Source organism: Pempheris klunzingeri, chromosome 9 (assembly GCF_042242105.1).
Source record: "Pempheris klunzingeri isolate RE-2024b chromosome 9, fPemKlu1.hap1, whole genome shotgun sequence".
NCBI classification, from domain to species: Eukaryota; Metazoa; Chordata; class Actinopteri; order Acropomatiformes; family Pempheridae; genus Pempheris; species Pempheris klunzingeri.
Genome location: NC_092020.1, coordinates 23,082,918 through 23,227,096, shown reverse-complemented (window position 1 = coordinate 23,227,096; position 144,179 = coordinate 23,082,918). Strand labels below are relative to the sequence as shown.

Genomic DNA, 144,179 nt, shown 5'->3' with positions numbered 1-144,179 from the left:
GCTTCGTTTTTAATGATGTTGCCGACTCCGGGCATGACGGCCTGGTCTAGGAGAACGTCGCACAGCATCCTGTTCCTCTGGCTCCTCACTGCTTCCTCAGAGCGGGAGAAGCTGAACTTGGAGGAGCACACATCCAGACTCTCCATTGCTCTCACTCTTTGCTCACAGTCCTCTGTAAACCTGCAAGAACACCATTTCTTCTTAATACAGGAGGAATGTAGAAAATATAATGCTGCTATTACTACAAGTGTGCCACAAGGTCAACCGGCGTATTCTTGAGATCATATGATTCAAAATTGTTTCTTTCATGTATTCTGTTTCAATTTTCCTGTTATGAGATAGGACAGCATAAGTGAAATTTTCAGACAGCAGAAATAAATGTCTGTCTGGCTACTGAGCAGTACAGCAGGACCTTGCAGTCAATGAACAGGACAAATGTCGAGCTAAAAAGGCTGTGTTTTTCATGCAACAATAGCCCCTGTCTTCAGACACAGCCTAATGTAGGACATAGTCACTGAATGAGACTCATACCCCAAGGTGAACTTCTGTCACCTCAATCTATCTGGGCTACACTGGTGCCCCCGTTACCTTATTTCCACAGTGCTGTCAAAGAAGCACACAATGTCGTTAGTCAGGTGTATTTCCAGCACTGGTGTGGAGCCGGTCCTATCCTTCCTCTCAGCAGGGTTGATACGCATTGATCCATTCATACCAAAGTGGACTCTAAAGGATGTGAGCATGAGAGAAAGAAGGAACAAAGACAAATTCCATTTAAAGACTGCATGTCTCAATTCATATGAGACAGAGGTGGCCCGGTACTTGGAGACTCCATTGTGTTAATGGAAATGTCACAGGCTCCAGTCCAGCAGTAGCTTGTGCCGTGCGTGCCCATCCAAAGCCAAGCAGGCTGCTGAAGTGAACACTTCCACCTGCTTGCTCTCGCCAAAACAGCTATATATCTACAAACCAATCAGTCTTATTGATTTTAATGTGATGTTGATTAAAACAACCATAATTCTATAAAAAGTACAGTTGGGCTATGTGACGATATATTTACTGTAGATTATATAAATTTGTCAACTGATAGAAATGATACAATACTGTTTGTATAGTTGTAGTTATCCCTCTGGCTTTATCAGACCATTGTGACTATGCCATCTGGATTTATTGGGTATTTGATTCACTCAATTAGCTCAAAAAACACACAATCCTGTGGAGTCGTTCTGTTCAGACAGTAATTGTGCTTTCCAGTATTTTTATCTACAGATACAGAGATGGAGACTTTTATCAATATTACTCTTCTTAGAATAATAAAAAAAAACCAAAATGAATTGAAGGTGTTAGCAGGCAGTGCACCAAACGTTGTGATCCACTTTGGACTTTCAGCTTTATAACCACCTTAAACATTTCATCATACTTTATCACATAGCTCAATTTGATTTATATTTTATTTTGATAAAAGCAAATACCAGAAAATAATCCCTCAACAGAACAGTTTCTGAAAAACTGTGGTGTAATACTGCCTGTGGGAACACGTCACCTCTCAACATCTGACCCTCGTCAAATGTCGGTCCTTTTTATCTAATTAATTATTCCTTTATTGTCACTAAAGAAATGACACGGTGCACCAAAAATCCCACTTATCACATATTTCCTGTGACCCTAAGCAGCTTAAATATGATAGACACACTATTTGGCAAAAGCTGATTTCCGCTGTATTCTGTGCTCCATCAGATAGATTTTGTGACCTGAATAGGAATTTCATCTGTATTACCGCCGCAAATGTTTTCCTTTTCTTTATCACATACATTATTTTCATGGGTAGACGTATTGGCAAAAAAATCTGCCACCAGTATTTTGATTGCAAACCTCATTTACATAAATATGAACCTTTTAAATGCTGCGATAGGACAAACTTTAGTGTGTCTGTAGAGCGCAGACACCTCACCTGACAATATTTCTTTTCCATATAGTTGATCCGCTAGAGCAGGGGTGTCAAACATACGGCCTGCGGGCCAAAACTGTCCCGCCAGAGGGTCCAATCAGGCCGGCAAAGTGTAAAAATTACAGAGAAGACATTCACTGCTATTTCAAATGTGTCCACTATTCAGCTCCAGATACCTGTGACTAAATGTTTTGTGCCTTTGCAGATACACTGTGATCAGTGAGTAAACTGAGGCATAATATTGGTGTAACTGGACTTATTTTTCTGAAGAAATTTCAGGTCGTTCATAATGTTTTGTAAAAAGATAGCTCCCAGAGGCTTTTTCTGTATGTACTTGTACTTTTTTTTTTGCACTAAAACAAAGGGAACAATTTTGAATTGCCATTATTTATTATACACTACTCACAAAAAGTTAGAGATATTCGACTTTCAGGTGAAATTTATGGAAAATGTAAAATGTTAATGCTACAGTGATATTATATCATGAAAGTAGGACATTTAAGTAGAAGCATGCAATGGTAATTTTATTCATCTTAAACAATTTATTGAAAGAAAATCTACCAACAGTGGTAGGTATACCACAACAAAACATGTTCAGTGTCTCAATAAATTGGGATGTGGCCAAAGGACGTCCACTCCTCTCCTTTCTGTGACTCTTCCAGTCTCTGTATCACTGTTCCAACCTCCTGATGACACTCTGTGACCCTCTAAGCTCAGTGAACACCTCCGTCTGAGGACTTCCTGTTTGAAGCCTCCAGTGTTGAGGTGCTGCTGATCAACTGTTAGGTGTCGTCTTGGTCTCATGATGTCAGAATGTGAACAGCACGATGAGGAGGACTGTTTAAATACCAATTCTAACTGAAGCAGGAAATGTATTGGTGGATTCATGGATCAAACCTGTTGTGAATGTTGCTGTTAAGCTTCTTGTTAGAGAACAGCAACTTGTGCAGAAAGTACTGAAACACTGAACAGTTGGACATGTGCATTCAAAAGTTTAGAGAAGGTCACATTAAGTTCACCTGGAAAGGTTAGAATGCATTTTAGGTTCATCCTGAAACTTCACCTGAAAGCTGAATATCCCTAACTTTTAGTGAGTAGTGTATTTCTAGTTCTTCTGCTATGATTTTACCGGTTTGACACAGAATCTGACTGCTCACATATTTCAGTGCTGTGGTGTCATGGTGCTTAGTGACAGATTATTAAAACAAAGCTATGATACAAACATTACACAGGTGGAAATCCTAAAAACCATCACCTGAGCGCTCTGGGACCGAAGCACATGAAGAGCTCCTTGCCCAGAGTGTCCACACCGGAGTACCGACAGCCATGAAAGCCGAGGAAAGCGTTTCCCCCGGAGGAGTTTCTCTGTAAACAGACGCACTCGTTAACTCTTTGCAGAGTTTACATGTAGCAGCAAAAAGAAACAGCTGGTAGCTTTAGCTCGAAGTCTCCGTCTTAAAACTCAAGCTGTCGTGTTTAGCTGACAAGTCAAAATGCTCTTTAGGCTAATTTTGAACATCACATACCGCCGAGTTCATCAAGCTGCCTCTGAGCTCTTTCAACTTCTGTCCTTTCTGGACTCTTGAACGCAGTTTCTCTCCGTTTAATGTGCATCCTGGACCCTCAACCATGGTCTGCTTCAGACTGTAAACGCCGTTTTGCTAGCTACCTTGCTAACTACACTGTTTGTTGTGGTCCTGTTTCCCCGCCACACGGTTTGATTTTGCGCATGCGCGGTACGGTTTGTACCCGGAAATAGGCGTTGCATGAACAGGACAAATTAAAGGTGCCTCAACAATCATGAGTAGTCTAATCTGGATTTTCCTTCAAAGTGGTTTAATTGTAAATTACTTGACTAACAATATTGCAAAACGTAATGCACAAATAGATTATATTATTGTACTACTGTAACACCAGAATTTCCCCCCGGGGATCAATAAAGTATTTCTATCTATCTATCTATCTATCTATCTATCTATCTATCTATCTATCTATCTATCTGTCTGTCTGTCTGTCTGTCTGTCTGTCTGTCTGTCTGCCTGCCTGCCTATCTATCTATCTATCTATCTATCTATCTATCTATCTATCTATCTATCTATCTATCTATCTGTCTGTCTGTCTGTCTGTCTGTCTGTCTGTCTGCTTGCCTGCCTATCTATCTATCTATCTATCTATCTATCTATCTATCTATCTATCTATCTATCTATCTATCTATCTATGCCTTTAATTCAATCATTTACTCCTTCAGTTATTCCTCACCGATCACCAGGAATTACACAAATCATAAGGAAGAAGAGATCAGAAGATACTACATAAACTTACATTTTAATCAAAGCATCCACATAATCAAATAGTTCACTAGTTTCTTTATTATTATACAGCTATTGTGCATGTAGACCAAGACCAAACCAAATTGCAGCATACCAGCTCATGTTGCCCCTTTTGTCCTTTAAACTGAGATATTCTCTGAAGATCTGTCAGTCTAGCTCAGTTGGATTTTTCATTTTGCAGCCTAGTTTTTATTCGGATGTTATTTATTTTAATGTCTGCATGTTCGCCCTTGATGCGGGTTGAACGTTGTATTGCTGAGATGTTCTTTGTTTTAAAAGCAACCTTTCAAGTCAAGTTCCCAGCAAGAGATTGCAGCTCTTAGGAGACTTTATAAATGTTCAGGTTAATTAAATTTAGACCTTTATAAATGTTCATACGTGTGAATGATGCCAGAATAACGATTCCTTAGGATTAATCCTCACTTGCCGTTTCCAAATCTAATTATAGTTAATCACTATTAATCAATTAAAAGTGACAATGATTCTAATAATATGTAACATATCCATGGATATCAGTACTGCCTTTTACTTTCCACTTGAGGGCGCTAGAGTACCATTGTTGGTCCTGCAGCCCATACAAAAACATGTCTGTGATGTAACCTGTAATATATTGTTTTTAGATAGATAGATAGATAGATAGATAGATAGATAGATAGATAGATAGATAGATAGATAGATAGATAGATAGATAGGCAGGCAGAATAGATCAGAATCAGAATCAGAATTACTTTGATAATCCCCAGGGGGAAATTGCTTTTTGTTACACACAGCTCCAAAAGAATAAGAATAAGAATACACTTCAAACACAAAGTAAAATATAAATATATAAAAGTATGAATAAAAAAAAAGATGTATTAAAAATTATTATTACAAATTACTGCACCAGGTGAGTCCAGAGTCTTATAATAATAATAACAATAATACCACTACTAATAATACTAATAATAATACTACTAATAAAAATATATAACAACATGCACAATCATAGTAAGGCGCTGTACTATATAATACCAATAATACTAGTACCACTACTACTACTAGATAGATAGATAGATAGATAGATAGATAGATAGATAGATAGATAGATAGATAGATAGATAGATGGATGGATAGATAGATAGATAGATAGATAGATAGATAGATAGATAGATAGATAGATAGATAGATAGATAGATAGATAGATAGATAGATAGATAGATAGATAGATCACTGATCCACAGACACTCGTCATCACATGAAATGTATTTATATATTTAACAAAATGTAATTTTAACAAAACCAAAGACTAATTAAGTAGTGGAGGAAATTTTGCTTTCCATTTCACATTAGATGGTGTGTTCAAGTTCCTCAAAATGTCCTTCAGATGTCTCCCTAACTTCAACTTTTATACCATCATCCCAGGTTAAATTTAACTGCCAGATATGAGCCTTGTGTCCTCGTCATACTACCTTCCACACCTCTGCCATGTTCATTTAAGGTGTCCCATCTGGCTGAAAAAAATTCAAAGGAATTATAATTTGCATTATTGTCAAAAGATTTTCTGCATGACTTGCTTGCGTAATTGCAACAACTTGTTTGCTCTGCAGTTTTACCATCCAGGAACCCTTCTGTGGGCCCAGATAAAAATAGATAGACTCCATGTTCTCCAGCCAAATGTACACCCCTGCCCTCCTTCAAAAAAGTCAGTACTCAGCAATAAAGTGTATTAAAATCTGAAGCTGCACTCTCACATCGGCTCCAAGGGAAGTGGAGCACTCCTGGGTCTCACCCAAGGAATTACACTGTAATTCAATCGGCCCAAATGGTTCAGATTAAAGAACAAAATATAAAAGCATCATTATTAGTGAAGAGAGTATAAAGGACTGTACTGCATTCACTTCAATAAACACAAATATTTGAAAATGACCAACTAGATGAAAGACGCATCTATTGACACATACAGTATTTTCCATCTCCCTATTTTCTAATTTTGCCATGTTGGAACTAGTGTCAACTTTTTTTTCAGACTGATATTTATATACTTCATTGTTTCACACATTCTCACACACAGTTTCACTCCATTGAGTTCAACGACTTCATGGCAAACTGGTTCAGTGCATTGAACTCGCCGTATCCAGTCTACAATCATTATGTAACATAATATATGCATGGCGGCTAAAGTGTTCGCCGTGTTTTCCGAGCACAAACAGTGCTTCATAGCTACAGTATTGTATTTGCACTGTGATATTTTTACCCTTGTCTACTGTTTGTCCTTCACTCTCCCTTCGCTCTCACAGCGTGTTGGCCCTGCTTTGCTTTGTGCCGAAGTTTAACTTATGAAACCCTCACCAAGAAAACTACTTGTTTTGCTGCAAGATGAAGACGGTGACATCTGCTTTGACAACGGCCGTACTGTAGGTATTTTAACATCCTTAAATGGATTTTTTTTTGCTCTGTGAAACCTCTGAACCTAAACTCAGCCACACAGAGCCTGAAGTTTGTCAGCTAAAATATAAAAAGCACAGCTAGAGAAGTATCGCGTTCCAGGACATAAATGATCATCCAGGCATCGCCAGAAAACTGATGAGCACTCAGGGGAAAAGTGTCAAGGTGTGTCAAGATAAATGCACCGTTCTCTTAGGTGTGGCACACTGAGAGAAGCCAACAGGACGGAGCCTCAGAATAACAACTTTACTTAGTGCGTGTACAAACAGATGCATGTGCGCTGACTGCTGAGTGCAGGATTGTACACCTGAAATCACACTTTCATGTTCTTCTGCATGATATCACAGCACTCATTTTCATATCCCCCCCCCCCCACAGGAATGCATGGGGGTCACTTTGAGTTCAAATGTTTTGGTTACAGTTGGATGAGAGGAAATTGTCCACAGTGTCTATAGTTGTCATACAAATAAATTACCTACCTCTGTTAAAAGCTGAGTTAAAAGTCACTGCTTCTGACAACAATAATGATACTTTGTCAATCCGTGGCTCAAAAAGGAGCACGGAGACACGCAGACGTACGGCAAGTATAGAGATGAAGGCACAAGCGTGCAGAGCAACTCTAATCCACTCACTTAAGATTCTTAATGGATGAAGCTAACTGTCTTATGACTTACAAAAAGCTTGTAATACTCCTTATAGTCCCCTTAAAGTCCCCTAATTGTTAAATAAAGTTTAGGGATTGAACATATTTATACATGTGTCTATCTATCTGTGGACACATACGTGTGCTTTCTTACAAATATACATAACTACATAATTCAGGTGTGTGTCTTTGTATTCATGGGCAGTTTGCGTGTGTGTATAGTCTATATTTACGATTTGTGGGAGGAAATTAGAACACACAGTCAATAAACTGCACTTCGGTCTATCCAGGTAAATGTTAATATCCAGGTGAATACTTCATGAGCTCTGGAGTGAAATGAGATTTCATTCATTAAATGAGAATCAAGAGCCTATTCAACTGCAGGGAAGTGGAGCATAAAGCAATGAGTTGGCTATTGACATTCAATGCATAATTAATTAGTTCAACACTATGGGGAATGTAAGTCAACTATGTGCGTTTGTACATTTTCTTCTCCCATTTGTGGCTCATAGCACTTTGTATTTGGGATTTCTGAAGGTTTCTGCAAGTTGCAGGGCCTCTAATTTAATGCAAGTAAAGATTTAATTTTTTAAATAAAGATTTGTCAGATACTGATACAGTTGTTAATAACTCATAATATCTGTAGGATTGAAAATGAAACACACATACGTGTTTCTAAACTAGCTACAGTGTAAAGATATTTTTAAAAGCGTAGAAAAATAGACCCGTACTTTTCAAACAGAGTGATGTTTATGTTTTCCTCTGGAAAAGTTTTATTATATAAAACTGCCTGTAAAGCAAAAATGACAGTTGTTTCTTTGGTGGAGAGAAGCTTAACTGCAGATAGAGATGCGTTGCTATGCAACTGGGATTTCAAACGTACTTGCAGCAACAGAGTCACATTTCAGTGTCTGTCTCCACCAGCTTGGCAGGAACTGATGACTGCTAATAATGCTATTTTTAAAGCGCCTCATTTCAATCCTCCAAATGTGATGTGTTCTATAGCGCCTATAATGTGGTAAGATTTCTGCATATTCAGGAGGAAAACTTCTCTCTCAAGGTTCATATGTTGCACTTTTATTATTCCGGGGACAAGCTGTAGTGGCACTGTACACATTCATATTGCCATTATTGAATACTACCAATAACATGGCAATTTGAGGTTGATCAAATGTTGTTAGAGGAGGATGATGGTTCAAATAAACACAGAAATGAAAATGTGGAGTGCGATAGAGGCAGAATCACTTAAAGGGCTTTAAAGAAGTACTAATATTGTTCTGTTTGTATAAATCATAGTATTGACTTGTGCTGTTATCTTTAAAAATGTTTCCATCCTGAAGCCCCCTCTAGCCCCTTTCCGTAGATCCCCCCCGCCTTAGCCCCTACTCCCTCATCCACAGGGGGTATTAAATGCACAACATATATAATATGTTCATTGTGCCATCGTGCTCGGAGGACTTTTATTATATTTCCACCAGTGTTTTCACTGGTCAGGGGTTGTGAATGGTCGCACACATTGGGAAAGGATGAAACATCTAGTGACCCTGTGCTCCACCACTCCATCCTGAACACACACACACACACAAACACTCACTCACTCACGGTCCCTCAATACCTTCAGAAGAAAGTCCCTCTTGTTTGGGTCTCTCGGCTGGAAACATCCTGGAGAGCTCCATTTCATCTATGTAAATGACAGCGGTCACACTACTCACCGCATCAAATGACCATCTGTCTTTTAATCTCAAACCTACTTTTATCTTATTCTGAAAATAAGAAAATACATGAAACAAATTAAATTACTCGAGAATCATGACAAATCATCTGATCTCTCCGACTTTTTGTATTATTTTATTTTGAGAAAAGTTGAAAAAAATGACTAAGATGGACTTTTTTTTCTGCAGTGAGCTGCTTCCTCAGGCCTCCACGGCCCAGTTCACCACATCAAACCACATCCCAGCACGCAACTCACACACGGCACCTTTCAGACGTGGAGGTCTACTGGGAGATAGAGAGGTCAGCTGAACAGGGGGGGTGGGGGGGGGTGAAACGTGAAGTCATGTACCGTGTCCACCGTGGAAGGACCTGGACATGTATTTTATGTAGGTATGTGTGTGTGTGTGTGTGTGTGTTGTATGGCTGCTTGTTTCTCTGCAGTATTTTATGTTTTCTGTGATTTACTGACTTTACCTGTGGATGAAATGCCCTTTAGAAATAAAACTGAAGTGACATAGAAAACAGGAAACACCTAATCCCTTTCTTGTGAAGTCAGTTCCAACACCAAAACAACTCATACATCGCATTCACACACACACACACACGCCACAGGCAGTCAAATGTTGTCAAAAAAGGCCACAACAACAGATACACAGATATCCTGGAGCTCTGTCGATGGCAAGAGACAAATACCAAGTTAGTGGTCTCCCTTTTGACATGATAGTGATGAGTTCATTCAGAACAAAATGGCTGCAAGGAAGAAGAAAAAACTACATTTCAGTGTTAACATATTTGTCCTCTAGGTGGCAGTGTTTCCCTCTTCATCGGTGATGCTCTCCATTGGAAAGAATGGGATAAAAAGCACTCACGTCGTGCCCGAAATGTCACTGGGAGAACTGGTGCAGCATCAGGCATCAAAATAACTGCATTAGTTTACACCGGGACATCCAGCTCTTTGAGCTCATGCAAACGTTACTGGCGGAGAGAAAATGTAATTTTCAGTCGACATCATTACTGCAATCTCTATTACCCCCATGCAGTGCAAAGCCTACTGTTAGACTAATTTGATAATGGTGCATTTAATTAGATGTAAATGATGGCACTCGCAGTAAATGACATGAAGTGAAGTCTCTATAATGTTGTCAGGCCAGCCGTGGATCACGGATCATCATTAGGGGCTGTTAAGTCACTCTTAAAGCATAGCCAGGGGCTCTGTAGTTACCCTTGACCTCCAACATGTCATGGAGCGTACAATTATTTATCTTAATTTGATTATATTGAAGTGCTCACATTTTAAATGCATTTATTTACTTATTTATTTTGCTATTGGTTTGTTTTGTTTGTCAATCCAGTTTAAAATTTCGATTACAAATTATCTTTATCTTGAATTTTACATTTGGAAGTAATTAAGCTGAATGTATTGGGAAAACATAAGGTATACTATATGTGTGGCAAATAAAAGAAATTTAGCCTTTTGCCCAGGGTCTTTGCTGTTGTTGTATGTTATGTAAAGTTACCCATTGCAAAAATGACTTTATTTTGTCCCCACAGGTCTAATCCTGCATATCCATTACGCTTGGCAGCTGAAATAATTGTAATTATGTCGGCTGTAAACAGAAAATGCAACCAAAAATTGGAATACCCTTGATTAAACCTTTAAAAGTGACTTTTTTCTCAGTCAATCAGCAGAAATGTCTGAGAAGGAAATCTACTGATGTTTGTCAAAAGGGAAAGCGAGAGATGCATAATGTAATTTTTCTGCCAAGCAAAGATTCTGAACATGCCTCCCTCTTGATTTGAGGGAAAGTATTATTTGCAATTACATCTTGTCTCCCTGTTTATTAATTCCAAACAAACCAGCTCCTTCCAAGTGACACTGAATGATTAATGGAACATTTCCTATAAGGCAGTAGAGATGATTTGGGGATTTTAACACCACAGTCATCACAGATTTAAACAATTTCTGTCTATTTAACATTTAGGAGGATGCATAAATAAACAAGCCTTACATTGGGCTCATCAACAGGCAGCATGTGATGAAACTAATAATAAGCCTTATCTTGAGATCACACATACTTCACTGTTAGCACTCAATCATTCTTAAAAACAGTGGCATCATTTCTGATGTTAATATTACTGTCAAACAACATTTTTCTATTTTATTCTAGTCAACTATCACAGCAGGAAATCACCATAGCAAAGCAGAGAGAAAACAGATTTTTCTGATATTTCATAATTGTAATAAAAACAGAACTATTTTTTTTGCACTTGCAGGAGCACAGGTCGGTGGTTTGGAGCAATTTGTAGAACACTAGAGACTCCATTTGAAGGCATGAACCATCCCGCTCAACACTCATTCGAACCGCTTCTCAAAAGAGGGACTGACGTTGCACTTGATATCGATTTGATCATATGTGCATATTTGATGTGGTGCCCTGAATCATCATTTCATGGAGTTTGCGGTAGCCACGTACTCTTTGAAATATTTCTTTTGAAGCAGATACTACAAAAGGAATGTTCCGGAGGAATTTAGGGCATATTGCATATTTCCAGGCACTTTCTCTCAGCTCCAACTTCACTTCAGTTTGGCTGACGATCATATTGAATTAGCATTTTGCTCTGCTTCATTATCCAGCCTGAACCTGCCATAAACAGCGTTGACGACAAAGATGTTTCAATCCTCAGCCCATGATAATTCATAATTAATAACATCAAAGTGTATGGCCCAGGTACAAACCATTAGTGCCTCTCCACAGGAAAATCTTCCTTATTCTAAAGCAGTTCCAGGGCTCAGTGTGATGAACATTTATTGCCTTTTCCTGTGTGGAGTTTTCATGTTCTCCCTGTGTTTTTGCGTGGGTGTTCACCAGGTACTCTGGCGTCCTCCCACAGTCCAAAGACATGCAGGTTAATTGGTCACTCTAAATTACCCGTAAGTGTGAGTGTGAGTGGTTGTCTGTCTCTATGCGTTGGCCTTGTGATTGTACCACGCCTCTCGCCCAAAGTCAGCTGGGATTGGCTCCAGCCCCCCCCTGAGACCCCGAGGGATAAGGTATAGACAATGGATGGATGGATGAATGTTCAGGCCCATTTGATATCATTGAGGCTTACTGTGGCGAGGGGAAACCATGCCCACCGTGGACCTTTTGGGTGGGTGATTGGGGGTTGTTTTTATACCCCAAAATGACCACTGGTCACGTCCTAGTCATCCCATTGAAAATTGCCCGTCTCCAACACTGACAACCACATGAGTCACCAGCTGAAAAACCTCCCACACAATGATATCCTTATACATTTTTCATGTCATCTTATTTGTCTGTTTAGCACAAGAATGACTCAGTGCAGTCTGCACCTTGGCACGGCGACCTAAGGCTTTAAAACTGTAAGGTTAAGAGACTCCTACTCAAGTGGAAAATCTAAATCCCAAAACTGCATTATTCTGACAAAGTGGTCAGAAATGGTCTGTGGGAAAGTCAGAGGTTGCAGGTATCCTGTCAACCCTGCTGTTTCTTGTCTTCCTCCTGTGGTCTTTTTTTTAACACTTCAGTTGAAAACATGTCCTGAGCCTGTGAGTTTAGAAAAAAGATGGAGTGTGCCTGTGCAGCTCAAAGTAATCCTGACTTTCAGCAAACCCAAAAACACTATCAACTCACTATATGTGTGTAAAATATCATCACGATATGATTAGCAGCTGTTTTTGGCTCTCAATCCATCAAGTCTCAAACTGGATACATGAGATAAATTGCAGTGCACGCTGTGCTGGCTATTGCAGCATCAGCCTATTGTTTCATCGTCTCCTCTTAGAATCAACACCTACATTGTTAATGAACAATTTAACTTAAATGTGCATGATAACATTTAGTACTCTCCAAAATATATCTGTATTCTGGAGTTACTTTATGATGACTTTATACTCAGATATCTTTGCACTACAGTAAAGAATTCATACACACTGTTTTGCCTCAAGCTCCACTCCTTCTCTTTCTCTTTCCGACTCTTTTCTTCATTGAGCAACTTTATACGGCAGATTTAAAATAATTGAAGCAATGTGATATAAGAAAATATGACAAAAGTAAAGCATTTCCGTTAAAACACTGTCAACTGCACGGTAAATGGTGGCGCATGAAATTCATAAAGGGGAACAGAACATGTTGGACTCATTGCATCATGACATGAGATTGTACCATAATATTTCTACAAAATGTACTTAAGTAAGACTCTGACTTTCTCTAGAGTCACCAGCAGGTTGACATTTGTGGTTCTGAGTGAAATATCTCAACAACTATTGGATGGATTGCCATGCCATTTGTTATAGGCAGTCTCGTTCTCCTCAGGATGAATTTGCAATCGTTGCAATGATCCCACGACTCTCTAGTGTTGTCATCTGGTCAAAATTTCATCATGCCCAATACTTTGGTTTATGAGGAGATACCTTTGAAACTGAAACATTCCCATCAGCCTTTGCATTTTAGGCAAATGTGCAAATTAGCAAACGTTAGCATGCTAACACACTAACCTAATATGGTAAACATGATAAAAGCATCAGCATGTTAACACGCTAACATTAGCATTTCGCTCAAAGCACCGCTCTGCCCAAAGTGCAGCCTCACAGAACGGCCAGCACGGCATCCGACACCCTCTGCACCACATGCAGACACACAAACACAACCCTCCTATTTCATGGATGACAGTCCTGCATTAACATTATCAGCCTGTATCTGTATAAAATGCTAACAGGCTGACAACACAGTGAAATCAGGACTTAATTAGTGCGACAGGTACACACAACATGTGCTAGTTTGATTGTTTGTCTCTCTCTCTCTCTCTTTGTCTCTCCCTCTCTCTCTCTATCACACCTGTGCAGTTCAGACATAAACACACACCCACACATACACACAGCCACGGTCATTACTTGCACAGATTTTTCACAGCTAATCCTTTGATCTGAGGCCTTGATTTTTCGGGAGCTGCTGTGTTCTCGGCTGCTTCAGGCATCAGCATTTGAGTTTTATTATTCATCACCAAGTGCCACGACGCCCAGAAGGGAAGGGAAGGGAAGGGAAGGTGACGAAAAAGTATCATCCTCTGTTATTCTTTGATACACCTCCTCACTCAGGGAAGAGAGTGTGCTCAGTGTCAACGCGAGTTTTAATTGGTCTGTTTCAGCGAGCATCACTGCTTTGGCAATATCTCTCACCGTCCAGTGTTTTAACACTTTGGATGAAACGGAAAGTGTTTTCATATGAGGTCTGCTTGTCAGCTTCAACATGTGCTGTGTGCTACAGGCATGTCATTAATGGTGTGGTGTTAGAAAAGGAAAAAGTACCCAACTCTTTAACTTGAGTCAAAATATAGACACTCCTGGTCAAATATTACTGCAAAACAAGAGAAAATTATTAATTCAAAATGTTGCTTGGATTAAAATACTGGAGTTTTTTTCTGTACTAATTACTAAAGTATTCAAAAGTACATTTTCTTTTTGATGTCAACACATTGTTGTATTGCTGCCACAATGTATTTACAACAACTTGGCAGACAAATCCAGAAAAACCACTTGACCAACCGAAGCATAAAAACCACAATGACTACAAACACAGACAACTTTATTTAAAATGTTGAATCTAGAATTCAATAATTACACACCTCAACGTGCTTTCTCAGGTCGAACGGCAAATGTTTGTAGTCAGTCATGAAGAGCACACATCTAAAACAACATGAATCTTTCTCCATTCCAGTAATCTCAAACATGGACTCAATCGTATTGTCTGCTGTGGCCATCATTACCACTGGATTGAAGTGTGAGAGGAGTAGTTTACTGTGATTGTTTCTTTTCACCTGTGACTAACACACTGTACGGCTTAGCGCGTTTTAGAAGAGAAAAGTAATTCGCTGACTTTAAACCCATGCAGCAATGCAGCTCCCCTCAGATTTGTTTTCTTTATAGTGAGTTTCAGTTCACTGGCAGACCACCACACCCAGGTTGGCACTGAATCTAAACATACAGTAAACTTACGTCAAAGATTTAGTACTTCTAAATAACAAAACCTAAAATAAACAAGGAAGAGTTTCTATGCTTGAAATTGAGAGAAAAGTGTAATTTAGTTCCGCAAATGGCCAGTTTTGAGTGCATGCTGGAATCCAGATGCATCCAGACATAATCATTCTCCGCAGTCTGCCTTAGTAATGACTTGGGTTAAGAGAGTAAACAAGTCCTGCGGTGTGCTGACAAAGACAAATGACATCCTCCCTCTTGTACAACCCATGTGATTTTCCTGTGCATCCAGCTGGGCCTACAGCAGAGACGGCCATAGTTTTTCATGCTCAAGCTTAATATTTCAGTCCTGAGCTAGAGATGGAGAAGGAGATACAGAGGGGAAGACATGGAGAGAAAGGATGTTCTAATTTTCTAATTGGCCACTTGTGGTCTTCCCTCAGTGGAAACGGCCTTGTAACGGCTCTATAATGGCTCTGTCTCACACAGGTGCCTTCCCAGTGCGACTCCAGCCACCAACACAGATGGTGGAACTTCATCTTAGTCTTCCTCCCACAGTCCTTTGCCAGTTTTTCCCCTCTCCTCCCCAATTCTTCTATGGGACCTTTATATTTTCAAACAAATGTAATATATTCTTCTGGGACAGTTCACTTAAAAAATTAAATTAACATTTTCTTGGTAATTGGACAATAATTTATACTTGGAAGGTAATAAATAACCTGTTACCCTTTATGTCTAAGGGTCACAATTTGATTTAGCTGTTGTGCTTAATAGTTTACATGTTGGTGCCAGTATTTGTAAGAAACCATATGTGAGCATGTGTGATCCTGTGCAGCTGACCTGTCTTTCGGCGATTTTTCACAACAGTTTGAGTCATAATCTGCCAAACAACATAACCCAAAGCCAAACATACAAAGCAAAGTATTCCTCTATGGCCTTATCTCCTGGCACCACTTTCAGCCGTACATGTATTATATCCACTTTTGTTTTCTTGTGCATAATGAGCATTACACCCCCACATGGAAGCTTGGGGTCCTTTAGTTTTGTTTATGCATTTGATTGACTATGACTATTTTTTTTGGCTGGACTGCAAGTTAGCTAAATGCTAGCTTGGCTAGTTGAAAAGCAGTATTTTAAATCTTGAATGCTGTTCTTACTATCATGTCTTACTTACCAACTATATTGCTGAAATCTGGGAACATTGTGACACTGGTAGACATGAGTAAGTAACAAATAGGTGAGACAATAAGATTATTAACCACTTTAATTGCATATCCCAATCATTTGGAAGTAAAAAACACACCCAAAATAGCTACAAAAATAGAAAATAAGATCTTAGATTTGTTTTAGTCCACAAATCATACGAGGAATAATCTAAAAGTACAAACAAACATCGCGACTTCTTAGCTTTAACTTCTCATTTTGCTTTCATCAGGACTCTGTGTACTTCAATTCAACATATGGAATAGAAATGCAGGGTCTGCTACGTTAAGTTGGTCATTTGAAAGAGAAAAGTGAGGTGAGAGAAATGGGACAAAGACGGATAGAAATAGACGGAGCAGAAACATGGAGACAATACAGATTCTTTAAACGAGTGGAAAAAACGTTATTTAACTCTGCTCAAGTAGAGTCACAGAGAAGTGATGTATCATCCTGAGCTCCTTCAAACCATCAATCCACTTTGATACTGAAACCTCAGAGAGAGCATGACTACAAAGAGAGCAACAGCAAAACACAGAGAAGAGGAAAGGTGTGGGTGGAATTCATCTTCTGACCAGACAGCAGGTCTTTAACGAGGCCTGAAATATCTCCAGGCATTTTAATGGGCAGATTTTTCCAGGTCTCAGCGTTCCACATACACAATAGTGTGTAATGTCACAACCAAATGCTGGAGACAAAAACCCTCATATTATAAACTAAATTTGAAGTATGATGTCATTATCTCTGAGCAATAGCCTCATATGAAAAGTACAAGTACTTAAATAAATTAAAGGAGAACTGCAAGTCAAAGACCGTAGCAAATTTAATTTGGGCTCATCTGTCATAGTAAAAACTTTCCAATAGACTGTTTAGTGCGATCAGCTGCTGACATGAGTCATTTGAAGCAGAAATCGATGCTCAGTAGATGTACTGCTGTTAAGAGGACATGGAACTGCCATCAAAAATTGAAACCTCTTGCCTCAACCAGTCATTTGAAATTCATTGCAAAGATGTTTTATATGGGATGAAGACACTGTCTAATTGCTGAAACATTACCTAGCATCACGCACATCTGTTCATGTGACTATCTTTAGACTCAGTGATACGTATACATGTCACACATAATGCAGTATTCATGTATTGATAATACGAGCCCGTCCTCATGCTGAAAACAACAACGCGTTCAAACTGTAAACCTAAATCTAAGCAAACTGCAACCATTTCACTGTGTTCATTCACATCTTGGATGCAAATGAACTAAAGTCATTTGCCTGCTTGTTGCTAATCACCATCTGCCTTTCAGAGAGCGCTGAAAACTCTTGTATATGTTATTTTAGTAGCTATTCTTAAAAGTGTAGAGATATGAATACGCTGTCAGAGCTCTAAATGTAGCTGCAGACAATCATGGGTTTCATCCTTTTGAGGGGTCTCTAATTGAAACTACACAATCTGTGTTTTTAGATGCTCTTGTGATAACCGACTTTCTCAAAGGCACAAAGCAGAAGCTATAAAGTCATACGCTGGGCAGAAGCAAATGGAATAACTGCATAGAAGCTGATTGTATCAGATCCTGGCAGCAGAGCTGTAAAGTACTTGTTAGTGGGATTAAACCATTATTTGCACATTTTGACTGTTTTTGCAGTCCATGTTTATTCAGCCCAAACAGCCAACGTACTGTTTGACGTTACCCATAGATAGCTAACAGTGTGGGTACATTGTGTGACAGTGGGCTTTGTGTTTGTGATCACCTCCACCTCTGACTGATCTCAGAACTCACAATATAAAGCTTATTTGCCGCTGAATTTATAAGATACTACAGAAGCATCATATAACTGGCTAAATGTGTGCATCCCTGTGTGTCTGTTCTTCACTGCCTTTTAAAAATCCAGACTGACACCATGTTCGTCTAAGTTGTTTGAATTACATGTCTGGTTTGTGTTTCGAATCCCGCTGTGCAGGATGAGCAGATTTCAGTCCCAGGAGCTGGCAGTCTGGTTGCCAGGCAACCAGTTGTGTAGTCTCAGACCAGAGCTGCAATCAAAAAAAAAATATAAAACCCACTCTTTATAAATTAGCAGACGAGTTTCCTCTCTGTCAAACTGACATTCAAGTGGCCCTGTAGCTGTGGGCTGTTCCATTTGACTTGGTTTCATAAAGCTCTTTAGAGATCCATAAACATACAGGCACCTGTGATACACTCAAAATGTAAAATCGGTGAATTGGTGTGATTGTCAGCATCAGTAGCACTTATGTCTTTATGCTCTTCATAGCTTTTTGGCACTTGGCACCTCTTTCAGTTCCGTCACTCACTTTAAACTGGCTTTAATTGGAGCCCACAATGAAAGAGGCTTATATTGTCTTTATAATATCTGTATTTTTTGACCTTTACACCAATAATGTTTCCATTTCTATTCAAATTAATAAGTGCTCGACAACTGTGCCTGTCTAGAGTGAACACACAAAGGTTCAAGGTTCAGACGGCAGGCCTGCTGGCCAGCAGATTTAAGCCCATTTATGCCCGTTAGGGCAGAAGCCTTCACAATCTGGAGATGCACTGGATAACATACAACGAAACACACTTGCTGTTGTAAACTAGTTGAATATAAACATATACAAACATCCGTTCTAGGAGATAGTGTTACCATGTATGTGTGTATGTGTGTGTGTGAGAGAGAGATGAAAGAAATTCCTGTTCTCCACTGTCAGCATATGAACCATCCACAGGTAAATCCTACCATGTATGATGGCATTATGACCCTATTTCAACCGCCATGCCCTCGGGCAGCTTTTCAGCCTCATTCATGTGTTGCCCGAGGGAGATGTTTGCATACAGCAACTCTACTTATAGAGGCAGGCTCTCCTGTCTTCCAGCCAGGATGCCTATTTCCATAGCAACGCGAGGGCGTTCGTGAACAGACACGAAGGCTGTTGCACCACATCCGGCAGTGCTTTGCAACTATGTCTGTCTGATCAAAGGACAAGGATACTTTATAAATCAGAAATGCATTTACACAAGAGCATGACATTTTCTGTATAATGTCTGAAGTGTTGCTGTCATGACTCTTTCTCGACTGAACTTACAGGTGTGAAAGATCTCTCACTCCTGTTAGACTCCTCTGTCTTATCATGATGAGGCAGCTATTGATAACACATTATAAATAGTTATACACAGTAAAATGTCCGTTAAAAAAGGATTTAATCTCATATTCAGTGACTAAATCATCTTTATCCAAATATATGTGAAAGAAAATCTGCCAGAATGGTGAAATAATTGCACATGTTGTGTGTTCAGTATTCAGTAGTTTCAATATCTGGTTCATATTTTGACACATGGCTGCTGATGATAAATCATCCCTCAAGTATGGAAAAAAAAATATCACTTGATATGCATGTGAAACAAATGTTTGTAATGCTCACTGGAAGAAATTATTTTCCCCACCCTGCCATTGCTGTAAATATGTCAGTGAGCTGCTGTATTTTATCTACTGTGTTTTAGATGAAGAAAACCAAGGAGACACACACTACTCAAAGTCTTTGTGCTCGTTTTCTCACGATTAAGGAGGCAATTCTTGGTTATTTTCCTCTCAAACAGCACAGATGTGGACACAGAGTGGTCAGAGCTCCAGTGGTCAGGGGTGTGGCCGACAGCATGGAGGAGTTTGTTTTAATATGTCCACTTGGAAAATCCTCTGGGGAAATATCATGGATTCTGCTGCAGATGTTTCACTGTGTTTGCATGCTTGGAACTGGGGTTGGGCCCTTTGATCTAAATGAAATTGCACCGCAGAGGTTTGCAGCTCAGGCAAGTCGAAGATCTGCCCAGAGAGCAAATCAGAAACCATTCCCAACTCTGGATTTTCCCAGGTTCCCCTGCAGAGTCTACCTTCTGTGATCAGAGACATGGGAATACCACGGCCTGTCGCCTTGATCCATCTCTCTCTTGGCACAGTCTCCAACCATTTTGGCATCTCCGGTGGAAACACTCGCAGTCAGTGCCAGCAGTGGCAGACCACCAATGCCGGCTTGCTTCCTCCCACAGAGTTCATTTTTATATCAACTCTGCACTATCATCAGTCTGCAGTGTCACCACATACAGGATTCTCTTTTGAATACAAAACAGTTAAACAATCCAAACCAAGCAAAGCAAACAACAATGAGTTTACCACAAATCACCCTGATCTTGTTGGGTTTGACAAAAAACTAACAATAAATAATCCATAACCACTGTAGGCATCACCTTAACGATAAACTGTCTCAGTAACTTGCAGGTTTTTACACAGATTTACACATACATACATGACCCTCACTCACACTAGATTAAATTAACAATACCTAATTGCTAACTTTGAAGCGCTGCCAACCACACAACAAACAGAGTATGATTGCGAATGCATCTAAGTGTGCTGTATGTGGTTATGTTCCTCTATTAGGGATTCATGAGCAGCATATAAACACTTAATAAAACACACTGTAATGTGGTTGGATGCAGCTGGAATGACATTATTATTATTGCACCTTTCAAGAGATGTAACTACATGTCATGGCTACGCAGACTGTGATTAGTCCGCTTGGTAGCATTACATTATCAACAGCTAGCAATAGCTAACATTAGGTTACTTAGGTTTTAAGTTAAGAGTTAACAAAGCCCCTTTTGGATAGATTGATTTTGATCAGGTAGGTGAGGTGATTATACATTAGCTTCCTGACCTGGTCAGTGATTTTAATCCAATCTAAGCACACATGTCTGTACTTTTTCACCCTTCTGCTCTGTCAAACTCTGAGCGTCACTGATTTCTAACATCGGAGATGTCTCAGTCTAATCACACCGACAGACTGTGAGAGTAACTTCTTCAACATTTATTAGCAACAACTCCGACATGAAGTGCTGGGTTTCAGTCACCCTTATATAAAGTAACTAAGAAAATGGAAGAAACTCAACACGGTGGCATTAAAGGCCAGTGTCTGTGCCGCTAATTGTAGAGTGGCACAGATGCACCGATGCACCGATACATGCTATGCTCATAACAGTGTTGCACAGGTTATGATGTAGGCTTTGAGTTGTTTCAACACAGGAGTATAAATCAGGCTTTAAGGTCAAGTGCTACATGGTTATTTGGCTCTGGACATCTTTACAGTGCCAGACCGACCTGAGTGATGCTCAGAGAAGACTGGTCCCCTGAAGGTGTGGCCTTTCTGGCTCTGTCCTCTGTGGATGTTCCTACGCTCTGTTTGTCTGCTCTGTCTTCACGGGAATGCTGAGAAACTCTTTGATTGGGTTATCTTAGGTAACGCTTACTTGCTGAAATTTTTAAGCTCGTGTTCTCACTGCAGAGTAACAAACTTTCTTACCCAGGAGGCAAATAATGGTCCCATAATCTAATTTTGAAAGCATCTTGATCTTAGAATTGATTTGGCCTTTTCTCTCACGGTTGGAAACTGAAATCAGGCCCTTTTGAAAAGGACAGTGCTGTTTTTCCTCTTTTCTGTCAGCACTGTATGTGTGTATGTTAATGAGGTGGTTTGTGGTGATCAGTGTAATGTCTTGCTGCTAGTTGTTGTGTATTAGTTTTCAGTAACAATTAGGAACAGGAGAAATGTGGTCGGCTGTCAAGGAACGATTCAGGAGCGGCTCGATAATTAATGAATCGTTAATGCGTAGTTCCTGAATATCTTTGAATCAGGATGTACATAGTAGATAATGATGAGTTACGAGAAGACAGACTGGGAGATGCTACATTAATGAATCATTAGGTAATGATTAGTTCATAGATATCTGTGACGGGACAATAGAGTAGTTCCTGATTAATAATGACTCACAAAACACTAATAACAACTGATTATCATTAGTTTATCAAAAGTAAAATGGTACATCACACTCAGCACACTAAGTACTAAGGCACATCATACCATACGTAAAAAGTTGAAAACAGGGTTAAAATATATCCTTGAAACTTGAAGACTTTTTATACATGTGCAAATCATATCTGTGCTAAGAAAACTTTTTTACCCATGCACAAAATATGTCTACAGCTGCAAACTATTAATAATACTTTTTTTTGCTTCCGTACAGTTGACATTAGACGACCCGGTACCACAGTGACAGTTAATTCCCGATCTCTCCATGTTAAAACACTTTGGTAACAGGATAACAGTTTCCTTGGGGTGAACTGTTCTTGAATGTGTTCCACATTTCTGTTGTTGAGCCTGGATTTGGCTGTTTTTCAAAGCAGACATTTATATTAGCAGATATTAGAGGTTTATGAGGAAATAAGTAATAAAGCGTTTATATCCGTATTCAAACACAAAATTGTTAAAGTCATTTAGAAAATATGTGGTTTGGCTGGGATGTGTTCCAGGTCGCTCTGTGCCAGCCATTTACATTCCAGTCTAAGCATACATGGAGCACACAGTCTGTAATGGATGGCCTGTAATGGAAATTGAAAACTGTTTAAGGTCAATTGAACAAATTTGTTAAAAAGAATTAAAAGGCAGCTAAAAAGAAGAAACTGTATGTGTGTATTTGCTAGTCTACAGTTAAACTGCTGCTGCACTTAAAGTCCTGGACTATAGGCGGCGCACGTTGGCAGGTGTGGAACTGCAAATCTGATATTGACCTTTAATGACTTTTATTTGTCCCAGATGGGGCGATTGATTGTGTAGCAGTGGAAACATAAAAGAACATAAAATACATGCACACTTGGAACAATAAAATAAATAGAAAATCACATCAAACAAACAAAAACAAAACACTCCAGTCAGGCTACCTTTTCCTCTTGGAGTGAAGTATGGTGATGGCAGATGGAACAAAAGAGTGTTTGTATCTGTTTGTTTTTGCTAGTGGAAGTCTGAGTAGTGGACCGGATGGAAGAAACTGAAACTGATGATGTAGTTGGATGGGAACAGTTGGACAGAATGGATTTTGCTTTCTTGTACAGCTGTTTGTTATAAATGTCCTGTAGGGTTTCTTGGGTAGTGCCAGTTATTTTGCTGCACAGGTTGACCACCTTGTTGAGGATCTTTTTCTGTTTTACCTTCAGTGATGTGAGCCAACAAATAAAGGAAAAGGTTAGCACAGACTCAATAAAAGAACGATAAAACATGGTCATCAGGGATGAATCAACCTGGAATTTAGAAAGTTTCCTAAGACAGAACAGGCGCTGCTGACTTCTCTTGTAGATTGCGTTGGTGTTACTCACAAATGACAGTTTGTTGTCTATTATAGTTCCTAGATATTTGTAGAACTCTACAATTGAGGATATTTGCTGCTACTGAGGCTCTGCAAGTGGACGTCATCCACAAACAGTTTTAATCTTCCATGAACATAAAGTTGTGTATCATAAAGTTTAGATGTTAAAACTAGCTAGAGTGAACGAGATACAGGCTGACGGTTCTGCATTCAAATCTCACTTTACCTGAACTGCACGGATCACTAAGATAGCCACAAAGTTTCCAGCCTCCGTCCTCTATAATCATCAGATAGACCCAAGGGCCGTGCAGTGACGAGGTAAAACAGGTTTGATGTTCTTTGCCTTTGCCAGGGCAGCTTTTCTATAGGGGCTTTCTGTGAGTGAGATGAAAGTGCTGCATGGTAAATGCTCCGTTCACATCTTTTACACATAAAGCAACAGCATCTGACTTACGCTACCCTGAAGTTATTTTCTCGTTAAATACAGGCTCCCACCGCAAATGCAATAAGTTGTAAATGAGGTAGTTGAGCCTGGGTCTTCTTAAGTGAAAATACCCATCACATTTGCCACAGTGGGTAATATGCAGTAGATCTATTACTTGGTCTTCAGGGGTGTTTGCTGGTAGCACCTCGTGCATCATGAAGCGCTGTAAAAAAAACCTCAAACACATGTGGAGGTGAAGCTTTTATCAATTAGGTGGAATGTCAATAATTGTTTCACGGTTTAAAATAATTACAAAGTGACTCACTCACCAGTGAAGTTGAAAGCAAAGTCAGGACCTCACAAGCTATTTAAGACACTGCGGGCTATGCCTGCTCAAGCTAAACTCTCCATGAGCCAAACACTAAGGAGCCAATAAAAACAGCCTCATTTAAGCTGCAGTTACTTGGCACACTGTGCTTTCGGATGAAAACAGCCTCTACGCCCCGTCAATTTCATGTAGTGCTGTGTGTGTACAGTGTGCAAGCTGGGCAGAAATCTTAGTTAGATGTAATGTGAAGTCAGTCCTCGTTCTTTGAACAGTCAGTGTAAATTACAGGATTCCTAGACTATGTTTAAATGACCTGCCAATCCCAAAGTAGTAACATTACAATTATTAGCAATCTACTTAGCACTGGAAAAGGGAAATACACAGACATAGGCTGCTAGAAAATCTGAATTTTTATCTGATCGCTTGTTGAACATTTCCATGAATTGCTGGGTAGTTTAGTGCACACTAAATGCTGTGGTGTTACAGAAACACAAGCACTTCTATGCTTGAACAGATTGCCAGTTTGTTTTTGTGGCTTTCATTAACCTCAAGCTCAACAGACGTGTTGAATCCTCTCAAAATGACACTCCCATCACTCAGAAACTCTTTCTGTTTGTAAAGAGTTTATTTGTCGGAGATTCTTGACTTTTGTCAGACAGCAGTGGTACGCCACTGATGCACAAGTCCAATCACGCTACATTACACTAAGCCAATACCTGAGGGAGTCAGAAGGCTTTGATGGCTTTTCAGACAAAAAAGTGATTGGATTTTTTTTTTTTTTGTTACATTTTGTATTTAATAACTCTGTAACCGTTTTATATTAGAATGTTTGATCTTATCTGTTCCAGACTTCAAAGGCTGTTTTATTAAGAAAACTTTAAAAGTTGATAGTGAAAAACATGCGATGCACCAAATGCCAGAGAGCGTCAGGAGAAAAGAGAACCAGAGAGCGTCAGGAGAAAAGAGAACCAGAGAGCGTCAGGAGAAAAGAGAACCAGAGAGCGTCAGGAGAAAAGAGAACCAGAGAGCATCAGGAGAAAAGAGAACCAGAGAGCGTCAGGAGAAAAGAGAACCAGAGAGCGTCAGGAGAAAAGAGAACCAGAGAGCCGGAAAGAGCAAACTTTTGGATCGAGCAGTGTCCATCCATCCATCCATCCATTTTCAACCGCTTATCCGGGGTCGGGTCGCGGGGGCAGCAGTTTTAGCAGAGATGCCCAAACTTCCCGGGCCCCAGACACCTCCTCCAGCTCATCCGGTGGGACCCCGAGGCGTTCCCAGGCCAGCCGAGAGACATAGTCCCTCCAGCGTGTCCTGGGTCTTCCCCGGGGCCTCCTTCCGGTGGGACATGCCCGGAAAACCTCCCCAGGGAGGCGTCCAGGAGGCATCCGAAACAGATGCCCGAGCCACCTCAGCTGGCTCCTCTCGATGTGGAGGAGCAGTGGCTCTACTCCGAGCCCCTCCCGGATGGTCGAACTCCTCACCCTATCTCTAAGGGTGAGTCCGGCCACCCTGCGGAGGAAACTCATTTCGGCCGCTTGTATCCGAGATCTTGTTCTTTCGGTCATGACCCAAAGTTCATGACCATAGGTGAGGGTAGGAACGTAGATCGACCGGTAAATCGAGAGCTTTGCCTTTTGGCTCAGCTCCCTCTTCACCACGACGGACCGATACAGCGACCGCATTACTGCAGACGCTGCACCGATCCGCCTGTCGATCTCACGCTCCATCCTTCCCCCACTCGTGAACAAGACCCCGAGATACTTGAACTCCTCCACTTGAGGCAAGGACTCTCCACCGACCCGGAGATGGCAAACCACCTTTTTCCGGTCGAGAACCATGGCCTCGGACTTGGAGGTGCTGATTCTCATCCCAGCCGTTTCGCACTCGGCTGCAAACCGCCCCAGTGCACACTGGAGGTCCCGGCCTGACGAAGCCAACATGACAACATCATCCGCAAAAAGCAGAGATGCTATCATGCGGTCCCCAAACCGGACCCCCTCCGGCCCCTGGCTGCGCCTAGAAATTCTGTCCATAAAAATAATGAACAGAACCGGTGACAAAGGGCAGCCCTGCCGGAGTCCAACATGCACCGGGAACAGGTCTGACTTACTGCCGGCAATGCGAACCAGACTCCTACTCCGGTCGTACAGGGACCGGACAGCCCTTAGCAAAGGGCCCCGGACCCCATACTCCCGAAGCACCCCCCACAAGATGCCACGAGGGACACGGTCGAATGCCTTCTCCAAGTCCACAAAGCACATGTGGACAGGTTGGGCAAACTCCCATGAACCCTCGAGCACCCGATGGAGAGTGTGGAGCTGGTCCAGTGTTCCGCGACCAGGACGGAACCCGCATTGTTCCTCCTGAATCCGAGGTTCGACTATCGGCCGTATCCTCCTCTCCAGTACCCTGGAATAAACTTTCCCGGGGAGGCTGAGGAGTGTGATCCCCCTATAGTTGGAACACATCCTCCGGTCCCCCTTCTTAAAAAGAGGGACCACCACCCCGGTCTGCCACTCCAGAGGCACTGTCCCCGACCGCCAGGCGATGTTACAGAGACGTGTCAACCAAGACAGTCCCTGTACATCCAGAGACTTGAGGTATTCAGGGCGGATCTCGTCCACCCCTGGTGCCTTGCCACCGAGGAGCTTTCTGACCACCTCGGCGACTTCGGCTTGGGTGATGAACGAGTCCACTTCTGAATCCCCAGCCTCTGCCTCCTCAATGGAAGACCTGGCGGTGGGATTGAGGAGATCCTCGAAGTATTCCTTCCACCGCCCGACGACATCCCCAGTCGAGGTCAACAGCTCCCCACCCTCACTGTAAACAGTGTTGGTGGGGTACTGCTTCCCCCTCCTGAGGCGCCGGACGGTTTGCCAGAATTTCCTCGAGGCCGACCGGTAGTCCTCCTCCATGGCCTCCCCGAACTCCTCCCAGGCCCGAGTTTTTGCCTCCACAACCGCCCGGGCTGCAGCACGCTTGGCCTGCCGGTACCTGTCAGCTGCCTCAGGAGTCCCACGAGCCAATAAGGCCCGGTAGGACTCCTTCTTCAGCTTGACGGCATCCCTTACTTCCAGTGTCCACCACCGGGTTCGGGGATTGCCGCCACGACAGGCACCAGAGACCTTACGGCCACAGCTCCGAGCGGCCGCGCCGACAATGGAGGTGGAGAACATGGTCCACTCGGACTCAATATCTCCAACCTCCCCCGGGATCTGTGAGAAGCTCTCCCGGAGGTGGGAGTTGAAAACCGCAGCGACAGCGGGTTCCGCCAGACGTTCCCAACAGACCCTCACGATACGCTTGGGCCTGCCGAGTCTCTCCGGCTTCCTCCCCTGCCAGCGGATCCAACTCACCACCAGGTGGTGATCAGTTGACAGCTCAGCCCCTCTCTTCACCCGAGTGTCCAGAACACACGGACGGAGGTCAGATGACACGACAACGAAGTCGATCATCGACCTCCGGCCTAGGACGTCCTGGTGCCACGTGCACCGATGGACGCCCTTGTGCTCGAACATGGTGTTCGTTATGGACAGTCTGTGACTAGCACAGAAGTCCAACAACAGAACACCACTCGGGTTCAGATCGGGGAGGCCGTTCCTCCCAATCACGCCTCTCCAGGTCTCACTGTCGCTGCCCACGTGGGCGTTGAAGTCCCCCAGTAGAACAATGGAGTCCCCAGTCGGCGCACCATCCAGCACCCCTCCCAGGGACTCCAAGAAGGCCGGGTACTCTGCACTGCTGTTCGGCCCATAGGCCGAGACCACAGTGAGAGACCTGTCCCCGACCCGAAGGCGCAGGGACGCGACCCTCTCGTTCACCGGGGTAAACTCCAACACATGGCGGCTGAGCTGTGGGGCTATAAGCAAGCCCACACCAGCCCGCCGCCGCACACCGCGGGCAACACCAGAGAAATGGAGAGTCCAGCCCCTCTCGAGGAGCTGGGTTCCAGAGCCCAAGCTGTGAGTGGAGGTGAGCCCGACTATATCTAGCCGGTACCTCTCAACCTCCCGCACAAGCTCCGGCTCCTTCCCCCCCAGCGAGGTGACATTCCATGTCCCTACAGCTAGAGGCTGTCTCCGAGGCCCAGGTCGTCGGGGCACTCCGCCTCGACCGCCACCCGTGCCACATAGCACCCGACCCCTACGGCTCCCTCTGCGGGTGGTGGGCCCACAGGAGGTCGGACCCACGTCATCTATTCGGGCTGGGCCCGGCCGGGCCCCGTGGGCAAAGGCCCGGCCACCAGGCGCTCGCATGCGAGCCCCAGCCCCGGGCCTGGCTCCAGGGGGGGGCCCCGGCTGCGCCATACCGGACGACGTCACGGTCCTTCGTTGTCTCCTCTTCATAGGGGTTTTTGAACTGCTCTTAGTCTGGCCCGTCACCTAGGACCTGTTTGCCTTGGGAGACCCTACCAGGGGCATAAAGCCCCAGACAACATAGCTCCTAAGGATCATACGAGCACTCAAACTCCCCCACATCGAGCAGTGTGTCAAAGGTTATTCTTGCAACATGCAACATGTGCATGAACTCCTGATTTCAACAGGTTATGACAAATGATGTGCGACAAAGGATAGCATCAATTTTACGAAGTGATCATCCCTACTAGATAACTACGACAGCTGCACCACATTACAGACAAGAACATGATGAAATTGTTTCAGCAACTGCATCATGAATTGCAGCAAGCGTGGACACAGTTTTCCATTTCATTTATATTTCAGAACCACAGTTAGAGAAACACGAGGTGGCAAGAAGATATTCTTTGTTAATATTTGATTCAATATTTCCACTTCAAGCAGCTTGACCTATACCACAGGAATGTCATGTGTGTCCCCGTCAAAACACAGCTATAGCATTTTAGGATTCTAATAATCAGTATAGCTATTAATCAGATTCACTGTGCAGCCTTAATGTTCACAGTGTGTCCAGGGATCGGGGGAGCAATTTGGCCGCAGCACATGGTGAATTTTTAACATCCTGTATCAGGGAGTGTTTGCAGACGTTACACGGAACAATAGCAAACACTCTCAGCTGTCTCAGTTGCATTTGATGGAGAGTGTGCTCACTTACAACAATAGCTACGTCCCAGTTCAGGGACTGGATCTTCTAAAGTCTGCATTTCTAGACAGAAGATGTCATAACAGCTCAATGGGGCGCATTTCATCTGAAGGAAGCATTATTTCCCCTCAATGTGGAGCAAACAGCCGGGATCATATTGGCTTGGATCATATTGCTGTGACTGAATCAGTGTAACTGATCCTGAATTTGTTAGATTATCTGTATTTTATGTGTACAGGATATGTGGTGGCCAATATCCAATCCGCCCAATAATGTAAAAAATGAAGTATTGGCACAGACAGCAACATGGCGTGTTGAGTCGTGGCTTGGTATGCAAGCTGACAAGCACTTAACTTTTGGTCTATTTGAGGTCACACTGTTTCTATTTGGAAGAAATCACAATGCAACCGTTTTTACGTAACCAAGTAAAAAAGTAAAAGGGTCTGGACGGTAATCTTTGTATACCATAGATTAGTTCACCTTCCACACACCCTCTGCACAGCAGCAGGAGCCAAGGATAAACCAGTGAAAACTATACCTTCTGCAAGAATTTGCTTAGTCAAAGATCCTCAAAAGAGATTCACCTCGTTTATTATAGAAACACAAATGAAAAGTGTGAGGTGAATGAGTTTAGACTGCGCACTCCTCACAGCCTTTGAATAATCACAGATATCAAGACATACACCTGCAATTTCTAGTAATCTCTTCTCTCCTGACAACTGCTCAGACGAGCACAGCTGTTGAAGCGCACCCCTCGGGATCAGACTGGGCATTTATGGATAAAGATGCTACCATGGAACGCAAAGTGAATAAGGACAGATGTGAGCTAGCCAGAAACAATGCGGTGATAGTATTGAGTATAAAAATGTAAAAAAAACAAAAACAAAAAAAGGAAAAGAAAGAGGCTGAGTTAGTTTAAGAGATTGGCAGGAGACACAAATACTTGGCATCTAATGTTGTCTTTGGTCTCCCTTCAAAGCACATGTTGCCCGCCATTATGTTTCAGAATGTTCAAACATTGGTCTTTCTTCCTTAAAAGGAGAGCAGCCAGCCTGTGTTTAGGGTTATGTGATGGGAGAGTTTATTTTAGCTTCACTCTGGACTTAATTTGAAATACTGTCCACATTGTTAACAGGAAGAGGAAACACAGAAAGGCTGACTTATTCAGAGCCCTCCTTTGGCGTGTCTCATTATGTAAAAGAGGATATTTAAGGGCTGCCTTTAATTTCTAGTTTGTGCGGGGTGCTCCGCCGATTTAAGTGAAGACAAACATTTGCTTCAGATTAGTGCTGCGCTGATGCTATCAGCACTGAATGCACTGATGCTGGGTGTTCACCGGTACCTTGTATAATTATGAGCGATGTTGTGTTGACATTTTCCAGAAGCTGAATGACTGGAAAGTTAGCAGGAAAGAAGACGCCCCATGTCATCAGCCAAAGCTGGTTTCCTAAATTTGTACACCTTCGCTATTAGAGTGTAAACCTACCCCGTCCGTTGTGTTTTTTTCCCTGTGACCACATCAGTCGAGTAGATTTTTAAGAACTGGCGCAGCGGTGCCCCGACATGAATGGGACATTTACAGGACTGCTGACTGGGACCTGTGTTGTGCCTCACATGTGGTCTGTGACCCTCGTTTCAAACAGTGTTGAAAAAAGAAAACAGGATGCGTAAACCATTTGACTCGGCCCATTTGTATGTGTGACTAAAAGGGAAGCAATGGGGCAAGTCCAGGCTTGTAGAAAAGAAAATAATTCACTGATGGTCAGAGTCTCCTGTGCCTGCTGTGCTCGATCTGTGATCTAATGCTCAGCTCTAAAAAATGTGAAGCAACCTTAATACCAAAACCTGTGCATACATCTTTTAGCCCTCTTGTGAAACCAACATTATTAAAAAAAAAGATGAGGTTCTTCGGTGAATCTCACATTTTCCAGTGGAAATTGGACTTCAACACAAGAAGATACTGCAATTAGAAATAGTTTTTTCTGCATTTAATGTGTGTGTGCTATCTTTTTGTCGAGTCATTTTTCACGCCAAAATTTTAACTTCAGGGCATTTTGTCACTTCTGGAGAAAGTTTGTAGATAACAGCAACAATTAGTTCTACTACTCTCTTTTTTTTTGTTTGGCAATATCTGTTTAATCAACTCATGCTTGAAAAGTATAAAAATGTGATGTTATAGTACATATTTTTCTTGACTTTCCCCCCATATCTGTTTACATGATAAAATCCAGAGATCAATCTTGCTTGCACGCCCGGGCAAAGCAGCTTAGGATACCCTCACACGTCTCTAAAATAACACTGCCTGGAAAAGTCTACTTTACATAAGGTACCGTGTCACCCTTTCACCCTCAGAAATAAACATCAAGTGGCATTAGAAACCATCAATCTCTGTCCAGTGTGTGACAGAGAGCCCTTGTGTTTGGTTAATGCTCAGATGTAAAAGCTAACATGGAGCAGCGTTCAGCTGTTTCTGTCTACAGATCATGTCCCAACTAGTTGAGTAAAAGGAGGCTACCTAAAAAAAAAGACGTGATCACAACCTGAAACTAATGGTTTTAGTTTTTGTTAACTTATTCCATAAACTGAAAGAATTAAATTAAATTGCAGAGAATACTTTTTTTCTGGTGTTGGCACAGGGAAAATAAAAAATAAAAATGAACAACTGCAGACTTCAGCGTACATCTGGTCTGTGAGGCATTTTTCTTAGTATTCTTCAATAGTAATTTAAGGTAAAAACCAGTTGAAAGCGACTGGACACAGAGACTGCATACTGTTTGCTGTGGTCTGTTTATGCACTACCGCAGTGTTGTTCATTACACTTGTGTAACTTGTGTAATCATAGGAACCGCTTGGTGCTCGGGCCCTAATAACATAAAAAACAACAATATTTAAAGAGAAATGACTGCATTTCAGTTATCACAATAACGTAGTGGAAGAAAAACCTGCCTTCATCGTTAGCATTTCCTCTTATAATAAAAAGGTTTGGCACACAATTGGTAGGTACAATGCTTACTAATTGCCCAGTAAAACTTTAGCACCTATACATATCAACCTGAAATGTGTGGATAAGAAGTGTGGGAACCATTAACTGGAAAATTTAAAGTTTATTAATCTATATTTTAGAAGATAACAAAACAAAACGACTTTTTGTACATTAACACATTCATTAATTAGTGCTTTTACATTTAAGTGTCCTCAACTATGGTTCTATGAGAACTTATTAAACATCAAATAGATGGATGTAAAATCAGGTGGCTATATGAGGAAATGGGTGCAGAAGGAGAGTGATGCATAAAATTCAACTCTCCTTGTATGTTTTAAGCTCCTCTCATTAACCCCTAAAACAACCATCCCCTTTACATTGTCAAATTATAAAATCATCTAACCAGTCAGTGCCGTTCTCATTAGCTCGCACAGCATGTGGCAGTTATCTCCACTCACACAAGGCAGCGTATTAACACAAAACATCATCATTCTTTACCATTTGAGCCCCATCAATGTGGTTAACAGCGAAATGTATTACAAGATATAATTAAAACACATGTTAAATGTCCAACATATATAACAGAATGTTCGGCTCTCACAAGAGAAGAGGACAACACTAATCCGCTCCATGTAGGTCCTGATGTGTCGGTGAGAGTCTGCTTAGATATCTGTCAGTGTCAGGGGACTGTTGGGGTCCGGGTCCCCTGGGAGCCATGGAGAGCTCCAAGTGAATGATTACCCACAAACCCCGGGGATATCATGCAACCTTTACCGCCTTGGGTCATGTGGAGCTTGCATTTGTCACCGCATGAGCCCACGACATATCAGTCACCTGCCATCTCCAGCTTTACAATGCAAACATTTCTGGGAAGCATACTTACTTTAGCTAAAGCAGAAAGATGTAATCAGTGGTGAACAGTTACTTAATAACCACAGAAGTGTAGGCTGCTAAAAACAATGTTTTAACACCTAATAGAGTTGCTCCAGCTTTATCGCTCATTTTTTTAGACATGTGGCTCTATAGGCTTCTTTCACACAACATTTTGACATGTCAGGAAATTACAGGTCTAACTAATAACACTAATGGTGCCTTCATTCCAAGTAAGCCATGTAAATGAGCCAGCGTGCACATAACATGGGCCCCGGAGCTGGCAATAAATGAAAAGCAGCCATTATGATGCTATTAATCACACCTGTGCTTGACATATAAAATGTCTGCTGTGGCTTAAGCATGGTTCATTCTGACAATTTCACCTTAATTATAATGTATGAAGCTTTCCAACCTTATTTCATCTCCTTTCATTGCGTAACCAATTCAAAAATACTGTTATGACTGTTATGGCTCGGAGCCCCGGCATCTTTAGTGTTACTCAGAAATGAAAAAAAACAAACAAACATTTTTTTCATTTCCTGGAATTTTATTTAATACTTTTAGTTTTGCCCTTCGAAATATTAAAATAACATACCAAGGACTAGAAAGGAGAGCGCTGCCTTCCTCTTAGTTTGAATTCATCATTAGAGACCCACAAAGTGTTCCTCCAGGGTCGGCAAAACACGCTGCCAAATAACCGGATGACAAAGGAATTATTGACTTTTGACCTCGCTCTCTATGGAGGGTGCATTTCTTTTATGGCCGTCGGCGGGGTTGGATGTTTGTGAGTAATAGCGTCAGCTGAGAGAGGCTTGTCAGAGCTCATCAGTCCCGGCGCCTCAGTGTAACTACAACACTGCCACCATATTGTGTGCGTGAATTGTGGGTGATGTGCTATGACATGTGTACCGTGGCTCACACACATCACTGGCCCAGCTGTGCTCAGGGAAAAGTAAGATGCTCAGTTTGATGGCATTTGTTACTGTTAGAAGGTTTTTCTCATGTAACATGATTCTGTAGGAACTTGTGTCATACATGGTACATACACTACTCACCAAAAGTTAGGGATATTCGACTTTCAGGTGAAATATATGGAAAATGTAAAATGTTAATGCTACAGTGATATTATATCATGAAAGTAGGACATTTAAGTAGAAGCATGCAATGGTCATTTCTTCATCTTAAACAATTTATTGAAAGAAAATCTAACAACAGTGGTAGGTATACCACAACAAAACATGTTCAGTGTCTCAATAACTTGGGATGTGGCCAAAGGACGTCCACTCCTCTCCTTTCTGTGACTCTTCCAGTCTCTGTATCACTGTTCCAACCTCCTGATGACACTCTGTGACCCTCTAAGCTCAGTGAACACCTCCGTCTGAGGACTTCCTGTTTGAAGCCTCCAGTGTTGAGGTGCTGCTGATCAACTGTTAGGTGTCGTCTTGGTCTCATGATGTCAGAATGTGAACAGCAGGATGAGGAGGACTGTTTAAATACCAATTCTAACTGAAGCAGGAAATGTATTGGTGGATTCATGGATCAAACCTGTTGTGAATGTTGCTGTTAAGCTTCTTGTTAGAGAACAGCAACTTGTGCAAAAAGTACTGAGACACTGAACAGTTGGACATGTGCATTCAAAAGTTTAGAGAAGGTCACATTAAGTTCACCTGGAAAGGTTAGAATGCATTTTAGGTTCATCCTGAAACTTCACCTGAAAGCTGAACATCCCTAACTTTTTGTGAGTAGTGTAGATGTTACTGTCAAGTCAGCATACTACTCTTCCGACTCCGCTTTGTCTGGACAACTGGTTGTTCTAAGGAAAGATCAAGTCCATCTTGGGACATGCTCTCATGTATCTGAAACCAGATATAGCTTGTAGAATCCTATATATGTGGTAGCTTTACTCTGTATTCCTCAGTCTCATCTATGCCTGTGATGTTGGACTCCGAGCTCGTACACCTACATAAACTTCTTGAATGAATCTTGGACTCCTCTCTTCATTGCTACAACCACAGAAAAGCATCCCTACAGTTACGTGATTTGAAAGTGACATGATACAATGGAGGCAGAGGAGGTGACAGTTTGCCAGACTCAAATACAATGTACACCTGATGACTTTTGAGTTGTTGATGGTTGCAACAGAGTCTAAATGTTGAACTTTTCTTGTAGTTTTAGTACATTCAAATGTAGCACTCTACTTTGCCTGTTGTTTCTCAGTTCGGTAAAACTGTTGAATGTACTGTACACTTACGCATGTGATTTATAGCAGGATGTTTAATGCATAGTGTATTATAGAGTTCAGAGTAAATGTAAAAACCTTTCATCTTGGTGTAGCAACGTGTGGTTAAATGTTAGACGTAATGAGGAGATGAAGGCTGAAATGGGAGACATCTGTCAAATGATTCAACCTACAGTATATTTAACGTGGAGCTCTACTTTGCCGGGCTGCTTTGCAAATGATTTCCTGACCCATGATTAATACTACACTAAAGTCGAGGACCTTACATTCCCAGCAACAACAGCCGGTTCTCTCAAAACCGCTACTGCAGCACCCTATAATTATCAAAACATAACATGCACCCGTCAATTTGGCCTTTCCATCCATATACCCTGAACCAATTAGGGATGCTGGAGATGTCATCTGGATGGGGCTGCCATATTTTTCCCATCAGCCAGTGCTCAAAGACCCGGCATGGTTAGAAACGACCTCAAGTTGCGATCGATTCCCAGACTGCATTTTGAAATTTATAGTCAGTTGCCAGTTACAGGAGATGGACGGTTGCAAATGTGAGGGCTCTGCAGAAGCCGTAGTGAGTCGTCCAACATTTCCTCTTGTGAATACAATGGTGTGACTCGAAGGAAAATAGGACAGCACTGTTACGCTTCCTTTTCTGAATCACATCTACTTTTTGTGTGTGTATAATAGGTGCGTCACTGTTCCTTAAATGGCTTGTGTGAATCATTAGCATTCAATATACAAGCACTGCTAATTACGAGCTTGCAGCAAGGCGTGACCCCCGGAACATGCAAGCCACTTCAGGGACATCACTTGAAAAATAGATACAACAAATATAAAAATCTCACAGCATCTCTCGATTGTTTGGTGAGTTTGAATCAAGGTAAGTTTGATATTCATATGTTTGAAAGTAATGCATATGTACTTTGCAACAATGCAGTCACAGTGCAGTAATGAGAAATGACAGCGATAGGTGGAAATTGTAAGACTGCTGCTGCTGCTGCCATCTGCAAAAGCGCTGGTGGTTAAGATCTGATGAGGCCAGAGGGTTTTTGAGTCCTTGGGAACAGGCGCGTTTCAAACATCTGAACCTGAACCCAAAGGGAGTTGCCATCACTACGTCAATTTGCGAGAAATCAGAAATCACTGAGGACTTTCATGACAGCATTATGTGATGGAATTCTGTTGAGAGGATCAATTAGCTTAGCTAAGCACTAAAACTGGAAACGGGGGGAGACGGCCAACCTGGTTCTGTTCAAATGCAACAAAATCCACCTACTAATTTCAGAGCTCACTTATTAAAATGCCATGACTCATTTGTTTAAAGGCAGAGTCTGTAGAATTAGATTTAAAAAAATACCCAACTGAAAGGTTTCCACTCAAAGCCGCTCCCCTATAATATGTGAGTCCACGGTTCTCTTGTTCGTTTAGTGAACAGCTGACAGCCACTGAACTGACGACCTCTCTCAGCCTTTCAGTCTGACGAGCGACTCTGTTAAATGCCGCAGTCGTATAAACACAAGCGAAATAGCCATCGAGAACGTACCTCAACTCAAAAGTTAGGTTTTGTGCTGCAGGGTTAGCTCCACGGATGGATGGTTAGCTCACTAAACAACAGTTTGCCTTGGACACACATTTGAGAAACGCGGCTCGGTGCTTGGTGGTGCTGGATAACTCATGACAGTTTGTTGCTGAGCCATGGCTCAAATTTTGGCTGCACTTTCTCTGCCTTTTACCATTTTCGGCCCTATTGGACAGGCAGGATGGAGACAGCTATTTTGTTGACCTTGGTTAAATCACATGCAGATGACTGCAAGCTGCTACATAATAACCACACACACCTGACTGTTTGTTATAAGTCAGCGTTCTGCCTATAATACAGGAGATGTTGGGCTACAGAGGCTCATTAATCCTGTGTGTTGCAGATTTGTGGTACTGTGTGTTCATATCCTGGAGCTCTGCACCGTCCAAAGAACAATATGATTTCCTGGAGGAGAGTCTTTTCATTCGCTGAAGAAACCTGTGACGTGACTGGCTGTCAGTGTAGCTGGTAAAGATCACATCCTCCGATTAAAGGTACCGTATTCTGCTAATTTTCGAGTTCACGCTTGTATTTGGAGGTCCGACGAGAACAGGTTTAATGTTCAAAGAGTCATAGTCAGATTTGTATGTGCAAGTAAGTATTTTTGTGTCGAGCATTTGAGTCAGTTCTCTTGTACGTGCTTCTGGTCATAACAGAAAAGGCATTAAAAAATGTATTTTGTATAATAATATTCACCTTCACCCAGGTCTTTTGCACACAGTCTGTGCTCAAAGGACCTTAAGCTTTCCACATGAATAAAATAGGGCCCTCTGTCTTGATAGGTTTCACAAACCTCTGATACATTTCCAATTCATACAGAAACATTACATTAAGTTAAAATCATTTTTCATTGTAACAAAATAATAACTTATTAATTCAGATGGATTTGTAAAAGCAGTAAAGGGACCGGATAATATAAATAAAAAATAACCTCCACACTTACATTTCACATCTGTGAAGCACTACACTGAGTTTGGATTTGTTATTTTCTCTAATTATGAGGTTTAGAGGTGCAGGAGGCTTCGTCTTTTCAGCTATTTGGATACACTAACGAAAGGTCAAGCCTGCAATTTATAAGAGGTTAGATTTCATTAAATGAGTTTTTGTCGGAGGAGCCGACTGTGCTGTGCCTGTTGTAGGGATGATTCACGTGTAGAGGAGGCAGACAGAGAGCGTCCTTGTGCCTCAGCCTTCGCTCAGAGCAAGCGTCAGAATCCAACAGCATTACAAGACGTCAGTCAGTGAGATTCTTAGCTTTTTGTTGTTTGGTAACATCTACAGTGGTTAGCGATCATCATATTGTCTGTGTTCCCTTGTGAAATGTCCTTCACAGTGAGTTTCTGTTCACACAGGTCTTTTCTTTGACTGTTCAGCCCACAGTGGCTGTCACCATTCATCCTAATTACTTAGGTTTTTATTTTTATTTTTTTAAAGCAAAACTTCTAAGTTCGGTTCTGGTTAAGAGTGTGTTTTTCCTGCAAGACAAAATGAATTAAAATTTTGTTTCTTGCGTTAAGAAGAGACACTTAAATTGCACCACGATGCTGCGGTCTAGCCTGCTTGAGGCTGCTTCGGTTTCACAGCAAAGGAGGCAAATGAGCAGAGGGGCATGTGGGTGAAGGGTGGAAGCGTCAATTCCTGAATTGTAGTTGCACACATCCACACACTCACTCATACACAAACACACTTAGAGCCAGACCAACTACTCATGCTGTGTCACATCTTGTGCCAGTGCACTGAGGTTTCCTCTGTAAAGAAACACTGTGCCGGCTAAGGAAGGCAGTCTGTTTAATATTATAAAAACCACACTGGGAGCTGGCGGGTTTATGCAGTAGCATCTGGCGTCACCACAGATGCCTGCCAGGGCGCACATTAGATCAGAATAATTGGTCAGGACAGCAGCGTGAGATGGACAAATGAGAACCTCCTCCTGGGTGACCTGATGGCCAGGGGGGGGGAGAATGAACAACGCTGCTCAGTGTCTGATAAGGAGCTTTGGAAATAAAGTACAAAGATAGATAAGGCTAACAGGAGAAGTGCTTACTGTTTAGGTTTTTTACGGGAAAGCCTGTACTGTTATACAGTAACAGTGATATGATAAGAAATAGGAGTAACCCTAAGTACAAAATCCTAAATACACTGTTAAAAATAATGTGATGTTCTCTCAGTTATTTTCTCTCTACCCTCTCTCACACACACGCTTACTTATTCATACACAAGGCCACAATAGTTTGTGAATTTAAAATTGACAGCAAACTTTTAACGATGTCAAACCGATTCCTTATTGTGATTAAGGAGCTGAATATTTGTTTTTATCTATGGACATATATGGAATTAAATCAGAGCAAGCAGTTAAAGTTTGCCAATGAGGACCTAAGGGTCTTAGGCCCCCCTTGGGTAACTCACTCGTATTTTTTGTAGTGTGGTGTGTGTTCATTTAATCCAAACTGAGTCTTTATTGTGGATTTTCTGTAAAGTACTTGTACACTCCATTTAGAAGAACACTATAAAGAGAAAAACACACTATTATGTACCCCCCCCACCCCCCCTCCATCTTATGTTGACAGAAAATCTGATTCATAATTTAAGGCAACATACGACATGCAAATGACCTTCTTATCCCCCCACCTTGCTTTTTAATTTAACATTTAACATAATGAACTTAAGTCTAACTGTGTTTTTCTGATTTTGCTGGGATGAACATGCTGTACTGGAAGGTTAGGCTCTTGGGGAACATTTCGTTGGTTATTGTTCTACATCGCCTTCTCTGCGCCCTCTTTACTGTTCACTAGTCCCAAATTCTGTACCTCCAATTAGAAACAGAAGAATTTATTTTTGATGTTCAATACAGTGAAATACACAAACAATTATTGCAAAGGTAGAGATAAATAACGTCGGCATATAGAAAATGAAAAACATCCAAGACACAATGGCAATGTAAAATTACAGTGAGACAGTGAAAACTGGGGGCTAATACTACTGTACAGGGACACGGGTAGCAAACAAGACATTTTGGACCTAAATTTCCCTCTCGTTAAACAAATAAATATTTAATATGAACAATATCAAATAAAGCAAGAATTGCTTGACACTTGGCTTTCCTGAACGAAGCAGTTTGACATTGCTGAGATGGGTCAAATGAAGCGTTGTAATGAATACCCAACTGATTGTACGTGTGCAACTCCTCGGTGAGAATCTTTGGTAGAAAAGTCATGGCGGTACGGAAAAGAAATGTAAATGACATATTTACACATAATACAGTCTTATTAGAAAGGCATTTGAGCGATGCAGTGGCTGCGTTTCACCACAGATTAAATCTGCGGAAAGGAAAACTGCGCATGAAAAAGCATCTTCCTTTGCCTTGATGGTAATAATAGAGGGGCAGAAGGAGTAAAGCAGCTGGAGCCAGCTCACTTATAGACATAAAAAAAAGTCCTTGAACAAAAAAGCTCCCATTTTCTATGACAGTATCAGCCCACGCTGGTTGAACTTTAAAAAAGACCTCAAGAGGAAGAGGCAAAAATGCCTCAATGTTCTTATCTCTGAGGAGCAGAAGAATGTAGTCTTCCCAGCACATAGGCACCATAATAGTCCAGATCTGCTCCAGTGAAATTTGTCCCTCTAAAATGCACTAAGAGAAACTACTGGTATTCCACAGCAGTCAAATCCATTCAGGAGATTTATTAGATTCCAGTTTGTTCTGCTTAATCCAATTAGCGAAAGGACAACAGGAATAAAGAGAGAATCTTGTTAGCTTCCAGTGGAAGTGGATGAGATACAGAACATAGGTTCCTTTCTAACATCCTGTGTGATTCCAGTGGCAGCTATTACATGTGTGTGAGGTCAGTCCCAGTCATCTTTACACACACAGGCACACTCCTCATGGTGCTCCAAGGGCACATCTGTCAAGGACTTCTGCAGACCTCTGCCACCGCTTCGGTGTTTCAACAGCAGAGCCTGTCAGAGAGGAGGCGGCTTTAGTTAACAGCTGGACGTCAAATGCATCATGTGGAGTATGTTTAATGGGAAGGTTACTCAGAAATTTTAACTGTTTGTGTACCTGTGAATTTCTGTAAACACATCAATGAGTTTTACCTCGTTTTAAGATTTTCACTGAGAGCCTACAAAATGTCGTATTCTGACACATTGCATGAAGCGTTTTGATATTTATAATACCAGTGATTTAATCCCATCAGATGCTTACATTTCTGGCTTCCAAATCTCAGTTTCCAAGTCATACAAGTCAATACTATCACATTTCACACCAGACACCTGTGTTTCAAGTCTTAGATTCTCATTTTTACTTTCACGAGTTTCCTCTTATTCATTTCGTGTTAGCATCGCTGGAGGGAGCCTGAGAACTAAGAATGTGTTGTCACTGGCTGTAATTGTTGTGCATATGGCAATAAAGAAGTTGAATTGTGCAACTGACAGGGGCATAAATGACTATTGTATTTTATACAGCAATGTCAAGATTGATTTTTGAAGAAATTTGCTGCTACAGTAGGTGTGATGTAAAAAGATCAAGTTGGCCCGACTGCAGTAATAAATAACAGCACATGGAATCACCAAACTGAATGTACTGAACAAATGTGTCATGTCAGCTTTCATTTCCCTCTGTTTTCTCAGAGCAGAGATGAGGCTACTGCTGGTAATGCAACAGTAATTACCACATTCATCATTACAAAAATGATTTATTTCTTTTTTAATCAGGGGAAAGGCCAAAGTGCCGATTCAATTTATACGCTCAAATCCAAAAATGAGTCTCAGAGCTTCTGTTACCTGGAGGTAAAGTCAGTGTGTGAAGTTGGTGTTTACCTCATGGTATTTCTTTGTGACCCTGGTGGGCACACACTGGCAGTCGTAGCAGCGGTGAGAGCAGCAGGCGCAGTTTCCGCCACAGCGCTTCACCAGGAGGCAGCTTGGCCAGAAAATGGCGTCTGTCCTCTTCAACTCCTCACGCAAGGATACCGAGAAGTTGCGTGGAGTGCAGCTGTACAGTCGAACGTCCTCCCTCAACAGATTTAGATCAGTTCCTCCTCAAAAACACAGAGAAGCCATGATCAGAATCACCTCCTGTCGAAACAAACTTTGCAGTTTTCACATTTTTTTTCCATCACCTATAGCACTCTTTACTAGTTTAAATTCCTAACATTACACATATTAAAGTGTTTCTTTGTTGTGTCTATGCGTCACTGTATGTATGTATGTACTGCAATTGTAAACTATCATGCATATTCTTAGACTTTGCATTTAATTTAATTGTAAAAATGTCCTACCTTTAGCTTTCTTGTTGTGGATGAATGATTTTCCCAGCACATGCCATGTAGGTTTGTACAGCTCTTCCATATCCACCTGCCATCGCTCCGGCTCCACGTACTTCATGACCTCCTCCATGGTGCTCATTCCTGCTACGGCTTCTGACAACTGCTCAATACCCTGCAGGGATGGAGGGAGAACTGCGGGGACTTCAGGCTCTGATACACTCTGCATGAAAACCAGCAGATGAGATGGAGAGAGAGACAGAAAAAAAATAGAGTAGTTATCTGGAAGGTAACAATAGAAAAATGTATTAGAGGTAAGGGTCATGTTTTCATAGGCTTTGACTTTTGATGTACACTGAAATTGTCTTATTTTCTCTACCAGAGCGACATAATGTTTATGTGAGACATATACTGCAGCCTCCACACCCAAAACCACCTCATTGTGCCAACTGCCTCAGAATACTTATGGACCAGCCACTTTCTGTGACATTTAAGAGCTTGTAAGCTTGCTGCAGGTATTAAAACAGGAAAAGTTACACAGGGGGAACAACTTTGTCAGCAGTGACAAGATATATTTTATTTCTACACTGTGAAAAAAAAAAAGAAAATGTTACGGTACGAAAAGAAGGAGAGTTTGACTCTGCTATGGTACATTTTATGTCACAGTGAGAAATTGGGTTTAAATTGGGTTGAGGCTCATTAACTGCTACAGTGGTTTGGACGTGAGTTGAGTTTAACAGAAACTATGACAGTCCAGGCCAGCTGGAGCCTAATTTAAGAGCTATGTGTTAGACCTGCTAATGTGTGGAAGAGTTGAGACCAGTGCTCCTGAAGACTACAGACTGAGCATTCCCCCCACTGGCCTCTGCACTGGATAATACTTAGACAATGACTAACAACAAACAACAACAATATTTGGGAATGGCGATGAGAAATTGATTCACATACTCTGCAACTCTGTTCCAATTTTAAATCATGCATAATGTCCCTTTCCCCACTTCTCTTTCCACTTTAGTCTCAAGATAATGTATCAGCTTTTCCATTAAGAAGATTTCTTCAACGATTATTAGCCTGTGGTCTTTTGTCAGTGGCGCCTCCTTACCCTCCTTAACAAATTATTGGTCACTTCCTCTGAGGATTTACAGAGACAAAGTACCAACCAACTCTTAGGGATCTTATATCCTATATTTATTGTGGCACTATATTTGGTTTAGGGCTCATCACTAATGCTCACTCCTTGATATAAGACAACTTAATATGGAATATTTAATCAAATATTCCACCTGGCAGCTCAGTTTTCAACTGCAGCCAACACTGTGGGAATGTTGGATGTGTACCCGCCTCAGCTTAAGCCTGTGATCCTTCATATAAAGACGAGACACTACTTATAATCTCTGGTGGAGGAAAAAAAAACAGTGAATTCAGCTGAATTCCAACAAGGAGCATGTGATATTGACTAAATCTGTAATTGTTCCATGCACTGAAATTGAGAGGAAAATGCAAACAAATGGCATAATTCTTCCAAGCTGTCAAATGTGATCACATCTGCGTCACCTCGTCTGCCCAGTTTGCAATAACATTTGTCCCTCCAGCTTCCAAACACGGCAGTATTATTTGTTTCAAACTCCCAGCCCTCCAGGCTACAGCGCGCAGTCACAGAGAAGATTGATACCTGGGGTGTTGGTCTTCCCACGAGAGAAGAGGCTAATCTGTTAAACCTTTCAGTCCTGTGACGCTGCGTTTGTCCAACATGTCAGCTCGCTGGTCTCTCTAATCTTATGTGACTGACAGGTAGAAAGCAACATTGTGACACTTGTAAAAAAAAATGCAGCTCGCGGAGCATTGAACACATCGGCTGCTGGCAGCTGGGTCTTTAAGCTTTTGGAGAGGCAGAAATGTTTGAACAGAAAAAAATGATTCCAGGAATGTGTATCTACCCTTTGATGACTTAAAGGGGTGAATTAGAAAGGAATCCAGCGAGAAATGGGGTTTGGAAGAGGAAAAGTTTTCTTTTCATCAGACACCAACATAACAAGGATTTGAGGTTTATTCACAAACTTACTTCTTATGCTAAAAATGTTAGCATTCACAACACTGTAAATCCTCCTTGACAAAGTTTATTCATCAAGTGGCTTTCATAAATGTATTTCAAAGTGTTTATTTCACACAAACACAGAACACAGATATGAACCAGTAGTGGGCGGCTGTGGTCCAGAAGCAGAGTGGATCGTCCACCAATGAGAAGATTGGTGGTTTGATCCCCGGCCCCTCTAGACCGCATGATGAAGTGTTCTTGGGCGCTGAACCCCAAATTAGCTTCCTCCTGATGGCAGGGTTGGTAGCCTCTTACAGAAAGGCTTTGAGTGGTCAAAATGACTAGAAAGGCGCTGTACGAGTACAGTCCATTTACAACAGTGGAGCCAAAAGAGATATTAAAGATGGATCCATTCCTTTCTTTGCCTTGACTGAATAGAAAAAGACAGGCAATTAATCAGTAAAAGAAATCAGTAATGGCATTTTTACACTATTGGTGTCACACAGGAAACAGCCATATGATTTACAAACTGTGCAATACTCTCAAAATCCAAATGTGTGGTGCAGACTTTAACATAAGATGCCAGTGGGTTGACATGGCTGCACCACAGGCTACAAAAATACAGCTGATGCACAGCTGTGCTCATGCCACAGATTTGACTCATTCTAATGAGGCTGCTTTCATAACCGCTGAACATATCTTCGGTTTATTTGGCACCTACTGAGATAAACAGACACAACTGTGAGAGGAATATTTGTGGAGAAAGGACCGGTCATACAGCGTCGTAGAGGTGTAAGTAAGAGTGAATTGAACAGTCCTTTTCTCTGAGCAGTATTTCCAGACAACAGAGGGGAGCTGTGATTCTTATTAGCTGAGCCTTGGCAGTGGCGAACAGTGTGGACTGGAAGCCATTAACAGCTTGTGAATGTCGACGGTGCAACACTCCCCCAATTAGCGGCACTCTGCTAGCTCGGCTTCAGATAGAGAAGCCAAGCAATCCCTCAGAGACACATCAAGATTGTGTGAATCATGCTATAAGTAGCTGAGATGAGGGCTCCCATCTAAAAATTCATGAACAAAGTAGTTAAATGGACCACCAACTTCAAGCTGGCATGAATGAGCTGTGTCCATGTGTCAAGTTTCACAAAGACTTGATTAATGAACACACACAGTATTGTTGGATTAGCTGTCAAAATCAATCTATAACTAATTCTAGATCTATGATTTGACATTTTTTGATTTATGATGGATGACACGGAGGATGCTGATTGGATGTAACATGTTGAGGTGACAGATGTACCTTGGCCATTGAGGCACGTATGTTCTTTGTGTCTACTGTAGGTGTGTGACAATACAACACCAACAGCATTAGCATGTGCAACACTGCTTGTTCCCTGAAAGCTGACACTTACAGGGCAGGTACACAGCGAGAAGAATGTCCCGAGTCCAATCGTCCCCTAACTGAATTAAGGCTATAACAGTGTAGCAGTGTTACTACAGGCAACATTGTGTAGGGTACGATTAGGTCTTTTGTGTGTAACTGAAGCACATTTAGAAATTGCAACCTTTATTTCTACACGATCAGGAAAATAAAGCATTCTGATGTTGTTTGGAACTATCTAGGACTAAATTAGAATATTTCCTTGCATAATTCTGCACATAATAACCTTTCTATAGCTCAAATTGCAATTTATGTGATACTAATGTGATGCTAATTCTTTAACATTAGGAACAACCTTCTGTAGAGAATCTAGACTCAAGGTATTAAACTCAAACGTATGGTGGCAAACCTATATTATATTCTTTGGCTTTAGCCTTAATAAAAAGGAGTTTCCTGTTAGTTTCAATTATTTCTGATAACATGGCTGAACCAGAAAAAGTATATATAGACTCAGTGGAGATACTACAAGCAGATACATAATGAACACAGGTAGCAGTAGGATATTTAACAAGATTTCAGTGTACAATTTTGTTGAAATGTGTTTTGAAAAGGATGGTAAATGGTAAAAGGAGGAATGTGTTTTTATTCCCCTAGAATGGCCTACGACAGAATCAAAGTGCGAAAGCTTTTAAAGTACCTCTTATCGCTGTCAAACTCGCTGAACCCCCTCTGCCCTTCAAGAAATAACCTTGTTTTCAAGCTGTGATTACCTCATTTCCAGCTCTCTTTGTTCTCGCACAGCACAACCGCATGGCCTTATTTCTGGTAACTAAAATGACAGGTTCAGCTAACTATGTTGAGATGAAAATTCTGAAATAGCATCTTGGAAGAGCTCTGGAAAACAATATCTTCTCTTTTACATGGAGTCGCAAACCACTTCCTTGCACAAGACATCTTTGAGTAAGCAAGAAGGTCTGTTGTGCGTGAATAAAGTGTTTTTTTCTCTCCCTCACTATATGCCACACACTGCAATTGAGGTTGGTGTAAAAACAGACCTCAGTTTCACCATGCCAACGGTAAGCCTCCTGGCCTCCTGCATGGCTTTGCCAGTCATCGCCATCCGCTTTAACAAGGAGTTTATTCCTCGCTTCTTCAGCCCGATCTCAATCCCAGTGTGTGGAACTCTCTTCAATCCATTAAATAAACAAAGCTGATAGAGCGATCTTCACGTCTTGGTAGCAGTGGGGTTTAATTCTGGGTTGAGACCTCGCAGAGACAATGATGTACGTTTTGTTTGCTCCTTTAACCCACCGCTCAACAGCCCTCACACTCCATTCAACAGACTCCTTCTCTTCTGTGTTTTAACAACCCCTTTGCCTCGGCCCTTTCACTTTTCCTAAAATCTCTTCCTGTGAATTACAGACCGGGTCTTTTTATCCCCCCCTTCCATTCTGTGGAAGTGGTGGGGAGGAATTATTGCTTGTTTAAATATAAACTAAAGTGCTGGCCCCTGCGTGGCACGAGGTTTCAGTAGCTGCTGGTTGACCACAAAGGAAACAGAGTGCTGCTGTTCTAATGTGCTCCTCCTCTGTCGGAGGAAAGTTCAAAGGGAAACCAGACTGAACGTGCAGAGGCCATAGCTTCCTTTTCCACCTTATGGTTTCCGCACCTTCTAGAGTTGGAATATGAAAGATAAACCCATAGTTCCTTCATATGGTTAGTGGCACCACACTGGAACACCACAGTAGAATAGTTTCATTCTACTGCAATATAAGAGCAGTAAATTTGACTTTTAAATTCCAAAACATCCACACTTATATTATATTTCAGAATATTTCAGAAATGTAAATATTTTTTTAACATAGGCTACAGCATAGATTATATAACCAAGCTAGCTGAAAGATTTTAAATGGCAGAGCTAGATAAGTTACAGGGTTTCATAGGGAGGTTTTCTTTATCCAAATCAAGTGTCTAACGATAGAAGGTGTATGATTATACGTTAAATTGACTTAATTTTACTTGAATCACTGAAACTCATGTATCATTTTCGTACTCTTATGGTGAAATTTCAAAGGATATCATTGCCCAATGATCCCAATATATGCAGATTAGGTTAATTGGTGACTTTACATAGCCAGAATGGTGTGAATGGCTGTCTGTGATGGGATTTGCTCCAGCCCCCCCGCGACCCTTAAGGATAAGCAGTGGATGGATGGAATATCAAGGACTGCTGCTCAAATAAAGTAATAATACATCATTGGATGACACTTTCAGGGATTTTGGAATTAAGTAACTCCTTGTAAATGTGTCTTTTTGGATAAATCCATTAGATAAAGAAAGGTCTTAACAATGTTAAGTAGTCTATTGGTGGTTAACATTTAGTTTGATGTATAGTTTGATACAGTTCATTCCCAACATGACAAGGATCATTACTCTAGATTGTCTGAGCAACCTTCTTTTCAGTAACTTAGCCCTCTGCACTAGTGTATTGACTCTATCACCGGGAGCTACTGTAGTAGATGAAATTATTGATTTTTCACTCTTAACTTACATCTGTATTTTAAGGAAGACAGCTTGGACAGTCATTGTGACACTACATCACTGAGTCAACCAGTTAGTGCTGCTATCAACAGTGCTGTTTTGGGTTTTAAGGGTAAAACAGAATTCAATAATAATGTGTGTGAGAAAAAAAGACCAAAAAAAAGCTTTTGAAACAGAAAAAAAAAGTTACAGAGAGAACACAAAGCACCATCAGCGATCAGTTGCCTATTTGTGCTTGTCAGGTATCACAGCGCTGCAGGCCCTTAGGGATTAATGAGAAGTAGAGCTGTTTACTTAAAGCAAGTGAACAGAACTAAAACATGACAGGTTAAAACATGGCAGTCATCTCCTCAGTTTATCTCTTGGCTTTTGTCAGCGGGAACGAAAGCATTCTGTGTGTGTGGTCTAAAGATCAGGACCGGAAAAAAAAAAAAAAAGCAAGAACGTGAAAGAGAAAGAGAAGAGAGAAGAGGATGGATCGAGACAAAGATGGCGAGAAGTACACAGGAACAGAAGTTGTTTCTAATGTTTCTCCAGACTTTGTTGGATGGAGCCAAACAACTGTAATTTCTCCAGTAAGGTAACATTCAGCTAGTATAGTTTTACCACCGAATCACTGCACATATTTTCAGTTTGTTCAGTTTTTTTTTTTTTGTTTTTCCCTTGGTTGCAAAAAGAAGAAGAAAAAAAAAGGGATAAGCATGATAAGCATGAGGGCATCCTCCTCTTACAGAGTTAGCTACTTAACTAGCTATGGAAAAAAGCTCTGTGAAAGAATGGCCAAAGTATGGATGAGATTGGATGGCTTACTTCTCTGATAGTTTAGTAAAGACATTTTTTGATTTTTTGAAACAGGGTTGTGTGAGGTACTTATTCATACTCATACCTACAGTAGACAAAACAAAAAATCACTATAAGTTTCAGTGAGCACTATATTCAGAATATTTTCTCCACTTTACCTCACTGTCATGTGGCCATTTTGGACAGGGAACTGAAGCCGTTACATCCATCCATTCTCACTTTAAATGTGCCCAACTTCTTTGACAAGCACAGAAATGTTTCCTCACGGAGTTGTTGATCTTTTGCTGTATTGATCAATCCAAAGTCACACAATAACAACAACAAAAACTAAGAGATGAAGGCAGTGATAGACCAGCTCCCATGTTCTGCAAGGAAAAATTACTTCTTTTTTCAGTTGAGTCTGGTAGCTTGGAACAGAGTAATATGGCTTCACTAACCATAGATAAATACCTCATACTAACCTACTTCAAACTATACCATTAAGTGCTGCTAAGAAGCCATATCTGCAGCTTCTGTGTTAAATGAAAATGTGATTGGCAACATGGATAGTCACCCACAAAGACAAAACCCCTCCCTGCCAACAAGAAATTGGATAATATGAAAGAAATGTCAGGCTGAATGAATGAAGTGAAACGAAACGGCAGTTCAGTCTGATCATCAAGCTGATGTTTGAAGTTACGTGACAGGTTATGAGGCTTGAAAGGCAAAGCTTTGTCTTTGTCATTCGCTCATTCACTGTGTGTGTGCTCTAACAAATATTAGTACTATGTGCTCTTCACTGGTCTTTAGCGAAGCCGGTGATGTACTGAATGAGTTCACGCTTATGCTATGCACACACATTTTATTGAATAAGCCAAAAGTTTGAAAGGTGAATGGAAACGAAAAAGTAGCCAGGGACGGAAGTAGTCTGTGTTACAGGCAAACAGAAGTGAGGGGGAGGAATAACAGCAAAGGGCAGAGAGAAGGACTGGATGTGTTTTTAGAAATACATTTCAGTCCTAAGTACAGAGTAAAATGACATGGTTATCTGTGTAAAGTGGGGTACTGTAAAAACACATAAAAGGGGATATTACTTTTGAACTACTGTATGTGATGATAAAACACGGACAGAAAATGAAACAGACAGGCAGCAGCGTGACAATTTTCCACACAAAAAGCACTTCTATCTCTTAATTCCTACTTTCATTTCAGGGGCTTGAATGAATCCCCCCCCCCCCGAGGGTCAGAGGACTTCTTTGTGAATGTGAAGCCACTTATTTTCTCCATCTCAGACTTAAGCAACACCATTAGTGACACTGAGACCGTCAGACTCAGTCGGACTCGATCTATAGATAGAGTACAGGTTCAAAGGGTTCGTGGTTTTATATAGAACATATTAGTTTGATCGTTTTTAAAATGAAAACAATACTAGCCCCAGCAAATGAGAAAATGACAAAGCTTTGAAACCATTTGGTTGTGGCTGTTTTGTTTTGTCTGTATATAAGTGTATCCAAGTCTTCTGGCTTGTGTGCATCTTCATAACTAAAATAAATGACAGTGCAGCTGCCAGATGTTCCAGAGTGCTTAAAGAGAATTTCTCCACAGTGCTGCCTAAAAACCTCGGGTACCCATAAACAGAAATGGATGATTGCAAATTAAGACACCATGTTATGCAACAAGCAAATTATTCTAATTGTGCTTGCATGGCGAGGCATTGCTTAGAGCCATGTGAGGTCCCTGAAGTTGGAGATGGAGGCAGAGAAATGCAATGACATTGATGCATTGATACTGTACGTACCACAGGCAGAAGGGAGTAGCGGATGCAGAATCCCGGCTCCGAGGGGAAGTACTCATCAGAGATGAAGCGTATCCTGATCTGACTGCCTTTGGAAGTGTGACTAGCTGGTACCGACTGTGACCCACACCAGCGACCCAGGATGGTCTTCTCAGTCGGATCTTCTATCTCCACAAAGTCGTATCTGGCGGAGCGAGAGAGAGGAAGGGCAGAAACGGATTATTTTAGCGTCTGAGAGATCACCAGATACTGGGAGGACTCTGCAACTGTGTCCCATTATCATGAAACAGTCTGTCTGAGTCATACCAAAACCTCTAGCTACTACTAGCTTTCATGCCTCTACACTTGTGTGTACGTGTGTCAGCACCTTTAACGTTTGCCTTGGTGCTGTCGTCTTGCCCTACTGAGGGTGAGATTGTTAATATCAATAAAGCCGCCCAGGGAAATAAAGTTAACCTCATTAAAAAAAAACAGAAAATAAATATCTTAAACAGCAGGTTACAATATCTCAGCAATGTCAGATGAGATTTGTGTCCGTTATTTTCTACCTAAATTAAATCAGTAAATGAACTGGATATTGCCAGTGAATTGAGAGCAGATCTCCGGTTGGTTGACAGTGCGGCATAAGCAGCTGTTCTTACTACTTAGTGGTTATGGCTGCTGATGGCAGCCTTTTGACAGGCCTATTACACTGACACCACATGTTGTCATTGAAATATAGTTTTTAATTAAAAAAACCTTGAGCTTGTTACGGTGTACTGCATGTTGACTGTGGGAGAGCTGCAGGCCTCTTAACTCAGACTCCAAAAACTAATTCTCAGTTGTTTGAAAACTGCCATTGTATATCATTAAGTTTACATGATTTCCATTTTGTCCTGGATAGACCACGAGGTCTGGAACATAAAACACAGCAACTGCATGAAAATATGTCGCAACATAACTCTGCCATAATGTGCTTTTATCTCTTATTTTATTGTACCTACCTTTACCTTTATTATATCGGATGTTAAAAATTAAAAATTATTTTCCCTGTCTACTAACTAATCTACGACACCCACAGAAATAACCCACATAACTGGGACCGAACGGCACCAGAGTTTAAATCTACAGTGTTTTTCTGTCTATAAACATATTAATCACAGAAAACTGCAGAGGCTGTTGGTGGCAAAGATTGTATCTAAAATGACTAAACAAAATGATAATTGTAGTTACTTAAGGATTCAAGGAACTTTATTGTCATACCAGCACACATTTACACATGAGATGGTACAAAATTTCGCACTCAGGTCCCGGTTGTAAGCCACAATGAATATATAAAATAGAAGTATGGAAATGTAATTAATTAATAATTACATTTCAGTATGTAACTAAAAGCATTTTGCTTGTTGCGGGGATCAAACTTTGAGGCCTTGTAATCACATGACAGTCTCACTCTGCACGGGCCACCCTGCCAAGCCCATAATACCAGTAAACAGTATGAAGTGCAGAAGCATATGGCCGTGCTCCAGACTCCTTTGGTGTGCCAAGGCTAACATCGACCAACCTCAGCACTTAAAACACGCGGTTCAGGAGTTCAGCCTTTATTATTTATACCTGTATGTGTAACCAGTGGCTGTGCTGCATTCAATACAGCCTTGTTTCACTGACTCTTCACAGTCTGGGATTAATCACTTTGCCATTTGCGTCAACAGGCACGCTAACCTCTCATTCAGTGCTGCCAATTCGGATATTTGGATTTCAAGGACATTGTTTACATTTTGCACAGGCTTGACAGATTCAGTTCAAGCTGGTTTCAATAAAACAACATGGAGGGACATGTGCAAGACTAAAAATGGATTTTCTGTGATGTTAAATAAACTGAAGGGGAGGGGGGTCGATAAATTTACTGACTGTGTTGCCTTTGATTTGGAAAGTTATACAGAAAGTTTGTAATCTGCATAAACAAACCTATTGGGAAAGGTAAAACTGAAACTGTTCTTTCGCAAAAACATTCACATTCACAGTTTAAATGAATGCAAACCAGACTGGCATTAAATGATTTTGGAAAAGGATAAAATATCAGTTTAACTTCTATCTGACTTCTCAATGGTCACTGAAGAGAGAAGCTTCAAAAACACACACACAAAAAAAAAAAAACCCCAGACAGCTCGAAAGCTTTGACAGATGGCTCATCAATAATGCAGGATGCCCTGATCATTACACATCGCCATGTGCTCAGAATCACCATGTCGAACAGCGGTTTCTCAGATTTACAAATGCACTGACATACATACCAAACTCTACGTACAGCCGCAGCGAACAGGTTCAGTACAACAAAGAAATCTTATATAGAGCACTATCAGGTAGGATTTCCTTTCTGTAAGGAAACTGTGTTTAGTATGCACAAACATAAAGCTTGTGCACACCTATTTTTTTCCCCTTGTACATTATTAATAGGTACAATATCTACCACTGAGATGATGTTGATAAGCAACACGAAGGCTGTTTTTAGTCTTCTCCTTTCAGAATAAAGACAGTGAGCATAAATGCCTTTCTGAGAGCAGTCCTGTGTGCGAGCCTTGAAGCACGACTCTGCTGCCATGCCAACCAGCAGCAAGACCAATCCCCCTCTCCAATATGCCTCTCCTCCAGTGGATTTGGTAAGAATGCTTTTCATCGTGCCACAGACAAACAGAATAGCAGATGAGCATCTCGACTGCACAGCCTCGCTCTCATCTTAGCGAAGACTTCTCGCTCCGGGCTTGCTACCAGAGCTAAACACATCTCCCACTGTTGTTTGTCTTATCCCCTGCCATCCCCGTGAATCACTGGACAGGAGATTACATTCTTGTTTATTTGCATCACATTGTGCACTGGCACAAGGCTCAGAGCTGCATGTGAATAACATTGTAATGTATAATATCAGTGTAATGAAGGTCTAAGGGTAAGTTTTGCGAATAAATGTGTAAATACACATGAAAGATAAAGTGGATATGCAGTCTAGGCCAGAGGCTTGTTAATGCAAGTGCAGTAGATAGACTTGTGAATGTGTGTCTGTTTCTGCTTGTGATTGCATGCTGCATTCATCTGTCTGCCAACCCTGCCAAGAGTGTGTATCTTGGGATCTGATCAAAACCTATTGGGCCTCTGCGAGGGGAAAGGGGGGGGGGGGTTAAGAGAATGAAAAATGTGAGAGCTGGAGTGGTAGACGTGGCGATGACTTGCATGACCCTGAAAAAGGATGTTGTTATTGTCTCTAGCCCCTCTCCCTGAGGACGCTGACTAGTGCAGTCTTGTTTAGACAGGACGGTACAAAAGTTGTCAATCTGCACCCTGCCCCACTGTGGAACTTTCCCTCACGGGGTTTCAGCAGCAACACTAACCTCATTCGTCAACATTAACCCAGCCCACCGTAGAGGTGTGCGTTGGGGGCTCGAATTACCTGCGCTCACATGCTGCTCTTTAGTTTCTGATAAGTAACAAAGCCAACAAAGACGGAACGCAGGAAGTAGAATGTGAAACAGAGGCATGAATCTTTGGCTGCAACACATTAGATAATGAAATCAGCAGCAAACACAGACTCTGGACCCAAATCTGGATCACAAACACCTCATTGATCAGTGAAGTAGAATGCCCAGGAACTGTCACTGGAACAGAGGCATACTGATTCACGGCCACGTCCTCTTTTAATTTCCAGAAATGCACAGTTAATTTCTCAAATGATGCATGTTCATCTCGCGCTGTCGTGTCCAACATCTAAACCTTGTCAGCTCTGCAGAGAACTGTCATTCACTTTGTCATCCATTAGAGGGCTCTCCAGGAGTGACTAGCGAGGTCACCCTCCCCCAGCTCCTCTCCACCTTCAAGTGATTGGGCTCCTCCATGCTAACCAGTCAGTCGTGATCTATTGACAGCAGGGCACTGAGGGTGAATCGATCATTGGGGCTCAGGATCCCCCTTTTAAACTGAACGGCAACAGAGGCAAACCCAGGAAGTAATTGAAATGGGCTCCTCGACAAAGAAGAGGATGTACTGCATATGTGTGTGTGTTTGTGTTTATGTATTACCGGTCAGAGGCTGAGGCACGTGTCTTTGGAACAATCACATGATCAGCTAAACATATCGACTACATCAAGTAAAATATGCTGGCCTGGACCACGTCATCACGGGTCTTGGGTGAAACAAATCACTCTGCTGCTGGGTTTTCAATATTCACGAGCCGCCACGACAGACCAAAGGCAATTTCACAAATGGCCACACTCTGGCTCTAAATCTTTAAAGATGGACTACAACACAGGCAGGACACGTCTTTACCCCGGCCCAACGCATATCTGGCATGCCAATTGAGGAAGTCTCCGTTTGATGAGAGCTGGCCAAGCAAGCAGGGGAAACTCATAATGAAAAACTGCGCACTGCTTCAGATAACTGCTGTAGCAGGTTATCCTTTTCATCGAGTGTAATGGAAAACATTTTCATTCAGACAATAAAAGCTACTATTTCTTATCTTTTAAAATAAAATGGTCAATTTGAAGAATTATCAAGAGGACACTTTTGTCAAACCAGTGGAGGAGGACTCTGGCAGGAAAATGATCAAGGAGCCCGAATATCCCAATTTTCTGGTGCTTGTTAACCTTTTAGCACACATTGCTCGTTCAGCCTAGTGCAAGGACACGTACAAAGAAAACACATCAATATATGTGTCAAAATAATGTGACAAAATATAACACTTGTTTAAGATAGAAAGTCAACTTAAGTTTGTCCAATTCCATGATAAAAATCCAAGGCTGATGACATTTGTGCTGGTATCATGTAAGTAACACTGATAAGATTGTATTTTGATCTACAACCATTTATACTGGGATACTAGTATGAATCTTATTCTGTATGGTCTTACTTGCAAATGCCATCTTCAGGGTCCTCCAGACCAAACCTCTCATCAAAGGTGAGCTGGATCCTCATGTCAGTGGTCGCCACTAGTCTCCACATCAACTCAATATTCCTGGGGTAGGTGTGTGGGAAGTCTGGGCTGTGGACCATTCCCTCTCCGGACACTGTTATGATCTTCTCCTGATGGGAATCCTGCACTCCTAAAACAGAAAACACACTATACTCAGTCTGATTGGCTCAGATCAGCCATGCACTGTTTCGCTGATGAGGGCTTGATTTAGGAGAAGACACCAAGCCTGTGATTTGAAACATAAACATGTCAAGCACAAAGAATAGTGTGAAATATCAACCAAGCATCCAAGATAAAAGGTGAGACTTTAAAGAAGGAACACCAGATTGTTTTAGTCAACCTAGACGTGCTTGTCTGGAAAACCCCGACATATCTGGCTCCTGCTAAAACATTTAACCTACATGTTACATTATTAACACATTATTATACAAGAACATAATTAAATAATTGTCTGCCTTTGTCTTTAACCTCCGGGTGTGTAACTTACATATTTAAGCAACATCCTCTCAAAAAAAAACACTGACAGCAAATCTGTTAATTGGACAAAGTCTTGATATATATCTAAAGGAATAATCCAAGGAAAAGTAGGGATTCTGGTCATTATTGATCGTTTCAGTGAGGAGACAAACAGCCTCAGACCTCATCGTGGCCCGTGAAAAGAAGCACTGAGGGCTTTGCTCTGATAAACACGAGGGGCTGAGGGGAAGATATGAGGTGTGAAGGTCAGGACTGAAATAACAGCTGGAATAAGGGTGGAAAAGGACCGTACACGGCCACAAATTAAACAGGTTATGTTAAATATCGAGAATGCCCAGAAATCAGTTGACAGAGGAACAGCTGAACATGAAAATAAGTCTTTGCCTTAATATTTCTATGTATATATTCTTCTGTTTAACTGTGTGTTGTCATCATGAGTCCACATTTCTATACATTAGCTCTTTGCAGAATGCTTCAAAGGGAACATTGCCTGATTGGTTTCACCGAGATCCCCTCATAAAGCCATTAAGGCCCACTGGGACCAGTGGCTGCAGGATTTAATCACAGTGACAAAGCTTGTCGCTCAGTCCCCCGGGGCTCCATCAGGCCCCGTCACTTATGGGAGAAAAATGGCCAGGATACTTCCATCTGAGCCTCACGACCACTGCAATGACAACACCCTGAAGCCGTGCTGATTACAGGGCTGTTTGCAATTCACCAGGTCAGAATAATACATCAAATGCAAGAACATAAGAAAACAGATGTTGTAGCATCAATGTGCAATTTTCAAAATAACTCAGTGTGTAATACCAGACATTTACAGAAGTATAACACAAATACTGTTTTAGATACAGTGTTGAGTGTAGCTCTGCACAGGCATCAGACATTGAAGCAAACAGCTAGTCTTCATCATAAGTAAAAAAAATTATGCCTTTCAGCAACTTATTTACATTTTGGTGTTTGTGAGCTAAAGCGCCAGTAACTGCCAGTTGGATTGGGTTTTATCCAGGGTTAGAAAAGTCTCCATTTATTGAACGTACAGCTGAAATTTATATTGATCCTCTCATACAACTCTCGGTAGAACAAAATACATTTTCACAAAATGTTATTTTGCTGTAGTGGTACATTTGGGAGAGCAGCATATCTTGCAGTGAACAGAAGCTGACAGTGAAGGCGACAAACGTACTGTGCTGATTTTTTTATATGGTTACAGTGTGTGTTCAAAATGTCACATGTAGCACCTGTCAGTCACCTCCCATAAAAAACACACAACAATATACTTCAACATTGGTTCGATATACTGTCACAGTGATACATTTTTCCCATCCCAAACATATCATCAGTTTGTTTAGGCTGTATTTATTCTTGTACCGCTGGTGATCATTCAGTATTCATGAACCAATCCAGTAAGTCTAGCCATTAGCAGGGGTTTAATATGCTCAGAGAAGAAGTGTGCTGCTGGAAGTTTGTCAGTGCATTAAACGGATGAATAACCATTTCCCCAGCGCAACTTGTATAGACAATTTATATTTGAAACACATTTTGAGCTTGATTACTCTTTATTATGCCATAAATTTGATTTGAGGATGTGATTCATACCCAGCAGCGTGATTCATTCTGAGGTTATTTGCTTGCAATAGAAACAAAAACACAGACAGGTTAAGTCTGTGCCATGTGCTCGCCCTGCATAATGTCAAATAACAGTTCCACGGCAACTCTGAGTTTCTCAGCGCGGCTCCAAGGACAACAAATCTGTCTGAAGGAGTGGCCTCTGAAAATAAGTGAGTTAAACCAACTGCAGCAGGGTACGATCTGCGCTGCTTTCTGATTACTTAAAGTCAGTGACAATACAAAGAGAACTGACAGTTCACCCCCCCCCCATTCCCTAATCCACCAAGCTTCCCATTCTCAAAGGGCACAAATGTGGTTCATAATGATAACCATGGCACATTTACCACTCAAGACTCCCATTAACATTTAAAACAATGTGTCCTTGACTTCAGACAGTTGTAGACAAAAGCAAGCTGAAATGTCAACTGTTGCTGGCAGATTTTATCAGCCAGCTAATTTAGCTAGCGTCATGAGGTGATGTCCCCAGCTTTAAGAACCCCGCAAAGGGGATCTTGAATATGCATAGCTACAGCATGGCTACATACTGTGCATAATGTTGTGCTAAATGTTGTGAGGGTTAAGCCGAACGTCTCAGGCAAACACATTCTCACCAGCTGATAATCCACATAGAAGTCATGGAAATAGAGACTGTGTTTTTGTATTGTAGAGCAGAGCTGCACTTCAGGACCGGATAGGAAAAGGATCAGTGTCATGTTCTGGGAATTTTGGACAGGCAATTTGAAAAATATATCACACAATCTTCCAAACTCTTTGAATGCAGAATATCAGTCTTGCTACAGCCCCGTGCACGCCACTTCATCGTGTGAGGAAATCGAAAGTTTGACAGGCCTAACGTGCCTTGTTACGGTTGCTAAGCTATGATTGGACGATCACTCTTCAGCTAGGGGTCAGTTGTTAGATGAATGCACATAAAGGAGTCCATTCTAATCTATTTATTACTTGTTCAAATTAGCTTTTTTTCAGAACACAATGATTTTTGAAAGGTAAAATCTTCCCACACCAAAATTGTTTATGGTGTCAGAGAATTTTCCTTTGGATTTCCTTTTCATTTTGTTTAGTTTTTTGTTGTTGATAGAAACATGTCCAAGCTCTCTCTGATCTAATAACAAAAAAATGAAAAGAAAAAATACGTTTTTATCAAGATGTAACTCGAGGACATCTGGACCTTCTCCCTTGGCATCCCGACTGATGCTGTCGATCAAATAGAGTAAGTGGATAAAACAACAATGACATTTTTTTTTTGGTTCTCACAAAACAATTACCTCAGATTGCAGATATCACTTTGATGTTTTCCTTTGGGTTTGGTGGTGAGCCAGGTGGGAACAGATTGAATGACAGTGTGCCAGATGCAAAGAAAAACAAAGCCCAGGCATGACTTCTCAATGAACAGGCTCTTTCATAACTGTGTGAGGAGTATGGCCTCAAGTACAAACTGTCTCACCAAATAAGGGCCACTTTCTTTGGGGAAATCAATCTTTATGAAAAAAAAGCTTGTGCACAGAAAATAGACTTTTTATCAAGGAGCGGATTTAAAAAAGCCCCTTAAAGCCATACTTTGTGGTTTAGGATGACTCCTTCTTAATGGGGTTAATAACAGCATGATCAAATTTCAATAAGTCTTCCTCACTTTTTGTCTCTGCAGTCAATATTTCTTTGATTTCTTTGCAGAAAGTCCTGATAAAAAAAAGCTTTTAAGCTTTGGTACAGGTCGTGGTAACACACAAGATTTGACGGACTGTTTTTAGATTCATTTTCCAGCTCAGGAGGAAACAATCTGATAGCTTGCATGCTATTAAAGCTTGGCCCTCCATCACAATGACATGTTTTAATTACATCCCTATTACTGTGGGCTGCAACATATAGACTCATAAAGTACATAATGTGGAAAAAAGTGATTCTTTAATACATTATGTGTATATATATATATATATATATATATATATATATATATATATATATATATATATATATATATATATATATATATATATATATATATATATATATATATATATATATATATACACACACTGCATTGCATGTGAGATAGTAGGTGTACACATGGTATTGATAGAAACAACAAATATCTACTTGCCCAATTATGAACAGATGATAGATCTGCTCTGTAGGGCTCTGATACAGAATTCCTTGGGAAAATCTGTTAAATGATGTCTGGAATGCTTTTTTATTAAGACTGTAATTAAGGAGAGAATGTGAAAGGAAAACCTGAACTTGTTGTTGCTGCTTGCAGAGAAAGGGGGGGAAAAGAAGAAAAAAAAAAGAGGCCCTGACATGAAAGCATTATGTCCTGATGAAAAGGTATTCCAGAAATCTGCATGGATGAAATCAAACTTAATCCAAAAAGTCTGCACAGATCCTACTTAATCCTTACACACTCATCACAAGTAATTGCAGTAGGTGGGGGAACAATGTGTTTGCATTCCTTTTTGGTTCAGGTCTTTGTGCGTGAAGATCGAGAACGAACCGTCCAAGTGATTCTTCGTTGTGGATCTTTTGTTCACTTGCATCAAAGCAGAAGCTCTTTAAAAGTGTGCTCCTTTAGAGCACATACGCTGAAAACCATTTGATTAAAGCAAGATCCAATTCACAAACCAGACTCCTTAACCTCTTCTAAAACCTTTCTTTATCTTTTTTTTCTCCTTAAAAAACAATACTGTGTTTTTATGCTTCAACCTTTTGACCTTTTCCATTGATATCCTCCCTTTCTGATTTACTCTCCACGCACTGTAAGAGGAAGAGACAAGCTACAAACCGTGCTGGATTCTGGGTGTAACTCTGACTTGAAAATGACCTCACTCTCAGGGTTAACCAAAGTCATCTAATGATCAGAGAAGCGGTCCCCTAGAGTGAATTACCTCAAACATGACTTTTCCTTGACCTACTTTTTTCCTCTGTCAGGAAAGTAGAGCTGACTATTAAGGGAGGAAGTGACTCTGAATAAATAGGAGCCTATACAGTGCAGCCATTGTGCTTTGTTCACACGTTAGTGGCTGAACTGTTCATGCTGTTAAACATTAACCTTTCCCCTGCCAAAACAAAACTGGAGCACACATGCAGAGCACCCTGGACATGTGCACAGTTACATTAGTGCACATGAAGACTGACTATTAATACTACTGCTGCTATGATGATGATAACAAACAAGATTACTAGAATTAGGATTAAAAGAGAAACTAATCAATATACAGAAGACCCCTATCCCCTCGCACATACTCCTCATCACAAAGCCTGTGCACACACATACAAACACACACGTATGTGCATGTGCACCCAGATGCATTAATAAATATTAGATGCCTTCAAGCAAAGATTAACTAATGAGTGCAGTGTGTGCTTTGTCCAGCCTGCTGCATGTTTCTCATAAAAACAAAGGAGCAGGAGGAATGAAAACCATTCATTCTGGCTTCTCTTAGGCTCACTAAATTCATCTTTCCTCACATGATATCATTACAGTGCTCTTAGCTGTAGAGTTTATCTGGTGGTCATACTGCATGACATGGGAAACATAACTTTGCCTTTCTTCTGGAAAACTAGGAACATTTATGCCACACCACTGTTCAGCCCTGAGAAAGCAATAAATATCTCGGCTCGCTTCAAATATGAGGTCACACAAGATACTTTTAAAGCGGAACAGCCATCATTTGCCGTTTCAATTGGTCCTCACTAAAATGAAACACACACAAATGTGTTAAAATTCTCATACCACTGGGGCCAAATCAAATTAGTATGGATTACACTGGCATGGGGGCTGTGTTTACTCTGTAAGATGGCTAAATTGTTATTTTCACACTTTATGGGCTAAAGATCCAGGTTCGGTACTACACTGTGTTCTCCCAGCAGCCTCATGCATCATGGATAACCATTTAAGACAGCCATTTCCTGTCCGGTAATCGACAGCCGAGTCACTGTGACACTAAATCCAAATTGTTTTTAATTTGAACCCTGTTACCTGGTGATCAAAATGAATGTGAGGCCCTGAGCAACAGAGTCAAAGCAGCTTTGGTCAGGTGATGAAACTGTACCTAACAAAGAATTCCCTTTTTACAATGCATGTGTGTCAGGCTCGATGCAACCGCTCCAACATCTGTTGCTTATTAAGACAATGCAGTGGTTACTACAGGTGCAGTAAATTCCCAAACCTGCTTAAGATATTTATTGCTTTTGGGTTTACAGTCAGTCGGGCAAAAAAAGGGGCTGAAACACGCCATGGGAATCTTTCATACCATTAAACAGTAATTTGGCGGCGTGGGACCCTTGTGTAGCAATTTAATCTGCCAGACATATGCTCCTGTGTGTTTTGCTGAAGAGGAAGCAGGTTCGACACCCGAATTCCTCGCAGCAGGGGCTGAAATAAGGCAGGACAGATAGGAGGCTGGTGATATAGATAACTCATCAGAACTGTTAAGATGGATGCATGCATGTTGAAGTGAATAAAGTAAGTATATTACAATAAACTAACACTCTATTTTAAGTCCCAGTGAAGGATAATTTATTAAATGGAGATGTTTTGTGTGACCCAGTGTGAGATGTCTTGATACATTTGTATCCAAATAATAGTAAGTATGAATAAGATCATTTATATGCTTGAAGATTTTTTTAATCCATTAAAAACTTTGACAGTAAAAGCAGAGCTGCATAATCTTGCTCATCCACACGCATGACTGGCTCTGTGATTACAGACTGTCTCATGGCAGAAATTTAACTGATGCTATTGATCACTGTGTCCATCAACAACTGTGAATTCTATCTGACCCACTGAAGTGACCCTTGGGTAAAACAACAGACCCCGCTCACTTATTGTAAGTCACACTGAAAAAGAACATTGGACATGTTTTGTCTTTCATATATTTTTTTTTTAAATAAATGATTATGCTAATGATGATCATGTCTAATCTGCAGTTGTGATTTTCAGGTTTGAAGAGAGGACCCATCACTGTCATCAGCTAAGTCACTGTATCATTGCATCCACAGTTCACAAGTGAATATCTACAATACAGAATTTTCTTTAGGACATCTTTAATCAGTGTACCTGCTTTCTTAAATGTGTTTATTATGGTGCTTGATGCTAAATGGGTCATGAAAGCTACAGTAACAGTCGTTAGACGTGCAGAGTGTGGAAATGCAGTTGGGCCCCAGACCTCTAGGGGGCTCACCAATACCAAAATGTCTTATCAACCACAACTGCTTCAAAACCACAATTGCTCCACACCACAAAATGTAGCCACAGAATAAATGTTAATTAACTTTACAGTTTGGGGATCTCCCTAATCACTGATTACTAGGATTTCAAACATTTAAGGTTTGGTCAGTTCAATACTACCCTCCTACATCACTTCAAAAGAGAGAAAAAATGGATTGTTTGGTGGAGGGGGCAGTTTGTGTCTGTGTGTGATGGGACCTATGATAAATATGTTACATCACTGGCCAGTGAGGACATAGGAGCGTGCCAGAAAGCTTACAGAGACGTGTGAAGATCCAATAAGACAAACTGTCTCAGACAAGCTGTTTCAGCTCCGTGTTTTTACACTGACAGAAGGCGGAAAAAATGCAAAACATCACACTAACAATCTTGCATTTACTGACCGGAGAACAGCTCCTTCTCCTGTCTCCCCGGCTTTCATCAACAGGTGGACAATTATGATCCGTGAAAGCCCTTTCAGTGAAGGGGTCAAAGGTCACCAGAAATCTAATCAGTCCCAGCACCGAAATGACTGAAACCCTTAGTTTTGCTGTGTCGTAACTTAATAATGTGATACTTTATTGATTCCTGCAATGAAATACTCTATTTTCATGCCCCTCTTGCTACAGGGAGGCCAGAGCAGCTATGCTGGGGTGGACAGAGTGGTAATGACCTGCTCAGGAACACTTTAGCAGATCATTTCCAGCAGGGGTGCTGTAGCTGACTGAAGGGTGCTCTCTCTCTAACAAAGAGGTCAACCTGGCCAAGTGGGCAGGTGGGACATCTATTAACACATGCTGCAAAACATCTGCAGATCATATCAGGTGGCACAACCTGATACCACTAGTTTGTGTGTCTTTACATGATGGGTATGTATACACATTCATATTCTATCTACAGCTTTCCCACGGAGGGTCCATAGTGGGTATGTGTGCATATTTGCCTAAAAGAAATTAGTAGTGAGGCGTTATCTAAGAATGAATGGATCTTAAACCCATTATTTCATAAAGTAGCTTCAGTAACATTATGGAAAGTGAACAAAATGCAGGTTGATTGGTCTTCATCAGCATGTGCATTCTACAGTATCATTTTCTTTTAAAAATGTTAAAAGATCAACTTAAAAAATGAACTAAAATGAAGTCTAAACATGAACTAGATAAAAGAGTGATTGTAAACTAACTGCTAAAACAGCACACAATGAAAATTACAAAAAATATTGTATACTTGTTTTCTTCCTGCAGCAGGAGACACGACACCTTTTGCATGTGTAGGAATTTCAAACTCAATTAAAACAAATACGATATTTATGGGTGAAACATCAAAATCACAAACCAACTCACAGCTGCTAGAAAACAATCAAACCACAAACTTACATCCAGTCAATTCTTCCACAAAAATAACCAGAGTTGAACAATGTAAGAGGCCCTCAAGCTCATGAAAGATTTATCTTGCATTAACTGCTGTGAAATTCACCCTAAATGCAATGCCCAAAGTGTTATCTAAGAAGTGATTACAAATCATGATAAGGTTTTAAGGGCCACAGCTGCAGGCTGTTAATGATAGTGAGTGCACAGTAGTGTGCAAGCACATGTGATGCTGTGTGAAAAGCAGGCACACCAAAGCTAAATTGAAGTCTTTCAACCCCTCAGGCTTTAGTCCGTCCAGTAGAGTGACTGAAACTCATCACCACACAACGGCTTCTCCTCGGGTTACAATGTTTCCCCGCCCCCGAATGATTTCTTGGAGGCTCTAATTAGTGCCCACACTTGTGTTTGGCATCCAGAAAAAGGAAGATTGAGTGTCAGGCTTTTCACTACAGTCGTCTATTTGTGTTGACCCTCTGGCATTCTGTGTCTGAGCCCCTGAGCCTGGATTTAGACATGATATCAGCACCGAAATCAGCCACATAACAAATAATACACATATCCAACATCACTGCTTCTGCTTTTCTTTTTATAAAGTATAATGTATACCAAATATAAACATTCTTATTTGAAGTAAAAAGATGTAATTTACGAGGCAAGATTTTTGGCAGCATGGACATCGACTTGTTTTGAATTGTAAAATAAGAGACGAATACATGTAAGTGGCAAAAGAGCAACAGTAACCAAAGAAAAAGACAAGCGATAGAAATAGGCATCACATTTCCACCGACGATCATTATTATTATATGTGAATTATAGGAGATAGCGTAAAAATATTGCTTAAATAACCAAGCGTCTAAAAGTGAGTATCAGCACAGTTGCTGAAAAAGAATCTTATATGCACAAATGTATTTCACATTCGTTTGACTGTAGGTCCACAGAACATGTTAGAACAATGAATGCGCCTGTCAGGCTTTCCGTTTCTCTCTTCCAATTACAATCAAGGCCTGCAACTACATTTAAGCAGGGTGCCCCAAATCAAATTGAAAATCCTTGTCAGATGTCAAACTCCGAATCAATATCAAAGTTAATTATTGTGAAGTGGATGGACTGATAGCATAGTTTAGCACAAAAAAAGAAAGTAAAAAGGCTCCGAGATGTTTCTCACAAACACTGGGAGACGGGCCTCCCCTTCTGGCCGGGAACCAGGCGTTGACAGACGAACCACGTCTTTTTTAAACTTCTTGCCGCAGCTGTGGACGGCAGCTCCGGGCTGCTTTGTAGTCACATCTGTGAGCTGGACAGCTGGATGTTTGGAGAAAATTACAGTTTGATCTGTGGCAAGCCAGATTGGAGGACAGCTTTGCCGTACCAGATCCAGACACTGCGATTAAGACTGATCAAAGATGCAGGTTTTGCAACAAACGTAGCTGAGAGGATTGATAGCTGATCACAATCCACTTTGTAGCTCCCTGGCTCCGAGACAGAAACACTCAAATCTGCAATGAACAGCTTGGACAAGGTCAATAATGTTTTCAACTAATGATTTTTAAATTGATCTCGGGGTGCATATCTGCACTGGAATCTCCGTAAAGCTTAGGTTGCAACTTGGATAACGGCCAAATTCACACACTGAGTAAGTCTGTCTTCACATATCTTCCTCTCCTTGTCCCATTACTTTAATCTTAACTTAAATCATGAAAATCCAACTACCATAGACCTCCCAATTCTCATGGTATTACATTTCCTGGCTCTTAAAAACTTAAGAGTAACTTAAGAGTGTTGCAGCCACGAATTAATAGCCATCTAAATACAACAGCTGTCCAGAAATCATATAATTTACATAGCAAGCATAACCTCTGAACAACCCTCTAAGCAGCTACGAGCAATGCAAGCAAATCTGGGTAAAGCCTTGGAATGTCTGATGAGATTTTCAACTAAAGCAAATTGAATGATTAATCCAAAGCAGTAGACAAGGAGACAAGTAAAAGGACATTTTAATTGTGGCAGTTTAAGAATAAAATTCTCTGTGGCTCTGCTTCCCGATGCAGATTGATTTCTTTAAGCGGGTTGCCGTGGATCTCTAATTACTACCACCCCACCAAGCCTGCATAACCTTTTGGCCCAGCTGTCTAGAGAAGAGGAGCTGCAGTGCAGAACCCAGGGTAATGAAAGTATATTCCTTTCAACCTCTATTTACCAAGGGAGGGTTTCGCCGAGCACAACTGCTCTTTTCCCGTGACATCCCGCTCTCTCGCTCAGACACAGGCCTGTTGCTACCCACTGCAGCCACGGTTTCTAGCTTCGGTCAAAAGTCGCTAAAAGAGGTGAGAAGTGTGTCTAAATCACTGCTCAAAAACTCTCACTGGATTCAAACTGACAACAACCTTGCTTTACTAATAATTCAGTCAACGTCAAGCAGCCAACGCCAAAATCAAAGGCATGCCCTCCAAACTCCAGTGAACAATGTCTGCTCATACATCCCAGCATAACAACTTGCCAGAGGGCTGGCTTTGCTAAACCAAGCAAGTTTGTACCTGGATCTTCAGGGTTGACATGAGTAGCAATTTGAGGATTAGAAAATGGGAAAATTGATGTTTCTAAGGGGAAACGTCTGCAGGAGAGGGCAGTGACTTAGTGTCTGCAGGTTAATTCCCAAAAGAGGGGAATACAATTATTGTATAATTGCGATGCCGCTCACAGAGACGCTCTCTATGGATTCATTCATCCAAGACTTTCCAGAGGATTTGTATTTCAATCACTATGGAAGTTTAAAAAAATACACTGAAGTGTATACAGGTTTTGGAAAGTTATGCCCAGCAGAACAATGAAACTTTATGTCTTTTGATGAACTGCCTCATCTCTTCTCTGCCACTTTACTCTTATTCATTCTAGCAGTGTTATCAAATGCAAATGGTAGCTTTGGCCCCTGCGACACCTGCGATTTACAGGAACGTGCTGTAAACTCATTGCGCTCTTTGAAGTTACTCTTGATAGAAGCCACACATACGTAAAATTGTCTAACCGTGGGACAATAAATGAGAAATAAAAAAGAGAAATTTAAATCGAATTCCTAGCCCCAGAACTTTAATCTGCCATTCCTTTTAGATCCGGCGTTGATGGCGGTTTCCAACATAACAACTAAAACAAGAACTCAGCAAACATGGGCACAATGACTGAATGGCTGAATGAATAAACTGAAATCAAAGGGCAAGTGAACCTGACAGTCTCGAGCTACTCACTTATTGAACACCAGATGAAGTTGTGGATTCAGTGACCTTTCATGCCTCACCTTAGCTGACTCACCCGACTCACCCGACCTCTGACCCCAATCATTGGCTGTCACGTATGCAGGCTAAATCATGCAAGATATTAAAGGAAACAAACAATGATTCTGTTTTGAAACAAGCTTGCTCAATATAAACACCTCCAGCAACGTACTGCTGTAATTGAAAAAGGAGAGCGATTATGATTTATCTAACAAACCCAGTGGTATGTGATTTAATCAGCTGCTCTATTGATGCAATTGTAAGCCAGATCATTAGTCTCTTTTTGCAGAGGTGGAATGTTATTAAGTCTCTTTATGTGCCTGAACTGCAAGTAACCCCTTGTTTGACCTTCAGTCACCGTTGCATCCAACCACATACACATGTCACCATGACTAACATCTGCTGAGGACCGCTGTGAAGCCACCAAACTCAGTCGGCCTCAGTTTTAAGTGCTTCTTTCGGGAACGTTTTGAAAAATGACAAATAAATGGATGCGCTGAGCACTTAGCACCCAGTCTGGCTTTTTAATAGTCCACACAGGTCATTAAGCCTCTGAATGTCCGTCGTTTGACTGAAGGCCTCCCAGCACTCCTCTCTGGCTCTCTGCGACTGTTCATAAATAAAAGTCTCTCAATCATCAGTGTCCATTTGCCTCTAAACAAAACCCTGCTGTTTGATGAAATCGTTATCAGAAAAAAACACTGGCAAAAAATTGAAGTTCACAGCTAGCCACTAAAAGCCATTTTATCTTCAGAAACAATGAATATTCATGAAGCTGCATTTAAGGAACAATAGCCGTGTAATTACCTCCTGAGATAAATGGTCAGAAAATGGATGCTTTTTTTCTTCAGTGCTTGAAGAAAGTGGATACGCACATTGGATAAGCTAAATACTTCTTAGTGGGACTTCACAGCTCAGTTTCCGAACTAAACAACCACAAGCTAAGGCCTGTACAGCAACCAGTAATTAGCATGTACGAGGAACTGAAGGGTCGCTTTCCAATAAATCACAAATGCATTGGTGAATTTTGGATGAATTATCAGGAAAGGGTCCCCTGTCTTAAACCACCACGTATCTTATAGATCCAGCACATTGTTTTAGTTTTTCAGCCCTCATTTTATTACTATTATTAACATTATTTTGCTCACTTTCATAGGCCTCGTCTTCAGAAGCAGATGTGGGCTGCTTTGTAGGTTTATAATGTCACTGTCACTTTGTGGCTTTTTCTAGGATGCCTGCAGTCCAGTCAGTGTTGGGCACTGAGACATCACTGGGTAATGTGTAACAGTATCGCTGTGAAGGGTCGTGTGCTGTCTTACCAGGAGTCGGTCCACGGTCTGGGACATGTTAGCTTGGCACTGAAGCTTGAGGTGAGAGGAGATGGCTCTTGTCGGGTGACTCTTATGTAGCTTTACATGGTATTGTGTGTTTTTAGCTGCTAGCTAGCCCACAATCAGGAATCACCAGTTTTTTTGTTCAGAGTTTGGCAGACATTTTGACATTGCTGGAAAGCACAGGTGAGACGCATATCATTGACGATGGCTCCGTTCCATCAGGTGTCCCTGCGAATCAACCATGACAGTGAGCCAGCATTGACTAAACAAGGACCTTGAAAGTAGTTCACCTAAATGGAATGCAGTTGGTTTTAACGTTATCAATTACACCTGTGTTTTCCCACAAGCCCAAAACATCTTTGTTTTTCCTGTGAGCTAGGTTTTTGTCTTTGTTAGTCCTGTAGTTATTAGTCTTGGTTTAACAATTCATGGAAACAGGAAGCAGGAAACAGGAAACAGGAAGTTGGAAGCAGGAAGTAGGAAGTAGGAAGCAGGAAATAAGTTCAGCATGTGGTGATTGGATGTGATTGTGATGGGACATTGATCATGAGCAGTTGTCAGCTCCTCGGTTTGGATGTTATTCTTCATTTTCCCTCTGTGCTAAAGCAACGTCTGTGAGTACTATTCCTCTACTGACATGGAGCCGTCGAGTTATTTTGTGTTTGCATGATTAGAAGTGCGGCTGGATGCTAATTGCGTTGCTAAGCTAGTGAATTGCTGGTTGTCTTTTTGACCATGTTAGCCGTGCCTTTATTATATTAGCTACGTGGCTAAGCTAGTTAAGATCTGCTTAATGCCTGGATACTGTTGTGATACGTGTATTTGATCAACAATGCTGTTTATTGATGCAGATATTTTTACTGTATTGTAATTGCAGTTTCACAAGATTCCAAGTAAACTTTATGGAATTTCATCACATGTATCCTGAAGTTTGGGAGTGTTTAAACTGATTGGAAACAGTCCATGACACTATGATTCTCAATATTTTCCAGTAAGTGAGATGATTTAAGTTAAGATGACTCCTTTGTGTTGTGAATACATGGGTCAATTATAACACTGGGTGGAGAGGTTATTATAGCCACAGCCCTGAAAAGAGACTTCATAAGGTCATAATGATCTTACCTGTCAATTCACACCCAACTAATAATAGAGCATTTCTGGCAGTGACTGAGGACACTGGGGACATTTTTTTTCATGCAACTCAAAAGTAACTGTATTTCCTACAAATTATGTTTATCACGTGGTGGGCGTTGACGTATTATTTGTTTGATTCTTTTCACTATCAATCATTTTTGAGGGCATTTATTTCATTTACTTATTTATTATGATTTTTAATGATGTATGACCATCTTACTGTGAATTCAAGCTCTAGTTTGGGCTCATTATTAATCTAATTTGTTTTTTGAAAAATGGACTTGGTCGCAAAACTCTGGAGTTTCCTAATACGCTTCAGCGCTTTATTTTGGATTTAGTATCATGTAAATAATAAAAAATGTACGATATGTAGCTACGGAACTAATATGGGTTTCAACTGCACTGTTCTCATCGGTATCTGTGAACAGAAATGCTTTGAAAGAGCGGAACGATGAATTGACTCTCTTCAACATAACAGACGTACTGGCTGCAACAGAGAGGTGAAAAATGTTTCATGTCTACATAATGCATGTCAATGATCTGCATGAAGAAATCCATCACTACAAGCATCAGATGATGCAAACTATGCCAAAAACAAGACAACTCAATGACCTGCTCTAAATCTCAGCTGAGGCCTGTCAACAGGTGTGAAGGCAGACAAAGTGTTGAACAAACTTTGGCTGTCAGGGCAGAAAATGAAGGATAGATTTTGACAAACGGAGTTGTGCATGAAAGATCTGCCTTGTCAATGGTGTCTCGTCGGTTGGCATTTTAATGCTGTCGTGTGTAAAAGCCCTAATTAGAGGCAGCTGAGCAAATGTTAGATGTGGAGGGGAAATGAGGAGGAAGAGGACGGAGGGGCTTAACACCTTTTTCTTACAGCTGGTTGGTAACCTGTCATACTTTTCTTATTGACCGTCTTTCTCTCGGCATTACTCATTCTGAAGGTTTCCTTTCAAGCTGTTATCACACAGTCTTTCCTGTGAAGAAGAAAATGGAGTAAGAAAAGTCTTTTGAGAGATATGAAAAGAGCGTGTAAAATGTTTAGCATGCTGCTCAGTCCACTTCATATAGCCTCAAAGTGGTTGTTCTGTAGAACTTCTATATCTACGTGTATCCATCTATACTTTTTAGTCTGAGCAGTTATTGCATGTCATTGCATGCAATTGTTTGTATTGCACTGCTTACACATTGGCTGTTAAACAAACATTGTGAATGATACGACCAGTTATTTTTCCCTTCATTTTCTTTTCTTTTTTTATATATTACTTTGTGTAGGTGGCACTCAAATAGTTATCTGTGTGCAACTGGGTACATCAGCAGCTGCTGTTTACTGAGTAAACTGATGCATTAGTATAGCCCAAATGTTTAATGTGTGATTTAGGATCAACTAAAGCAGATAAATCTGAAAACAACCTGCTTCTACACTGCACTGCAAGACCATCAATTTAAGATTTATCCACTTTGGAGAGAATTTTCAAAAGCACTACTTATAGATGTGAAAAATTGCAGTTTAGTGTAGATGTAAAACCAAAACACAGTTATGCAGTGTATTGGTAAAAGCAAAAATCCCATTGGCTGTGTGTATAACACAGTGCTTCATAACTGAGATTTAACACCAAACACCAAACCACTGACAGAACAGAGAAGACAGCAGCAGTGTGTATAACGTCCACATTAACTTGCAGGAAATGTGCCACGGCTGGAAACACAAACATCAATAAATAATGTTTTCCCCTTCGCAATGCCCAGAACTGACTGAGTGGCAAAGTGCCCAGTTTATGTCATGTTAATTATCACCTAGACAGAAACACAAACTCACTCTACACTCATTCCAGACCAAGAACACTATCTTTAACTACATTCAAGATTAAAGGCTTTCAGCTTGCACAACATCATTTTTGTCATTTCATATATATATTTTTTTTTAGGATTTCCAGACATTCTCTTGTTTCCACTTGTCTCCAAAGAGACCTTTTCCCACAGTGGACATTTCCACTTGTCAATCACAGGTCAAACTAGTAACATTAATAAAGGCTGCACTGCAATTAGTCTAAGGATCCCAGTGTTGTGCATCCTTGCTCATTGGGATGGCTTACTGGCACACCTTAATGGAGAAGAGATACGATTAATGTTATTAGTTACACCTGTACTTTCCCTGCTATGACAAGTCAAAATGTCTGTTGTGAGAAATACCTATTGGCTAGCCAAACTCTAACATTACGATTCCCTGTTTATCATTGTTTGTTTCCGAACAGTACAGCCAAAAGGAATCCTACCTAACGGTGAACTACAGTATGCACAATGCTTAATACAACACTTCCTGCTTTGGTGCAGCCATGGAAAAAACAACAACTGGCATATATCACATTACTTCCAGTTCTAAGCTGGCAGTTCTTTTTGACATCCTTTGATTACACAATTTAATCAATGTGAGTAATCCCTTTAAAACTTGCCGACATTTTCACCACTTGACTGAATTTGTCATATGTTGTATGCCTCCTCGGCTGCTGAGCCATGAAACATCTGGGCACTGAGCCCTCTCCTCTCCACACCTTGACACCAAGTCCCTAACCAAAGCCAGAATCAGATTCCCTTTTCATCATAAAGTATGATACATTTACAGGCATTTAGCACGGCAACATGTGCAGAGACAAATCAACAGCTCATAGTGCACAGTGGCGCACAGTGCAAGGACTTGTAGAACAAGTAGCTACTTCAGTGGTTGACTTGATGTCCTAGTAACAAGAGAACCAGATATAAAAAAATAACTGGACATCCTTCACTGCTTTACTGGAAGACTCAGTATGTTGAATGAAGTGCACTCTTCCAGTAAGTCAGTCAGTGTTGCCAAGTTACTTTTTACATTGTAGAAGGACAGCAGTTCCTCATGCTGCAATAATGTTACAGATTGCATGTTGTATCATATTCAGTTTCCTCAGTGAATACTTGGAAGCCAAATAGAAAAGGCAAAGAAGTGTCAAGATATTACATATTACTCTGCCCTTGTTTTGAATGGGTATCAACGTATGTTATCTCTTACACTTGGTATCAACTGTCCTTTTTTTAGTGTCACAGTAGAGTAAAAATCCAGATCACCAACAGCAGAAGCCAACGAAAGAACGTTGTTATGAAGTTGTAGCTCCAAGACAAAACATTTTCCAGTACCACAGACAATCCTGTATTACTGAGGAGCTGGCTCGAGTAAGAGGTAATTTCACTCTTATTTTATTAAATGGAGATTGCTGCAGATCCTGTTCGGTGCTCAGACAGCTACACACAAATATGCACACCCACAGTTGGCAAATCATTTTAGTCAGTCATAAGACCTAATGGCTAATGTGCATTTTCATTCCATTTGGGCCGTAGAAATGGATACTTTCCCATGGGAATCCAAATGTAAGCATGCCATGGCAGAGCATATCCAGTCTGTGCTGAAAACCTATTTGTGCTTTGGGAAAAGCTATACATTCTCAAAATAGTATGTGTGATTGGGTTACCATCTCTGTATGCCACTGGCATAGTGTCGTATATCACATCTCACCATGTGCTAGGTGACATAATCCAGCCAGCATGAGACGGCGCTGCGCCGATGATTACTGGGACAGGTGTGTTTTTTATTTCCCCCCCCCTAAATGCATTAGAGCTGGGATATTTCACATCTCCATTTAATAGCTTCTGGTTCTTTTCTCACTCTCCTCCGATGGCACATAAAGAAGACACAGTGGTGGTTTGATTTCCATTGGCATACATGACTTATGAGTTAGTGTTGTGAGTGTTTTAGGTAATGGGAAGTGAAAGCAAGACAAACATCTCCGTATAAACTTTGGAGGGATGAATATGTGAGTGGTCAGGCACCGGCAGGATGCACCACATGCAGCATGAGCAATACGTGGAGGTGATTCTTTATAGACTTACTCTTACTATGCATGTACGAGCTCTAGCAAGCCAAACAAGTGCGGTGTTCCAGTCTTAAGTGGAACCTGAAGTTGATGAGGCTGCACTGGAGAAAACACACATCTAATTAGTGTTTTACTTTATCATGAAGTCTACAAGACTACTCATAGATCAAGGAGGTATTATGTGCAGTAACTGAAAGGTCATCAACCAGAATAATGAATGTATTGGTGAGCTTACAAGTACTATTACTATTATCAGCACTCTTTAGCGATTCACTCTATAGAAAGCTGTCTTGTAATGAATCAAATCGCACATAAAAGGCAAGAAATATGTGACAATATCTGCCATGAGAAATAAGTCGGCAGTCATTATTAAACTAATTGTCTGGACTAAATTGAGCCTGTTCCAGTCATTTAATCTATGCTAATACATTCTTTACATAAAGAACACACTTTATTGGCACAATATTCTTTTTAAGTCAGTAAAATGTTGTAACTATTGTCATATCTTCATTATGCTTTCCTGTCAACTGCTTAAACTAGACATTCACGTCATATCTGCGCTGAAGTATTCAGTGTGTATTCTACTGTATGAGGCTCCTCGCGCATCAGTAGCTCTCATTGCTGCATTCTAAAATTAGCATCATTAATGACGGTGCTTGATAACCATGAAATGCCTCTGCTGCCTCTGATGAATCAAGTAGCTCGGTTTCACACATGCAGAACCCTTCATATAGTGATGAAGAGGAGGGGAGACATATGGTTGTGAAAAATAAAGCAGTTCAGTTTGTTCCTGCCACAGTGATTCGCATACTGTGACCTCTGAGACAGTGCGGCTTTCGCTATCTAGCGGTGTGGCTACTTTGTCCACAGTGTTTGTGTGGAATTCATGGATGGAAATATTAAAGAAACGCAACATAAACACATTTTTATCAGAAAATGTGGTCTCGTTGGGAACGGATTGAAAATTGTTTCATTGTTACTTAAATAAATATTTTGTGTGGACAACATGTTGCTGTAATGCAGTTTCAGAAATAATGAATTCATGTCAGGAAGACTGTAGGAGCTTTTAGAAAAGGGGACAGAATGAAAACTATGGTCACCAATATGCACACCATAAGGATGCAATGTTTGGTTATTGATGTGTTATTTATCACTTGACATAAATCTAATCAGAGAGGATTTATTTAGAAAGTGGTCAGTATGTAGATCAGTGGACGCTGCTTCAATAACATACTAAAGCTTGAGTCAAAGTTTAGGGTCTGACTGCTATTCATAAAAATAACTTAAAAGTTTGGTTCCTGACTTCTATTCACGTTTTTTGGTAATGATTCGGTATTTTCCATAGACGGATAACTAAATGGCTGCATTTATACAGCACTTTTCTCCAAAGTGTTTTGCAATTTGCTCGGTTGACAATGGGAGCAATTTGGGGTTCAGTGTTTTGCTCAGAGAATCCTGTGATTAGTGGCCGAGCCGCTCGACCTCCTGAGCCGCAGCCGCTCTGTTTATCTTATTGTAAAGTGTTGCAAATAAACTCTTCTTCTATCATAAGAGACATAGCTGTGAGATTCTTCCGCACTCGACCCGGATCAAGCTCCCTGTCGATCACCTGCAAGGTGATGCCCATGCAGCCCAGTGAATGGAAGAGTAGAGTCATCACAGGACACTCTGAAATACCTCTCTGATAGGAGGTGATGACATCTGCCAAGCTATGCAGACATGCCCTCCAGAGACGGTAACCAAGGTCAACTCGACTGGCTGCCAAGATTTTTAGTCCAGTGGAATTCCAGTTGCCATAAGACAACCAATACTCACAGGACATCTGAGGTCTGTGTAAAAACAGTGCCACACGGGCCAAGTTTCAAACCCTCGCAGCCTCAAGTTGATCCAAGAGCTTTATCAATGGAAGCTTCTGTTTTCGATGGAATTCGTTTTGTAACAACAAGAATGAAAATCATTCTTGCCAGCATGTACAGCACATCAAACAATCTTTCAGAGCGCCCCTTTACTTTCATTCTATCATCGGTTTTTTTTCCTGCATAGCCCTGGAGATTAATACATTTGCTTGCCTTGACAAGGAAAGAGCACTGAAATTACCACTGTGTTACTCAAAGTCTGATGAACCCCTCAATGAAGATTAACTTATTTAAGCATATAAAATCCATGCAAATGTAATATGTTTTTTCAAAATATATATTTTCAGGGATACGTTCGATTGGGCTAAGATGATGATGTTGAGTTTGTTTGTTTTTTCTTGAAGGTCTTAAAGTTTCTTGACCCTTAAATCCTTCAAAGCTGCTGAAAAAATAAGCAAACCTTCCTTTGTGGATGTGTTATTAGATGTGTAGCAATATGTCAGCGCTGTAAAACAGTAGGTCAGGACAGTGATCAACCCAGTAAAAAAAAAAACACAAAGGGAGCTGAGGAAACGATGCTAACTCGCAGTGAATGACAGGTATTTGCTCTGACACGTAATCTTGACTTTAGGCAGACATGCTCCACCCTTCATGTTTAGACTGCACCAGGCAGGCACTCTCCTCCGCCCGTCAGAATCAATGTTGGCGTTGGGACTATTTACACGTCCTTGTTTACAAGTCTAAAATTATATACTGCACATTTTTCCACTCTGGGAGTCTGAGAGGCATTCACTTGACTTGCAATTACTCAGTTTTTTTGCTTTGTTTCATTCAGGCTGCTCCGTGTGGAGCTGCTTTTCCTCTGTGCCAGCTGGTCAGACTGTAACTACTTGAGTCACTGTGCAGAGAAACATCTGATAACATTCACCAAGTCCTTCCGCTAAGGGAGCTAAATTGCTTTTTGATTTGAGTAATTTAATTCCGTAGATAAGGGGAAAAAAACATGATAGAAATGTTATCTGTATTTATTTCGCTTATGAGGGAAAGTGAATATCTTTACAACTGCCAATGAAATGGTGGCTTTCCGAACAAACATTTGCAATGAAAGATTGACAAAGCCAAACATTTGAAATGATATTGCAAAGCTGATGATGTAATCAGCTGACAATCCTTATCTGCAAACTGGTAATATCTCCGAAAGTGGGTTTCTTATTGGAGGGCAGCCGGACAATGAGCCCACTACAGAAGCTGGACCGATAAGAAACTGAAAGAGGAGAAACACAGTGCCACATCAAAGATATTATTTAAAGACATTATTTGCCCAGGAAGTGTTTACTGAGTATGAAGGTGTTTCCTCACCAACACCCTAATCTCTATTCAGACATTTGGAGACACACCTGGGAGCAGCAAGTGCACCCACTGAACTTCTCGTTTCTCATACTGGCCACTCTTGGGCCGGCTCAAGGGCACCACAGTAGTAGCTACTAAGATAAGGGTGTGCCTCATTCACATTTCCAAAACACAGAGTTTATGGAATTTGGTCAATGTAGCAAGCTTTATTTTTTCAGTTATCCTCTCATCCGCCTTTTGGAGACCAACGTATTACTATTTCTTTGACTTTGTCAGACCATCACTGGCCAAAGCATTGACTGTAAGCAAAGACAACTTCACTGACATTGATTCAGCCTGGCACGGACAGACTTGGTGTCTGTGGAGAACATTTCTTCTCCAGTAGAGCTTAAACATGTGACCCAGATCCCTTGAAAATTCCCTTGGTTGCTGGAGAGGCGGGGGTGATGGTGCTCTCACTGCCTGAAATGACAAACAGCAGGCAGGCGGTGGCATGCTTTGCTTGCCAAATACAGCACTCCACGTTCAAATAGTGCTGACAGGGAAAACATAGACACTGTTATCCAGGGTCCCCCAACTCTGGAGTGAGATGTTGAGGGGGAAAAACTCCTCTCGCCAGTACACATAGACCTGCCTGTATTCAGTGGGTGAGGGTTTCTACTGTTGCTATCGTGGAAAAATCACACAACTGCAAATTTGTTTAGTGACTAGGATAGATGGGCTCGTGAAACCAGTTCCAAAAATCCATTCTTCAAAACAAAAAAAAATGCATCGAGTCTATTGAGAAAATAAGAAATCATTTTAACCATCCTGGCAAACCTCTTTTTATATATGTGGTTTTCATCTGACAGTAGTGATATACTCGGTGTAATTGTTGCCCTCTTTGCTTCCTGTTGAGTTCATTGAACATTCAAGCCGTCCATTTTCTTTGATGGTTTTAATTCAGCCAGGCATACCGGCTGCTATTGCACTGCCCACTACAATGATTAACTGCATAGTGCTGCATTCATTCATTCAAGCATATCCATCAAAGTACAGCCTCTTCTAACTGGAAACAAGCTTTCCCAGGGAAGCAGGCTCAGGAAACATCTGACCTGTATTAAAGAATGAATGGAGAGTCCAAGACCGGCTAGTTTAGTTTCACTGCTTTAAGAGGCGTATCGTAATTTCAAATTAAAACATAGAGTTAAGCACTATAGAAACCACTTAAAATAACATAGTGGAAACTTGAATGCCAGCTGACCACACTTGTAGCTGCCAGTAGAAGAAGCTTGCACCCACAGTATATCCACCACTATGTTTAGCCAAGTCAGGACAGATTTTGTAACATATGGCTGAGAGGGAGAAAAAAGTTTTTGCCCGTTCTTAACTTTTAGGTTTACATGCAAATATGATTTGAGGAAACAATGTTGCCTGAAGAAAATACTTGTTCCAAACAACGTGAGCGCTAAAAGTGTCAAACTGGTGAAGCGGGACCCAATATATTTTTATCACTGTGCATTTCCATTTGAAAACTTTTTTTTTGTAATTATTTCCCCAAACTTCCTTAATCCAGAAATAGTACTCTGCACTTTTTTCATATTTTTCTGCCAGATTGGTATGGAGAATGGCACTGAATACAATACCCATGAGCTTCAGTTTCACAGGGAAAGAAGTGTAGTTCCTGACTGCATGCATCTAAAATTTACCAAAAATCTGAAAGTGAATGAATTGAAACTTCTGAATGCTTTATTGGATTTCTAGGTGCTGGAATATTTAGCTTCAGCTCACCATTAGCTGCACACCCAACACAGTCTTAAGCCCTGTTATTTGATTTGATTTGATGGTTATAGCCGACTTCTCCCCTGATATTTTTTATGTACAGTATACAGGGGCGCACCTTTGCTGCTAATCTGCTAATAATTCATGAGTATACAACCCTTGGAAGTGCTTAAAGTCAGTCACCAAACATTTTTCTATGTAAGAAATGACTGGACTTTTACTTGCTGAACCCTGAATGACCAAAATAACCCCTCCCTCTAAGCCACTTTTTAAGTTTGCTATTAACAACTGTTTCTCAGTCATCTGTGAATGAATGGGTGACGTGCACTTCACATTACACCTGAAACAGTCATGATGTCTTAACAAGGCCACCCACTCTCTTTCCTGTTTTTTTAAGTTCTCACTATAAACTGTTTATTTGTCTGCATCATAATCTAATGAATGCACAAAGCACCTCTGTATCTTCAAACCCTCCTTGTATGTATAAGTGGAAAAGTGCACATGGTCTGCATAGGCCTGTGACCCTTATGACCCCCGGTCCTCCCCTTAATCTCGTAATCTTTAGCGGAACAGCAACCTCTGTGATCATTGGCAAGGCTAGCGTGTTGTATACCTTCCTCCAGCAGCGCTCAAGGGGGATATGTGGCCATATCTACAGGTAATCCACATCTCCTACTAATATTTGCAGCCGGATTTTTCTAATAAGAGCTGGACCTGTGCTTATGAGCAAGATAGGCGGGGTTTAGAGCATGGCCTTTTATGGGAAAGTGAAGCCAGGCCACTTCACTAACATGAGTGATATGAAGAGGTGGCCCCTGGGATGACCTGTGCGATTTGGAAGCTGAGAGGCGTCTTCAGCTGGATGTGTGGTGTTATACAACTGCCGGCTCTGCCAGCAAATCGCAGCCTAATGGAGAAAGGCATTGTAAACACTCTAGCATGAACAAAGGCCATCTCGGTATAATGAAACAAGCTTATATAGGTCTTTAGGTAATAAGCTTGAGGACACGGTGCTGCTATAGCTTTATTGTGATACGCCTGAGTCTGTTTGCTTATATGGGGGAACAACATTGATTGAGCTTACTCTAAAAGTGCCACTCTGTTAAATACACAGGCTATAAATCCTGTCGTTTTTTCCTCCAGGAAGAAATGTAATGCTGTCTGGGATTCATGTCCTGCATATATTTTGCTAGATTTAAGCCACGAAGACACTTTATTAAGAAGAGAGGTTGCAGTTTTGGTTATTGAAAACAAGTCAATGCCTTCAGGTCACCATTGACACAACGTTAACCTAACAATTAAACTGGAAATCAGCTTTAGTTCCCATTTGTGAATATTGTGGATAAAACAAATTGTATTCATTATTTTTTCTCTGTGTTTTTCTCATTATGTTGATAACAAACAATCTAGGTGGCATTACCTTTCTTACAAAGCGCATTTGCCAATGCAAGATAACTATATATAAATGTCATTTTTAGGAAATAGTGCACATAATGTGTCTTTACCATTCATTCTGAACAAATGAGCCTGAAATTGTGAAAGTCAAACAACATCCTCAGTAAAATACCTTTGACTTGTTTCTCACAAGAAATGGATAAATTGTAGACACAACCAGAGATTGCGGTGACGGTGGTCGGGGTGGATGGGGAAGTGCGTTTGCTTTCAACCCTATTTATTTCCAAAACCATACAAAGAATTTTGGTAGCGCAACTGCAGATGTCATTTGTAGTAATGGCTTTTCTTAATGACTATGAAACTTTATAGTCATGTGGCGAACCAGTAAAAATGATATGTGCTACACATGTCATTGTAACATAACCCTCCGTGGCGGAGGAAGGAATTGTTCACATTATTTATGATCACAACACGGAGAATTTACATTTCAGAGTTCATGCTCATTCTGTAAGGCTTTTTGAGTCCAAATCATTTATTGAGACGGATGATTACAGCACTGGTCCACAATGGGAGACAGCCCCCTCTGATATCTTATGGAGTCATCAACAACCGCTTGCCAAGTTTAATACGACTGGGGATTGTAACTCTCCAGGCAACTACTACTAAACATGCCAGACAGGTCTGGCTCTCTCCTCTCGCTCAGATCGATATCAAATTGTCTCATAGAGCATCGGCAATCAAGTGCGCCAGAACAGTGAACACTCAGACACTCCAGTCAAAGGTTACAGACGGCCTGGCCAGCTTTGCCCTCAGCTGATGTGTGACCACGGTTTTAACGTGTTCTTTGACAGTTTAACATCTCTCCACCCTACACCTCCCTCTCCTCCTCGCCCACCTCCCTCATCCCTCTCTCCCCTCCCTGTTGTTTTCCTTTCTCAGCCGTCCTGATTAAACCTGGAGATCCCGGCGGGAGGCTCTGATTTCCCAGCCCTGACTGTAGCGAAGTCAGAGCTGCATGTCCTCACACAAGGCCAGTCAAGCCCACTGGCTACAGGAGACTGAGTAATGAATGAAGTTTGACCAGTGCAACATCTGCAGGAAGCAGGCATGTTTCTTTGAACTGCACCCTGTGAGGTCCCGTGGTCTTTCCACGTTGTTGTGCAAATCCCAATGCGTCAGTCCAATATAAATGTTACACTATATCCCGTACTTTCTCCTCTAACAGTTAATAAGTAATTTAGTAATGCTTGCTTCCAAATTTTGGAGCATGTTTGACATTTAGATATCAAAACCTGACATTTTCCTATCTTAGTGCTCCTAAGGCTATGAGCCTGTGAAGCATGCACAGGATTGGTCAACCGCCAATCACAGATGGACTGCGTTTGGCACAACCGTCATTGAGCCTTGCATGTCTACTGCCAATATATCCTGGCTTGTTATCATTATTCATAAACGCCTTGGCTATAAATAAACGGATAAACTAATTTAGCGTGCGATAACGTAGGCTGTCAAACTGTCTTGTGGGTAAAAGTAAAGAATCGGTGGATAAACAAAATTCCAGCAGGATGAGACAATCTAATGTAGTTGGTGCATCGAGTGCATAACTGGGGGAGAAAAAAAAAAAAGTTGCATTGATGTTTTGAAAGATGACATTGTGCTCCCCACTAACACACTCTGCAACAACACATCATCACATTGCCAAATTGCTAATCACTGCAAGAAATCACTGGAGGGTGATTATTTACCTGATCTAACCCAAAGTAGATAGAACATCACCTTCAACATTAAACATGGACAAAACTGGACGTCTGAGTGTGATAGTGCAGCTCAGTGCAGTTCAGAGGGGGAAAAGCAAATTACATCGCCCGGAGCCACTGCTGCTGCATGAATGGAGCCTTTTTTTTTTTTATGATCACAGGGGGAAAGTTCTCCCTGGGGACGTGGAATTTCAGAGGGTTTTCCCCCCTTTAAACATACACTGGTACACTTTAAAGGTAGAAGGTAATTTTGCACTTCCTATCCTGGATAATGCTTGTTTGAACTGAATGAAACCCCCTCATTCATTGCAGTTTAAACTCAAGCAAGATGTGCATTTTTTTTTTTTTTTTTTTAAAAGAATGACTTTAAGCCCACTAGAAATACGCAGTGTGAGACTAAACCCAAGTTCGGGTTCAGTTGAAGACAAATCTTTCTAAATGTTCCAGAAAGCAGTCGCCACTCACCGTTTTGCTCCTTTACACTTGGAGGGTGAAACTTGCTGACGTGACTTGATTCAGCCGCTGAGCCATTGTGTTGGAGAAGCGATGCAAGAAGGAATAATAATGGAAGGATCATTTGGATGAGTGGTGGTTGTTCGATCACAAAGCGCTGTTTGACAGGATGGTTTGTATCACCACACGCTCGCGTCGTTTACAGGACAGCAGTGCTGCTTTGGACACATTTGGAGAGGATAGACGCAGAGTAGAATCCACATAATCTTAATCATCAGTCCTTCAGGAAGAAAAAAAAAAAAAAAAGTGAAATTTATATCTCCCTAAATGAAGACAAATCCTCCTCCAAAGCTTCCAGACCTACCGCTTCTGCGCAATGCAAGTGCGCACCTGTTGGTTCTGTGGAAAGTTGGATACTGAGTTGGGCGAAGTTTGTAGTCATGTACTTTTAATCCTGGACTTAATTGTAAAAAAAAAACAAAAAAAAAAAACGTCCTATGCAAGCATATCAGTTATGGTGCGAGATCAGTGGAAAAGCAGAGATGCATTTTGGCTAAAGCGCGCGTCCACGGTGCGTTCTTGACTCCGTCTGAATAAATCCCCGCAGATCTTTACGCATTACTGCAAAAGCTCACACACAGAGACGGCGAGAGAGTCCAGCAACCCGATACAGTCTGTGCCCAGAAACCATTCGCAACACTGAGACGAGTTCTGTTGTCTGGCGAGCTCTTGAGTCATAACTTGGTGGAGACTGAGATAAAATATCGCCGCGCAGCGAGGGTTGGGTTTTTTTGGAGACTGCCAACTGACGGCACAACAGGTGCTATACATAAAGTACAACTTCCCAGCCGAGGAAACTCCCCGGCATGTTAACTATTCCGCTGCTGCCTGATCCAATGAGGTGTTTCACCCACTTTTAGCCACAAATTGGCAAATATAGGCCACAGTTTCACATGTTTCCAGTAGTTTAAAGGAGAGGTGTCAGCTTCTCAAAACAACTCTGAGTTAAGCAGCTCAGCTATTAGAAGCAGAGAGTCGTGATACAAGGTCATTTATTAGAAAAACTTTGCAGCCTCTAACACCAGAGTTAAACAAGTAAGTAAGAATGAACCTTTTTGGAGCTCATTTCAAGAAGCTTGAATGTTTTACATTAAACGTTATAACAAACATGAAGTATCACATCCCAGTGTCTAAACTTTAGTTTCAAGACTAAAGATGAGAAGTACTTTTCTTACAGGATAACTTTTCTCTACACATCACCTCCCACAACACAAAATATAATTTTATATATGTATAATTTGATGTCATGTTTTGTTAATCACTGTGAATTTAGAAATGAATAGTTTCCCAGATAGTTTCGGCTAAAGTCGGTTAAAAAGAAAGTTGGTTTCACAATTTGGCCAATTTGGGGAAACAACATATGACATACATGCATCATATACATGTCATATAAAGTTCACCTGCTACTGTTGCTCTCACTGTGTCAGCGCTCTTAAATATATTTCTTCCTACCCTTTCTATTGTGCTACGTCATTGTTGCCTTCGTGGCCTACTTTGAGAAAACACGTTGCCCAGTGTGTGACCGTCCATCAAATTTATAACATATACATCATTAAACAGTGAAGTCCACAGCACATAATCACACCAGGAGCTTCATCGTTGCAAAGGAAATTTCCATAAGAAGATAAGTAAACTTGTTGTAACCGTGAAGTGATTGTTTAAAGCTTTGGTTAGATTTTCCCATAGACGGATGAATGATCAATGAGTGCCCACACAAGACTTTTCAACATGCTGTTGTGCGTTCTGCCTAAACGTTTCTGTGGGAGGAAATGTTTAAGGAATTCTCAATTTGTCATATCAAAGCAGGGACACCGCTTGGAACAATACTCACTCCTGTTCCTAATTTCCTTTCTCCCGGCACACAGTTGTACCTCATCAACCTTGTTTCATGTGGTTCCTCCCATTCTATTGTCGGCAAAATCCACTGGTGTATACCCCCACTGTATGGTAAGTCTGCTGCAGCACAGACACAACAATCAAAGGAGAGCCGGAGACATATTGAACCCATTGAGCCAGACACATGATGCAATGCAGCAGCAATTTACCCCCAGCCTCACATAGCTCAGAAACTACCACCCCAAAGAGACTGCAGAGCAGCCGTCTCTCCAGCGTGGAGGTATGAAGGAAGGTTTTGTGGTTTTAATCAGAGTTAATGGCTGGGAAAAGAAGGCATGGGGCATCGATACAGTCATTTCATACGTGTGTTGCCCCCGTGGAGAGGGGCATATAGAGGTCTTCTTGTGTCTGTTGCAAGGGCCAAGGCCCTTTGTGTAAAGGAGAGTATCACATTCCAACCCTGCAAGGGCCTGCAGCAGATGTCAGCACTTCACATTGTGGAATCCCTCTCTCCTTCGCACACACACACACTCGTACACACTCATTCACCCCTCGAGGTTTTGTCTGTAAAAGCTGGGTATTTTGTCTCGTTGTCCGCATTTGATTGCCGCTTCCACGGTGGTCTTTTGAAACGCGGAGGCTTTGATACAAAGAAATATAATAAACAGAGGAAATTAGAAACAAGGCAGAGCTTTTGGGTTAAGGCTAACCTACAGAGACATGCCAGCCAGGAGGGCCCTACGTCCACTGAGCAGACTGGAGATGGAAATGTATACAAATAGAGAATTCACAGCCGTTGACTCCCAGCTAAATCCCTTTAGACTTGCCTGCCTTTTTCGGGACACATACTGTCAAACAAACAGATGCCCTCTCCCAAATCAGTTCGTATTACACAACGCATCTGTCACAGTGTCTGTGGAACACCAGTTTTGTTCAAGGTGAAATGAGGTGAAACACAAGGGAGGTGGACATGTTTGCTAAATCCAAATCGCAGCTCATTATTGCACCTTGAAATAAAAAGGCCTTTGAGATGACTTCATTTATATGGTAAAACCTCCTGTAACAGCAGCAGCAGCAGGAGCTTTGGCTGTGTGGTCCTCTGAGGAGTCGCCCGCGGTTTGCACTGAAAGTGGGAAATGTGCCAGCAGAGGACTTTGGAAAGAAATGACTCACATTTTCTTTCAATCTATAACAAATTGAAGTCTTTTACTTTCATTGTTATGCATGATGAGTTCTTATCATTGAAAACACAGACACAAGGTTATGTTAATGTTTGCCCCGAGGGTGCTGTGTCCTTCAATGTGTGGGCACACTTTAATATATCAGAAAGATCCTTACGTTGCATACATTCTAAGGCTCTATGTTTAAGTGTGAGACGTGAAAGCTGCCATCGTGGTGATTAATTGCCCCTGGCTGCACTTGGCTTTGAAACCAGAGCCCCCTGGTGGTGCCCCTCAGGGCTACAGTCAGGCCTTTGCCCCTTGAACACTTGTTGATGCCACTGCGTGTACCGTGGAAAAACTTTACTTGTTTTGATCTCAGTCTCTGCTAATGGAAAGCATGCCATCATGTGATTCTAATACATTCGAGGGTAAAACATTAACATGATGTCTGCTGGAATCATCCATCCGTACATGTTCTAATCTGCTTATGCTGTTCAGGGCTGCAGGAGGCTGCAGGGCTTCCTTTTCATGCATGTTTGATTTCCACTTTTAAAAACGCCCATGATTAGTACAGTATACAAGGTTATGCTGCTGTTTTCAGTGCCTGGTTTGTAGTTGCCTGTCACAGGAAAACACTATGACTCAGAAAGTCCAGACAGTCCTCCTGATGAGAGCCTGCTGCTTCTCAAATAGGACAAGAGGCTTCATCTGTATTAAGAGGATAATCTGCAAGCGTTTATTTATTAATCTATCTGGCTGTTGGTAATCTGGAAATGTAGGTTTAATCTGCTGTTGTGTTGTTCACTCAAATTTGAAGTGTTGATTTGAATTACATGTTGATGACACTGTTAATAGGTGGTAGCCTGGAAAAGATATTCTGATCGTCGATTCTTAGGTGTGGTCACAGTAACATGAGCAACGGCACACTGTTGTGTGATCAAATACATTAACACCAATAACCACAGCCTCAAAGATTTTAAATGAGCAGATTCTCTTCTCTTCTTTGGTGGAATTAGTGCTGACATCTAAGCAACAGTAGCAATACATCAAAAACAAAACCTAGAAGCAGTTTGATGAGTAAATTATCACCTTTAAGAGTGTCTGTTGTGGTGTAGTGCTAGGATACGTAATCACCAGCTCATATTTTATCACATGATTATATGTTTTGCATGTAGAATCACAATTACAAATGAATTTACAGGTATTGTGAAACAGTTTTTACAGTACAATATACTTGTACGTGTTGCCCCAGTGACTGCACTCAGCATGGCGGTGTTATGATCTCCAAAACACCGATATTCTTGTCCAATATATTTATCCTCTACATTTCTCTGCAGCAAGTGTTTCAACAACTGAACCTGAAATTCAATTTGAATAAACGTCTGATGCTGTCAGCGTCTGTTTGTTATTGCACCTGGATCCTCTGACGCCGAAGACGGTTGGAAGTCGACAGTATGATAGCACGTGCTGGCATGAAAACAAGACACCTCCGTTTGAATTTAAGGGTTTTGTTGTGTTGTCGAAATGATATAAATATTGAAGAAAGAAAATCTCAGGCGGTGGTCATTCTTTCAGGAAATCATCTCATCACATAAACAGCGGAGCTCTTATGTTGCAGCCACACCAGTGTTAGTTCACTATGAGTTATCAACAAAAACCTGGCGGATTTTCTTTCAGTGCAACATAGAAAATTATATCTCCTTTTGGAAAGAACTTTTTTCGCTCCTTGAGGATTTCCCTCCTTACCCTTAAGTAGAGTGTCGAGTGAAAAAACGCTGGGAAGGAGCTCTCCTGCTGAACAGCTTCCTGGCTCCATGCCTCCGTCATAATCTTGGTTAGTGTTGCACTTACTAAACATCTGCTGACAGGGAAGACTCCGTTTCCATTATGGCAATCTGCTTATTTAATGATCCAGGGGTCAATTCTACTGCACTGCCAAACCTCATCAATACGGCATTGTACCGGAGCCCAGCACTGTGGGGTGATGAATTGTGCGAGGCTGAACATCTGCAAGCAACTGCAACTCTGTGCATATGTCGACTGTTGCCTATTGAATTTACAAAGCGTGAATGCTGTGTGCAGTTCATATTGGTTTATAGCTTTTGAAACATGATCAGATCTGACTTACATTAGTGTTCTAGCGTGTTTACTAGGGGTTCACTTGGGTTCATAATGGTTTGATACAGTTCAGCTAGCGTAAGCACCATGCAGGTGAGGGGAGACCTTGATCAATAACCGAAGGGAGAGACCTCAGCAACTAAGAAGGTGCTAATACCTGAACATGTCAGCGTCAACTCCCCGTTTACTGTGCAGCTGTAATGAGGGCATTGATCCAGAAGATATACGACTTTTCCTCCCAGGCCAGCAGATTCTATACTTTTTTTATCTATAGTTTTATTATATCCTAATATCGTTAATGTTATTTCTTAATGTTTTGGCTGGTAGGGAATGTGTCTCATATTTTTGATGGCATCTTGTTGAATCCAGTTAATGGCGTTCAATTCAGGCATAAAGCCACGTGATCAGTGCAAGCGCTGCTGCAAGAAGAAAGAAATAAGAATATCAGAAGAAGAAACGAAAATCAGAATCAGTTATTTTAACTTTGATGTAAATGTAGTAAATCAGGGCACAAAAGGGATGCTTGTTAAGAGATTCACACAGAAAAATGTATCTATGACTATCGTTATGTCCCTTAAAGAGCATCAAATCAAAAGAACTGTATAATTAACAAATAACACCACAGATCCCCACTTACCATTCACTCTTTCATTTTCGTTTCTGTACCCACGACGATGTATAATGTTACAGGTCCTCACAATTACAGTAAATCCAACATTTAGTTAACTTGCAGCACACATGCAGATGGAAATATTCAAGTCCTACCAGTCCTGCTGCCTTTTGATTTATATCTGTCAAAGTCGTATTCACTTTGACAGCTCATATGACATGTGCCTCTTCCTCTTCCAAGCAGTCTGTCTTTCCACAGTTTTAAAGTTATAGCCACGAAGCTTCTCTGGGTTCAGTTAAAGATCTTTCCATCACTTCGGAGTGGGAAAACAAGCATGTTTCTTAGCAGCACATAGTGAAAAAAAGGATGTTTAGTAGCAACACTTTCTCTCCAGAGCCTCCCTCTGTCGAAAGCTTTATTTTCATTTGAGTAAGAATGTGACAACACGTATAACTCTTCTGTGCTAGTAGTAGAAATGTGGTCAGGTATAATTCCAAAATAGATTGGTTCAATCCAGCCTGACATATTTTTGGAATGGCACATGGTTGTCCATCAGACACTTGGCTTGTAGCCAGGCAGAGAACATTTTTTGTGGACAACACAAAAGGATCCTTGTGCTGGATTGCAAGCATCTTGATTGTAACATCAGAGCCATGCACGGTGACATAAATCATTAATCTCTATGCACATGGTCCTGATTAATTTGTGTATGCAAATGGAATGCCTTGTCAGTCAAAATTATACTACGGGGATCAACGTGGAGAGGCCGCCCAAGTTGTTTGACACAAAGTGATGAATGAGATATGGATCAAAACTGTGGGAAAAATCAGCTCGGTGGAGTTCTGCGATGGATTTTATTTATACTGAAAGAACAAAAGATCAGGCTTCCTGTTCAGTTCTTTTAATGTGTTTCAACCAACGTCACAGAACAAATGAAAAACGACACAAGCGTTTCTGACGTTTGTGAGAAGTTCTTTATGTAGAAAAGTTCTGACCACAACCGAATCCAGGCACAGTGTGCTTTATAGAAATGAACGTCAAAGCTGGTGAGGGAATTTTATTTTTTGCATAAACAGCATTAGAAATGTCATTTCTGTTATTTTCTTGGCGATGATAGGAATTACTTTTATTTCCTATTGGACAACTTATAAAGGCTTACTTAGATTTCATTACAGCATAGTCTACAACATTCATATATGAGCCATTTGAACAACCAAAGTATGAATTAATACAATATGAATTGAATATATAAATGAAATATAATAGAGTATTAAATATTGGTAGTGTGTGGTTGATAGCTGCTACTTGCTAAAATAACTATATTCTGTTCTTCTCCTCTATGAGGACAAGGCTTTATTGATTCAATAATATTTCACTATACCATGTTGTGACACAATCTCTGTTTCAATTAAATTCTTTTAGGGGAGGCAGCAGGCTGGACAATCCACCAAAATTAGTTTTAAAGAGATTAAATCTACAGTCTGAGGCTTTTCTCATACCTCATACGAGCACTTGTTGACATTATTTGCAGTCCTATTAAACCTACAGTCCTGTGTGCAGTATTCTGCGGTTTAGTTGAGCGTCTAAGCCTCCAATTTCCAGAGCAAAAAGACACCTTGAGACGTTGCTCACCGCCAGGAGAGAGCTCAGCTCCATACAGGATACTTTGTACTAAAAGAGGAACATAAATCATGTGTAATAAAAGTCCTAAACAGCAGCTTAAAGTTCCTTTAACTCGTAGACTGTGAATAAAATCAATGGTCACACCATATTAAGTGATGATATTTGTTGAGCTTTTAAGTGGTTGGAGCTTTGCCAAACATGTTTGAGTGTCTAATATAAGCCACTCATTTATCACTAACTCATTCACAGGCACAAGCCAGACGTAAACAAAAGGGTGACCCACCACCCAGATGAAAAACACCTGCAGCGCCCTTACTGACTGTATTTTAGCAGACAGACCGAGGGATTGGCCTGAGAAACAGCGGTCTGTGCCACAAGGTCCATTTAGTAGCTGCCCTGGACCTTTCACTCATGACACATCATCTTCATCAGCAGACGTATAGATTGCCCAAATGAGACTTTAAGCTGATGAAGATCATGTAACGTTATCTTAACCTCTTAAGACCTGAGCTCTTGTTTGATATGCATTTTTTATTTCTCCTTGCTATTTGGGCTTATTGGACCCTGATAAGTATAAAACCTAAGCATCATCTTTTTACATGGTGTAGTTTTAGAGAAACATTATGTCCACATATGTGGACAATCGGTCTTAATTTCCAGAAAACACAATAAAGTCACCTTTGTGCAAAACTCTTTATTTCCACCCAGTTTTTTTTCCTGACTGCTTTTGCATGTATTTATAACACATACAAAACATATTTTGAACATGTTTTGAAAATCACGGTGCAAAAAACAATATGAAATATCAACAATTTTGCCCACATACATGTCCATACATTAACTACTATGGTAATATAACCCCAAATGTGATGTCCACGCATGTGTACACCAGGTCTTTAGAGGATAAGATGTTGTTCAAACCAGTAATATTTGTAAATCAATCAATATTCTCGGATGTAGGTCAAAAAATGACAGATTGGTCCTTTATTTTATTTATTTATTTATTTATCGGTCCTTCCTTTTATTTATCTGTCCGTTTTTCTCAGACATTTAGTCATTCATTTTCACACTTAAACATAAAAGCACGTCGTCCATCACTCTTCAAGTCTGGGCCTGTGAACACCAGGACTGGATTGCATCCATAATCTGCCGTCTCTCTCTCTCTCTGGCTTTATGGCTCCATATATATATATATATATATATATATAATCACAGCCCTCACTGTTCACGTCCATCCGCAGCTAAACGGCGCACAGACACCAGCCGTAAATAGAGAGACGTTTGCGCCTCATCACGTGAACGAGATCATTTCGTTTCCCCGCCGTCACGCCACGTCTCGGCGTCGATCCGCGGCCGTGGGATGGAGGCGGGGAGCGGCTGTCCGCGGTGCTGATGGGAGGACTGATGCTCTCCGGCTCCGTGCAGCCGCTACTGCGCATGTTGCATGACAGGTGCACGCAAGCCTCCATCTTGGGCTTCCCGAGCTGAGGCAAGAGGGCAGCAACCGTACACACACTGATTCCACAATAACAACAAAACCAGGCGCGGCTATTAAAAAGAAAAAAATTTTTTTTTGGCAATTTGCCGAGATGTAACTTTTCTTCCGAAACCCATTCAACAAATTGCTTCAGCAAAGAGAAAGAGAGAGAGCGAGAGAACAGGATGGGAGAGAAAGACAGCGGCTGGTCTGGGAGGCTCTGTTAACGACCACTTGCTCTGTCAGCTTTACTGGGTCTTCAGTAGTTTTCTAACCATCTGACAGGTGACAAAGCCAAACGGTAAGTGCCACGGCGCCTTACGGTTTGCAATAAACTACCTTTCGGGTTATTGATGTTCCTAACGTGCGCTCATGTGACATGATATCGCATGCTGGCGTTCATGTGTATTGGCATCTTCCTCCTGCATCCACCCCCCTACCATAGTCATGGTGGTCGCCGTTTGCTGTGTTGTTCTCTCCTCAGCCCTCTTTTGAGTGTCAGCCTCTCTTACTTACTTTTCAAAGAGAGCCGAGTAGGTGCAGCCACAGGTTGTGTGTGTTTTTGTATTAGTTGCATATCAATACTGTGATAGGCACAGCACAGGCCTTTGGATTAAAGCGTTAATCTGTTAGTTAAAGGCACCAGATAGTCCACTTAAGGGTTTTATATCATTAAAACAAAGCAGTGAACATTGCATTTTGTTTACACCATTAATATTAATAGCTCATAAATAATAACCGCTCATTTATCTAAATATTTTCATCCTCTCACAGGGATTATTTTGCATTGAACAGCACGCATATGGCCCAGAATCTAAAAACGCCCTTCCTGGCGAAGTTATGTGCCAGAGCTGCTTTACTTACTGACCTTGGGCCCATGGTTCAGACCATGTAAGGCTGCTTGAGTCACCGTCAGCCACTGCATGACAAAGCCTTCGCGGTTTTAACATTGCCAGTAGTGAAACACAGCAAGGGCGATGTTCTTCAGTGGCGGCAACAGAGTTGACTCAGGCAGTGCCAAGGTCAGTTTAGGGACTCGGTCTCAGCTGAGCCCACATTTCTCTGCACAGGGGTCAGATAAGCATGGGTGTATACCGTTTTGAGAGTGTGGGCTGCACACATCAAGGTGCAGAGCTGTGTGAGCTTCAATACGAGATGAGCACATTTTAACAAGTCACTCAAATCTGTTTTAGTCAACAACTCCACTAAAGCTAACGTTTGGGGAATAAAACATAGTATATTGGAGAGCAGTTGTAATTATAATCTTTTTTTAATTAAAAACACAGGTATTCAGGTTTTATATTATCACATTTGCATGATGCCAACTATACAGGGCTTTTGGTTTTACAAAATAAATGTTATTGGTAGCGAATTAATTCACAAGATGGGAAACAAGAAGTAACAAAATATTTGCTGCACAAAATTATGTCAGTTTTTATGACTTCTTACTTTTTTTTTCTTGTGAAATACTGAGATGCACCTCAGTATATCACAACATATCACAATATTTCAGGACTCTACTCGAATTTAAAAATCCAGGACCTCAATATCAACCCTCAAGGGGCTGAACCGCATTTTTTTTGTGATATTAAGTTGATTTGTGGTGGAATAACAAAATATTGACTCATTTTGTCTTTTTGATCATTTTTATCATGAAACATTGAAGCATTTCACTTCTTTAGGACTCTTACAATTACATTTTTTAAAAATAATTTTAAGACCTGTGTAGCCTGTGACAAAGGCTTGGAATGGGACAATGCATGGCTGTTAAGGGGTTACAAACAGTGCCGTAATGTGCTGTATGTCCATACAGTGATCACATCATGATTGGCAGTATCAAGATTATAAAATGTGTTTTATGCTGTAATAAAACTAATATAATCACCTCAGAGACTGAAGTAAGTGGTCAGAGATGGGGAGTTATCCTGTGGAGAAGGGACGTAGGAATAGTAGGTCACATAAGGAATGGTTTCTAAAAGTGGGGTGAGCTGCCAAGTTAAACATCACCCAACGCTCCAGCTGTTGCCATCTGATATGCGCGGGTCAGTGGTGATGTACAGTATGTTGGCCCTTTTCTCCTCCACAATGGGAGCACCAAATCCACCCCCCCACCCCCTATTTCACAGGAATCGTCCAGAATCGATAAAACATTGTTGACTTTGCTTGGGCAAGACAAGGTGTTTGCATGGAAACAAAAAGCGCTGAGCAGAGCGGTGGAAACGATTTCTAGTGGAGAAGATGATGATCAATGTGCAGGCGGGGGGCAGTCGGAGTTACTGGGCCAAGCAGTGAGAAAGAGAGGGAGAGTGTCTAGACAATAAACTGCTTCAGTTCATATACAGTCTCACCGGCAGGGCGGGAGGCTCAGACTGGTGGCTTTTTCTCTTGGTCTCAGTGTCCCTGCACGATGAAAGGGCACCACTTTCCTAGATGGTGAATGAATTACAGAGGTACTATGGCTGCTAGCTGATTAATGGCCCCTATCAAGAAATGCAAAAATGCCCTGCCCGTGTTTTGAAGTGTGCTTTTGTATATGTATAGCTGAGTTACAGTTAGAACAAAGAGATGTATGGTAAACACACAAGACCACATTATGTTCTCAATAAAAGCATTTGTGGTGTTAGAGAGGATTGAACTATAACACCACAGCTATCACAGATGAAACCATATGAGTTTATAAAGATCATGCTAAACAGGTGTGGTGATAAAAAATAAGAATATAGAGCTGCATGTAGAAACAACATTATTAAGCCCCTTTTTCTGCAGGTTCTAGACTGAAGTAGAGGATATTTCACCTAGTATTTATTTCAGCCATCATTTAGAGGTCAGATTCACCTGACAAGTCCAGAATGACCATCATTATTCAGGTGCATTAGTCCACTGATTGGATTTATGCTTAAACTTGCACTATCTGATTAAACCATGCCAGAATGATTAATTTATATTTCAGACTTTTACTGTATGTGACACGCATCCAGAGTAAATGTGGATGCATCAAGTCAGGAAAGCAAGAGGGGGAAGTCACAGAGATAAACTACTCCAAAGCTTTGTGCTCCCACCAAAGGAAAGCTTAAGTAGATATTGGCCTCAGTTTCATGTGCAAATGAGTGCTGAGAATGTGATGAGTAAATAATTCAGTTTGGGTTATTGAACTGCACAGCCGTAAGTTTGAGTAATTTAAATGTTGTGCGCCCTTCTCTTTATTTAAACAGTTTGTTTTTTCCTCTACAGGCTCATCTCACACCAGAATGGGTATAAAGAAGGTCGCAATTTTTCTTCTCCTCCTCTCAATTTGTCTAGAGGGAGGATCTGCCAAAGAAAAAGGAACAAAGAAGGGGAAGAAAAAAGGGAAGCAGGTTTACTGTCCATCGTAAGTACGGGATAAACAACACATCGAGCTGTCATACAGTGCAAGCGACAATTGTACCTCTGTGATATGGTGTTGCACCGCTGTAAAGATGGAGAACTCAATCTAAAAGACAGATTTTTAGAAACAATGAAATGCCATGATATCCTGAATTTCAGCATCAAGATGACATCACTGATGACATCACTGATGACGTCACCAGGGTTGTTTTCTGAGATTGGGCAAAGCTCCTCCAAAGCCACAGAGAGGTTGATTGGTTACTTCTTGCCACATGACCAGCGGTGCCTGTGCTGCATTTGAAAAAAAGTTGAGAGTTTTCCATCTTGTTTTGCTGAGACAAAACAGGGCATTACAACAAAAGTGTGATGCATCACATCAACGTCGCTTTGGGTGTGTTTGACGCATATCTCCATTGAAAATAATACATTTGTGCACACGAAAGACACAACATGTGAACAGGCCCCCAACACGGGGAATGCATTTTGGTCATTTTGCTAGCAACAGGGATTGCATCCCCCATCATCCCCTTCTCATCCCCCCTCATAATGCCTACTGACTGTAGTACTCCCAGTGACTAGTAAACTGACCAGTCAGTGTGAAATTGGTGGGGTTCTCCTTTCATGCCCCTTCGAGGTGACCCAATAGTCAATTTTACACCTGACGGGTCTTACCTCCCAGTCTTTATCTGCCAGTCATGTTTGACCACATCTTATCAGCTCCTTCATCGCAGAGTTCCTCAAGTCTGATATGAAACTAAAACAGAAACCAACAGCGAAAACATGTGGCGTTAAAAATGCTCAATACTTGCAATGCGACATGTTTAAGAGAGTCCCAGTTTTTTTTTTTTTTTACAAGCCTGATGCTACCTGTTTTAGCACTTCCTTGTTTACTGCAGCTGTTTGGTAACATACGCAACCATGTAAGGAAGTGTTAAAGAAGTCGGGAAGCTGCCAGATCATGGATAAACTAAAAAAAAGTCAATTCTGTATATATGTAATCTTGTAATAGAAATTACATCAGTATGTCCTAACATGCCTTTGGACCATCCTTTGTCTCTCTGCAGCGGAGAGTTGCACCCTCTGCTTCCTTAAATGGTAACAAATGGGTCGACAATGAAACTTCCTGAAATGAGAGAGAAACCGTTTGATGTAGTCCCAGTATTGGCAAGTGTAAGCTGTATGACATATTTCGTGTTTAGCGCTGCGGATGCCTTTGTGGATCAAGGGAACCACTTGGTTCCAGTTTAGCTGTTGTGCTTGAGGTTGTCAGAGGGGTCTGTTAAATGAGAAAAAAAAAAAAAAAAAAAGAGGTTTAGTGGATGGGAATTATGTGTTTCACTTTGATCAGAGGAACCGCAGAACATACACACACTGCGCAGCATTCCTGTGGAGCACTTTAACTCATCCTCAATGCATGATAAGGTTTACATAATGATATGTAAAGTGCTTTGAGAAGGGGAAATTCTTTGGCAGGAGAATTCATTGCCACCCACAAGGAGGCTTTCTGTTTCTCCTTTCCCTCCTGCCAGATCCCACTCTCTCCTCTTTCCCTCTCTCTGTCCCATTGTTTTTTCATCTGTCGACCTGAGACAACAAATGATGTTTGGCTGAACGTCCTTGAAAGTCACCACTTTGTGTTAGGGTGTTAATTCTCACTAGACAGATGTGCTTTGCCGGTTTACAGAATGGTTCAAAGAGTGAATTTTACTTTGGGTTCAATAAAAAATGGAAATGCACTAAAAAAAAACCCCAAAAAACCCCAAACTGTTTGTCTTGACAAGGCATTTATCTTTGCCACCCACATGGCAAATTAATTGACTCAATTGTTTTTTTTTCCTCAAGGCAGAAAAGCACCATTGTCTTGATAATGTTCTTGATAAAAGTGATTTTACTGAATTGTATCAAACATTTGAACCGTGTATCTTCAAATCTCCTCAGGCAAACCGAAACCAATGTCCTTATAGAGCCTAGCTTCATCTTAGCGTGCGTAGTGCTAATTAACAAATATCAGCAATGTAAAATTATAAGATGGTAAACATGGTGAACATTACCTTTTAAATATTAGCACTGCCACTGTGAGTATGTTAGCATGCTAATGTTAACGTCTATATGGAGGATCATCTCAACATAATCTGGAAGCATCTTTCATCTCATTTGGAAACATCACATCACTCTAACATTGCCTGCACGCTGCAAATGTTAAAAGCTAATTCATCCCTAACTGGTAGCTCTCTCAGGTTATAGTTTAATCACAGAGTATACGGAGTAGAAGTGGGTGTACTGTGCCTCTGCACCGTTCATCTGCCAGGAATTTGACCTGCTAATGTAATCGTGTTACAGTTCCCTCTCTGTCTTTTTTTCTTCTTCCTTGCAGACAGCTGTCATCTGAGGATCTAGCCCGAGTCCCTGCGAACTCAACCAGCAACATCTTGAACAGGTTACTGATCACTTATGATCCCAGAATAAGGCCCAACTTCAAAGGCAAGCCTCTTTTCCTCTTCATCCATCTCTGTCTATTTTGAATTTACATTTTTGTTGCAGTTCTGTCAGGCTTATTAAATAAATGACTATACTATGAATATGCACCTCCAGATTTCTTTCATTAACTTGCTGTAGGAACAGGTGTCTACATCATGAAAATTAATTTCCTCTTATGCATACACTAGCATTACTTAACACTTATTTAGCTGTCACTTTTGTCAAAAGAATAAGCGCATTCAACCGTGTGGATATAACCCAAAAAGTACATAGAATTCATAAAGTAGAATTTTGTTTTGTTATTTTATATTAATGTTGTTATTTCTTCATGGGTGAAGATAACAGCTGGGTTTTTAGTCCGTGCTAGAAGACGTGTTTGGTTTGTGATGTCCTGAACTATCATTGTGGAGTGTGTTTCAATATTGTGGAGCCATGACAGCAAATAGTTTGGATTTTGTTGAGTGGCAGCCACCCCCCCCCTCCCCCAGGCATGACAGGCTGGGGTGTATGATTTGCCCATGTCCTAGATGTAGGGGGAACCTGAGTCCATATTGCATAAATAACAGTTACAATAAACTGATTTAGTTGGGTTGACTGTTTCCTCTAAGTTCACTGTGGTGTTGACACACACAGGCCGTTATGGGAGTTCATTTATTTACTTAAGACAGTCTGAAATAATAAAAAAAAAAACAATACACTGTAAATTTTGCTTGTTAAATTTGTCTTTTTCACATTGAAACACTGAAATTCTGCAACACAAACAAAATCTGTGTCTCTAGAGTCTGCTGCTATTTTTTTCCCATTCTTTACTGTCCACCAACAATCCATCTCTCCACTGTTTACAGTGGACAGTAAATGTCACACTGTAGGGAGTATGAGGCTTCAGTCTCACAGAAACGGCCATAAAACTAACAAAAACGTGACTGGTGACCCTCTGCATCTAAATGACGGCTTTACCAGTCTTCAGGTTAGTTTCCTCAGTTAGTTTCCATCTTCTGACACTTGGCAGCAGGAACCGTATCTGGGACTTGATGTTTATATGTTGTGAGCAGAATCAGCTCCCTCTCAGACTGCCTGTGACTGGTCCAGTGGCCAAACACCTGCTCTTGATTTCAGGGTGGGCTGAAAATTCCATTAACATCCATGTCATAATCCACCAAATTACACCCTAAACTGTGCCTTGTGCAAAAAAAAAAGGTGAGCTGCTCAGACCATGTGCGGAGCTAACGCCAGACACTAAATTATGAATATATTGTATATCATTGAATATTGATTCATTTCTTTGTTTTTGCGATTGCATAGAAGTTGTGAGCTATATGCCACCTCTATAGTATGCACATTTAAACTCCTGAACCTCTGCGAACACCTCAAAGGAAATTATTTATTCAAAGCAGGGTGAGCAGTCTGCATTCATCATGGATTTTATTAGTTTATGCAAAGGGCTGAGTGGAGAGAGATTCCAGCATATTTGTTTACAGTGTTACCAAAGCAGTGGGGATGAGAGGGTTTTTTTTATTACTTTGCGATGGTGGCGCAGTCTTTCACAAACCCTGATCGGTAACATAATCAATTCAGTTATATATACTTACAGGGTTTCACAGATCACACTAACATGTATTGTATCATACGATCACAGTGGTACCTCACTCTCATCACAAAGCAGCTGCCAAACACAGTGGTCTCAATACTACAATCTGTTCTTTCCTCACTCTAAATCCAGGAATTCCTGTGGAAGACAGAGTGAACATTTTCATCAACAGTTTTGGCTCCATCCAAGAAACGACCATGGTAAGAATTCATCTCAATTCCCCCTCATCCTGGCAGTATTGATAATCAATACTTCTGTCAATCAGCAGCAGTGGCTCAGAGCTGAAAACTGCTTTATCGCACAAGTTTCAGGAAGAATGCATGAGCATGTTTGCTAGACAGTATCAGACCATTTAGCAGTGAATCATGAAGAAAACTGGGGTTTTCATGCCTCATTTATCTGATGGCTTAATTGCTGATAAAGAAGTGCTGTTGAACGCTAGTGAACAGATTAAACTAAAAGACGGTCCTGGGTCGAATCTTGATCACTCAAGAAACAATAAAGGGAACATTCCTGAAGGTCTCTAATAAGCCTGGTTTACTGGTGTGTTGTTAATTTAAAGCTGCTGGGAGGAGCCATTAAACGTTGTGTCTCTCAGTAAATATAGTCAATCATGTGATACGGTAAGTGAAATTAATGCAGCGATGAGAAACAGAATTCACGGTTTGACTTGATTCTGTCTCATGAACTCCTCCATGCTGTGCATTTTTACAGGATATAATCTGAGAGAGTTTTATTCTACAAAAAAATAAATAAAAAAGACTCAAGTTCTCACAGAATAATATAAAGTACAGTAAGAAAAGAAGATTTCAACATCTTGTCCTCCACAAATCATGCAGGCGCTTTTTATGGGCCTCTGAGTAACAAAATCATCAAGCCAAATCTGATCTGAAAACATCAAAGTTGTACAAACTAAACTTGAATGATTTATCAGATTTTGGCTCAAACTAACATCTGAAATGTTTCTGAAATTTGGTGTGTTTGAAACAGTTGTCAAACTGCTGTCAGGTGCAGTGGTGCTAGCAAATTCAATTTCATTCAAGCTGAATATAGTCGCACTGTTTGTTCAATGGCATTCATGCAATATAGAAAGGACAGAGTTATGGTGGGTAGCATGCACGATTTCCAAGCTCCTAAATGAAAAACAAGCCTTAAAGTGACATTTTTCCCCTTTTTCCATCAGTGTTGATGGTAAATGTAGCCATTTGAAGCAATAAGTACCACAGTGTGTGCCATTTTGACCGAGAAAGCTGGGTTCAGCTGTGCAGTGCCTACATGTGCCGCAAAGAGCTGCGCACAAGCTTTTTATTCCCAACCCCCAAGTCCTCTCCGCTCTGCTCCCCCGGGGTTAGCATTGGCTACAGCATTCAACAAAAACTACCCACACTAAAATTCATTGCAGCAGAGCAGGCTGATTGGTAATGGAGAATGTAGTGTACATAGCAAAAGTGAAACCTAAGCTAGTCAGAAGCATCTACACAAAGAACAGCCAGGATACAGAGCTAAAGCTTAGTAATGGCTAGCGCTTGGCAAACGTCACTGTGCTCTGTGGTAACGGGTAACGTTAGGTAAGAAGGTCCTGCTGTCCTGCATGTCTCACTCACTGCTTTGTTTGGAGGCAGAGGCAGCGTTTACAAGAATGATTCAGTTTCTGTTGGCATCTGAGGGCAATTTGAGCAAAGGCACCACCAGTCACTGTTTGCTCTTGGCAGCTCAGGTTCTGGATGTCCCCACCGGCCATGTCCTCTTGCATGGCTAATGCAGCCTCCACCAGGGTCTCTCTCCACTGCGTTTCTTCGGCCGAATACTCTGGCTTGAATAAATACAGCTAAAATTCTGAGTCAACCGAAACAATGTAAAATGTATCTTGGTCCATAACAGCCCCTGCATTCTTGTTTTGGGATGCCAGTCTTTGGCTGTTGGAAACATGATAGTTTGCAATATAAGCAAAGACAACAAAGAAGCTTTGTTTTTGCACGGCATCAAGAGCACGCCTCCTGGCTACCCAGATAGAATTCAAGCTGAAATAGCCTGTAGTCCTTCCAGGGCAACCAACTACATCAAATGATAACGCTGGTGACCCAGAAAAATAACAGCTTTTGCAGCAGGAGAACAACGTTTTTCAGTCAATATAGAACACATCGAGGTATTGAATTCTCCAATTTGCTTCATTTAGTAACAACACTGATTGGACAGACACGAAAAAGGTGGTGAAATTCCCCTTTAAAGACTTGCCAGACATGCAACCCATTTTAGGCAAACCTGCGTAATACATGGCGTCAGAGGTAAAATTTACTGCCCTTTTTTGCTTAAAAAGCTGCCAGTTTTCTTGCATGAATAGTCCATATACTCCCAATAGAAAGAGCACTGAAGACCTTTGCTCCTGGAGACCTGTTGCAATAGATTTGCACAGTGTCTCAGTCCAACGCAGTGATCAATGTTCCCCTACTTTATTTCATGAGGAGTGACACTCTTAACAAAGCCTCAGATCTTATGACCTGGAATTGGAGCTGCATGAAAATCTAATATTTCTTTTGGCTGCAGATCAGTAGAGTGTGTTCACTTGTAAAAGAGTAAGGGAGTTTCAGACCAGGACCAATTGCAGACCAGTTAGGATAGTGGAAAACCCTTAGAATAGAAAATGCATAGAAGTGGGGTGCATGGATGGTGGAAGCAAAGAAAACACAATGGGAGGAAACAAAAAAGAGGTAATAGAAAAGAAGAAAACACCAAGGAAAATGAAGACAACTAAGGGAAAGAAGGAGGAAGAAGTGATAAGGAAGCTGAGTTAGTAAGCAGAAAGTGAAAAGACTGGCAGAAAGTCAGAGAGATGTTAGAAAGGGAAAAGGAAGACAGGGAAGAGAGGATAAGATAGAGAAAGAAGGAAAGACCAGACAGTAGGAGACCAATGAAGAGAAAGAAGGAAAATAAGAGACAGGAGAATGAGGAGAAGAGCAGGAGAAGAATGAGACAGGATGGGAGAAGAAACTGGACAGGGTGGAAGAGATAAATTAAGAGAAAAGCAGTGAAAAATGTGAAGAGGAGCAAAAGATGGAAGGATTAAAAGAAAGAGAAGCCTGAAGAAGGAGACAGATAGGATCAAGAAAGTACAAGTTTGAGCCGAGTCTGAAACAGGAAAGAGATGAGGGACCCCCAGATGGCAACTCTTCCCTCTGGACGCCCAACGAAAGTGAGAAAGAAAAAGAAAGTGACGACTGTTTTAAATGAATCCAGGGGGAGAAAGAAGAGACAGCTGGTCACCTCTACCCCTCAATTTATCACTCTGTGGGGTATCTGATGATCTCAGGAAACCCTCTCTCATCATTTACACCTCCCTCGGCCAATCACCACCCCGCGTCCACCGTAGTTAACAAGTCTACTTTCACTTTATGACTGTGTTGATCAGGAGAGGATGACTAATTTGACGGTGTAAGATGAGAGAAATTGCAGCTGCGCGCTTTTTTTATTTTATTTTTTATTCTATCTTTTTTTTTTATGCTTCTCAGCTTGAGTTTTCCTCGTTTATTACAGTGAGCGGTTGTGTTAAATCTCCGTGGGATCGAATGCACTACTGGCAGCTTGAAAGTGAGCCAGAAGGAAGATATATTCTCGCGTCTGGTTTTCAGAAAGGCGAAGGTGTGGGAATTGGCCTGTGCCTCTGAGCCTAGTGTAGCTACTGGTGCTGTCGCTTGAGGACTAGCTGGAGTTGGACATAGGAGGCTAAAATTAGGTTGTATAGAAATGACAGCTTGCTTTCCAGTATTGGATATCAACAATTTGACCACTGCTCTCCCACCCAGAAATGTTTTCCTGGCAAGAAAATAAAGCCCATTCTGGGTTGCTGCTGAATGTATAAACCATCCTAAGCCGTCTGTGTATAGAGTGCTGTTAGCTGAGTAGTTCCTACCTATTTATAATGCATGTACAACAGGGCTGGAATGAAACATTCATGTGGTTTCTTGTCCTCTCATACACACTGGTCACCAACATGGATTGCAACAAATCACATGTATCGATCACACATCATAGCTTTTCTGCATTTTTCGCCAAGAAAGTTATCTGTGTGTCTGCTGTGTATACAGTATGTGATACTTAGTTTATCATTAGAGTCATATTCTCAACACAGCACACTCTAGGGATGGGTGGAAAAGCCTGTGTGAGTTCAAAAATGGCCTCGTATTTAGAATTCCTATGCTGAAGATAGCACAAATATAGAAAATAAGTTAGTGTATGTGTTAATTAAATGCTGTTTTGGTCCAAAGGAAGCTTTTAGTGTAAAAAGTGGGTAATAACTTAGCTTACAGGAAAAAAGGACGGAAGGAGAGTTTAACATTAATACTTCACTGTAGATAAAAAGCTACCATAGTGCTGGAAAAAAAGCAATGTACTTTCATGAGGAACAGATGCACCATAAAACCACATTTAGGTCAGTTGGCTGTCTCTTACCGTCAAACCTGACTGTAACTCAAATAGTTTCCATGCAGTAGAAATATACTGTGCCAGCAAACCAGTTATCGCACTTTTACAAAAAAATTGAGGGAAAACCGTACAAAGAAGACACGACAAAATCGTCTCTGCACACTCAATCTGACGCAGAATGTCTCTAAACAAATTGCACATACTCGTACACTAAATGAGCTTGTGCAATAGCCATGAAGCGTGGATGGCTGCTGCGGCTGCGATGGCAGGGCCGTGTTTTTTTTTTTTAATGGAGGCAGATGGCATCCCGTAGATTCTGTTGAGATATAGACTCCTCCAGGCAAAAGAAAACATGGCAGAAAAACCTGAAAGACCCAAAAATGTCCTGTTGCACAACTGCGACGGATGAGCTAGCCAACATACGCTTAACCTGCGGTGAAGCTCACCATGTTGTCGAGGATCGGCTCCAATAGAGGGAGCTTGTTGTGGCCAACTAATTAAGAAGATCACTGAGTTTAAAGCACGATCCCAGGCAGGCGTTTCATGTGTTCAGTCGTAGTGGACAAAGGTGGAAGCGCAGGTGATGTGACCCAAACATATCCATGATAGAAGGAACAGCTTCTAAAATCATCATGTAAATTTCCTCAGCAACAGACTTTCTGAAACTACTGGCAAATTATTAACAATTTGGAGCATTAGGTCCATTGTTTTGTTTGTCCACCGACAGCAATATTAATATATTACTTTTCATAACATCCACCTGGACCAGCACTCTCACACAATAACTTTCTGCATGTTTAACACATGTAAAGGGATGTGTTTGATGTGTTTGATTGGCTCCAGAATGATTTGCCAAACGAAAACATCACATATGCTTATTCTAGTTCTCTTATTTCAGTCGCAGCACTTTAACATAAAGTTCTTGTTTTTCTCAATTCATGCGGGTGTAAATATTTGTCAAATATTTACATGTGAATGTTATTATGGTCCATTGTGGGTCCTGCTGCTGATTTCATAAAAGCCTGCAATCCACTATGCACCACTTTAATCTGAAAACAGCTGACTGCAGAGAATGAAGCAATGACAAATGTAGGCTTTTAGCAGACTCTCCACAAGCTGCGGCATCAAAAAATTAAGAGAAAGAAAAATGTACATGATAAAAATTTGGCACAATGAAGTAATGGAAGGTGGAAGTTCATTTCTTACCCAGGAACACACACACCCGCACACAGCTGGTATTTTGGCGGCTTTATTTGACATGCCATCCATCTTCATGCTCAGCATTAATAGTCCTCCCTAACACCTGGTCCCAGAACAGCTTGAGGCACGCCATCAAAGCAGGCCCAAAAAAAAGACGTCCCAAAGCCTCACTGAGTGATACTTTCCCACCAACTACAATGTAGAAATTTCACTAATAAGCTCTCTAATGAAGCCTTTGCTGTCTCACATGTTGCTGTATTGATAACATTTGACCCCTGGACTGTTCGCCGACTTCTTTAAAAGTAGATGTCATGAGTGTTTTCGCTGCAGCTGTGAAATGTCACTCGGCAAGTGGTCTGTGGAAGTTGTTGTTGAAATGCTGGGAGTGCAAAAATGCTGGCGTTCGTGAGTTTAGAAAAAGTTTAAAAGAAGTAAGAAACATAACCTGTCAATAAGATGGAAATGCTGGATAAATAACAGCCACTTTGCCTTCCATCTGGGCTCCCTCCTTTTTTAAGGCAGGACACTACACAATAGGGTAAAGACTTTACAGATACCACCATGAAACTCTAGTTGTATTTTTGTATGACATGTCTTCTATAAATTTATGTTTAAATGAGCAAATGAGTCATTATCTATTTAGAAATGCACCAATTTGCACACATATCCATAATAGAAATCTGATTAAATTCTTGTGTTATTTTGTGGACAAATTGAAGCCAAATGTTTTTATAGATGGAATTTTGGATATGTTTCTTTATCACTCCATAAATCCAAGACTACTGTCAACAGCCATACAAAACTGTTTTTGGGGAATAAAGTGTTACATAAATGAGGTCATGAATGAAATATGAACAAACCTCTCTGTGGAAACCTTCAGAATTTAGACAGGAAGAAAACTGGGAAGCATGGTGTAAATGCTTCTGAAGTAGACATTTATGGCTCAGAGATTGAGAAAAAACTCATTTTGAGAAAACATCCTTTGAAGATATACCACTACAGACAGAACTAAACAAAGTCTCATAAATAAAAACCTAAATGTATATTTTGGACATTTTCTTTCCGCTAGTCTGAAAGAGGACGTGTTAGAGAAGCAAAATAGCCCAAAATCTCAGAACCGTACAAAAAACAAAATGAAAAACAAAAAACATGGACTTCGTGGAAAATGTGTATAGAAAATAAACAACTTCTGTCCAATAGTACGAACATGAAACCGGCATGAACCATGTTTGTGTGTTGTATCCAACAGGATTACAGAGTCAACATCTTCCTGCGGCAGCGCTGGAACGACCCCAGGCTGAAGCTACCGCAGGACTTCAAGTCCGATTCTCTCACCGTTGATCCCAAGATGTTCAAATGTCTGTGGAAACCCGACCTGTTTTTCGCCAATGAGAAGAGCGCCAACTTTCACGACGTTACCCAGGAAAACATTCTCCTCTTCATTTTCCGTAATGGAGACGTCCTCATCAGCATGAGGTAATGCTATTCTTAAGCATTTTCATTGTTAAAATGTGATTGGCAAATTGCAGGCAATGATTATGGTACATGCCATCCAAAGATAACAGTAGTTCTTTTTCCAGCTACGTTTGCCTAATTTAGCTTAAAATACATGTGTAAACAAGACTATACAAACACATCATGTGGTTTAAGGCCTGCTTGCATTGTACTATTACCTGGGGACCATAATGTAATATTGTAATAATTGATCATTTGTGCCCTGTGTGCCTCTCTCTCAGTTATGGAATTTTTTTTTAATCTGGGTTTTCTTTATTTTTTTCTTTTTGGGTCAAGAATTATTGAGGCTGGGGGCTGCAATTTGAAATTTAGAAATTTAATGAGACTGACCTCATTTATTGAAAAGCATTTTATCTTCCAAATTGCTCTATGTTAATTCATTGGGGCTGCAATAACACTCTGCTGTGTCAGGCTTCAATCATCCCCAGAGATAATCGACTCTGCCCGTAATTGTGTGTTACACATTGCTTATCCAACTCAAATGCGCCTCTCAAACAAGCAACATAAAAGTAAAACCTTAAATCCTATGAGATCTCAAGGCAATAGACTACAAGTGTCTCACACTCACACAGAAGCCCTCTGTGTGAGTGTGAGGGGATATAAGAGAATAACAAACGCCGGGCATAATGAAAAACTGACAACAGAATTTTCTTCCTCCTCCAGGTTGTCTGTCACCCTTTCTTGTCCACTGGATCTGACATTGTTCCCCATGGATACACAGAGGTGTAAAATGCAACTTGAAAGCTGTGAGTTTACCTGAAATAAAAATCACCTTAAACAACCTCATCAACTGAAGTCCAATTGAAATTCAATTGCTTTTTTTTTTTTTTTTACATACATCATACATATCTGCTCTGTAAAACATTAAAAAAGGGATACTTTATGTCTTATATTTTTTGGAACTCAGCAGAATACTTATAGGTCTCCATAGTTGTATACCTTATTTTCATACAACTTATCAAATCTTACAGAAAGCAGTAATGTCAGGGTTCTATCACAGGCAGAGCAGGCGGTCACACTGAGCCAGACAGCAGGATACACAAGGCGAGAGCGCACAGACTCTGAGCAACGACACATGTTGGCTTTTCTCCTGAAGCCTGCTTCTTATGCAACCAAAAAAACATGAACACACACCCTGTCCTGCACCTTCGCTCGCTGAATGAGCCACCGAACGACGTGCTAGTGTGAGAAGTGCTAACTGCTAACATCAGTTTGCAGGAAAGATAGCTGATTAGCTGCTCAGCTGCAGCACATTAAACAGCACGTAAATCTACCTGCAACATGTCACTTCCAGTTAGGTGCTGGCGTGGTTTGTTTACTTTGTCTCTTGGTCTTCATGGTGTAACACCAACACAGTGGCAGCCTGCCAGCTGCTGTCAGTCAAACACAGACATGCACACCACCCCCTCCCTCAGGTGGCTGAGATCAAAAGGAGCAACCTTCATTTCGTTTCCCCAAAGACCTATTTTATCCCTTTTTAATAATGAAAAAATACTATTAACAATACATTTAAAACATCTTGACATCATTTCTGACTGGAAAAAAAAATGAATGACTAAATGTGATTTCAGCTGGACTTTATCATATCTGCTTGGTAGTATTGGGGAGATACAGTATTAATGAGTTGGGAATATGTTTGTTGTTTTTATAAAATAGTTGTTTTGGGGTAAATGAAAGCATTTTGCTTGTGTTTAGAAGCTACTTTCTGTGGCACTTAGAGAAGTGGAATAAATCATCATATTTTAAGGTTGTTGTGAAATTCTCACAGCTAATTGAGCTCGACCATGGTTATTGCATCTTGTTTACAAAGCAGTTTAGACTTAAATAAGCAAAATGACTTCAAACCATTTCCCTCTAATGCCAAACCAGACTGTTAGCTTTCTCCTAGTCTGTGTGCATGTGTATTACATCTCTGTACTCTGATTGTATGTTTCTGTGAGCATGTACTGCACTGTATATCCGTATCTCTGTCAACACTTCTGTGGTTTCAACGATGTATGTGCACAGCATGTATGTGTGGGAGTGTTTCACTTTTGTGTGCCTTTGTACCTCTTTCTTCCAGTTGGCTACACCACAGATGACCTGCAATTTATGTGGCAGACAGGAGATCCGGTGCAAATGGATGCCATCGCTCTGCCACAGTTTGATATCAGACAAGAAGATATTGATTATGGGAACTGCACCAAATTCTATTCGGGAACAGGTACTGTCCTTGTAGTAAATACACATTTCTTTCCTCTCTTCTTTCGAACAGTGAGTCACCATAATGAGTATTAGTAAGGAAAGGAGAAATTTAATCACTCAAAAATACTCCCTATAGCCAGTACGAGCCAAAAGTGGCTTGGTCCCATTTTGATTTTGGCACTGCTCCCTCAATAGAAACTGAAAACTTTTAATTTAAGCTAAACAAGATTTTGACTTCAGTGCTGTTCATGATTCGGGTGCTTTCATCCATTCATTAATCATTCTCTCTGAAATGAAAATATTTTGTTCCATGTAGGCCCCAAACGTATGTCCATGTGCCTGATGCTTGCACTGAGTATTATCAGTGCTTGAGAAGTGTGTCATGTATTCATTCTTGTCCAGTTAGTTTATGTTGCATGTTTATTTTGGATTTACTGTACACCAATAGCTGTTTGAACATTTTGCGTGAGGTGGTTATTATCCTTCTGGCTGCAGCCATCATACAGTGTGCAAGCAGCGTTACAGGATCCTAGTGGAAATCAGGATAGGATGTTGGGTCTTTTTGTTAAGATTAAACCAGCTGGCCGCCATTGATTGAAAGATGAAATCTTGGCAGCAGCAAGCAAGCTTCAATTGGACATTCTTATCTGACCGAAGGTAGAGCTGCGTTACCGTCTTCTGGTGAAGGCCCAAAGATGATTACACCTCAATCATCCTTGCTTTAGTTTTTTCAAGAAAAATGAAAGCATGTGTTTAAACACTTCAATAGCCTACAATATTGTAGGGTTGTGGAGATTCACAGTCTCCAATAGAAGGCAACATTTGTATGCACTGTTGTATGGTCTTACATTACAGATCTTATGTCAAATCTAGAGATTCACAGTTGTCCCGCAATGAAATATTCACACCATCCGACTGGGGATGAGTGGAAAAGGTCCAGTTAAAGGCAGGGTGGGCGGCTTTGGAGAAACTAGCAAGAGCAGGTAGATTTTTATCAAACCGAAAATATCCCATTCCCTCCCTTCAGGCCTCCCTCCAAAGCCACTCTTCCACAACACATGAACGTGCACTGTGTGGCTACCGCTGGAGGACGAGTCCAGGCAGTCACGTCCTTTGGTAGATAGGCACAGATACAGATTCTTTTTGGTCTCTGGTCAAACTGTTTGATTTACTGATTGCTGGCTGGCTGTGAAGAGATACTCAACAAATATGGCTGAAAATGCTTCCAACATAAGACACCTACTCTACCTTTAGGTAGGGCGGAGCTGATGAGGGGAATTGGAAACAGGTGAGAGTTGGCAGAGCATTGCCTAAATTATTGTCATCTTACTAGCTGTGTACTTCTTCCCTGCCAGTTGGTTTCTGCCACCAAGCGTAGTCAAGTCAAAGGTCTCCACCTGTGCATCTCAACCCTCCAGTTATTTTCCTCATGTGCCGTGTTCTTGGATTGTCAAGAGGCACAAGTCACTCTTTGAATGGAAAACCTGACCAGCTTTGTAAAATTTTACAAAGTTTTGCGTGGCTACTCAGGCATTTCCAATATATTTTGGCCAGTGTTGGCTACGACGACTAAAGTACAATATGTCACACTTTTTTCCGGCCCCAAGTACTGAGTGTTTGTAGAATGAAATAGAAAACCACAACAAAGGTCCTGGTGCTGTGCCATACATGTATTCAGACCAATGTGCATACGAAACAACGTTCGCTAATAAAAATGGAAAATCGCTATCAGCCAACAGAGCTGGTGTGACCTCAGAGCTCTCGCATTGGGGAGGCACACTGCTGGCAATGAGTCAGCCTTTTAATGGGTTGCCATGGCAACGTGGCCAGACACAAAGATCACCTCTGTGTACGACTGGTTCGAGCCTGCTCTGCGACACAGGCAGCCCTTATATGCTGTATAAAGCTTACCCAGAGATCCCCAGGCTAGTTAAATATTACTCCAGCCAATCCACTCTACCATCCCATTGGACCAGCTGACCAGCCTCAAAGAGCAGAAACACAATGCTGTTGTAGGAGGTCTGGAGCGTATCGATGCTCGCTCCATACTGGTTTAAGCCCAACTAAATGAGACCATATTTCCAGTAAATGTGGATTGTTTAAACTTGATTATTTCTGAGTGGAAATTTTTCTGTACTGTTTCTGTACTAAAGACAGGAATATGTTCCTGCTCACTAAAAATAGGAACTTTGTGTGTGTTTGTCTGAGGCAGGCATGTTATCAATTGGAAGCAGAGCTGTTTGGAGTGCAGCCCTGAGTGCTCAAACAGGTCTCAGTTGTAATAAGGTTAGCTAAAATGATGTTAAAGTCCTTCTGCCGATTGGGCTCTGTCTTTCACTTCTCTTTTGCTTTCTCTATTAGTAATGGTGTGTACCTGCTCTGTTTCATCAGGGTCTGTTCACATTTCTAGACTGAATAAGTCATAATGGGACAGCACATTTTACAGATATGACTGTGTTTGTGTCATTTCAATCAGACAATGATTAAGGGCAGCCGAGTCTGAAAAAACGTCAGCCATGTTGTAAAAATACTGAAGAGAGATGTGAATTTCGGACAGCAACAAAATCTATCTAATACAATAAATGCAGCTAATTTAAATTGAGCTTTACACTTTTGGCTGGTTTCTCTAATTTATGACCTGCTACAAATACAGAACAGGATAAAAGTACCTAATTTAGAAGGGTGTGACTACAAGGCCATCAATGGGAGTAATCGTCTTTCAATAGTGTGTGAACCCTCCCAATAAGAATAACAGACATTAACAACAATAACAGTTGTGATATTAGTTTTGGAATCTCTAAGACGAGACTGTCTCATGTGTGGAGAAGGCAAAACTTCAGCCAAGCCTTCAGTTCCTACCAAAGACTCCTCCCCTCATGGGTTGTGTCCTTTATAGGACCCAGTCTCTGAATTGGCACAATTACCTTGAGTATGAACTCTATGCCTGCTTCTCATTTCTGAAATTTTAGGCAAACTCTGTGTCTCACTGAATTTTTTTTTATTCATATTTGACCGTTGTCTCCCTCCTCATGCAGGGTACTACACTTGTGTAGAGGTTATCTTCACCCTAAGGCGACAGGTTGGCTTCTACATGATGGGTGTTTACGCCCCCACGCTGCTCATCGTTGTCCTCTCCTGGCTGTCCTTCTGGATCAACCCTGATGCGAGTGCTGCCAGGGTCCCCTTGGGTATGGATTATTTGATCAATACCACCATCTTCCGCTGACGTTTACCTAGTACGCATGTTCTGTAAATATGCCTTGCACTGTTTGCACCAGAGTCGAGTGCATGGTTGGCTGGATGAAGAAGAAGAGTGGATAAAAGTGCAGGTGCCGCTGAGCTAATTAGGTGGAAAAAGGTGTTGTAAAAAGCCAAGAGGAAAAGATTGTGGTTGATCAAAAAAAAAAACAAGCCTTAGTAGGACTTATATGTTTTTAGGGATCAGTGATGCTCTGGCCCCAATCATCTCCATCATGACATCATCAATCACTCTGACACCACAAAGGACTTTATCTATCAAGCATGGTGCCATGTCCAGTGCAGGTCTAAACGTGATAAATCACAGAATATAGCTGTAATTGACAGATGGGACCCACTGCAGTGGTGCTTTGGATAAGTAAGTGCTTTTAAGTAGCGCTAATCTAGTGTAAGTCTAAATACATGGGAATTTGAGCCCATACAATAACTACACTTTTTGTCTGATTGGTCCATGTAATAGTTACTATTTTTTAGTCATCGCAGAATCTGATCTGAAATGTAACCGAAGGAAAATATGTTTGATTTCCATGTCTGTTATTGATCTGCCAACACACACTCTATTACATGAATTTACCTAAATGTTTAAAATCTAAAGTATTATCCCACTGGATTCAGTTTTCTAGCCAGGCACAGGCATCACAACCCAGTTCCTGTGGAATGCCCGTTTTATTCACATTCTCAGCTTTCCGATGTTAAAATGTAATGCTTCGTATACTTTGCCTGAACTCAAATTGAAAATATGCAGGTACAAGGCTCAGTTAATGATACAAAACAAGTTCTTGTGTTTCTGGTAAATCCTTGTGTTGATCAGTGTGAGCAACTGGGGTTTGTTAGACAGAGAGAATCAGGAGAAACTCAGCTGGTCAATGAGGCACACCTGATCCCTATTAACCCAATTAATGAAGGGGTGTATTGGGTAGCAGGGCTGTTTTTCCAAACCAGAGAAGCACACAATGTGTCTCGCTTGAAGAGGGTCCAGCTAGATTACTAGACTGTTAGTCTGAGTCCTGAGGGAAGGCAGGAACAGTTTAGCACGGGCAGTGCTTAATTTATCATGTGCCTTTTTTTTATGCACTAAATAAATCACAGGCAGGAACAAGATGAGCGATCTCCAGACAATGTCCCTCTTGCTTAAAGTGCTGGCTGTAGACACAGTCCTAGTTTCACCTAGCCCTGCATGATGAAAAGGGGAAATTCTCAAACTAGGTTCAAACTTTGTTTGGTCCAAAATGGGGGACGGGCTGATGTGAGGCTTGTCTCGTCTGCAACTTCACTCCCACCACCCTCATAGCATAACTTTTCGGCCACAGCAGGCACTTGTTTCTAGCAAAAAAGCTTTAAAAAAATCACTGTACTCTCCATCTCAGCACTAAACCATGACGGGCACAAGTAGTGACCAGATGGTAATGTCCTCCAGTTTATGTGTAATTGTCCATTATAGTCTTTTAGAAAATCTCCCTGGAGAGGCTACTTTTTATGGGAATAACAAAATAAGTGGCCGTGGTCTTAATTGCTGATGTATTAACCCATGAACACGCAGGCTGACGCTGCACGTGGTATAATTGACGTACAATATTAACAATTCAGACAAAGCTTGCGTTTGCTCTAAAAATGTCCGTTCCACTTCTTACTTTTCCCTCCTCCATAATTTAACCTGTGTGTAATATGTCAGTGTCACCCACATACAGTATCACGCGGGCACCTCTGTCTGTGCAGACCTGCATGGATAAGATAATCCATTGTTATCCCACTCCAGTCGTCCCCTGCCTCCATTTCTCCATCCTCCCTCCAGTTGTTTATCACCACTTTCATCCCATCATCACTCCAACTCCTCCTGGAAGCCTCCTCTGACTTCTCTCTAAATGGGATCAGTCCAGGTCAGTCAACACCCAGGTGTGGGACTACTCTCATTTAGTGCTCCGTGCTGTGTCTGTGTGTGTGTGTGTCCAAGTACATGTGTGTGTGTGTGTGTATATGCATCCATGTGTTAATTGATCTCATTCATGCATTTGTTTTCATGTATGCTGTACTCGGCATGCTTTCCTTCCACATAGAGGATATAAGCAGATGTAACAGGAAGAATTAGTTTACCATTGTATTACAAAAATAGTCAGATACAAAGGCCAGGTGTATGCAGCTGAGTGTATCATTGGGGAACAAGGCAAACAAAGCTATTTTGGTATTGCCACCTTTCATGTTTTCCCTCTGTTTGTGGATAATAGGTGTGCTCCCAGGAAGACAGTGCTCTCTTTAACAGTTTGTTCCATTGAGGAAACTGCAGCTTGATTAGAAATCCTGAACCCTGTATGAACTCTCCCTTGATGAGTGACCATAATGAGGCCTGGAGGCAAAATCCATCGGCCATCCCATTGTATTTATTATCTCTCTGAAGAATCATTGCAGTAAGGGAAAGGGAGTGAAGCCCTTCACTGGTGATTATAATACCCTCTGAAGAGTAATTCTTTCTGTTGTAGACTTAAAGAGTTGCCGCTGTGCAGAGGGAATCTCTAACCTGCAATCCTGTTAGCTATCCGAGCTAAAAAACTATTTGGAATTACTATCATTAGAGGCTGTCTGTGCTCTTGGAGACGTCCTAATAAAGGGGGTAAAGGAGCGGTCAGGAATGTCTTGATTGCATTCATGTTCTCAGACACCCAGTGTGGATGTGAGCATCATTTTTAATGCAGCCTTTGAGAAGCTTTTGGGAGATTCATTTGCTCAGTATTTTGTGCTTTGAAGAGGAAATACAAAAGTCTTTTCTCTCAGCAGTGGGTGGATCAAACACTTGTCCTCAGTGGAAACAAACAATTAGGCTACAGAAGAAGGATTGTCCTATGTCAGTGGTGTATTTTGACAATCATGGATACATCACATGATCAACCGGAGCGGGGTATTGATTCTCAATGCTTTTCTTTATTCTTTAGCACGGACTGATATTTTAGAGAATTAAGAACATTTCTTTTTGTTAAACGACTAAAGGGTTGGTTGAATTGCATGAAAGAAGTCAATATCAATACCAAACTGACAAGGTCACTTGTCTTCCCTCTTTGTTTAGGCATCCTCTCAGTGCTCTCTCTGTCCTCTGAGTGCACCTCCTTGGCTTCGGAACTGCCCAAAGTGTCCTACGTTAAGGCCATAGACATCTGGCTCATCGCATGCCTGCTGTTTGGTTTCGCCTCGCTGGTGGAGTACGCTGTGGTTCAAGTGATGCTCAACAGCCCGAAGCGCATCGAGGCCGAGAAGGCCAAGATGGCATCTAAGGAGAAGGCAGCGGGGAAGAGCCCCGCTGCCAGGAACAACACGGTCAACGGGACCGGAGGGACGCCGCTCCATGTCAGCACCTTGCATGTCAGTAGATCTGGTTTGATAACTTGAGCGTGTGTGTGTGTGTGTGTGTGTGTGTGTGTGTGTTTGTCACCATTCATCATATTCCTTCCAGTCGTTGTGATAATTCTGATATGATGATGATTCAGTTCGATGAAAAGGGCTGTCTGATGGTGACAGTATTGCAGTAAGTATAGCATACACTTAAACTGATATTGATTTTACCGTCCACAGCAATACATGGCTTGGCGTCCATGCAGGTACTCCTGTCTGCTTCTCTAAACCAGGGAAGTGCTGACCGCCATCTACTTAAAGTAACACACTAACTATGGATAAGTGCCTCACACAACGCCACATCAAAAAAAAATCGGAGTCATCTTTTTTAAGCACCACAGCATTTCATTGATGGCGATGTTTTTGTTGCTTTGTGTGTAGGTGTGCAGTGTGTGTTTGTATGTCTGCGTTTATGTGTATGATTCTATGTAACCTCAGTAACACACAGTATAATGACATCCAACAACCTCAGGCAGGTTTACAACAGTGAGGCATAGAGATCTAATCAAAATGCAAAACACAGAAACCCAATTATTGTAAATTGGCATTCTCTCTAACACGCACATATTGTGAACACAGCTCAGTCAGGACCCAAGTCTGACACTCGCATGCACATCAGGCATGCAAGTATGTTGTATTGGTCTTCCAATTGTACGCCTAATTGAAATTAATTTACCTCTAAGTCCACGTTAGTCCAGACCTCATTTGGTTTGAGAGGATTACATTATTCCATTGAGGTTTAATGGGTTTTCTTGTCAAAACCAAATCAAAATAATGAAGCTTTAATAAGCTTAATGACTTCAGTGAGTAAGCATCCATAGTCTGATTAGATCCTGTTCGCCCCGCAGGCCCTCAGGGAAGTTGATGAAAGGGATTTTTGGGATGACATTAAACTACATCCTTTGCTGATAGCTCTTATAAGCACAGGTTGTCCGCTGTGATAGCACGTACAGAGTGGAGAAGAGTTACTAGACCCCAGATGAGAAAGCAACCATATTAGGCAACATTGTAGAGCACAAAGTAAATCTAATTTTGGCTGCAAAGATCTTGCTTTTTTCTCTTAAAATAACAGTAGATTTGTTTTATCAGCACGAGTTCTGTCCAAGCTTCTGGATCAAACAGCTCCCTTACTGGATTTTCAAAGTCTAGTCTGTTTTCAAGTGTCCAACAGTCCTTAGCAGGCTCGTGTTAATGTTCCTCACAGTTACAGCTAGACAGCGGTATTCACTTGTCTGTTGGCAAAGTGCGATTGCAGAGTAGTCAGGAATGTTTCTGCAGGACATTTCTTGCAGTTTGGTCCACGAGCAAGGAATCTATAAAGATACAACATGGATGTTGACCAAGAACAAACTGGGCCATGTTTAGTATTGTAATAGATGGTAGATACAGAGTTATTGCAGTCTGATTAAATGCCATTCATCCTGTCAGAGAAAACAATGCATGTTGATTACAAGGTAGTTTTGCTGTGATATTTTGAATAAGGCACACAAAGCTCTTCCCTCTTGACAGATTAAATAAATAGTAAAGAAGTAGACATGGATAGACTGTCAGGTGACGATGACGGCTGCCATGTCATCAGTGTCATCTGCTGTGGTATGTGCACATATGTATTGATGTTTATGTATCTTTACATTACATTACATACATACAGTAATGAAACAACATCGACTGCTGCAGCTGCACTTTCGGTGTCTTGTAAACCAATGACCAAGCTGGCGTTCGTTGTGTGCATGACAAAAAGATGTAACAAAATCAAAATCGTACAGTACAGCACACCCAAAGTAGATAGATATAAGGATACACCTGTGGAAGAGACAGAGAGGGAACAGGAGTAAATGGATGTGGTGTGACCTCCAGAAACGAATGCCAACATTTGTATTCTATTCCGAGATGCAGGATGGTGTTACGTTACAAGTATAAAAAATGCTTTTGCTGATTTTTTTCATGTCATATAATGTGTCATGATGCCCTGATAAAGACACTGTGGTTGATGCTTTTGATTAAGCGGTTATGGCATTATGACTAACTCGAACAACCCAGACGTGCAGACTCAAAAGCAGAACTCTGACACCGATCAGGTGTAATTAAAAAGACGTTTACTTTAAAAGGATGGTTTGGGAACAAAGGTTGATAACAGGTAGTAAATCAGCGAAGGCAGACGAAAACGGAAAGTAGGAGCAGGCAGACTTCATAAACAGGAGTGGAGGTAACTGGGACGAGGGCTAGAACGCTAAAGCCACTGAGCACAAAGACAGAGACAAGGGTGTGGAGTGTGCACTGGTTGAATAATGAGGGAATCAGGGGCAGGCGTGGATGTGGGTGTGGGGATCATCACTTACTGATTTTAGCCCCAGAAGCTGCCAGCAGACTATTAGTCTAATCTTATCTCGGTTTGTATGTTTCAGATAGATAAATGCATTTTGGCTCGTAGATGCTGGGGAATTTAAAAATCTATTCTCGTTTCCATAATGTCGCTGTCTTGCACCCAGGTGGCGGAGACTCGCTGTAAGAAGGTGTGCACTTCTAAATCAGACCTGCGGACCAACGACTTCAGCATCGTGGGCTCGCTCCCGCGGGACTTTGAGCTGTCGAACTTTGACTGCTACGGGAAGGCCATCAATACCGGCAGTGGTCCTGGCAAATCCCAGTCCAAGAACAACAAGAAACCTCCTCCCCCGAAACCGGTTATCCCCTCTGCTGCCAAAAGAGTCGACCTGTACGCCCGAGCCCTCTTCCCTTTCTCCTTCCTCTTCTTTAATGTGATTTACTGGTCCATTTACTTGTGATTATCTTGTATTATTAACCCTCCACTTCACTCCCACGAATCCTTTATTGATCTGATTACATTCAAAAAGTTGAATTCAAAGTGAACATTGAGAAATGAGAATCTTACCCATACAAAATGATTGCTGAGAAGACAACTATGTATTATTATGAGTATCATCATCGTTATTATTATTATTGTTATTATTATTATTACATTTAGGCCTATCTTTACCTAAAAATAGCCAACCATCATCATCATTTGTGTATTAAACAATGATTACATCTTTCGTTACCTAAAATGGATATATAGCATCTTGTATTGAAATACTTTATTTATTGATAATGGTACACGAGAGGCTAATACAGGACTGCAGATATAACTTGTGATGAATGGTGTGTGAACAAATCCACAAAGATTGATTGCGTAACGACCGAGCAGAAGATGCACAGATCTATAAAAGAGCATTTGTAAATAGCTATTTGATTTTTTTTTTTTTTTTTTTTGAGTCTGCCCCAAAGTTTAATGAGTTAAAGCATTTTATTTAAGCTTCAATGCAAAATGTAACTTTGTAATTACCTTGCATGTTAAAAAAAAAAAAAATTGCATGTATATGAAGGGAAAATATAAATATATATATAAATATAAAGTGTTTATTAATTTTAATATTATTATTATGATTTGCTCTTGAGAAGACGAGTGGATACGTGAAGCACGCTGTTCTTGTCCAGATGGTCATGTGACACTGCCACTCTACCAACTAATGTATTGTATGAAACACTGCTCCTGTTCAGATGGTCATGTGACACTGCCACTCCTTCGACAAATGTAACGTTCAACATCCCCCACTTGTAGCGTGCGTAAATGGGTCACGAGTGAGCTCTGACCATGTGTTTGTGAAATTTACAAGCAAAGACAAATAAATGATCAAATGACTTTTCACCATTTGCTGTGACTAGAAATAAACACGTTTAAATTCTTAAACACTGTGTTTTCTTTTTTGTGACAGTCGTTAGTGAAAGTGAGCCGGAAGGTTTGGATTTTTCCTTTTTCAGGGGGGTGCAGACTAAACACTGCGGTTTATCTGTATATTTTTTTTGCATTAGGTGGAAAAAGCCTTCATCTCCAGTGTCTTCCCTTTGCTCTGCTGACTTGTATTCCAACACTTCACACAACAACGCATCTGTTTCTTCCACGGAGGCTTGACCTCTCCTAATCTGCTAAACCAGCCATCTATTATTCATGAAAAATTGGTTCGAAAATGACCCCCTGACTATCATTGCGAGACTTCTCATATGAAATCTGTCTCTGGCTTAATGAAGCAAGATAGATGCTGACCTTATGTCATGACAACAGGGTCATATTAATGAAGTTTGAGGCAAATTGGCCGAGGCTTTCTCATGTGAAGGAGAAGGAAATTGTCATTGCAGGGATCTGTTTTTTTCTTTCTTTCGGGTTAGCACAAAATCAGAAAACAAGATTCTCTCTCTCTCTCTTCCTTTCTCTATCTCTCTCTACATCTCTTTCTCTCTCTCTCTCTGCGGCTGCCATGGTTACAGACATGGGAAAGAAATTTTGTCTGTCACTGCAAACACCTGCCTGTGACACAGAGTGGGAGTCAGACAGAAACTAGACTCAAGTGGAAAAAGCTTCTAAAATCACAGAAGAACGCACGTAGCATCGACATAGGCATATGTTTTCACACATTACTGAACAATGCATGCATTAGTGGTTCATTTAACCTGATCTGTAGACTTATGTCAGCTCTGACTGAATCTCAAATGAGCGTGATTCTGCATTGCAGTGCCCTCCAATGGCCAGATATATACTTGTTTAATATAATAAGGAGACAGAATGCTCTACAGGGAGAAAAACAGATGTAGCGCCAGGTTCTGTGTAAAGAATGATAATGACATAAGGCAAAAAATCTGATTTCCATTTCATGATAAAACACAGATATGCCCACGGAAACGGTTTTCACTATATGAACCATAATAAGGCATTTTAAGTATTTAATATTAAATTATTAATGTTAGAATCCTTTAGAAGATATGAATAGATGTTTATTTCGTTTGCAGATGCTTGTTCTTAAAATTTGGTTGAATATTTTACATTAAGTGAGGCTGTTATCTGTAACAAACAATGTCAAACACAACAATTCACATCAGCTGATAGAACAGCAGTGATGCAAGGAAACAATCACACAGTAGTGGCACAGTAGTTCAACTACAATCAAGCACATCTATCTTGTCACTGGTGCGGCTCACGTCTCTTTGTGTGTTTCTGTGTGTGTCGCTCCACCCCCGCACCCCAGCACCCTGCTAGTAGCTCAGTGCAGTAACCTATATCACACAGGGTGCTTTCTAATCCAACATGACCTCTCACCAGGCTGCCCACCCAGGCCACCAAGAAAACCACCATGACAGTCAGGCAATGATTAGCAGAGGAACTGTGGGGGAGGAGAGGCCACGGGGCTTATTGGAAGCTCATTTACTGTGAACAAGGCTTTCACACATCAGTGTTGTGCTTTTACAACCTTGTTCTAGCCGCACAAATAAATACATACAGAGTATACATTGATTTTTCTTATCAAAATAAAAGGCATTTTTACCAACCAATTTAATGTTATCTTCAGTGTGTCTACCAAAATGATCATATCCTAGAATCATGGGCTTATCTTAACAGTACAGTGATAAACTTCAAGTCACATCACACCTACTACCATTACTTACTCTTAAAGTCTAATGACTTCTGCACCCTGTGTATGAGTTTATCTGGTGGCTGGCTTGTTTGTTTACCCACTGTCATCTTTGTACAGTGTTGTTTTCACGGTTCTATCACTTCCACCTGAGACATAATAGGCTATTTTCCGAATGCCACAGTGGATTTCAGGTCAGCCCCAATTCTCCACTCCCTCTCAGGCGTGGTGGCTGTTTGGTTGTAGATTTTTGGAAGGGCTCAAAATGGGGAAGCCTAGAAAGTGTGGAGGTCAAAGTGGCGAGAAGCTCCGTTCCGTGCCAGACTGAACCAATCTGTAAAAGCCATGACTGTGGGTCCCGCCGTTACAGTTAGTTCTGCCCAAAACAGAGAAAAGATGAGTCTGAAGTCTGAAAGGCTGATAGTGGAGGATGTAGAGGAGAGCAGAGAAATAGAAAATAGAACTGAGGCTAGACAATGGGCCTCTCTGAAATTAAAATGTTGTGTCTACATTTCTTAAATTTTGACGAACTGAAAAATCAACTTCACTGTTTTATTTTTACCCTTATTTTAATGCTTTGAAACCGATATTTTGAAAAAGTTGTTCATGATCATAGGGTCATAAAACAACGATGAAAGCTATCAAGCAGCGAGAGGTTCCGGAGGATGCATCATTAGTAAGAGAGAGAGGGGAAATAATAAAAATAGAGAGATGAAATACACAAAACAGCCATCTGGAAACTATTATGCTTGTTCATAAGCCCATATTGTCTTGAATGCTGTTCGCATTTGCAGCCACATCATTCTGCACACTTGGGAGCCTGGTCAGAGCACAAAAGAATTTCAAAATTTCAAAATTATTATCTCTGTGCTATGGTGTAAGTAAATATGACTCATAACTGAAAGAGAAACCCAATAAGCACCCAGCATTCAATGCAAGAGCTAATTTCAAAATGGCTTTATCATCTCGCACATGAAAATGACTATTTTCCCCCAATAACATCCTTTGAGTGTATTACTTTTAGAAGACTTATTTAAGATTTGAATAGGTTTTGAGTTATTTATTTCAAATCTCTCATTGGATCCGAGGCTAAAGCAGTGTTTTAGAGGTCAAATGCAAAAAGAGCTCAGTGCAACACTGGTTCAGATTGAGAGCTATTGACGTAAGCTGATGCAGTCGCAGTGTCCAGTCTCAGCACTCTTCCTGACCTTGGGACCGATCTCTGCAGGTTTAACTCCACTCTTCCAATGGCAGTATTTGCTTGGCGTAGCAACTTCTGTGTGTCCAGAGGCCTTGTTATGTATTCATATCGCCTCTGTGCTGTATGCTCAAACAGTCTCTAAGACACTGTCACGTCAGCAGCAGCTCTAAGTCACAGAAGCACCACCGTTACCAATTTCCTGATCAACTGACAGAGCCTTGTCAAAATAGAGCGAAGTGATTAGTTGAAATGATGTTTTTGTGTTGTTGCTGCTTTTGCTTCTCTAAAATTTCAGTTGCAGTTTCTAGAATTACCTAGAAATGTGTGAATATCACTGAATGCTACTTAATACAAATCATCCCGCGAACATGACTAATGTCCACAATTAGACATGCTTTGCTGATAGTCCTCATCCTCGTTCTGCTGATCTCTGCTATAGGGGTTTGTTCTGGCTATAGGACACATATTATGCTCCTCTAAATGCTTTTTCTTGGGAGGGGGTGTTCTTGTGCTCAGCTGTTTAATAGCATAATGCACTTGGCATCCGTTTTTTGCCTGAGGTAATAAAAATGTGATGTGCAATTATGTAATAGATCTAAATGTATACTCCACAATCAAACTACAGCAATATTCAATTATATAAATGAATTACGTGCATTATTTCCTGTTATATAACTCACATCCCGCATTGTTTTGTCCAGTTGTTAATTTGGAGCAATGAAAATAGTATGTGTCTTGCAGGAAATGAATGTTGAATGTTTACCATTTCATAACATAGATCAAAACTAATGTTTCAGTTGACTCACGTGGCTAACACTGTCACCTCACCTCGGTTTTCACTGCTCAAATCTGGTCCAGCTGGTTTGGAAGCTCTGATACATATGAATGTGAGTATCTGTATATCAGTGTTAGCATAGTGTTTAAGGTCAGACATGTCTGAAATACAGTATCTCCCTGCTTCCTGCTCATTGCATGCTGGGGCAGGCGTGTGGAACTTCCTGAAAAGAAAGAAGACAGCAAATAAAATTGATGGCCCCTTGGGGCGAAGTCAGATAATTTAGAACAATTTTTGGTAGATTACCAAGAAAATCATATAAAGTTCTTGATTAATATTCTGTTCTAATTATTACTTTTTAGGTGGAAGGGTTTTAAGTGGTTGTCCCATTTAACCTGAACGCATTAGAATTAGTATGAGACTAAATGAAGCTAAAATGAGACATTTGGACTCACTGCATTATCTTTGTTATTTTCTAAGTGACTGGAATTGCTAAAAATTATCATGATGCGAGTGGCACACAATAACATACTCACTCATAGTTTTATGGCGTCTGGTAGCAGGTTTCACTTCAGAAAAATGTTCCACCGTAGCTTCATCTTTGTCCCATTTTACCTGAATGAGTTGGGTCATTCAAAACCCTTTCCTATAAAAAGTATTGTGAAAATATTTTGATTTATAAGTCATAAAATCCTGCAACAATTGTTTGGTGTTAGACCCTTATTGTTTTAGCTGTAGTTCTCTCATCCAATGTCTTTTTTTTCTATTTTGCTCTGTACATCTGAGTAACAGTACAGTACAGGACTAACAGTAACGTTTATTTCATGTTAAGGACAGTTGCAATGAAGCAACAGGTTTGGTGATTGGCTGCTAATATATATATATATATATATATATATATATATTTATATATATATATATATATATGAGCCTCATCTTTGGTCCCAGATTATCTGAATTCTTATCTAACTTTTGAAATAATTTCAAGTTATATTTCCTGCATTGAATCAGACTGAGTATCCACCTCATTTCATTTTATGTTGGAAAAAAAAAAATAAAAAAAATAAAAGTAAAGAAAGAAAACGTGGGCTGGGAAACCTCTACAAGCCAATTTCTGAAGGTCAGTCCAGATATGAAAGATAACTCCAAAATGCATCATAAAGCAACATGAGAGAGACGACAGTTATTTAGAAATAAGGCACAATTTTCGGTTCTATGGACAGAACACAGAAACAACTATCCACTGTTTCTGTGGTAGACCTAATAACACCAAGGGGATCACTAAAATGTGCATTCAGTCACCAAAACAGGTCACGTGTCAGATCTCCACAAAAACATTCACTGCTTGTTGATCTGCTGAGTCTTGCTGCAGAGACCTTGAGTGAAAAATTAAAATGCTGCCCATTGTAAGTCTGTCTAGATAAGAGCACCAACTAAATGCCAGAAATGTAAATGCTTTCTAGGAAACAGTCACTCAGGATTTCTGGGACATTCAAACCTGAGTGGTTAAACGTCTCCCAAAAGGTCACTGACTTGGTTTCTTCTGCTGCAAAGTGTTGAACCCTCCAATAAGACCAAATGTTTTCATTAGCATGTGTAAACTTTCCATCTTACTCTCGGCTTATTTGTGTAAATTGACTCAAAGGTAAACACCGTCACGCAGCCAGTGAGTTCATGATTTGATTATGACTTACTCTCATTTCACTCCTAAAAACTCATTAGAAGGCTCTTCAGCATTGTGACAGTTAAATTATCTCGCAGGCTGCAAATTCAATACATCGCCGAATGTGCTGTAAGATGATCAAACTGAAATTACATTTCAATCTAGCGGCAGCAGAGTGAATCCATGCATGGCAGCCCCTCCAGACAAGGTCAAACAGACAGTACAGTATGTGGTGCTGTGAAACACAGGCAGCTTTGCATGCAATTTACTCTGCCATGAGTGGGATTTCTAATGAGATCGAGAAAGCGAAGGTTTAGTTGTCCAGTTCATGTGTGGTGCAACAGGTAGAGTCTGTTTTTCTGCTCATGGCCTCCTATTGCTAATTACAATACAGGTACAATAATGTACCTGCCAAGTTAATTGCTGAAAACTGACATTGTGCTGATATTGATAGAACAAGGAATGCAGGCAGTCAGACAAATCAAATATTAATGCAAGGTTTGATTGGTAGCAGTCGTAACGTGCCAATAATTACTAAATAATTCCCTCCTAATTACTGAGAAGTTTTCTGGAAAGAACTCAAGCGAGTCAGTGATCAGTTAGTATCCTTCCGGTTAATTAATTCCAACTAATTTCTAATCTTGAGAGTCAGTGAAAAACAGTTCAACTCAATATTTGTCCACAGGCAAGCATACAATTCAGCATGGAAAGTAAAATATATGATGAATTAACATCTATTTGGATTTAAACTCATTTTTCACATGGTTTAAATTAAGGATATCCCCATAAGAGTTCTGATTTTTATAGTCGTTGTCAAGAAAACATCTGAAGACATCGTTAAGAAATAATTTGGAAGATAAAGAAAATTAACGGATCACATACCAACTCTGTACTTCAATTTGTTGTGCACATAGACTTTTTTCTGTACAATGATGGATTATTACCTACACTTAAGGTTCTTTCACTTGCTTAATATTCAGTTTTATTTCCAAATAAGTAGTTTAGATTGACTTGTTTTTGACCACTCTGATCCTCAATTAGAGTTCAATGAGAGCAATGTCACTGTTTTCCCAGATTTCAACAGTTACTTTGGTGACTTCACTGTTATATCCAATAGAAATTATGTCCAAGATCAAGAAAATAGGACCTAAAATCCAACAAACCAAAAATAACCTTTAAATTCTCACCTGTTTGTGTACTCAAAGGCTGAAGAATTCATTAAAGGGAGCCAGTGTTGTGATGTGCTGTCCATGGTGCTGAAATCTGATGCACACTGTTGATTCTGACTGCCACCACCCTCTCACTCTCAGCCTCATTAGTTTTCTCCCAGACTGCTATCTCACGCTGTCCAATGATTAATATACATCTGTCTGTGCAGGCTGAGATATGCTTATCATAAAAACAGGCGACAGGAATGCCATTTATTTCCTGTGTAGCTGTGAGGAAGCTCTCCTCCATTTAACCCTGCTCAAAACGGCAGTTGCAACCAGCCATAGATTTGCACTGAATTTGTATGCAGAGGGTGGATATGAGCACTAGATCAAAGTTAAAGAGGAGATTCATTTGATGGTTATTCCTGGAGGGCATGTGTGATGGCCTCCAGCTGATGCACTTGATGAGTTTTCTCAGTATGAAATGTTGGCCTTTAACATGGTTTAGAGGAGACTTGTTTTTCATTTGAAGGTCTCAAGTCAAGCTGCCTGTTCAATATATACTTTTACAACACTGCTGCTTGTCTGATGTGTTGTCAATTATTCAAGACGCTTCTAAAGGTTGCAAATATAGTCAGTAACATTCCATTGTGTTTTCAGGAGCTGTTGGGAGAAAGGATTATGTCTCTTCAACTATAGACTCCTAATATCTTGGTATTCAGTGGTATTTAGCACATTGAGTCACTTATGAATTAAGATTTAAACACATAAATCTTCCATGTAGCTGTGGAAATGACACTTTTGGACCCTCAGTCTTAAAATGTCAGATACAGATGTTGAAATTCTTTCATGACCTTGGACACACTTTTGCTGTTTGGGGGTCAACTAGACTCGAGTGGACTCAACCTTTCCTGAATCAGCGCTCTCAAAACTTGGTGAGATCATTGCACTGTTTGCTCTGCTACCAACCAGACCTGTGTCCCCTTATGCTTGTCTAGCGTGTCTGAAAGTGACTGTTATTTCTTTCTGCTTATCATTTTGATAATATGTGTTTGTGATTGATCTCGGTATTTAAACGGTGCGTTGTTTGTGTTGAATATTGATATAATTTAGTTCAGAGCCAATGCAGATTTTAGTTTAATAAATAAGGATTGTTAAGATAAGCAAACACATGGAACTAGTCTGTATATATCTTTTTTCTGTCCATGTAATTAAGACATACCAGTTAATGAACATAAAGAGGAAGTCCAGGTCAAAATAAAGTTCCTTTTTTGTAGAATCTGCTGCCTCACTCTCTCTCTAATTGCCATGCCTCATGTCTGATATTTGGTGTCCCCATGCTCCAGCCCTCTCTAATTAGGTCGTACATAAAACAACAGATGTCAGAGGCATGTTTTCATCTGCCTCATACGTATCTGCTGCTGCTGCTGTGGCTCCAGTCTTAGCAGGGCTGCTGAGAACACCTTCATCCTATTTTAAGGTGGCGCTATCAGGCTGATCCCTGCATGATCCATAACAGGTTTTAACAATCCATTTGACCTCTGGAAGTGATATATGGAAATCTGTATCAGTCTGCCCACTGTGAACTGTTCCCATTTAGGCTAGGTGATTGACAGGAATATGTATCTTAATAATCCATGAATTGTTCCAGTCTTTTTTCAGTAACGTGCCAAATAACTACATGGTGTATTATGTTTGATATTCTGTCTGCATGGAGTGTTTTTAAAACAATTTTCTGCTAAAACAGCTGCAACCCTAACCCTTTGATTAGTGGAAATCCCAATAAACTCTATATAGGAGTGTCGGTAAGTGTATGAATGTGGCCTATAAACAGTTTCAAAGACTAATAGACACAGTAGGAGATATGCTTAAATGTAAATATTTGAAAGTGGTACTGAAATCTACTCACATTTAAGTGTGTTTATTGGAATACTGACTTGATGGACTCCAGATGTAAGTAAGGTAGAAAGGATCAGTTACCATGACAGCTTGGTAGGGTTAGGGAAGATAATAAGTCAGTGCACACACGGTTCTTGGTGTTGGGAAAACCTTCTGACACCAAAAACGTGTTGTTGTGTTGTTGCATTTTTAATTTCAAAACCTCCCTAGAGTATGAACAGTGCACACACACACAGCTTAGTGACCCTCTGATGTTTTCTTGCCTCAATTCTGTTAATTAAAGCTCGTCCCATATAAAACAAAGCAAAGACGACATTGTGGGGGTGTTTTTCGGTCCTGTTGTAGCTGGATGTGCAGCGTGCGCTCTTGGCACCAAGTGGTTGCCACTCGGCTCTTTCCGTCTCTGTCCGCCTTCTCATTAACATTCCTCACTTGTGGGTGTGATGCTGAAAGGATCTCCGGCGCGCCGAGCGGAGACGCGCAGTGTCCCTGCGCGTTTAGAGGAGGTATCAACTGCCGGCAGGAGGGGAGCGGAAGAAGAGACAGCAGACCTACGTTGCAGGCGACCATTCCTTCACTGCTGGTCTCCCTGCTCTGCTAGCCACCTGCAGAAAAAAAAACGGTCCTTTGCTACAGATTATTTTGGCTGAAGGTGTCCAATATGTGTCGGATCTAACGTCTCCGGAGAGAACGAGGATTAGCAGACTCCCCTGGTGGATGTGGACACCTAAACTGTGGACATGGAAAAGATAGTGAATTTATCCGTTTCACTTCTGCTGGTTTTATGGGGATGCGCGCTTGGAGGCTCGCCCAGTGTTCAAATTGGTAGGTGTCCATTAGTTGAAACGTGAGAGCAAAAAGAATAGGTTGAAAAGCAACGAATGTGTGCGTAAAACGCGGAGGAAAATGTGGTTAGGAAGTGTGTTTTATTGTAGGAAATTGTGCAAGTGTAACTGATATTTGTGTCGTTCTCAGGGGGACTTTTTCCAAGGGGCGCGGATCAAGAGTACAGCGCCTTTCGGATAGGAATGGTTCAGTTTGGCACCTCGGAATTCAGATTGACGCCTCACATTGACAATCTGGAAGTGGCGAACAGTTTTGCTGTTACCAACTGCTGTAAGTGTCAAAAAAAAAACAAAAAAAAAAACAGTTCCCCCCCCCCTATTTTTAACAAACCGAACCTGAGTGAATCCTAACGTGGCATCCATAAAACGTCGATGTGCTGTATTTGTGAGAGGAGTTTGGAAGATGGGAGTAATCTGAGCTGTCGAATCTATATTCTGTCAGCAGACATATGGAGGCTGTGATCTGGGTAGTTGAGGATGAACAAGCATCGTGTGGGCAGGGGAAAGTTGGTTTCCACAGTAACAGTCAGTCACACCAATCCCGTTTCCATTCCTTCAGATTCACAGATCAAGGAACATTACACTGCAAAAATATACATCCTACTAGTTCTTTTCTAAATCATGTGAGAATCCGAGCAGGGGGGCTATCACTGCACTTGATTTCAATAAGCAGCAACCTGTTTTTTTTTTAAATGTCATATCTATCTAGCAATACAGAAACCGGACTTTTTTTTTTCTTCCCATCCCCAGCAGAAGGGAAACCTGCACTTAAAACAAACAATCTTAATCCTTCTAACACATTAATTGGGGGCTCTGTCATGTTTCCAGAGAGGGAAAATGAGATAGGACTTGCTGAGATGGACATTTTTTTGCAGTGTGCGCGGATGTCACGTCTTTTCTGAGCTCAGAAGGAGCGGTGTTCATCCATTACTGGCTCCCACAAGACAGCCCACATACATATCGTTTCCACTGAGCGTCACGCGTAGTGGCTGTAATATATGATGGCTTAGATTAATAGGACGCGATGAATTAACAAATGATGGCAGTTCCTTGGGGAAAACGCATGGGATCATAGCTTTTGACCAAATCTAAATCTGGTGTCAAAGGACCGCCTGTCTCACACCCAGCTCCCTCACTTCGCAGCCTGTACCGTTTTCCCATCAGACACTTTTCACTTTTTCCTCACAGTTCTTTAATCAAAGGAGTCAAGACGCTATTTTTCTTTTTAAAAAACAAAAAAAAAAATAGCAAGGTCGCCATTTAGGCACAGCTAGAACATTTCATTAGGCGGTTGCCAAGCGACTACTCTCCTCAACAGTCCCTTACACATAAATCAAACGCTTCTGATTGGTGCGCGCAACGGTCCAATCGATTTCATTACCATATAAAAGCTTCCTGCTTGGAGAGCCTCATTGCATCCGACAGATCACAGCGAGATCCCTGTCGATGTTCAACATACAAATTTCATTGTCCCCCTGCTTGTTACAGAAACATACCCTGCTTGGGGGAAAAAAAATAGGTGTATTTGCCAAATTTTCTGGGAGAACATTCTTATTATTATTTACAGCTGACACCAGGCTGCATCAATGTCAGCCGCTCCAGATGCAGGCTGAAATGTTTTTAGTAGATGTCGTGTGTTTCAAAAAGGCAGATGAACCATATCCTGAACAAACCTATGTATTGGTGTTTTTCCCCAAAGGGTCGTCCTTGTGTGCGGTGTTACATAAACACCAGTTTGATGAAAGTACCTTAGGTTGCTTCTACACACCCATCTAACATCTAATGATCTTGTTATGTAATTAATTACGATTAATTAATCCTAACCTGAGTAACTTACTTATCTTAGGCTGCTTGCGGTTTTAAGTTTACTGTGCCGTGTAATCAATTACTTCTTCAAGTATTCTGATTCTGCACATGCTTCAGGTGGATCAGAGTGGCCCTTCAGTTAGTGAACCTGAATCTGATGAAAAAAAAATCACAATGTCAACACAAACAACAGCATGAAGCAGGTTCCCAACTGTGAGTTGTTGAGTTGTTTTATTTCCCTTATTCCTAATTCATGGCACAAATCACGACTGCTGGCTTCCACATGTTCCTCTTCATCATGTAAAAGTCACAGTTTTGTTGAAATCAATGCACTGCCATCCTTGTTAATGCTTTGAGCTATTATTTTGGTTAAGCAGAGTATTAAGTCTGCATGTAATTAACTAAATTGAGCTCTCACATTATGGCTGAGCAGCTGACACTCAGGCTGGTGGGGTGGTAAACTGTGTGAGTGGTTCACCTTTACTTCGACAGCAAAGCTTCAGTTCATGTATTTTTTTTGGAAGACGTTTAAACAGAACATGACTGAAACCTGCACACAGTCACCAGTTACTCTGAACACATGAATGGATGGATGCAGATTTGATTTGTGATGTCGAGCTATGTGAATGAGTGTCACGCTAAATATTGAAAAGGCTGCTAGTAGCCCGTGGGTTTTTTTTTTTTTTTTTTTTGTCCCTCAACACAGCACCCAGGCTGAATATGTGCGCTTGGTGTTTCCAAAATGTGTCTGTGTGAACTCTGTGTACCTCCTCTAATCGACAACTTGAGTGGGAGTCAGAAGTATGGAGGCTGAGGTGAGGTGAGATGGGGATGAGGGTTGGGGTGGGGGGGTGGGGTGGGGGTGTAGCTTTTAAGCCAGTAGATGGCAGTCTGCTACACCATCCACCTCCATGTGTAATTATAGTAGATTAAAACCACGGCTCTGCCTTTTGTTCCAGCGTACTTTATGTGACAGCTCGCAGCGGAGAATAAAAGGAGCAGTATTGAAGCTGACATCGCATATTGAAGGCTAAAACATTGTAACGACAGGTTCTTGCGAGCTTTCTGTTGAGGTCCAGGACTCCTGGCAACCCCCCATTACCAAGGAGCTGCTGCTGAGGGCTTTCATTTGGGATTCAGAAAAAAAAAATACACATTCATCTTCAACAAAGACGGAGACATGAGGAGGAATGTGAAACTAAAGACGATTTTATTGAAGTGAATACAGAAGGAGCAGATACTGTGTGTGTACAGTAAGAACCAGAAGCTGCGATCTGAATCTCAGTATGTTTGAGTTCTGATCAAACTGTGTCTGACACACAAAGTACCAACACTTAGCACATCATGCTTATTTGTATATTATATTCATTATATATTTGCTCACTTATAACATAATTGAATCAGTTGCATACTTCGTTGGTCTGATGAAGTACATTAGACATATACTTTATTACCGGCATAATATGATACAGTGAAGACATTATTAAAGATTATGAAATAAGACTCAGAGCATATGGATCGGTACCCCACAGACGTATTAGACTCTGGTTGTATTCGGCCTGTGCAACAGCATATTTCATCAGTGCAGTGTGTCAGAGACAGTGGGAGGGAGGATGACACAGTCCTCCATCTATAATAGTTCATCTGGACAAGCCTGCATCTGCTGCCAGGACCAAGGGAGTTATTGTGACTGCGTGTGCATGTATGTGTGTGTGGTTTCATGGGTGTGCTGTCCACCCGGAGCAGTAAATTTAAAGGATTCTTGTTCAAAGTTCCTAGAATAGAGCCACATCTGAGATCCCACATGGTTTAATGACTAATGCACCCTAAAATACTGCTCTGCTGTTTATGGTGCATGTTGGATTTCTGAGGCCATGTTACTGTTTGGTGTTGTATTTTCCAAAATTTGAATTAAGTCCTAACTAATTGTTTTTTAGTGCTTTGTTGGTCAGCATTGGCCTTTGAATGATGTTGTAATTTACCAGTAAAGGGGGGGGGGGGGGGGGGGGGTCTAATGACATATGCCATTGGGTTGGATTATGGGAAATGTAGGATGTAGGACGGAATATTTCCAGGGCTTGACTCACACTTAGGGACTACAGGTCAGGATGTTTCTGCCTCTGCTGCACTGGTTTTGACCATTCTTTCTAAAATGTGTGTTACTAAACTATCTATAGAACAGCTTTAATATAATTAAATATTCCAACTGTGTAAACCATCAACAGAAAGGAATAGGATTTAGTTTCAGTGCCGTGGTGCAGGTCCAGGGGACTTAACCCCACAAGGTTTAGGGAAAACTACCACAGCTGAAAACAGGTAAAATGTAACTAAATAAAACAGTGACAAATAACAAAGTGAAGATTTTTTTGGCCACACATTATTATTATTATTTAAAGAAAAGCAGTCTGAGAAAGTAGAATTCTCTTTTTGAACTGCACACAACTCACAGACATGCACCCTATGATGGGGGGTCACAAGTAGAAACTGCATCATCGTATTAAGGAGTGACGAACATAAACAGTTGGGAACCTCTCTAACGTCTAAATGTTGCATTGAAGTCCAGTAAACAGCCCCCAGAATGCAACGCAGCTCCAGCTTGCACTTTTTTTCATCGGCACTGCAAAATATGACACCTTTTTTTGACAACTTGAGACACACAGGACAGCATCATCCTCTCTCAACTCACACTTTATTTTGCTAATTGCACAAACCACCCACACCGCTGCAACACAGGATTGTTCATATGATACATATTGATGAGATATTCAGGGCAGCATCGTAAAATGGACAATTGATGATAATTAGCTGTGTAAGCTCATCTACAGTAGGGATGGACTTTTCCTTTAATACCGTGACAAGTGTGTAGATTACACTGTGCATCTAGCTATGTGCGTGTGTGCGTGTGTTTTTCTGCCAAGTTAAACTTTATTTCTGCTATAGTATGCTCCCTTGCTTTTATTTCTGACTCACACCTCTTTCACAGCAAACCACTCTTTCTCATCTGGGGGCAACAGAGCAGTTTGAGGTCACTGACAGCCGGCCGGCAATTTAACACTTCAAAGTTCTAGTTTGTCATGGTTGAATCACGTCATACTGTAATTTCATGCATCTACATGCACATAGTATCTCAGGGACGCCTACATTCAGGGACCTCGCTGGATGATCAAAAGCCTAAATCGACCCTATATGCGCAGCAGAGCATTGGTTATAGCCAATTTGTTGTTCACACTTAATTAAGTGCATTCTCCTCTCTTTCAGAGGGAGCTGTGAAATATTAAATAGGCCTGGGAGCTGGCCGGTCAGAAAATGAGGCTAAAGAACCCTCTGTGGATCTTTGCCTGCCCTGAATAAAGCCCCTAACCAAGCCCTTATCACTCTGTCCTCAAAAAACACAAGACTGAGATAGCATCAGTTACAACATGATTCATAGGCTCTCAGCTGGAAGTCACATTCTGTCTCACATCCAATGACTTAGTTTGCTCAGTGACTCCAAGGCAGGTGGCTCGAACGCATTTTTCTCTCCAAAGCTGGACAGGAAGCAAACTTTTTTGCCCTCTAGTAACAGTGGCTAGTACATCTTTGAATTCTCAGAGTACATGCTGAAGCCAGAACAGGACCTTAGAATGATGATTTATTTAGTAGATAGACTGACGAGACAAAGCGTAACTTCACTGAATCTGACTGGTGGCTTCTGTTTGTTTTACTTATGTTTGCTTTCAGAGAGTCACAAGGGTTTAATAGATCACTTTAAAATATGTCTGGCAGCAAAAATACAACACGCTTGCCAAACCTGTAAATATCACAATCTAAATATTAATGTACTTATGAATCCCATTTGGATGATGCAATATGGAGTCACTTAATATGATTTTATGGCCAGATGGAGGGTCCTATCCCTCGTGTAGCACAGAAAATTGACTTCAGAATAGATATTTTCACTCAGTAATTCATTAATTTGCTTACAGTATTACACTTTACTCATTTCAAACAGTAACAGTACTCTGTTTCTCTGCACCGGTGCCACAGAAGCTGGCATATATTGTCTTTGGTTTGCAACTGAAGATCCAGAGATCTGCTCCTCAGAACACAAATCCTTATCTTAAAAAAGATGCAACTGAGGCTTTATCCTTGGTCCTCTATCTAGATGTCCCGTCGCCATATCTTTTATCTGAAAAATAAAAACAGCTTGTTTGTTCCTCTGCAGCCTTTTTTTTTTCCCAAGTTCCAGAAGCGACAACAGCATCGGCGGCAACAACGTTTTTTACTCTCACTTTCTCAATAAATGAATAAGTCAGGTTTCAGTGTAGGGCTTGTTGTCGTGGCAGAGGCTGAATCTATCATAAGAGTCGGGCACTGTGTCATGGAGATGCAGGGTTGCAAGAGTGATTATAGATCAGCTGTCATCTAGAATCCATCGCTGATATGATGAAGAGCATCATTTCGCAACTGCATCCATAAAGCTTGTGGATGAATGGAGTTTTGCAGGCATTAAGTCCTCTTTTAAATTCACTAGCAGCTTAAGGACACAAAAACATAAAAACAACAGGAAGTCATTTAAAACATTTAAATTGTTTATGCCTCAGTGTATAAAATATAATGATTCATTAACAGGAGCCCAGCCAAGGTTATTTGAGAGAGAGTGAGAGAAATTACTTTGGAAATAAATGCATTCAAACACATTTCCTTAAAAAAAAAAATCTCTGCATTGAATAGAAGTGTATTTAATTCAGACCCATTTACTGGGACAATTTCCAGGGCGTTGAATGCAGTTTTAAAATGAAACTAAAATAGTACAATGAAAGATCAAATTACAATATATTAGCGTAACTAAATCTAAAGAGGTGTTAAACCAAACAAAGATGATGATGAATACAATTATGTTTTTTTTTTTTTTTTTTATTGTCATAGAGGTATTGGTTAGAAAGTAAGTATTTGTTATTGTGTGTGAACAAGCTGAGCTCTTCACATGTCACATGAATGTGATATTCTAGTATTTCTGTAGTCATATTGAAGTTACTTAACTGAGACTGAGCAGATTTTTCTTTAATTCACCGAATAACCTTTTCTGCTGAGGAGGGATGCTCATTAGCATGCATAGAGGGAATCTGTCCTTCCCATCATCGCGGTGATTAAGATTTGATCCGGTTGCCTTGTCTAGTCTTACAGGGTGTTCTTGTCAAACTTATTAGGATTTGAGTGCGTGTGTGTGTGTCTTTGTGTGTGTGTGTGTGTGTGTGTGTAGAAAGACATAGAGAGAGAGAGAGAGAGAGAGAGAGAGAGAGAGAGAAGGAAAGATATAGAAGTAGGAAATGATGAATGGAAATGACAGGACAGGACCAGAGAGAGTGCGGTGAACAGACAGACATGTCCCTGTGCTCTGTGTTGTTGGAATGTTATGTCTCACTGAGCAAAATGTAAATGTAATGTAAAAGTAAGAGCGATTGTCTTCAGGCCGGCTGTGTCCTTTAAACAGGGCGTGATGACTCAGGCTAAAGGGGAATACAATCACGAAAAAAAAGCTCTTAAAGAGCCTGTTCTTAGCCGCCGTCTAACCCAAAAATAAGAAAATGATTCCATTAATACTTAATTCTCCAAAAGTACATGCATGCATATTGACAACTACAGCGACAGGGTGCAGATACAACTGACAGCACTTTTTTCTCACCTGCTTAACCTTTTGTTTAAGAATGCGTCTCCGTAAAACCGACAGCGTCAAGCCTCCAAGCAACCCAATAAATCAACACAGAGGGCCGATGAATACATTTCCTTGCAGGTCTGCTCTTTTCTGCAGCCCTGTCTCTTCACCAGTGCTCGCTTTGTCCACTTCATTAAGAGCTCAGATCCACTTGAAACGTTTCTTTATGTTGTCAGCAGTGCTGTTAAGCAATGTCTGTTTCGCAGACAGTGCTATTGTACTCGTGTAAGAGCTTGTTCCCTGATGGTCTGCCTGCTTAAACAAAAGGTCTCATCTGGACCGAAGCCAGAGCATCTCAGCAGCTGCTGGCTTGTCAGTTGCACTTTTTACAATCGTACAGCATTTTTTCTTCATGCATCAAAATGTGCAAGCTGTGAAGCTGATGATAAACTGTCCATGTTCCTTCCTCAATCCAACTATTTTGCAATACATGTGAACAGTATGTTCATTGTATTCTACTATATTTGCAATCTTTGTATTTACTGGACTCTCTTCTTCAGTTAATGGTTTGCTAGAATGACTTTAAACAATCTTCAGAAAACTGAACTGAACTGTTTGAATTCAGCTGTTAGGTATGCATCTGTCCTTTTTAAGTTTCAGGGTCCCGTTCTCTGTGTGGTCTGTGTTTAACTTGGCTGCAAGACAAATGTGGACAGTAAAGTTGAATAAATAAAGTTGATAAAAAAAAAAAAAAAACAACTACCAATGCAGAAAACTGTTTAGTATCATCACACTGACTGGGAGAGCTGACTTGGTCTTCAGCTACGAATCAGTCCTGCTCTGTGATGACGAAACCTTGGGTGTTTCAGCATGTGAAGGCCTGGAGGGCCCCCGATCTGTGGGCGATGTCTTTGATCTGCCCCGTCTCGTGGGTCAGTTAGGGATGGATTTCAGCAGAATCTACAGGGAGTTCAGAGATCGGAAGCAGGACAGTTTTGTGTTTCGTAAGGTGGCTATGCAATGAATGTTTCATTTTGTTTTTGTACCAAAAAGTCAGTGTGGGGGTGTTTTTACGTTCTTCTTTATGGTTTTTTTGGTCTGGTTTTGCTCTATTATTGCGCTGCTCTGTTCAGAGATAAAACGGGAAGAGAACAGACTGTCTCCAACTTGCAAGGTTAAAGCATTTCAAAATTAGACAAAAGCAACAGCAACAGCAAAGATGGGAGAAATGAGTCCAAAGAAACCCAACAAGAATACGATTAGAACAGTGTTTACAACAGCTGCAGGTTATAAGTGTCAGAAGATGATGAACTCCTTTCTCTACGGTTTTGTAGTGAAACTAGTTACTGTGTCCTGCTCATGTATTAGCAGGAAGTCTAAAAATTGAATGGTATGATCTTTATTTTTCATACAACTGCTAACAAACTGTCTGTCTTTGGCTTGTAAGTACAGTTATCAGCAAAATGCGTTTACTTTGTGTCTCTCAGCCCCGTTAGCACAGCTGTCAATCAAAGTCACATACTGGCTCACCCATACAACACCTCTGATAAACCTCCATAGACACCCTTGTCATTATCATTATTATTATTATTATTATTATTAGTAGTAGTAGAAGTAGTAGTAGTATTGGCAAAAATACACACATTATTTACTTAACTTTAAACTCTGAAACTCACAGCATAAAAGCCAAAAATACATTTCTTACATGTCTCTTAAATAAGACCATAGATGGTGAATGTCTTGCTGCTCTGAAGCTGCTCAGTCAGCACTGTTGGCTGGCTCACTTTAATCCATATCGTTGATTGTTCTCCCCGCACTGGCATTACATACACTGATGCCTTTTCTCCACGGTCGAGTCTCCCCCTCTTGTCTTAATATGCATGTTGTATGTGATGTGCACCAATGGATACGTGGAGGGATCATCTACTCTTATGTGTTATTGTGCCATCCAGTTGGGTTGAAATCAGGTTTGATGTGTGCAATAATACAAAATTAAACATTTAAAAAAATCAATAATTCCCCTCAAATTGAGGAGTATGAAGTTTAGATGTTATTAATAAAATGTAGGGAGTAAAATTAAGAAAATAAATAGTCAACACAGATATCTCAAAACTCTACTTAAAGTACAGTAATGATGTATTTGTACTTCAGGTAGTAGTAGTAGTAGCAGAAATTGTAACAATATCAGTAGGAAAGCATTTACTCCGCAGGTTTTCTGTAAGAGCAAGTGAATTGATTACAATTTGACACGGAGCTTAGTGTAATAAAAAAACAAAAACACAATGTACAACCAAATGCAACATATAGTCCCCAACAGTACATTTAAACAGGGATCAACCACAAGGACAGCCAAGTATGTAACAGGTGCTAGGACAAAATTAATAAATGGACGATGACGTGGACAATTAGAAGTAAGTAAGAAGACAAATATGAGTTAAATTCAGTGAGGCAGAGAGAGCTAGGTCAGCAGCTATGCCCACTGGCAGGTGGGCTGACTGTGTGTGACAGGTCTCTGAAAGAGTGGGCAAACATGCACACACTCAGAACAGATAGTCTACATTCTGCTTCGTACACAGTCAGGCAGCAGACAGGCAGGGAGTCTAATGATGCAGCAGGAAAGAGACAACTCCAAACTGCTCCCACCTGTCACCACTAAACTAAACTTGGGCATGAGACTGTTGGTGCTGGAGTGGACAACAGTAAGGCTGCTCATGTACGGGGAGGCTTTGAGTTTGGAGGATCGCTGGGTGAGATGTTTGGTATTGACATGTATGATATAACAGCATCAACATTTCAAAATGACACAAGCTGAAAAAAAAAGGCAGCCCTCACATGTCTGTGCAGCTCCACATCCCCCCTGCTGTGATAAAACAGCAGGAGAAACACTTGGAAAAGGGGGCAGCTGCATAAATTATCTGACATTTTATGATTTCAACATTTGCTCGCCGGAAGGAAGTCAGCATGATAGTGCTACATCCAATAAAATACACTCAAATGCTGACCTTTTATTCTCTTGTAGCTTTGCCTAAATGCATAAGATTTCAGATGATGGGGATTTTTAAATGTGTGTCATATTGTTTCAACTTGTAATCTGGTTAAATTGATGACAAACAGTGGATGTTGATGTTGATCAGTCACACTGGTCAAACAGGGACACTGCAGAACCAGTGAACGAGGCTCTAGCTCTGGCTACTGTGGCCAAGCCTTGTTATTACTAACTTCCAGTCAACCTACTGAAGTGCAGCAAGTTTTTGGATGTTGAGTTTTAATATTCAGTAAGAGACAGCATGCATTTGACTTACAAGGACTATCAACTTGGGAGTCCCTGAGGAGAGATAACTATTATAGCAAAATATTAACTTATTTCTCCTCAAAACATTATTAGTTCTGCAAGATGACCAACACAGTCTCCTCATCCCACCCCCCGATAGTGTGTGATATTTTAAATTAGGCAAACTTTGAACTCAACAAATAGTTCCATCTATTAAAACTGCATAGACGGAATTGGGTGCTTTTGACTAGGCTCCCCCAGGACCCCCATACATTGATATTTTTAAAAAGCACTAATTAAAACAGAAATAGAAAACAATCACATGAAGTCATTAGGAACACATTGATTGACAAAGTCATGGGAAACTGGAATAGTAGAATAAAGCACCTGTGAGATATGACAAAAACTATCCCTCTGGTCTCTGCGGACACTCCCGTCAGTTGGATGAGACAATGATGGAGTCAGTCAAGATTGTACACATTACTTTTCTTCTTGAAGATCAACTCCAGTTCTGGCCATTGTGCTGTGAGACCCCAGTGTAAATGCAGCATGGACCATTGTTATTATAATCAATGCAGTCAATCGCTATCATATTCTGCCTTTTAACTACTCCACCCGATTGTAAACAGTCCATTGTTTCATTTGCTAGGCTTGATTTAGTCCTGTGTCAAATAGTGTCACATGGTGCTGATACATTTGAGTCTGGACTAAAGCGGTGGACCAGCTGAACGACTAGGCTATGCCAAGTCTAATAACGAAGCTCATAAACCAGAGATTAATACTGTTTTTTTTTTTAAAACAGATTACATTCTGATCTATGATCCATTCCAATATAATATCAATAGAAGAAATTAGAATGTGGACAAGGGAAGATATTTATTACAAATTTGAATTTAGACAACAACTTGTAGATTCATTACCCAGATTTGCTAGCAGATACTTGGCTCAGTCAGCCCATCTGCATTAAGCTGCACTTGCTCATGCAGGGTTGGCAGAGTTAGGAAAATACCTATTGCAAGTAAAACCATCCATAATCCTCCAAATTTCTCCTACATTACTATCCTAATCACATTTAATACCTTTACACACCGATACATTGTACATGCTGATTTACTTTTCAGCTATGCAAAAAGATTACTGCTGAGCAAATATCTGTATGTCACGGTCCAGTGTTCTGTCAACATAAGTTCTGTTTTGTGTTGTACCTGCATGACAAAGCAGCCTTCTGTATGACAGGGTTGTTTGTCAAAAATAGATTTGCATGAAAATCCCTTGCAGTGAGGAAGACATCAAATCCCATGAAAGGACTGCAACCTCAATCTTATTTTAAATGCTCACTTTATTGTTGAAAACCGAGGCCACCGGAAGGTCAGAACTCTGTTTGCTTCCTTTTGAAGTAGGAGTTTTGAGTAATCTCCATCTTTTTCTAAGGGGCTTTTCACTGGCACTAATGCAAAGTGTGTAAGCTTTGACAAAGACACAATGTCAAAAGTGTTTTAAACAGTACGTGGGAGCTCGGTGTATGAAAAATGAAGCAATTCTCAAGAGATGATGTCTTCTTCTCAGTAGGGTGTTTCATGCAAATAACAGTCAGCATGCATTTCATCATCTCTTTTTTGATATTCAGAGATGTTTAATCGTATAGTATGGTATAGTATAGTACAGTATACTACAGTATAGTATATTATAGTATAGTATAAGTTAGTATATTGATAGTTTCTAATTTCTCCAGTTTTATAAGTGTATTCTACCATATTTTATTAAGAAGCCTCCATGTCCATTATCTATGTTTACCAATTGCATTGATGTATTTACATCAGTAAAAAAGATATAAAAATGAAATAACTGCTAAGTTTTTACTCTCTAATAGAAATATAGTTTAATCAACTGATTAAATAATCTGGTCATGATGGCCAAAGATGATACTTGGCTTTGACAGGCAAGAGCATGTGCTAATACTCACACAGACTCATCAGGACTGTACTGTCTAAACCGTTAGAGGAGAAATGACGTGTTTTCTAAGACTGCATTCTCTGAATTGAATTTCTACTCTACTAAACCTCATGACTTCTGAATGTATTAACTCAAGTATTGAAATGAGAAGGTGGCTAGATGGTTGTGTGAAGGTCAGAGACAGAGGGAGGAGTTAAAGGCCAAGGAAAAGGGGGACAGGTCAGGGGCCAAACGGAGATGTGAGCTGATGAGAGGCTTGGAGCTATCTTGAGCAACCCAGGGTGCTGATATTCAGGGTGGTGGCAACATCTCATTGATGAGATGCCCCCCACCTTTGGGGTTCCTCAAATGAGAAAGAGAGGAAGGAAACTGATTTGGTAGAGAAGGGACGGGAGGCTTTGATTTTTTTACAGTGCTCCTGAAAATATTAAAATTCAGCTTGCCTGTGATATAAAAAGTAACGTGACCAGGAAGCATCAAACACAGAATCATGTGTATTAATGTCTCTCTGCTTTGTTCCTCCTCTTTTGGTTTATCCTTATTCATCCTTAGCAAACACTGAGTGTCTGGTTGCTATGGCAGCTGCTGCCTCAGATGCTGGATGAAGCTGTGCTTTTATAGATGTAACTAATTTTGTTCTGGCAGGTTTCAAGATCATTAGAGCAATAGAACAGCAGATACAAAGTCTGCTTTGGTATTTCCACTAAAGGTCAGTGGACATACGATATGTTTTATTACAGGAGGCAGATGAAATGCGAACAAAGAGGCTGTGTGTGATGTATGGGCTGACTTCATAGAATCAATATGGCCGAAGAATTCTGTATTGTGCTTAGTGGGATGGATTGGTGTGCATGTGCACAGCAGCAAACCTCGGTGCTTCTCTTTCTTCAGATCTAAAATCACTGAAACATGTTTTTAAGCTGTATATTATAAAACATGATCAAGGTTGGTGCTGTGTGTGCAGCATGGGAGCTAAAAGCAACGCCTCAGTGTTCGGTTCTGACTCAACTTCTACCAGCTGACTGTTTAGTAAGGATCTAAGACCCCAACTGGCATGATAGTCTCCAAAATCATCAAGTCAATTATAAACTAGCAGCAGTGGTTTAAAATCTATTCTATGAGTAATTGGAAGCCAATCTAAAAATGTAAGGACAGGAGTAATGTGTTCAGTTATCTTGTCTCACATTAGAACTTAGCAGTGTTCCTGGTGAGCTGAAGGTGTCTAAATGTCTTCTTGGGAAGACAAGCGAGTGCTGTTGTGAATGGGAATAATATCAGCCAAAGAAGTGATTCTCAAAGACTGGGAATATGCAGTGTCCACCTTGTTTGTCAAGAATTCATGTCTGTCCTAAATTTATAAAAAAAAAAACATTAGAAAAATCTTGGGCACCTTCTCTGCCATTTCTTACAAATAAAACAAATGCATGTGATGCTTTAGCATTGTAGAGATGACTTTGTTTATCATTATAAACAAAGGCAACTTCAGACTAAAACTCCTTTGTGTGGATCACGCTCCAAGAACGCCTGGATAATACATCAATGTGATTTGATAACATCTTCTTATTAGAGTTTGTTGTGGAGGATGTTGTAAAGGATTTTTCAAAGCTGGGATAACTGTGCTGACCTCATGGATTACTTGGAAAGGCTTTTCCCGAGCCACCGAATCATACGACTGTTTTCACCAGCAGAATAAAACTAAACCTGACTAATGACCTGACTTTGATGTATAAAATCAGTGATGCTGTTTTGACATTATTATATTTTATTATTATGCTATTGATTTAAAATTCACAGGAGAAATGCTTGCAAGTACAGCACATTGTTAGTGGGTAGCTGCACTAGTCAGCAGTCCAGCTAAGTCAATAACTGGCATAGATCAGGCTCCACACAGCCACTCCTCCCCCCCTCCCTCAGCTATTGGTGAAGCATTCAAAAGTGCTTAGAAAACAGCGAAAGGCAGAGCTGAAATGACGATTTGGACATTGGGGGCGGTGTACAACGATCGCACATTGGGCCTTTAATCTAAAGAGCATTCATCAGGCTCTGCTCTTGTGAAACATCCATCCTCCATCCACAGCCATCAGAAAGCCTCCAGGAAACAGGTCAGTGAACAAAAGGAGGAAAGGAGAAAGAAAAGAGATGGAGAGAAATAGGATGGGAGATGGGAGGAGGGGGGGTCAGAAGTTGATAAGAACTGAGCTGTACTGTTCTTCTAGAAACCAGCTGCCGGAAGAGCTGCTCAAAGGGAGACAAAAACACTTCCCAGTGCACCACGCTGGCCCGCGCTGACACCTCCCAGAAGTCTGCCTATCGGCCACTCAAGAGCGTGACTGAGAGCCATCACCCAGGCAACAGCCCGTGGTGCTGCAATGCGTGTATGCCTATATGAAATAAATTCCTAATTTTGTTTTTGTCATATATCGAGTTTTTAGAACCTTTTTAAATCGAAAACCAACATTTTCCACATGAAGTGTTTTTGTGCATTTTGAGAAATGTCTTGAAACACGAGCTGTGGAGCAGAAATCCAACCCATTTAACTGATTTCTTCAGTTGCTTGCAGAAAAATGGCATTTGAAGCCTCAACACTAAATTAAATGATGTGCCAAGGTGAATATTTTCTGCAGCGCAGAGAGGGAACATGGCTGAAATATGTTACCCTGGCAACAGTCTACAGAGGCAATGAAACCAGCTCATGCCTTCATGGGCTGCAGACAAAGCTGTTGGAAGTTGTAAAACACTTCCTATGCTCCATAAATTTCATAGGTTATTGATATTTTGTTTTGCTTTCCTTAAGTGCAGCAGGTTCCAGTCTGGTGCAGCATAGCAGGTCTTTTTATATTCCTTTAACCTAAAGAAATCATTGTGGAACTGTGTGGATAGGAATTCAGCTGAGGGCAAAGCAGCATATTAATTTAGATGAGAAGAAAAGATGAAAGTCTCAAAATTGTTCTTGTGTCAGAGCCTCAAGTCAGAAACGTCTCTGACCATCTTCTATGTCTGAGATGATAAGGAAGCAAATACTTAATAAAGAAAGAGTCGGATGCTACAAGAACATTTAAGAACACAGCAGTGATTTTTTAGTTTCTTTAAGTTGTCCTTGCTTCAACTACGGCAGTGGAAGGCACACAGGACTCTGAAAGAAGAGCTGAGATCACCCCAGAGAGATAAAAAAAAATTATGCTTGAAAGGTGTCTGCTGTCTAGGATTAAGTGGAAACACTAGTTTTGATGATGACAATGAGTAGTTCTCATACACATAGTAATAGTGAGCTTTAGAGGGTTTTTTTTTTTTTGACATGAGAGTGGTATCAATTTCGTCCTCTAACTCTTGACAAGAAAGTGAATGCGTGTTTCCCAAATGTTTTAAGTTGGCTGAACATAATCATTAAATCCTGAATGGTATTATAGGATTAAGACATGAAATATGTTCGTATTGAACATTTTGTAGATGTGTTCAGTATGTAAACCTAATCCGACTTATGTAAAACTGTTCTCATCAGACTAACAACAGCATTTGCATTTTCTTTTTAATACTATGTTTCTATTTTATAGCATAGTATATGGCGATGTTATAATGCTTAAACTCCTAACCTCTTTCTTGCCAACACAAAATCCTTTACCGAGCAAAGTTTTAGTGGCCTAAAACATATTTACCAAACATCAGCTGACAGTTTTGGATCAGTCACTTGGGAAATTTTGGAAGGTCTCGACAA

At 40.9% G+C, this 144,179-nt stretch overlaps 4 protein-coding genes across 5 annotated transcripts in view; 2 read left to right on the top strand and 2 right to left on the bottom strand.

Moving 5' to 3' along the window:
* Nucleotides 1-3,605, bottom strand: part of neil3 (nei-like DNA glycosylase 3) — a 9,479-nt gene extending 5,874 nt beyond the window's left edge. The window contains exons 1-4 of the mRNA XM_070837086.1: nt 3,472-3,605; nt 3,201-3,310; nt 589-723; nt 1-180 (exon numbers count right to left, since the gene is read on the bottom strand). The exon at nt 1-180 is cut by the window's left edge and continues 34 nt beyond it. Coding sequence (XP_070693187.1) covers nt 1-180; nt 589-723; nt 3,201-3,310; nt 3,472-3,576 — 530 coding nt within the window. The 5' untranslated portion in view covers nt 3,577-3,605. The remainder of the gene's footprint in view (nt 181-588; nt 724-3,200; nt 3,311-3,471) is intronic.
* A 36,156-nt stretch (nt 3,606-39,761) lies between these two features.
* Nucleotides 39,762-83,308, bottom strand: pdgfc (platelet derived growth factor c). The gene is made up of 7 exons (XM_070836969.1): nt 82,898-83,308; nt 82,546-82,748; nt 55,587-55,779; nt 50,717-50,897; nt 42,197-42,404; nt 41,736-41,956; nt 39,762-40,874 (listed from the first exon to the last, which is right to left on the bottom strand). Exons 2-7 carry the CDS (start codon nt 82,655-82,657, stop codon nt 40,761-40,763), a joined length of 1,029 nt encoding a protein of 342 aa, XP_070693070.1. The 5' UTR covers nt 82,658-82,748; nt 82,898-83,308; the 3' UTR covers nt 39,762-40,760.
* Nucleotides 83,309-94,659: 11,351 nt separating this feature from the next.
* On the top strand, nt 94,660-117,592 carry glrbb (glycine receptor, beta b). The gene is made up of 9 exons (XM_070836870.1): nt 94,660-94,790; nt 97,161-97,267; nt 98,985-99,052; nt 105,721-105,947; nt 106,650-106,732; nt 108,049-108,189; nt 111,206-111,358; nt 114,484-114,776; nt 117,296-117,592. Exons 1-9 carry the CDS (start codon nt 94,669-94,671, stop codon nt 117,590-117,592), a joined length of 1,491 nt encoding a protein of 496 aa, XP_070692971.1. The 5' UTR covers nt 94,660-94,668.
* A 9,937-nt stretch (nt 117,593-127,529) lies between these two features.
* The window catches only part of gria2b (glutamate receptor, ionotropic, AMPA 2b), a 45,040-nt gene continuing 28,390 nt past the window's right edge, over nt 127,530-144,179 (top strand). For both annotated transcript variants that reach the window (XM_070837454.1, XM_070837453.1), the window contains exons 1-2: nt 127,530-127,782; nt 127,933-128,073. In XM_070837454.1, coding sequence (XP_070693555.1) covers nt 127,698-127,782; nt 127,933-128,073 — 226 coding nt within the window. In that variant the 5' untranslated portion in view covers nt 127,530-127,697. The remainder of the gene's footprint in view (nt 127,783-127,932; nt 128,074-144,179) is intronic.

Coding starts and splice junctions, on each gene's coding strand:
- pdgfc (XM_070836969.1), bottom strand. CDS start 82,657: ATGATCCTTCCATTATTATTCCTTCTTGCATCGCTTCTCCAACACAAT. Junction 41,957..42,196: donor CCACAACAAGAAAGCTAAAG/GTAGGACATTTT, acceptor TGTGTTTTTGAG/GAGGAACTGATCTAAATCTG. Junction 40,875..41,735: donor TCACAAAGAAATACCATGAG/GTAAACACCAAC, acceptor CCTCTCTGACAG/GCTCTGCTGTTGAAACACCG.
- glrbb (XM_070836870.1), top strand. CDS start 94,669: ATGGGTATAAAGAAGGTCGCAATTTTTCTTCTCCTCCTCTCAATTTGT. Junction 105,948..106,649: donor GACGTCCTCATCAGCATGAG/GTAATGCTATTC, acceptor TTCCTCCTCCAG/GTTGTCTGTCACCCTTTCTT. Junction 111,359..114,483: donor TGCTGCCAGGGTCCCCTTGG/GTATGGATTATT, acceptor CTCTTTGTTTAG/GCATCCTCTCAGTGCTCTCT.